The 116,910-nt window shown below is 44.7% G+C and overlaps 1 protein-coding gene across 2 annotated transcripts; it reads right to left on the bottom strand.

The window, feature by feature from the left end:
* Positions 1–16,231: 16,231 nt before the first annotated feature.
* Positions 16,232–89,034, bottom strand: SOCS7 (suppressor of cytokine signaling 7). 2 transcript variants are annotated; one of them, XM_088474587.1, is made up of 10 exons: positions 88,285–89,034; positions 41,084–41,148; positions 40,893–40,997; positions 40,587–40,688; positions 39,952–40,082; positions 39,703–39,871; positions 33,027–33,155; positions 32,517–32,652; positions 20,657–20,814; positions 16,232–19,960 (listed from the first exon to the last, which is right to left on the bottom strand). In XM_088474587.1, exons 1-9 carry the CDS (start codon positions 88,863–88,865, stop codon positions 20,694–20,696), a joined length of 1,539 nt encoding a protein of 512 aa, XP_088330713.1. In that variant the 5' UTR covers positions 88,866–89,034; the 3' UTR covers positions 16,232–19,960; positions 20,657–20,693. The 2 variants fall into 2 exon arrangements, with proteins under 2 accessions (XP_088330713.1, XP_088330714.1); XM_088474588.1 differs by lacking the exon at positions 40,587–40,688.
* Between the last annotated feature and the right edge of the window lie 27,876 nt (positions 89,035–116,910).

Here is a 116,910-nt window from a genome sequence, read left to right as displayed (position 1 = left end):
TACAGGCGCTGATTGGTTAATACTTTTTCTCTCACATCAAATTTTGATACATAGGCCCCTAAATGTAATAGGGTGAGAGTTTAGAAAATGTGAGAGTTTTCTCACACTTTTTAAATTCATCCAAGGTAATAGAGCCCGAGAACATGCAAACTCCCAAGTTTTTCAGACTAAAAAAAATTCACAATTTAAACTCTCATCCAGCTGTTTTCCCATTTGATACAACTCGACCAATGTAATAGTGTGTGAGTTTACTGCACATTTTCTAAACTCTTACCCCACTACATTTGGCACATTGTGTGCACGGATGGGTGGTACAATATATCGTTCGTCGGCTGTACAATATTTCGCCTAGGTTGTACCCAGCATTGCTCAATGACCATCAAGACATTGTTTCGTTTTGGTCCGTAAATATGAATAAAATTTGTGCGTCTATCCTATCCTCACATCCATACATAAGTAAGGAATTTCAGTACCACACACACAAGTACACGTCACAAGCTGAGGAATTTCTGCTTTCCTTGAGCCAAAAAAAGTCATTTGTAAAACAGGAAAAGGGCGTCACTATCCATATTAACTCTTCCTGAACCTCCATCTCCCTTCTCCGGACTGAAGGCTTCCTGTGTCACACAAAATATGTGTGAAGAGGAAGGGTCAAGGCTAAACCGTTAGTAAAACAACATGGCAAGGCACAGGAAGAAGCCATACCATAGGTGTGACTGGTTGTGTCCTGCCTGGGTTCTTTGTGGAAATGAAATGTATAAAGGGCAATAGGAGAAAGAAGTTAGTCTTCATTTGGCTAGATGTTTTGGTGAATATTGGGTCTGCTGCATCATGATGGAAGATCTGGGAATGTGTATTGATGGTAGGGCTGTACAGCTGGTGGCCCAATGTCCGAATGCAGCATTCCAAAGCTTTATTAGTGGCCCCAGCTTCATTAGGAATTACATAAACTCTGCTAGGTGACTTTTTTTTAAATTGTATTTATCCTGTGAACACATTATCATGATGAAAATACTTGAACAGTACTGATTCATGTTCTAAACTGGCCGAACTACATCTTTTATAGGTAAGGATGCTAAACAGTCACTTTTAAGTATCTGGAGTTAAGCTGGCCACACACTAGACCAACTTACATCCAACCAGCCAACTTGTTGATTGGTTGGAATGAAAATCTGGTAACGTATGAGAGTAACTGATGATCAGCAATTTGCTCCTAAATGCCAGAAAACAGATAAAAATGGTCGTCAGGCAAGTTTGTTAAATGTTTGATCTAAACTATTTGTTCAAACAACATTTTTTGTCCATTTTCCGGCGTTTGGGAGCAAATTGCTGATTGTCATTTCCTTTCATCCCTTACCAGATTTTCATTCCAACCAATGAACTAGTTGGCTGGTTGGACAGATAATCTTTAGATGTGTGGCCAGCTTTAGACTAATAGTTGCACAAGTCTAGCCAAAGGTAAGAATAAACGTAAAGGTCAAGATACTGGGAAGATATTATCTAGCAGTGTGATCATAAGTTTAAATTACAAATACATTAATCTAAGTGAGAAGGGCAAATATTGACACACATATTGAGTTCTGTCTAGAAATAGACTTTTTCACATACACAGAGTATTTTTTCAGGTGCATCTAATTAGCAAATTGGTCGCTGAATAATCTGAATGCACAACATCATTCCAACGGGGCATGGACGCAGCTATAGACTGAAAGCTGGCAAGCAAGGACCTCTTACCCTTGTTTGTCTGTCTGTTATCACTCAGTCTCATTTGATAACTGTTTTGATCCCAATTGTAAAGCACAACAGAATATGCTGGTGCTATATAAGTAACTGTTCGTTGATAATAAAAACTTGACCCACAACCTGAATTCGTCTGAGCAAGGCCTTCACACAAACTGATTTATACAGGACATGTACACCACACAGCTTCAATTCACCAGAGCTGGCCTGGCCGACCTGTGGCTCTCCAGCTGTTGCAAAACTACAAGTCCCAGTATGTTTTACCAGCTGATCAGTAGGATGGGGATGAGTATGCTAGGACTTGTAATATTACAACAGCTGGAGAGCCACAGGTTGGTCAGGCCTGCACCAGAGCATAGACTCAGCAAAGTGTCAAAAGTATGGTACAAGGAAGTAGGCTCATGTCACTCCAGTGTGTCCATAGTTTTTCAAACTAGCTTCTGTTGGATCTTATCCATCGCAGATGCACAGGTGTATTCATTAATCACTGACACATATTAAAAGATCCACAGGTGGAGCTAATTATTGCACTTGTGATTCTGTGAGGAGACCTGGAAAACATGCACTGTTTGGGGTCCTGAGGACCGAGTTTGAGAACCTATGATGTAGTTCATCTCTCAGGAAGTTACCAAAGTGATCCTAGTACCTGTTTTAAATAGCATCTGCATATATTAAGAGGTTATTAAGCCAGAGGTTCCCAAAACGCAGTGCTCAAGGCTCCCCAACAGTTCAGGTTTTAGAGCTATCCATGGGTAAGCACAGGTGACTTAATTGGTTCCTCAGTCAATTTGCTTTAACCACCTGTGTTCAACCATGGATATTGCCAAAACCTGAACTGTTAGGAAGCCTTGAGGACCACCTTTGGGAACCTCTGCATTAAGCAGTCAATTACTCTTTTCATATTGTGTTCAGCTATTGCATGATTAGTAGCTGAAGGGCCAATACCTGAATCTGAAAATTAGAGATTTTGGACAGCTGTTGGGAATATGTAAAAACGTAGTTTTGGGGGATTTTATATATTGGTGTTGATCTAGGATATCAGGATATGGCTTCTTCGGGAATGAATGGTGGATTGTAATTTAGACCTCTTGGCGGAGTAGTTGGGGATTGGCAGCATGAAATAAGGTAAATATAGAGTCATATCCTGTACCAGTCAGGCCACCATCAAAACCCATCAGGGGAGGAAGTGTTTCTATGGAAACTGGAACCTACTAAATGGAATTTCCAGTCTACAGCAGTCAGGTCATCCAGGGGAGAGGTCAGGAGATTTCAGTAGCTGAATTTAGCATGTATATACGGGAATTTAATACATCTGTAGACTGGCAAAATGAAATGTGCGGTTTAGAGAGATAAAAAAAGCAAATGTACCATTCAGTTGTGCACTAGTTAATAAAGATAACAGACTAATGTAAAAATTTATTAATGTTAACCAGTGATCAATATAAGTAACATTTGATACTGTTCTATGGAATAATTTGGGTACTTAATGTACATAGTATATCTAAAGGGGTTTAATTACTAAAAGTGTACCTTTTACCCCAGCTGGGCAGAATTGCTTCTAATCACCCAACCAGTTTATGCATACAATGTTAAAACTATCTTACTGTTTCTGCTATTATCTCCTGAATTGATGTGTTGTTAAAAGTGACATACTGAACGTAAGTAAAATTGTGTGTCCTTAATTAGTAAATATTAACAATAAATAATATTTTTCAGACCATGTCAAAAAAACATATAGGGTGAATAAGCCAGTGAATGAAAAATTTCAGGTTTAATATAGTAATCTTAAATTTTAGTGCAGACAATCTTAGATTATATCTATTTTTATTATTATTAATTTACTGGACTTGTCTGTTAATTTGCTAGCATTGTGCATTCATTCACTGGTAATTTAAACAGCTCTCCTGTTTTTTTGGTTGTGAAATTCTAACTATTTCTTCAAACGAAAAATGTGTTTCAAAATAGTTTTTTATGTTGTATCTTCTACATACACCATCCCCTTAAATATGAGAATTCCTTTAACTATTCGTTCACTGGACGATTTACCATATTACCAGTACCTTGTTGGGAGGACATTGAATATTTTTAGCCTTCAAAGGACCATTGGGCTAAGAGCAATTGTGTTCTGATGCGTTACAACACAAATGAAGCCCTGAATATCACAGAATTTAGTTAGGATGGTATGTTACTGCATTCAGTTGAGGTAGAGTGGGGGAAGCAGTGAGCGACACTGCACTCTAGTGGCAAGATATAATAATGCCAAGGCGTATAAGAAAACAGGATTTTGGTGCTTACCGATAAATCCCTTTCTCCGATTCCACAGTGGACACTGGAGTCTCAGTACAGTGAGTTATAGATGTGGGATAACTGGGAGCTTGCACTTTAATAAATCTGAATAGTAGCTAGCTTCTCCCCCTCTATACCCCCCTACAGGTCAGTCTTAAACTGTGCCCGAGGAAAGCTGGAAAATAGAATAATAGAGGAAAAGAGAAGCTAGAACAAGCATGAACAAATAAGCAAATATGCAAACAAATCAAGCAGACCTTGAAGAAAAACGACTGTCCAAACCAGGAAGAACAATAACCAATGCAGGTAGAACAGTGCCGGGTGAGCGTCCAGTGTCCCCTGTGGAATCGGAGAAAGTGATTTATCGGTAAGTATCAAAATCCTGTTTTCTCCTTCATCCACTAGGGGACACTGGAGTCTCAGCACAGTGGGGACGTCCCAGAGATCACATCCTGGGTGGGAGAGCGTTGAGAACCCTGCAAAACAGAACAGCCATACTGTGAAGCAGATGCCGCAAGCGAGTCAAAACGGTAAAACTTTGCAAAAGTATGCCGGCCTGACCAAGTGGCCGCCCAACAAAGCTGGGTCAGGGAAACACCGCGGGCAGTCGCCCACGAAGGACCCACCGAGTACGTAGAATGCACTGTGATTGAAGTAGGAGGTTGTTTTGATGCAGCAAGATAGGCTTGTCTGATTGTCAGACGAATCCATCTAGAAATAGTTAGAAACAAAACCCAGCGCTATTTAGATATGGTAATACATAGGATATTTATCCAGATATAAAAGAATTATACAGTAGATCATTGCAATGATCGGACTAAATTAAGCAGCAGAAAAAATCAATGTGCTTGTGGTAGCACATAAAGACACCTGAATACCAGGTGTATCTAAAAAATCTAGGATTTCTGTGCTATATATATATATATATATATATATATATATATATATATATACACACATACACACACACACACAAAGATCGATATGAATGAGACACGATACACACAATATATAAAATATATAAATTTGACGGTCAATATAAATGAATGGTATGAATAAAACAATCACACAAACTAAATTAGTATAGTATTAGTTAAATAAAATAAATCTATATGTTAAAAAAGAAATGCTGGAAGAGGTGGATCCAGAATTTTTTTATATAAGATATACAGTCAGGTGCATAAATATTGGGACATTGACAGAATTTTCATATTTTAGCCTCTATTCACCACCACAATGGCTTTGAAATGAAACAAACAAAATGTGCTTTAACTGCAGACTTTCAGATTTAATTTGAGGGTAATTACATCCAAATCAGGTGAACGGTGTAGGAATTACAACGGTTTCTATATGTGCCTCCCACTTTTTAAGGGGCCAAAAGTAATGGGACGATCAACTCAAAAGCTATTTCATGGACAGGTGTGGGCTATTCCCTCGTTATTTCATTATCAATTAAGCAGGTAAAAGGTCTGGAGTTGATTCTAGGAGTGGCATTTGCATTTGGAATCAGTTGCTGTCGACTCTCAATATGAGATCCAAAGAGCTGTCACTATCAGTGAAGCAAGCCATCATTAGGCTGAAAAATCAAAACAAACCCACCAGAGAGATAGCAAAAACATTAGGTGTGGCCAAATCAACTGTTTGGAACATTCTTAAAAAGAGAGAACGCACCGGAGAGCTCAGCTACACCAAAAGACCCGGAAGACCATGGAAAACAACTGTGGTGGATGACAGAAGAATTATTTCCCTGGTGAAGAAAAACCCCTTCACAACAGTTGGCCAAATCAAGAACCCTCTCCAGGAGGTACGTGTATATGTGTCAAAGTCAACAATCAAGAGAAGACCACAAGAGTGAATATAGAGGGTTCACCACAAGATGTAAACCATTGGTGAGCCACAGAAACAGGAAGACCTGGAACAGGTCTTCACGAATCTACGTTAAAATTTAGGATATACTCAATAGGGTGAGCATGTGTCGCTTGCGTTACTATAGGAAATATACTCCACTTTAGAACACCTATGGCTCGGACGACTGATTAACTCTAATAGGAGTCGGCCACAAAAAAAAAAAGCAAGCCCCTCACATAAGGGTACATGGGAAGAACTAACAGGTATTCCATGCTTTATTGTAAGTAAAAAAGGATAAAAAGGGAAACTTCCAGTGGAGAGAGCATGTTGCAGCCTCTACTAACTTCATAAAGTGAGGTAGAAGTAGGCAGATCTGTGAAACAGACGTCGCAGTGTACAGGCTGACATGAGTAACCTCTTATTAATCCTTGGGTAAAGTTTTCATTTTGCATCAGGGATAAGAAAATGAGAGTTATGGTAAAACTTAACTTTGTTGACTCTCTTTCTTCTAAGTCCACAGGGAGACCTTGGGGTGTAGCTGGTGGTTGAGGACTGGGCACCACGCAGTTAAAGCTTTCAGCTCCCAGGATGCATCGGTTCATCTCCCTATACCCCGAGCCAGAGGCACCTCAGTTCGTGACAAGCCAAAGGCCAGCGGAGGAGAAGAGAGCAGGAAGATTGGCACACACAAGAATCACACTCTTGCGTAGAAAGATACGGGAAACCGGTGACCAGAAACATCACCCATATGAAGTCATGTGCATCAGGGCGGGTGCCCTATGGACCTCGAAGAAAGAGTTAACAAAGGTAAGTTTTACCATAACTCTTTCTTCTTCAGGGTCTATAGGGCTCCACAGGGAGAACTTGGGGATGTCACAGAGCAGTAATTTAAGGGTGGGAATGCTCCTGTGCTGAGAGGAGAATCCGGCACCCACAAGAAGCATCCTGAGAGGCAAATGTATCAAAGGGATAAAATCTCTGAAATGTATGGACAGAGGACCACGTGGCCACCCTACAAAGCTGTTCAGCTGAGGAGTCATGGCAAGCTGCCTACGAAGGACCCACAGAGCAAGTAGATTGAGCAGTAACAGTAGCCGGTACACGAATGCCTGCCTGTGTGTAAGCCTGGGAGATAGTCATGCAAAGCCATCTAGCCAATGTCTGTTTGTTGGCTGGCCATCCCTTCTTGTGAAATCCATAGAGCACAAATAAGGAGTCTGATTTCCGAAGGGATCTGGTACGGTCCACGTATATCCTGAGGATGCGGACCTCCTCCAAGGAGGCCTCACCTGCCGATAGGCCTGATGATTGAAAGGCTGGGACTACAATTTCCTCGTTAATGTGGAAACTAGTAACAACTTTTGGAAGGAAACCAGGGCGAGTCTGAAGCACATCCCTGTCCTGATGGAATATCAGAAATTGGGAGCGACCCGTGAGAGACCACTTCTCACCCAAGCATACGTGGTGGTTTGACACCAGCACTGGGCAAACTGAAGAAGTCGGACTCCCACTCTGGGATCCCCCAGAGGGAGGCCTATCCCGTCCTGTCAGGCTGAGGGCTTAACCCCGGGGTTTTGAATCAGGGTGTCTGGTGTTCCAGGCCTGCTTGGTCCTGGGCTTGGTGGCCCTAGTGGAAGCTGACTGCCTAGGAAAGGACTGACCTTTATGCTTTGCGTGAGGATGAAAGGACTTAAAAGACGACGTCCGAGGCTTTGTAGCCGTAGTTGCTGAAGGCAGAAATGCAGTTTTCGATGCCGCCAACATGGTTACAATCTTGTCAAGGTTTGGGCAAAACAAGATCTCCCCATTGTAGGGTAACACTTCTAGGTCTTTATTGGAATCCGCATCTGCCTTCCATGAGTGTAGCCACAGGGTACGGCAGGCAGGCGCTGCCAAGACTCTGGAGGCTAGGAGACTGGCATCCAATGTCGTTTCTCCAATATTGGAAGCTGCATCTTGTATGTGAGCGACGAAAGACATCTGATCCCTAGTAGCATCTGAGGGAAAGGAGTCTTCAAGTGCGTCAGCCCAGGTCTCTATAGCTTTAGCCACCCATACAATAGCCATGGTTGGATGGGCAACAGCTCCTGAAAGAGAGTATATTGATTTAAGGCAAGATTCCATCTTTCTATCCATAGGATCCTTCAAAGAGGTTACTGCAGGGATAGGTAACATAGCGCTTTTAATGAAACGCTTAACATGTGAATTTACAGCATGGGGAGTCTCCCATTTTGAACAGTGAGCTGCAGGAAATGGAAGTCAGACTTTTTGGGGCTAAAATCTCCTACCAGGCATCTGCCAGGCTGCAGCCATGTGTTCAGCTAGTTGATCCAATAGAGGGATCTCTGTTGAAACCACTTTGTCATTTAAACAGTGGGTGCTTAGATTTAGGGGCTGGCTCGTCATCTTCTGAGTAAGATGGATCTAACAGCTCGCACCAAGGCAGGAATATAAATTTTACACGGACTCGAGTCCTCCCCCAGAGGGGAGTCAGTGTAATGGTGCCTACACACGGGACGATCGATGATAATGATATCGTTGTACGATCTCCCGGGTATGCTCGACGATCGATATCAATTATCCAGCACACCATGTGGGAAGCAATCGGGAAGTCGACTGCTTAAATACCGGCAGCCGGCTTCCCGACTGTCATATCCCGGCAAGGGTGAAATGCCGGGCGTCTAGATGTAGACGCCCGCATTTCCCCGACGCCGGGAGACCGGCGCCCGGCATCCCGATCGTAGTGATGCCGGGCGCCGCGAGCGGACAACCGCAGGGGGGGGGGGGGGTGGAGGGTTAGGTTCAGGGCTCCCGGGGGGGGACTTAGGGTTAGGCAGCGGGGAAGGTGGTGGTTAGAGTTAGGCACTTGGGGGGGAAGTTAGGGTTGGGCACCCCTAAGGAGGGTTAGGTTAGTAGATACTTACCTATCCACGATCGGGATTTCCAGCGCTGTCGGGCTTCCGCTGCTTCTAACTCTGCTCTTGTCGGGCTGCCGCTGACGGGAATCGAACCGGCCGGTGGTATTTCATACCCATTCCCACCATGTACCTACCAATGACTATAACGACCCGCGATTAATGAGCTATAGTAACTTGCTCGATATCGAGCAAGTTGACCTGCATGCATGGGCGATGGTCGATATCTACCATACGTGCCCGCGCATAGCAAGTCGTTGGTGAGTTTGTAGGGTCCTAAAAATGAACGATTGAAATAAAGATATCGTCCAAATCGCTCTTTTATATCGCTTCGTGTGTACGCACCATTGGATAGATCATCATCTTCTGCCTCCTCAGATGACACTTCAGAATCTGAGAGCTGTATGGACTGTGATGATAACACAGGACTCTTAGAAGGCTTACTGGGTAGTGGCTTCTCACCTTGCAACATAGGGACATATTCAATTAGCCGTGATAAGCCGTTTTCTGTGGAAAAGTTTCGCTGATGATGTAATTTCACCAGGTGAAAACTTATTCCCGTATTCAAATCCAAAGGCTTTTCGCATACGCAGAAAGTCAATGCATTGAAATAGGCGTAAAATATTCGCCTATGAAAGCAAGTGGAAAAAAAGTGCAGAATTGCAGTTTTGGGGCGCAAAGGTGGGGGAAACCACCCTGCACCCTTGGGACAGGCCCTCAAAGGTTAACTGCGTCAAAAAAATCCTTAAAAAAAAATTGAAAACCCCTAAAAAGGACTTTGAAAAAGGAGACGAAAAAAAGTACAAAGTTGGGGTACAAACTTAAAAACTAGTGAAATAATATTTTGGGGGGGGGGGTTGCAAGTATGGGGGAGGTGTTTTTTTTGATTGCAGGTGCGTTTAAGGTTTTTTAATACTTAACTTTTGCGATTTTTTTAACCATGCGTGCACCCATTTTCATGTACCCCAAATTTGCTGGGACTAGTTAATTATTCCCCCCCCCAAAAAAACCTGCTAAATGCTATTCTTCACCACTTGTGCAAAGATGCTAATTAGCAGCTATTGAGAGCATTTAAGTACCCCAAATAGCTTCAGAAAGGCTAATCCCCAATGTTAGTGCATCTTTTGGGGGGTGTCAAGATGATTTCCCCAAATCTGAAAGCACTGTTTCAGTTTCGCCGGGTCCCGTTTTCGTGTACTTTGGAATTGAATAGGGCGAAAAGCGGGGCCGCGTACAAAAAGTTTTCGCCTCCAAAACACGGGAAGTACAGCAGGCGAAACCTTTCCGACTTTTGCGTCTAATTGAATATGGCCCATAGTTTGAAAGGCTGTGGAGGTAGCCACCAGACTCTGGAGTGAGCTAGAGGTCAACCCATGGAGGGGGCACAGGAGGTACCTGTATCGCCTGAACCTGTTGTGGCAACCCTATAGGGGGAATTACGGCCTATTGTGGTTACCCCATAGGGGGAAAAAACATTACGGACCACCTAGTAGCCAGCACCTGAGAAAAGGAAGCCCAGGGGGCTCTTGTGCACGAGCTGGGGGCTCTGATGGGCCTGATAGAGTATAACACTTAACACATAACCCATCTTGTATCAAATCCTCCTAAGCCTGGGGAAAATGGCCGCTGGAGACCTCTGAGGGGAGAGCAGTTCAGGGAAGCGAGACCTCAAGGGAATGGCGCCCTGAGCTGGGGGGCCGCTTTAATGGGGAAAGATGACCTCCCCATGCTGATTGTTAACCACCGGGATGCTAGATTCCAGCTCCATGTGTACCCTGCTGGTCTAGTGGATCACTTTGGACAAAGCCTGTGTTCACTCTCAGCGTCTCCGGTTCTGTCCCCTAAGCCCGGAGGTATGACTGCCAATCCGCGGGTCACCACAAGCTTTAACCCGCCATACCTGTCCCCTTGCGTCCGGGCTACAGTCTGGATCCGTCCGCGGGTCCAGCTAGCGACTCCGGGATGCCCACTGAAATCCCCAGCCGAAGCTGGTGTTGCGGCACCCGGAGGGGTGACGGAGCGGCAGCGCAGACGTCCTGTGGAAATTCTGCTGCTGCACGCTCATGCAGGAAAATATAAAATAAACATCATAAATTAAAGGTATTTGCATAATGATGACCCGACTCCGGCCGGGCACCGACGAAACGTACTTTATTAACTCTTTCTTCGAAGTCCATAGGGTCCACAGGGCACCCGCCCTTACACACCTGACTTCATATGGGCTATGTTTCTGGTCACCGGTTTCCCGTATCCTTCTCCGTGAGAGTGTGATTCTTGTGTGTACCAGTCTTCCTTCTCTCTTCTCCTCCTCTGGCCTTTGGCTTGTGATGAACTGAGGTGCCTCTGGCTCAGAGGAGGGGTATGGGGGGATGGACCATTGCATCCTGGGAGCTGATGGCTTTTACTGCGTGGTGCCTGGTCCTCAACCACCACCTACACCCCAAGGCCTCCCTGTGGAGCCCTATGGACCCTGAAGCATTGATAATTTCTCTGTATTAAGTGTGGACTGTTTTGGGTCTACGTCAACCCTATGATTATTTTAAAGTGTCAACCTAAAGTTCAACAGCAGAATCATTATTCAATTTGTACATGCATGCCAAATCTTACACGCTCCAGCTGTTTGTCTAAATAAGAGTAGTTCAGTCCCTGGAGTATATTTTGATTGACATTTACATAATTGTGTACATGGCCACCTCAACTTAATGTAATCTCTAGCCACACAGCAATGTAGTGATACCCCACTCTTCAAGTGCGTGTGTGTAGATAGAAAAAACAAAACAAAACACACTTGTAGAGTCTGCACTCACATCCACAATTGGCAGAAACAACAGCTGGGGTGCTCCCCACTGTAACCTCTTAGGAGATCCAGGTAAACACGTAAAATTAAAATAAAGGGGCACTCGCCATAGCATAAATGAATAGGGCAAGGATTTATTTCTTACAAAATAGAGTCCATATCCAAATCGATATTTGGGTCATAAATTACCTTTCTCAAGACAACCAACAAATAAGCACAAAGATCCCAGTGCACAGCATATACCATCCCTTACCTGTTGCTCTTTATATAGCCAGTTCAATTCCAGCCAGCAGCTCGCCAAAAGACTGCTTTACATACGCACTTCCGAAGGTCCCATACAATCAAACACACAAGTATAATGTACATCCACTGGGAGAATGACCATCACACTACACAACCACATAATTCCCCTTAACAAGGAAATATAGTGTCCCACATATACTCTAAAGATGCACATCAGAGGAGCTCCACAATCCATGCCCATAGTGATGGTGACGTCACATCCAGTGACTTTACTTCCGGTATTAGTCAACAAAAATCAGCCATCAGAGTTACTCCAACCAAGCTGTTCTCTATATAGGGAGGCAGTTCCGGGAATTAACCTGCTAGCTTTATTGGTCAATGCAAAACCTGACCACCATCTAGCTTATTCCCCAATACTTATATACACAATTATACCAGCATATATAAACCCCTATAAATTAATAGTCGTTCATATCAAAATTTTTTTTATTTGAGGTGTTCTAGCGGGAGTGGCCCACGTGACCAGCAGCGCTATACAGACTGGTGGCAGCAGCACTTTTACCCGCTGTGACAGAGTGGGTCTCTCCCACATTGAGGAAAGGGTTAACCTCCTGTAGCCAGGGAGGAACCACGCCCTTACCTCAATTTAGGTAAGTTGACTAAAGACCACCATACATCAGCAATTGATTGTGGCAATTCTGCAATTTGCAGATGATAGTATAAAAATATCTGCAATGTATGGGCTTCACAGATCGCAGATTGCAACCAAAAAGTGATTGGAATTTTTAAATCAGATTGTCCAACATGTTGGGTTTCACAGATGGATTGGGGCTGTAGATTGCTAGTGTGTGGACATGATCAGCAGATTTGCAGACTTACTAGTAAAATGATGGCTGTTTCAAGATTGGAAGATCTGTGTTTGCTGAAAATTATCTGTAAATCACTGAAAAAGATCTGTAATGTATGGACGCAGATTGCTAGATTGGGAAATCCTAACATCAGGCAACAAATTTTCAAATTGTTCAATTGTGGTTTTCAGATTGCTGATGTATGTCAGGGGGAATGAGAGGGAGAGATTGCACCTTCAGCAGCTCTCTCTATGCTGGACAAACTGAACCTTGACTGTGCAGTGGATACTCGGCTCGTTTGAAGTACTGACTCATGTAAGCCGACCTATTGTTCCTGAACTGTGTTTGCCTTGTGTAAGAAGCCATTACACTTGTTCTGCCTTTCAAGCCTGGAATAAATGCTTACTTGTATGCAACATCTTAGTCTCCCATTGGTCGTCTGTACTTACCTGCTACTCACACCAATGTCACTGTGTGCCCTCTGCACAGACTGCTACGTAGCCTATCCTACTCAAGTGAACGCACCTCTCCCTCCAACCTACAGGCCGCGGACCAGGTGCATTGATGATTTTAATACATTTTTGTTATTGCTCTGCTTTAATTGACAGATTGAGAAGAAACAAATAGCAGGTTATTTCTAGGAGTTTCCACTACAAAACAATGCAGTGTTCATGAAACTCTGTACAGTAGTTTTTGCGCCAACTTGGAACAGACAGACACAATGTTGTTTATATTAGTGTAGATAAACACAATACAGGTTGAGTCTCCCATATCCAAATATTCTGAAATACGGAATAATTTTGGCATGACTGAGATAATGAAACCTTTGATTTTTGATGGTTCAATACACACAAACTTTGTTTAAGGCACAAATTATTAAAAATATTGAATAAAATTACCTTCAGACTGTGTGTATAAGACACATAAATGAATTTCATTTCTGAACACAAACTTTGCTTGAGCCACAAAATTATTGAAAATATTGTATAAAATTACCTGCAGGCTGTGTGTATATGGTGTATATAACACTTAAATGCATTGTGGTCCCATTCCCAAGATATTTCATTATGATATGCAAATATTCCAAAATACGGAATATTCCGTTATCCAAAATACCCCTGGTCCCAAGCATTTTGGATAGGGGAGACTCAACCTGTAGTGAAATTATAGTCTATATGGATGAACAGGTATATTATATTAATAAAGTATCATCCAGTGAATGCAAGATATAAACCAACATACAAATTGCAATCTACAGAATTTAAATAAGGAATATTTCAAAAATAAATACATTTTTTGTTACAGAACAATACATTAATAAATGGGAGCATATGGGCTAGAAAATCTAAATAATCCTGTATAAAGTCTTTTTTTTTTCCCCAGTAAAAAAAAAAAATTCAAAGGAATATACACGTCAAGTCCCGTGTCCAGCGTAAAAATCCACTTAGCACTTAAAAAAGGTGGAGGCTAATTCACGATCACACCTTCTAATCGGGTTGGGTACCCAATTGATTGTCCGACGCTTTAAATATGCAATCTGGTGTCCATACTGTAGAAAATGACGGGACACAGGCTTAGCAGATGTACCAATTCAGAGAGCTTGATGGATAGAAATGCCTTCCTCTCTCGACACGTGTCATCTCAATGTATGCTAGCCCACGTGGGGATGTTAATAGGGAGACCACATAATCCATTAGACTATGTATTTTATAGCACATCTTTATAGGCCTTCCACGATGTGGAAAGTTCGGACCTGTAAATCACCAACCTACACGTTACACAATTTGTACATTTGCAGGAGCTACTGTTTGTGTTGGATTGTGGGCACATAGAAGTTGCTTTAAGTTCTGTCCATAGCAAAATGCAATCATTGGTGCTTCCTGTAAAATACCCCAGAACACTGTGATACAATTCTGATAGTGGTGGAATGCTTTGAGTGTTTCTCAGGACGGTGGCACATGTGCAGCGACTGATGCCAAGAAAAGGCTTGATTGAGTGTGAGCTGGCCCGGTTGGCGATGCAGAAGACCCACTAAAAGCCGTTAAGTTATTACATGAATTGTAACAGATACACACTATGGCCCGTATTCAATTTGGAGCGAAAAGCTGTTTTCGCGTGTTTTTGGCGAAAACTTTTCGCCGATGTCATTTTCGACTGTTTTGATTTTACTCCATATTCAATTTGGAAGACTTTCTGCCTAGGTGGAAAGTCAATGCAATGTTATAGGCGAAAAAGCACCTATGAATACCAGGCAGAAAAAAGTGCAGAATAGGGGTTTTGGTGTGCAATGTTGCGGGAACCCCCGTGCAGCCTTCAGACAGTCCCCCAAAGGTAAACTGTCAAAAAAAAAAAAAAACACTTAAGGATACCCCAAAAAATCACTTTGTCCCCCAACATTTTTTTTTTCACCCCCAAATTCAAAGTTAAAAACTAGCAAACTAGACTCTGGGGGGTCCCCAAGTAAGCTCCAGGTGTTTTTTTCGTTGCCGGTGCTTGCAGAAGGTGGATTTTTCACAATTTTTTTCAACTTCACTTTAGCAACTTTAAAATATGCAGACCCCCATTTTCAAGTACCCCAAATTTGCTGGGATAAGTTATTTTTTGCAAAAAAACCCCTCCTGAATACTATTCTGCACCACTTATGCAAAAACGCTATTTAGCAGCTATTGAGCCCGTTTAAAAACACCAAATACCTTCAGCAAGCCAAATCGGGGGGTACCATAGCTAACCCCCATGTCAGAGCATCTTTTGGGGGGTGTCAGGCTGATTTCCCCAAATCTTGTTTAAGTTTCGCCAGGTCCTATTTTCGCCTACTTTCAAATTGAATACGGCGATACGCGGGCACACGTGCAATACTTTTACGCCTGCAAAACACGAGATGTAGGCGAAAAGTCCGGGAGGCGAAAAAGTATCGCAGCTCGGCTCAAATTGAATACGGGCCTATGTGTTTTTAGTCTTGAGTGTGCAGTAAACTGTTTATAAAGTACTTTCACTATTGTGCAATATAGATATATCTCAGTAGCAATCTTTCGGTGGTGCCTCTTTCTGTGTTGTGAATATGTGAATACTTTTAAATGGAAAAAAAAAAAAGATTTTGAATATAGACATTAGCACGAAAAAGTTGTTGTAAGTGGGGATAGAATTAATATTTTTAGGTAATTAAAAATAAAAGCACTAGTATAAGAAAAAAATTAAAATAAAGCACTGAAATAAACATTAAGAAACCATCAAGTTAAAGTAGGCATTTTTTGCAAAGAGAATATAAGTGGGGAGGATATGGAGCAATATTTTTGCGCTATGCCTTACCATTGCCTCATTAATTATGCGTTGATGGGAGTAAGGGACGGGAGACAGACAAGAGATGTTGGAGAAGGAGGATCCCACTTTGCTGTTCTCTTTATATTAACTACATTTAAATCCAGAGGGAAGGTTAAGAGAAACAGTTTCTCCTGATACATAAAGAAATGACTGAAATGCACATAAGACAACTAAAAGGTAGTACAATGTATTTCGGAAACTTTGCAGGAAAGCACGTACAATAAATTGAAGTCTGCTAAAGTTGGAAAATACCTTTATTAACAGGAAATTGCCCAGAAATGGAAGTGGTCACAGTGAGGGCCGAAAGACATTGCAGAGTATGACAAACTATGTGACTGTTGGACCTGTACAAGACCTGCTGCAATACGATTCCACTTCTATTTGCAGCTTTCATGTTGTGATTATTCAGGCAGATACTAAAGGATGAAGAGGAGGGCATTGTGTAGTCCCAGCTCTCCAGAATTTGTAAAACTACAGGCCCCAGCATGCACTGCCATCTGATAGGGTATGCCGGGACTTGTAGTTTCACAACACCTGGAGAGCACAGGTTAGCTTGTCCTAGTGTAATTGAAAGAATGTGAATGACTGGATTGGACAGCCACGCCACTAAAACTATTAGCCACTGAGACACCAAGACATGCCAAACCATCAAATTTGTTTTCCAGATCCAGTAGAACGCTTAGGATGATAGGTGGACCATACCTTGAAATTAGCCAGACACACTTATGCATGTGTAAAGAATATTCTGCAATTTTTCAGCAACACATAATTGGTTGCTAACCAACAGCAAGTGCTGTTCCAGTTACATATAGGAGTTACATACAGTTACATATACTCATGATATGTTAACATTTTCCTAAGCATACGCTTCAGTGTTCTTTACTTTCCATCATCTGATCATACTCCTGGCTATTTGCGTCAAGCACAAATAAAGAATAAATCCTTCATAAAGAAAATAAACAGCTGATATATAGTATTCTATGTTGATCACTGGCTCTACTTGAGAGGATTAATTGCAATTTGAACCATGGTCTTGTCAGCCACAATGACTGTGGTCACGATTCAATTCAAAGCGATGCTGAATATCCTTGGAAGGAAGCTCGTGGAGCTATTCAATTCAGCGTGCTGTTAAGCTGGAGAATGCCGGTTCTCTCGACTTAACCTGGGTGTTTAGCAGCGAGAACCGGCATTCACCAATTAAAGTGCCAGCCGCGAGGCTGTTAGTGCCGGGCTAGGCCGGAAAACAGCCGCGTGGACGGTACTATAGTCAGATTTCTCCTTGCACCCTCAGGGAGGTGTAAAAAGAAATCCTTTCGTTTGACCAAACATCGCGCTGAAGTGAATAGCTCCGGGACCTCCCTCCCGGGACTATTAAGCATCACTTTGAATTAAATCGCGGCCTATGATCCTAATTCAATGGGATGAAGGTGTTGAAATAGGATGCAGTCATAAAGTTGACAATATGTCGACATTGATAATGTCGCCACCACAATGTCGACAGTTATGATGTAAACATTGTTAAAATGTCAACATGTTGACATTTTCAGAATGTCAACATGTTCACAATTTTGACATCTAAAATCCAAACATGACACTCTCAGAATGTCGACATTAGGGTTAGGCACTATGGGGTGGTTAGGGTTAGGCTACAGGCATGGGGTGTTAGGGATAGAATGCTCATCGGAACTACGCTTCGTCTGGAAGTGACAGTCACATGATCGGCGGGACCTGGAAGACGCCACTGGAATCATCTGGACCAGGTAAGTAAGCGCTGGGCTACCAGGGACGATATGTCAATATTCTATCATGTCGACATGACCAATGTCCAGCATTATAAATGTCGACATATCATACCACAAGATATGGCCTATTGTGCTCCAGACAAGCAGCAGCATTTCTTCCAGCATGAACTGTGCTCAGACGTTACCTCTAGCGTCCTCTGTGTGCAGTCATTTGTAGTGATCATCCATCCATGTATACCAATCTGTGATTTGCTTCATTTCAGTTGTATTATTGACTGGCATGGGAGGATCACTTTTAGAGCAGATGCTACAATATTAGGATAACTGCCCAGTGTTTCCCTTCCACTATTACTTCCCCCCTTACTCTGTGGCTTAACTCTAAGTTTTCTTCCACCTTCCTGCTACCTTAGCTGTTACAGGAGCATGGTAGAAGCAAAACAGACATAACACCAGTAGGCATAGACCCATGACTCAATAGATGATTGGGAACAAGCACCTTTGAGCAACAGCTGCAATCGCTTGATATAAATTCCCCAAAATGAATTGTTCAATAATGGTCTTGTGCCTCAGTGATGTCATTGGTTCCTAGAGAATATGCTGCAATCTCATTGCACTTGACTGCATAACTGTATATAGGTGTATTATTATTCAACAAAATATTGCCACATTTATACAGTACCATGGTTGTAAAGCAGAAAGCAGTTACACTCAGTGTTGTTGTTATATCTAAACGGTTTATTTTAAACCCACTCGCCACCCCTCTTGAAATATCCAACGACAAAATGGCTGAAAAACAAAACAAAAAAAAGTCAATCTATGAAGCACCCAAGACAGGAGCGGAGATAGAGGGGTGCTTTCATGTCTGGGGTTAGGGAAGGAAAGGGAGAGACAAAATAGAGAGACTCATCACTGACACAAAACAATTTTGCCGTTAATTCCTATTCAACGTCTACAAAGAAAAATTCTTGGGAGTCCAAAATATAGGTTTAAAACAAAAAAAAAAAAAATTAAAATGGGAGATAATGTGTCCCTCTCATGCCTATAACACAATATATACAAACAGGGCTTGTAGGGCACATTAATCTTACTCTGACATCCCAAACAATCACGCAGGACCGGTTCTGCAGCAAGTTTCATATATTAAAACCAACAAGGAACTTGAGGAAAGAGTCAAAAGACATGTAAAATAAATTACACACAGACTAATATTCAATAAATTAAGCGCAGAAAAAAATATACACAAAATTATTAAGAATTTAGGGACGGGGTGAGGATTGTGCTGGAGTTAAGTTTCCTTCCTTTTCCTCCATTAATTGAATTTACAGGATCCTTTGTAAAGGCAGCAAAAAAAACCTTTACTATTTCCACCAACCAAAAATGGGGAGAAAAAAAAATAAAATAAAATAGTGCAGCGATTGATTATTTAAGGGACTGAAGAATGGTTCTGGCAGTCACAACAAAAATTTATGTGGGCTATTAGTACAGGTAACCTGGCTAGTAGCCAGCCATAATTCAGTCATTAGACATGGGTGTGTTATCGCCAGTGAACAGACTGGTAACTTTTACAAAGGTTTTGCTTGGATTAGGACACCAAAATGTGGGAAATCACATTATAGGGCGGCAGGACATTCACAATCCTTGAAGTAAAATTGCACTGTTCCATCAGTAGTATAAGTCAGGGATGCCCTCCATGTGGCCACTGAGCAGGTTCAGAGTGAGAGGTGTATCAGTAGTATAATCTGTCTGATTGAAAGCTGGGCTGAGAGAACTTCCAAAAATATCAAATGTTTGTGAGATGTACAGAATTACTGGACGTTTCCCAGTAAAATAGCTTACAATGCAGGAGGCCTGGAGCCCACAATATTGTGATGCTGACACAAGTCGCCCTGAAAGAACTGCAAAATGAGATGACCTGTTGTTCAGTAGTTTGAATGGGGTTTGCCCCTGTTGCTGGAAATGGTCCCCAGGAAATGTCACCACAATAGCATACTGTAACACAGTAAAGATGCTGGCAGCACTGTATAATCAGCAACTAACTTCTCTGCAGGGGCTTTTGGTAATATGGTGTTCAGGGAGGTGCTGGCAGTGTGTTAAAAGAGAACTTGCAGGTTATCCCTCGTCAGTCTTGTGTGAAGGGAGGGTCAGAAGTGGTCAGCTGAATCCCCACACAAATTCCTCCATCCCCGGGGGTTGTCCAGTGTTCTCATACCAGTGTTCTGTTTCCTACCAAGAGACAACAAGCAGTTACATCTTCCCATCATCATCAATTATTTACCTGTATTGTATTGTTAAAGAATCGGCCGAAGCAGATGCTCAAATAGTCACCTGGTAATAACCAAATCAGGGGCCATTAAGCTAAAATGCACCCAGTCTACGGAGTATATACAAGTATCATAACGTATGTATACTGTATATGGTGGTGATATATGGTGATCGTGACATTAATAAGGGAAGACCCTCCTACCATCAATAAGCCTGTAATGGCAACTCTTATTGCAAATTCATGGGGCTTCACCCTGCCTTTTGTGTTCTAGACCACTGTTCAATGACATTCCATATCCATGCTAAGTTCTTTAACATCTATTTAAAGAAAATAAGAAAACTTACCTAACATAAATGACTAAAAAGCACTATTTGTTGTTGCTAAAATGTCTCTCAATCTCAATTACTTTGTGTGTAGGCATATATTTGTGGCCTAGATTACACTGTTGAATTTTGTGGCACATAATTTGTGCTCTCTCTCTGTGGTAGTGCCACAAAAACGAGATATGCAAACAAATACAAAATGGAGGCAAAATTTAAATCCACTTTTGTTGCATCAGACTGACAATCTCTGCCCTAAACTAAACTAACCTCATGGATAAGATTCTCAGTCAAACAAACGAAGACTGGCAAAGTATTTTTTGGTTCTATAATTACCTGGGTCCAACAGAATAAGATGTTATTGAGAGCCTTGCTACGTGGAACTCTCAGTACCAGACTCAATTTTGGGAACAAGACGAGCCTCCTTTAAACAAAGGTATATTTCTTCCTGTGGGTCATAGTAATAGAACTTGCGCAGGTATGAGATGAGAGGTCTAGGGAAAACACAAGAAATAAGGAATTAAACAGAAGACAAGTCTGGAATGTCTTATAACTCAGCTGAAGCTAAATAAGTTTGCTTAAAATCATATCAAGTTACAAGATGTGAGTAACATAAGTTGGCAAGTACCATTTGTACACATAGTTCTTCAAGCCTTCGCTATCATGAAGTCAGTAACAACGCACAAAGACACCATAATACAAATAATGTGTAGTCTGTTCTGATGTGAGGTGAACAAGCTGTTAGACTGCAGCCAACACAGTACAACCCGCAGACCTCCCAGAGCAACATAAACAGCACTTAGCAAGGGCTCCGCCTGGCTGTGACTAATAATTAGTGTTGATGCTAGAAAGTATAATTATATAGGAGGAAGAATTGTATTTACACACACTCTGCTCTGTACAGTAGTATTTAAGAGGGAGCATGCCAGACAAGGCATATGCCATATAGCAAGGATTTCTAGACAGCAAAAATTACAGTCAGGTGCATAAATATTGGGACATTGACAGAATTTTCATATTTTGGCCTCTATTCACCACCACAATGGCTTTGAAATGAAACAAACAAGATGTGCTTTACCTGCAGACTTTCAGATTTAATTTGAGGGTAATCACATCCAAATCAGATGAACGGTGTAGGAATTACAATGGTTTCTATATGTGCCTCCCACTTTTTAAGGGGCCAAAAGTAATGGGACTATCAACTCAAAAGCTATTTCATGGACATGTGTGGGCTATTCCCTCGTTATTTCATTATCAATTAAGCAGGTAAAAGGTCTGGAGTTGATTCTAGGTGTGATATTTGCATTTGGAATCAGTTGCTGCCGGAGAGCTCAGCAACACCAAAAGACCCGGAAGACCATGGAAAACAACTGTGGTGGATGACAGAAGAATTCTTTCCCTGGTGAAGAAAAACCCCTTCACAACAGTTGGCCAAATCAAGAACACTCTCCAGGAGGTAGGTGTATATGTGTCAAAGTCAATAATCAAGAGAAGACTTCACAAGAGTGAATATAGAGCATTCACCACAACATGTAAACCATTGGTGAGCCTCAAAAACAAGAAGACCAGATTAGAGTTTGCCAAACAACATCTAAAAAAGCCATTACAGTTCTGGAACAACATCCTATGGACAGATGAGACAAAGATCAACTTGTACCAGAGTGATGGGAAGAGAAGAGTATGGAGAAGGAAAGGAACTGCTCATGATCCAAAACATACCACCTCATCAGTGAAGCATGGTGGTGGTAGTGTCATGGCGTGGGCATGTATGGCTGCCAATGGAACTGGTTCCCTTGTATTTATTGATGAAGTGACTGCTGACAAAAGCAGCAGAATGAATTCTGAAGTGTTTTGGGCAATATTACATGCTCATATTCAGTCAAATGCTTCAGAACTCATTGGATGGCGCTTCACAGTGCAGATGGACAATGACCCAAAGCATACTGCAAAAGCAACCAAAGAGTTTTTTAAGACTAAAAAGTGGAAGGTTATGCAATGGCCAAGTCAATCCCCTGACCTGAATCCGATTGAGCATGCATTTCACTTGATGAAGACAAAACTGAAGGGAAAATGCCCCAAGAACAAGCAGGAACTGAAGACATTTGCAGTAGAAGCCTGGCAGAGAATCACCAGCGATGAAACCCAGTGTCTGGTGATGTTTATGTGTTCCAGAGTTCAGGCTGTAATTGTCTGCAAAGGATTTGCAACAAAGTATTAAAAAGTGAGTTAGATTTAGGATTGTTTAGTTTGAAATAACGAGGGAATAGCCCACACCTGTCCATGAAATAGCTTTTGAGTTGATAGTCCCATTATTTTTGGCCCCTTAAAAAGTGGGAGGCACATATAGAAACCGTTGTAATTCCTACGCCGTTCACCTGATTTGGATGTAATTACCCTCGAATTAAATCTGAAAGTCTGCAGTTAAAGCACATCTTGTTTGTTTCATTTCAAATCCATTGTGGTGGTGGTGAATAGAGGCCAAAATATGAAAATTCTGTCAATGCCCCAATATTTATGCACCTGACTGTATATTCAAGAGTAAATAAAACCAGTGGTGTTCCTTTATAATTATTAAACAAAAGGAAAATTCTGTATATTTAGAAGGTGGTCTTCAGCGCTTTTACTACCAATTTGGTTAGTGCTGGAAATATATGATTTTGAAGTCTATGCAGAGCTAGAAACCTTTGCACTAATAACAGTAGCACACAAAGTGGTAAAATTGACTTTTCTTACAGATGAGAAACATTTATCATTAATAGTACAGCCCATCAGTAATGCAGCTATTACCACACATCATTGCTAACGAAAAATAATTTCCGTGTCTGTGTCAAATGCTTTAGGTATTGTTTAAATGAGCTTTCAGTGTTAGCAGAAGTACCTGTGATACTGAACTCATGTGACCATTAACAGCCAATGTGCTGACAGCTAGGGGTTGCAATGTGAAAGTGCACCTGCCAGTACACGGAATTGTCTACACACTCACCACTACTCACATATGATGGCTAAATTCATGCAGACATATAATAAGGTGACATTATACAGCTATATCACACTTTAAAAGGTAATCAAAGGTTTAGTTATTGGTTTAAAGTGTAGTTGTGTGTAGGTGACAAGTAGTTGCAACCCTCCTTTAACCACTAAAGGGACTCTAGGTTACCAACTCCCCTGACATCGATGATATACCCACCCTTAAACCTCCCGTTAAGTGGTGTACCTTTTTCTATCAGTGCCTCCACATAAGCTGTAATCTTTGTAAGGCTAAATAGTAGGTCAGCTTGTGTAAACCCACTAAAATGTTGTGGTGTTATACAAATGAAATACCCAATTTCACTAGTAAAAGTTTTACCATTATCCCTGACAGGGTATTTAATAGCAGTTTCTATGATTCAGGAACATTAGATGTGATAGTAAATCCACAAGTTATTTTCAGGTAAAACAGCGATGTTGTGTTCCTGAAGCTAAATCACACATTTCCGAATACTTAAAAAACGTAAATAAAAAATTATCTATTAGTAAATGAGTGATTAACCCCCAGAAACCCAACATTGATTTTAAATCAATTAAAATCGACCTTTAGTAAATATACCCTCTGGTGTTCTAAAAATATGTGGATGTAGTATACCCTTGTTAAATTACCTAAGGTTGAGTATAATACTCTAGGTAATTGTTTATGTATTCATCCTCCGCAATCTATAAGAATTAGTAGTATTTGTTTTTAGTCCAAAAGCTGCAGCTGTTACTTTGTTCATGTCATCCCTTTGATGAATGGGAAAAAATAGATACCTAGGTTTCCATTCATAACAACTGCTTAGTATCCTGGTATTGTGGTGTGAATTATCTCATGAATTCTCAATCTTGTTCTACTCCTCCAGTCTATAAGCCACATTAATAGTCAACTGATAGGCTTCCTAAGGATGAATACAGCCCCAGATGTCCCTAATGCTGCATACACACGGTCAGATTTTGTTAAAGATCTGAACGATAACGACTGTAAAAATTGTTCAATCGTTCATATCTTTGACATGTTGGGCATGCATCGACCAACAATGCGCGTTCCCGCATGTCAGATAACGATATCTGACAGACTGTGTTTGCAGTAAGATTTGGACGATTTCATTAATTTTAATACTGTCAGAAATCGTTCAATCATTGATGAAATCATTCATCGTTATCGTTCAACGAAATCGATTACCTGACAAATCTATAGTGCTCCAATGCAGACAGACCAAATTAGTGTAGCACACCAGATTCCTTCTCAATTCACATATATTTTAGGATTCATCCCACTGTAGCATCTTTAATAAATATATATATATATATATATATATATATATATATATATATGGTAAGAACTTACCCTTGTTATCTATTTCTATGAAGTCCATAGGGTTCCACAGGATACCTTGGGGTATAGGTGATGACGTCAGGCACGGTCACCACAGAGTTAAATTTTCAGCCTCCCAGGATGCACCAGGGTCCCTCTCCTATACCCCACCCCCAAGCCAAGGCAATTCAGTTTCGTAACAAGCCATAAGCCGGAGGAGGAGAACAGAGAGAAGAAATCAGAGAGGACCATTTCCAGTTTATCAGTCAGCCGTAACATAGCAACACAGATATTGTCCGTTGCAGATGGCACTGAAGTATCTCTGGAGACCCTGGTAACAACAGGAGGTCACCCGGATAGGGTAACAAGCAGACCCCCTGCATCCGCAGGTGGGCTGCCATAACTGCCATGACCCTGGTAAACCGTGAGGCGCGGAGGCCAGACCAAGGGGCAATGCCAGAAACTGGAAATGCTTATCGACCACTGCAAACCTGAGGAAAACACTGGTGTGCTAAGAAAATAGGGATATTCAGGTAGTCACCCTGAATATATCCAACGTCACCACAAAATTCCCAGGCTCCATTGAATGATGGAATGCAGGGTCCCCCTCCTGAACCGAGGAACCCTTAAGAATTTGTTGAAGGATTCGAGGTTGAGGATGTCCTGGTAAGACCCATTGGGTTTCTGTACCAGAAAGAGGATGGAGTAATACCCCGTTCCCCTTTGGGGCAACGGAATAGGTACTATAACTCCTGCCTGGAGCATAGAGTGTAACACCCTCAAAAATTACAGGGCCTTGTCTTGAATTGACAGAAGACCTGTAACGAAAAACCGGCTGGGAGGCCTTTACCGGGAGGAGAGGACATACCTTCAAGAAAATACTTCTCTTACCCCAGTGTCCGTGGTGGTCCGACACCAGCACTGGGCGAACTGGAGAAGCCCGCCTCCAACTCTGGGGTCCCCCGAGAGGAGGCCCGTCCCGTGAGGCTGAAGGCTTATAGTCCAACTTGGGAGTAGGACGTCTTGTACTCCAAGCCTGTTCTTATGGCTGAGCAGATTTCCTGGCTACTGACTGTCTTGGAAAGCTGTATTTTAGACTTACCCTGGCCTCACAGGGCCGAAAAAACGAAGCCCCAGACCCCGATGGGACTGTAGCCGATGGCAGACACGCAGACGTAGCTGCTGCCTGCGGGGCCACAATTGTGTCCAGATGAGGGCCAAACAGGACCTGTCCCATAAAAGGCAAAGCATTCCAAATGGAATCTGCGTCTGCTTTCCAAGAGCGCGGCGAGCCACTACTGCTGCCGAGCCACTACTGCTGCCGAGGAGATTTTGGAAAGGAGCAGGCTATATGCAAGACTGTCTCATTATGAACGTGGCCAAGTCTCTGAGAATTTGTCACTATCCACCTGCTCTGCAGGAGAGTCAGTGTACAAAGATCCAGTTACCTACCCAGCGCTCCATGGCTCTGGCTCCCAGCAGACGGCCATAGCCGGCCTGGACGCCCCTCCAGCAAGGGAATAATTGGATTTTAGATATATTTGCACCTTGTAATCTGTAACCTCCGTCAAGGAGGACCTGGAGGGCATGGGCAACGGTAGCACTCCTCACTAGGCGTGTAACATGAGAATCTACCTGTAAAGGTAACTCCCATTCGGAAAAGTAATTATCCGCAAAGGGGTATGCAAAAGGTCAACCGTTTTTGAGGCTGGAACCGCTCACCCGGATTTTCCACACCTCCTCTAAATGATCCACCTGACCAGATAGAGGAATTACAGTGGCAACACCATTATCCTTAAAGATGGCATATTTGAATTTAGCCACGGGGGATATGTAATAACCAAAGCCGCACGGACTGCCCGTATAAGGCCAGGTATATAGACTTTAGACCCAGACTACGGCTCCTCTGCACTAAGGGGCTCGTGTCTGAAAAAGTCAATAATGTCACCGTCATCAGACGTCATGTCCTTATTATCCTTAGCCGCCTGAGACCCGAAAGGCCGGTCAGAAGGCCGAAATGGTGACTCCCCTGTAAAACGTCCATCAGGTGCTATACCATTTGGACAATAAATTCACCCACACAGGCTCCTGCAAGACCTGGGGAGGCGAAAAAGAGGATACACTGGGGTGCCATCAACTGCCCAGGGACCCCTGCATGTGATGAAACCACCATTCGCTGCGATAACCCCTATGGGGAAACACAGAGAGCGTTGCCCACAAGGGTTGTAAGCAACTTAGCCAGCCGAGGGCGGTGACAGAAATGGGGCGTGATATATAATAAAACATGCCCTCCATAAACCCTCAGCGTCTACATATCCCTCCGCTAACTGCACATTATATCAGTATATTATAGCTGGAAGAGGATATCCTCGTTCACTTTCTGACATGAGGAGTGTGAACGGAGTGTATGTAAATTCCCACACAGAAAAACCACGTTTACTGTGAGGTAATAAACACCCTGCAACACCGCACCGCAAGGGCTGTAGCAGAAGAACAGGGATAGGAAAAAGGCTGTCAGTCAGAAATGAAAGTACAGGCAAACAGCGCTAGCATTTAAGTTACATACAATGCACAGATAACATCCTGCATTACAAGCACTGCAATCAACTACACAGACCAGAGCCTGGTAGGACACAGCGCTGCATACACTGACCTTAATTGAAGGAGAGGTATGCGGGGGACCCGGACCGCAATGGCACCTGTATCAGCTTCCAGCAGCGTTTGCCATCCCCAGCACATGCAGGGAGAAAATGGCCACCGAGGAGCAGAGAGGAGGCGAGCCTGGAGGAGGAGCGCTGACACAGCCTGCTCAGACCGCTGTGGAATGGCACTGTGCAGCGGGGGAGACGCTGGCTGTGAGACAGGGAAGGCGTTCTCCCCTGGCCTGCTATTAACCCCTGGGATGCCACGCTGTATCGCACATGCTGCGGTGCGCTGTCCCTGTTGGTCTAGTGGAAGGCGTAGGATCAGTACCTGGCCCCACGCGCAGCCGGTCCCCAGGGAGCCCCCTGCCTGGGGACAAAAAAAAGGACTGCGTTACCGGCGGGTGTCCACCGCGGGACCCCGCCGCTTACCTTGTCCCCCGTACATCCGGCCACAGTCCAGGTAGCCGGGGTCACCGCTAGCTGTGACCCTAGCTACCTATCAGCATCCCCGGATCGGTACCGGCGTTCTGGTATCGGCGAGGTGTAGGAGCGACAGCATGGACGTCAGTACTGACTGTCCATGCTGTAAGGCTCATCTTGTGCAGCCACAGCTGCACTCTGAAGAAATCTTCTGGGGCTATTACAGCCCCCTCTGTGAATGTGATCCGACCTCTGGCCGGACACCCACGAAACTGAATTGCCTTGGCTTGGGGGTGGGGTATAGGAGAGGGACCCTGGTGCATCCTGGGAGACTGAAAATTTAACTCTGTGGTGTCCGTGCCTGACGTCATCACCTATACCCCAAGGTATCCTGTGGATACCCTATGGACCCTGAAGGAGAAAAAAACCCTCCCCCAGTACTTTTGCTTTTTAGGAGGTATCTTCAGTAACAACAGTGTATTGGCCTCAGGTTAACCTCTCTCTGCTCCGTTTATAGTACGATAATGATGATAGACATAAGGGAGCTACTTATTCCTTAACCATTCCTATCCCAGCCGTTAGTGCTCACCACCTCCTGGTTACACTAAGCCTGCGTTGATCAGTCTCCTCTACCGTCACTGGATCTAACTGTCAGTGTAAGCTGTAATACTCGTATTTTTCTACTAATACTACATATATAATTTTTTTTTCTTAGCATTTTTATTTGGGCTTTTTCTTAGCATTTTAATTACACCTTTCACCTGTGTGTCACCTTTTAACACAAAATAAGTGTTAATAAGAATAAAGCAAAAACTAAACACTTTAGTCTCTCTCACTGGTGTGCTTCCCTGGGGAGCTGGCAACACCGGCTTTTTGGGGTCCGTACCCCAGACTTTGACTAAGTATTAGTGACCTCCAGTAAGCAAAGACGCCTTGAAGTGTCCTGGAGGCTTAGCCATATTTTTGCAAATATATGCAACTGAGATCTCTGAATTATCTACCACCATGTAGTTTTTTAAATCTTATTGCCGATTTCATTCACAGTGCTAGGGGAATACGTTTTGCTGTTTCTTATATGGAATAACCCCTTCCTTATATACACCTGAGTGATATTACTGAAGTGATTGAGCAGCTGCCTGGCAAACAGATTTTCAGCAACCCCCGGGCCGCCGCTAGTTTAGTGCAGACCGCGAGCGCAGTCCACACTACACAGTAACAAACACACAGCCGCCAGCGGCGGCTGTGTGTTTGTTATAGCAGCCGATGAGAGTCAGACAGACTCTCATTGGCTGCTGCATCGTCCACGGAGTGAGCCGGCTCACTCCGCAGCAGGTGATGAAAGAGACGTCATGACGTCACTCTCATAGTGCAGAGCCTGGAGGGGCAGACAATGGCGGTTGTCGGCTGCAGCGGGGGTCAGGTAAGTTGTGTATTGTTTTTGTTTGTGTAAGGGGCACTGCACAGGGAAGGGGGTGTGTGGCTGCTACTGGGGACATTGCATAGGTGGGGGTGACCGCTACTGGGGCACTTTTTTTGGTCTGGCTCCCACATTTTCATCCTGGCTCCAACATTTTAGAAAATTGTGTAGAAGCCTGCCAACATGTAATACTCTCCTTGCTGTCAAACGTCTGTGGACCAGTGCAACTGTACTACTCACTGCAGCCCTTATGCTCACCACCTCCTTGAATGGCTAGCAACCTCCGCTGTCTGTGCACTGGATCTTTAGGGGTGACTGTGTATTCTGGCCTGACAGCTGCTCCGCCTCCTCCATACGACCAGACGCCTCTTCTGTCATTCTCCACCCAGGCTCGGACAGCTGCCGTCGCATGAAGCCACTGTCCAGCCTAGCACACAGCTGACTGCCTCTCTGTCACAGCCCGCTGCCTCTGGCTGGCTGCCAGCTCTCTCCATCAGGGCAGTGGGATTACCGCTGCTCACCGGCATCCAAAGCTCTGGCTGGGTCTCTCTACGGCTGTACACCCTGCGCCTAGCAGCATACAACTGCTCTTTTGCTGCCCAAGACACAGTGGGGCAGACACTAAAGGGAGGGGGATCAGCAGACTGGCCAGCAGCTCTACTTATACTCCTGGTTCTCTGGCCGTGAGTCCATACTCTTCCCGCTCAGTGCTCGCTCCCTTGCACTTCTTCCAGAAATCTCTGTGAGAAACACGAGCCCCCCCCCCCCCCCCCCCCTTACTCCTATTACTACAGTACAGCTACTAAAGTATCACTCTGGTGGCACATTTGTCCTGGAAGCTCACAATATGAATTATATACATTTAACATTTTATCTATTAAAAATATAATATATATGTCAATATGTTACCTATATGTCAATATATATATCTATATACATATATTCCCTTTTAGCAACGCATCATATTTTAATACCTTTTCCACCAAGTTACCCTGTATATGAACTTATATCAGCCATTCCTCAGTATGGCTACATAGTATTTAAGCTGGTGCTCATTAATTCTGAGCAAAACAAAAGGAAAACAAAGAAGAATAGTTTGAGTATTGATGACCGCATAGCGCTCGCGAGCGGATCTGAATCAGGTCCAGAGTCCCCTATGTGGTGTGGACACAATTTATCAACAAGACCATAATAAAGCTATACTGGTTTATAGCTTATAGTACCAGACTTATAAATTTAGCAGCTAGCACAGCAATCCCATCAGTTAGACACGCCCATATTAATTTTACATTGACACTGTAAATAGATTTACATCGCAGTTACAGTCAGGTGCATAAATATTGGGACATTGACAGAATTTTCATATTTTGGCCTCTATTCACCACCACAATGGCTTTGAAATGAAACAAACAAGATGTGCTTTAACTGCAGACTTTCAGATTTAATTTGAAGGTAATTACATCCAAATCAGGTGAACGGTGTAGGAATTACAACGGTTTCTATATGTGCCTCCCACTTTTTAAGGGGCAAAAGTAATGGGACAAACTAAACAATCCTAAATCTAATGGAGCATACACACGGTCAGATTTGTCAGATTTGTCAGATGAACGACTGAACGATTGAACGATTTGAACGATTTTACCAAAGTTTTGAACGATTTGAACGATTGAACGATTTTTGACTGCATTAAAATGAATGGAATCGTCCAAGTCTGACTGCAAACACATCAGATGTCAGAAATCGTTATCTGACCATCGGGAACGCGCATCGTTGATCGTCCATCGTTCAGGCATGTCAGATATGAACGATTTTCCTTCAGATATGAACGACTGAACGATTTTTAAATCGTTATCGTTCATATCTGAAGGAAAAATCTGATCGTGTGTATGCACCATTACTTTCACTTTTTAATACTTTGTTGCAAATCCTTTGCAGGCAATTACAGCTTGAAGTCTGGAACGCATAGACATCACCAGACGCTGGGTTTCATCCCTGGTGATGCTCTGCCAGGCCTCTACTGCAAATGTCTTCAGTTCCTGCTTGTTCTTGGGGCATTTTCCCTTCAGTTTTGTCTTCATCAAGTGAAATGCATGCTCAATCGGATTCAGGTCAGGGGATTGACTTGGCCATTGCATAACATTCCACTTTTTAGCCTTAAAAAACTCTTTGGTTGCTCTTGCAGTATGCTTCGGGTCATTGTCCATCTGCACTGTGAAGCGCCGTCGAATGAGTTCTGAAGCATATGACTGAATATGATATTGCCCAAAACACTTCAGAATTCATTCTGCTGCTTTTGTCAGCAGTCACATCATCAATAAATACAAGGGAACCAGTTCCATTGGCAGCCATACATGCCCACACCATGACACTACCACCACCATGTTTCACTGATGAGGTGGTATGTTTTGGATCATGAGCAGTTCCTCTCCTTCTCCATACTCTTCTCTTCCCATCACTCTGGTACAAGTTGATCTTTGTCACATCTGTCCATAGAATGTTGTTCCAGAACTGTAATGGCTTTTTTAGATGTTTGGCAAACGCTAATCTGGTCTTCCTGTTTTTGTGGCTCACCAATGGTTTACATCTTGTGGTGAACCCTCTATATTCACTCTTGTTAAGTCTTCTCTTGATTGTTGACTTTGACACATATACACCTACACTGGAGAGTGTTCTTGATTTGGCCTACTGTTGTGAAGGGGTCTTTCTTCACCAGGGAAATAATTCTGCCTTCATCCACCACAGTTGTTTTCCGTGGTCTTCCGGGTCTTTTGGTGTTGCTGAGCTCTCAGGTGTGTTCTTTCTTTTTAAGAATGTTCCAAACAGTTGATTTGGCCTCACCTAATGTTTTTGCCATCTCTCTGATGGGTTTGTTTTGATTTTTCAGCCTAATGATGGCTTGCGTCACTGATAGTGACAGCTCTTTGGATCTCATATTGAGAGTCGACAGCAGCTGATTCCAAATGCAAATGTCACACCTAGAATCAACTACAGACCTATTACCTTCTTAATTAATAATGAAATAACGAGGGAATAGCCCACACCTGTCCATGAAATAGCTTTTGAGTTGATAGTCCCATTACTTTTGGCCCCTTAAAAAGTGGGAGGCACATATAGAAACCGTTGTAATTCCTACACCGTTCACCTGATTTGGATGTAATTACCCTCAAATGAAATCTGAAAGTCTGCAGTTAAAGCACATCTTGTTTGTTTCATTTCAAAGCCATTGTGGTGGTGAATAGAGGCCAAAATATGAAAATTCTGTCAATGTCCCAATATTTATGCACCTGACTGTATGTGGTCAGCTTGTAAATCCCAAATATAGCATGTTATTCTTTAGACTGTGCAAAACACAAAGCAGCCCCTGGCTGTAACTGAGATTTCGATACCCACTTGGGTAGAGGGAGCTCTGGAATGTGGTCTATGCGGACCAATTGCCGAATACGAAAGCGACACAAATGTTGCAGAGACTTCACATTGCTGAAGCGGGACACAGGGTATAACAACTGTACTGGAGTAGGAGGGAGACCTGAAATAGACGAAGGGGCATAATTAATAAGACCCAAAGCAACCACTTAAGACATTTTCCTTTTACTTTATAAACATTATTAGGAAAATGGCAGCTAAAATCTGATTGGTGTACAGCATAATTGTGCACATAGCACAATAGACTATGAGACTAGTGAAAATGGAGGCGTTGTCCAATAAAAAGCAGCATGACGGAAAAGATAGGAATCCAGTATGCACGTGAGGGCTGATCACAGACCATTGAAAAGAATACAGAAGACAAGCAAATGGAGGTAAAAGGTTGATAGAGATAGTAGTAATGGAAAGATGTGATTAAAAACCAGACAACCAAAAAACTGCTTGTTTGACAGTCTCTGCTTTGATGTAGGTACAGACCTGGCACCCGCGAGCGCAGAAAATAGAGGAACTTCCCATTTTTTGAGTGCATGATAGCTCGTTTAATAAATTCAACTACTGACTGGCAACGATCTTCAAACTTGGGATGACACCAGAGACTGAATGTGCCTGAAAGAAATAAATGGACAAGGTGATATTTTGCAATATTTACATTACACAAAAAAACAGCTAGTTTCCATAACACTTATTTATCTTACATAAGGCCCCACGGTTTAAAAAGAAAAACTAACATTTGCTCAGGCCATAAATATAGATTCCTTCTTGATACAATCTAAATTTAAAAGGGAGATTTATGTTCTTACCTGTTAAATCCTTTGCTAGGAATCCATAGAGGACACAGGCTTCAAACACTGGGTATAGGTGGTTGAGATGGAGTCTGGGCACCAAATAGTTAAGTTTCTCTTCCCAGCAGCCCAGGCTCACTCATCCCTATATTCCACCCCCAGACCAGAGGAACAAACCCAAGGAAAGGAGAGAGGAAGGACAAGGAAGACCAGCATACACTCAGTACAAAACACAATACACAGTGGAGGTGAAAAGAGGAACCACTAACAGTGAAAAACCCCCGTAAGCCAGATGCATCAGAGTGAGTGTCCTGTCCCCTCTATGGATTCCAAGAAAAGGAATTAACAGGTAAGAACATAAATCTCCTTTTCTCTGGTCACCCATAGGGGACACAGGCTTCAATACTGGGACATCCTAAAGCTCAGCTGAAAACCCTTCGCCCAAAGGCCGCATCTGCAGAGGCAAAGGTGTCAAAGGAATAGAACTGGCAGAGGACCACGTGGCTGCTTTACACAGCTGCTCCGCAGAGGCGTCTCGTCTAGCTGCCCAAGGTGTCCCCACTGCCAGAGTGGAATGAGCTCACACCATGGGGGGCAGGAAGATGCGCCGCAGAATAAGCCTGGCAGATAGGCAAACTCAGCCATCTGGCCAAAGTCTGCTAAGTAACTGGCCAGCCCCATTTATTGAAGTCACGCAGTACAAAGAGAATCCATTTTACAGAGATCACATGTCTTGTCCACATAAATCCGGAGGGCCCGCACGACATCCAAGAAGGCTTGCTCCGGGAAAGAATCCAATACCTGGAAGGAAGGGACCACAATATCCTGAATGATGAGAAACTGGAATACCACCTTAGGAAGGTAGCCCAATCATGTCTGAAGGACATTCCGGTCCGAGTGAAGATTAAGGAAAGGTGAGCGACAGGACAATGTGCTCATGTCAGACACTGTATGGGCCAATGCGAAAGTGAGGAGGAAGACAGTCTTCCATGTAAGCCAGCAAATGTACACGGTGCCCAAAGGCTCAAAGATAGATGACTGGAGAGCCTGAAGAACTAGGGATAATTTCCACTGAGCCAACGGAGGAAGAGTAGAGGTTGCAATCTGAAAGGAAACAGACACGGCTGAAATCTGTACTTTTAACAAAGATAGTAGAGTCCCAAATTCAAACCAGACTGCAAGAAAGACAGTACCCAGAAAAGTTCTGGGGTTGAAGCCTTGAGCCGAACACCAGCCAAAGTATGTCCTCCAAACGCAGTGAAAAATCCTAGCAGGAGGTGGTTTCCGGACCTTAACCATGAGAACCCTTTAGCTCACAGGATGGATGTCTCAAGAGCCACCCCGTCAAAGCAAGATGAGCCAGATCTGGATGGAAGCACGTAGAGGAAGATGCAGCAGAGCATCGATGAAGAGGCTTAGCAGATCCGCACACCAAGACCTGCATGGGTTGGGTACGGAATGCTGGCGCTCGGGATCCTGGTGGTCAGAATCCCGACGCTGACATCCAGACAGGGTTAGATACCGACATTTGTCAGTCAGTATCCTAATCCACCCTTCCTGGTGCCTAAACCTAACCACCCCCTAGTGTCTAAATCTAACCCTTCCCCCTTCTTAGTGCATAACCCTAACCCTCCCCCTAGTGCCTAACCACAGTACTTACCATCAGGATTGTGGCAGTCGGGATACCGGCGTCGGGATTCTGACAGGTGTCTGGATTTTGGCATTTTAAGCGCTGATATCCTGACTGTCGGGATTGTGACCAGATCCCCCCTGCATGAGCAATCTGGAGCCACTAGGATCACTGTGCCTCTCTCCAACTTCAATTTGTGGAGGCCCCATGGGATCATTGTGACTTGAGGGAAAATTTACATGAAAGGGAAAGTCAGCCAAACCTCCAAGGAATCCACCAGTAGAGCTCCCTGATCCCTGATGGGTGAGTAGTATCCCAGCAGTTTGTGGTTTTGCGAATACGCCATTATGTCAATGTCTAGAAGGCCCCAGCAGAGAACCAGGAGCTGAAAGACATCGGGTGGAGACCTCACTCAGCCAAGAGAACATCCTGGCGGCTTAAAAATTCTGCCTCCTAAATTGGATCCCAGGGATGTAAGATCACGCTCTTCTCACTGAACAATGAGACTCACCTCCTTCATGTCGCCGCAACTGCCGTCCTGATGGCTTATGTAGGTGAAGGCTGTCGAGTTATCCAACTGTACTTTGACCGATCAAGGCAGGAGGAAAAGCTGTGTCGGGCCAAGAGCTCAGAATATTTACCAGTCACCGTCCACCACCTCTGGAGACTTATGTTGGTGGTTAGCAGAACCCAGTCCTGGATTCAATAGGGGAGGCTCTTGTCTAGGTAGGAATGGTGGAGTCATGACAAGAGGGAGTGACGGACATCTAGAGAGAAAATGATCGTCTGCGACTTGAGATGCAGATGGGACTTGTTCCACCTGGACAGAATTTCCTACTATAATGGATGGTGGAGACTAGAGAGCCCAGGATCTGTATGTAAAAGTAGACAGACTAGATGTTGTCCCAAAAACGTTTGTCTGTAAAAAGCAAAGTTTGTACAAGGGAAAAAGAATACCTGCCAAACCCTGGAATCCAGTAAAGCTCCCAAATGTAGCATTTCCTGAGATGGAATCAAGGTGGATTTTTGCCAATTGATGGAATCCTGTGAGCCTGTAGTAGGTCTATTGTGAGACATATGTGCTCCTGTATGCCCAGTGACTAGGCTAGGAGAAGGAGACCGTCCAGATAGGGCAGAAATCTGGCCGCCATGCGTCAGAGATGTGCTGCCACAATCGCCATGACTTTCGTGACACAAGGAGTCGAAGTCCAAATGGCAATGCTTGAATCTGGACATGTTAATCTTTAACCACAAACCTGAGAAAGCGCTGGTGACACTGATGGTAACATGTAAATAGGCATCTTGGATATCCAGAGAGGCCAGGAAATTCCCCGTTTCCAGAGCTAGAATGATGGAGTGCAGAGACTCCATGCGGAACTTAGAAACCAAAAAGGTACCTGTTGAGCGATTTCAAAAGGTTGGCATAGAAACCAGTGCTCCTCTGGGACTGGGGACGATGACTCCTGCAGGGCTTCTGCTTTTCCTGGATCTACTGGAAGGCCTGTAGAATAAAAAATATTGGGCTGAGGACGTTCCCGGTGACAGCGTAGCCCTGGGAAACCATCCCTCTTACACAGGAGTCCGTTGTGGTCACCATTAATGTGTTGGAGAAAAGCAAAAGTCTGCCTCCCATGCTGGGGTTTCCCAGGTGGGGCCCGGCCCTGTTGTGCAGCATGCTTGTCAGTTGGCTTGATAGGAGGACGTCTGGTGGACCAAGTCTGTTTTTCTCTGGACTTGGAACTTTAATGGAAGAACCCTGGAACCTGGAGAAAGACTGACCCTTGGCCTTACCTTGCGGATGATAAGAGAGAACATTAGCCGTTTGCGACCAAGGGGCTGCCGCAGAGGGAAGTAAAGCTGTCTTAGGAGTGTCAACTGTAGCCACAGTCTTGTCCAATTTTTGCCAAAAAGAACCTCCCCCGAAAATCCGACACCATAGAGTTCAGAATGCCTGTGTGTCCGCTTGGGTGGCTACGTTTATCGGATGCTGGGCAGATTGTTCTGTGGACACCAGAATGGAGGCAGTGTTCTAGGCAGAGTTGTATAGGCGAGGTGGCCATTGCGCAAAGGCTGTGCGTGCAATATCTCCTGCATTACAAAAAATACCTTTAACGAAGCTTCTAACTTCAAATCATGTTAGTGATAGGAAGGGTAGTGGATTTGACTAGCCAGGTGATGTGAGCATCTACTGGAGAGCAGACTCCCGTTTAGCTCTTCTTTCTGCAGCAGGTAACGGATAAAAGGCAGCAATGCACTTAGAGACTTGGAAACGTTTGTTAGGTTGAGTTCAAGCCTTTGCTAGGAGATCCTCAAGTTGAGCAGAAGGAGGAAACTCAGCCGCTACCTTATTCTGATGTTTAAATACTGGGGCATCTGACAGAGCTCTGCTCAGAGTCCTTGATCGCGAATGCAGACTTAACTGCCTTGATCAGGACATCAACCCACCTGTGGTAGGGAGTACTCTGGAATAGAAGAGGCATCAACATTTGAGGTAATGGAGTCATAACCAGAGAGACGTAGAGCTGTCCCGTCTGGTAGGCTTGCACTTGGATGGATGGTCCTTGTCTAGCATCTGTTGGAGATATGTCGACACCTGCGCCAGACCCTGCACTGAAACACTGCATCCATGTCGGTTCCACAGCCGCAGGGTGCGAATCACCATGAGCAGGAAGACCACTGGTGACCTGGCCTGCCCTAGCAGGCCTGGGGGTGGGAAGCTGAACCACAACCTGTGAAAGCGTGGAAGTCTGTGTCGGTTCCTAATTGGAAGCTGTGGCTGGAGGGAGCTCCCGCTGTGTAGCTGTATAACACCGGACACAGACCATTGTGGTCTTGAAACTGAGGAGAAGGCACTTCTGCACAGGTCCTACAGTTATGCAACACAGGAACACCCCCATCCCTGGGTGCTTTGCCCTTGGAAGACATGTTAAATCCAAAGATGTCCCCACACACAAAAGTTGCTGAACAGTGGTGTACCTAGTAAGGGGTGGTGCAAAGAATGTTAAAGCGCCACAATATATGAAATAAATCTGGCTATGCAGAAAGCGATAAAATAATCAGTGAATGCCAATAAAGAAACCGGTGTTCACTTTAATGCAATCAGTATCAGTAGAATAATAAAACCAACCAACTGAAAAGGTACACACAGGTGAGAAATAGGAAATATTCTGTCATGGACACTAGGGCAATGGCCACCACAATTGTGTAGTACCCAGTTGCCTAGACGCTGCCCTGGTGGTCTAGTGGGGGTGCGAAGACAACCTGGGCCCCCACTGCCAGCGACAGCCACGATGTGTGCGGCTCTTTGCAAGAAGGGAGCCACATTACCTGCTTCCCGCTACGTCCTTGCTGCAGCTCCTGTGGTGTGCGTAGTGGAGCCTGGTCGAGGTCACTGACCCAGTCGCCAGTGCTGCGGCCACAGGAGCTGGGACGATGGGGCCAAGGGGAGGGTGTGCTATAGGATGCTGGCTCACTGCCTGCTCAAAAAAAAGAAAATATAATAATAATATACTTAAATGAGGCAGCTTAAAAACAACCCATGTAAACCAATGCTCGCTCCTTGCAGGCACCAAACAAAACTGGTCCTCTGGTCTGGGGGCGGGGTATAGGAGAGAGGGAGTCTGAGCTACTGGGAAGAGAAACTTAACAATTTGTTGCCTAGACACCAGCTCAGCCACCTATACCCAGTGTTGAGCCTGTCTCACCCAAGGGTTGTCCAGAGAAATAATATATTCCCTTAATAGCTGTATGAACATCAGCAGTAGGGCCAATTAACGATCACTAATAGGCATGTTACTAACATTTCCGCATGCTTTTGATAACAGGCCCATTCATTATCAGGGTCTTGATTGGGCCACCTAGTATTTAGCAAACTCAGCATAAATAAAACAACTGGGAGCGACAGAATTGCACTGCTAGCGTAAACTGATCAGTGGGGTATGCAACATTTGTACACAAGTGCGCCTGAATCTGTGTAAAAAGTGCTCCAATGTGAGTGGCCTTTGGCCCGATTCAGAAATTTTCGCAAAGCTGATATTTTCACAGATGGAGTAATTGTTTGCAATTGTGCATGCACAAAAGCTGCACTGTGCAAGCGCAGCTACTGTATTGCTATTACACTCGTACAAAGGAACTACTCTCAAAGTGAGTGACAAGTAGTCAGCATTTGGGGGTGGTAACAGGTGGGTAGTTAGAAAAACAGAGGAGTGTCTGAATGTTTAAATGTCGTTTCATAGGAGTACATAAATTAGCCATTGCCATCTCCTTCACAGCACGAAAGCTGCAGTGTTTGTGGCTGGTCAGAGTTGACTTACATGCTGCGTGACTGACCAATGTGCGTTGATGGGACCGATGTTTACGCTGTTTCATGTCGTCGTACGGATATGAGAAGGCAGCAGTGGGCATACCAATGTTTGGCCATGCGTTGGAAGGCATTAGCATATTTTAGCAACTGCGATTCCGTGAGAAAATGCAGTTGAAATTGCATTAGCGTACATCTCTGAATCAGGCCCTGTACGTTTGTAAAACCAATTCCTGTGCGGTTAAAGTCACAGGCTAGCGTATCTAGTATGATGTGGGGGGCTTTTTCGCTGCATATTTGATAAATGTGTTATACCACTCCACTTCAGTCATACCGGGCGTCTCGAGCCATATGGCGTGAAAAGGCCCAGTGTATGGGGACACATCTGCAGGTTTGTTACATGTCCAACAACCCCCTTATGGTCCCAGAGGGTTGAATCACCTCGATAATGCTCCATGCGTGTATGGTGGGTGATCCCTTGTGAGCGGAAGCTGAGGCTTAGGATATATCGAGGATCAGAGCTATCTCGTACAAGGAATGAGCCGTCTGGTTTTCCTTTCAGTTTCATTTCTGCGTCTTCCCAGTTCATAGGACCCCAGTACCAGCCACACTGCAGGAAGATAGGTGTGCCGAATATAAGAGGCTAGACATCAGAGATATACGAGTGGGAGAGTGAGAAACAATCATTACCTTTTCAAGTTCTCTCAGGCTGGCAGCAAAGCTGCTGGCATCCTGCCGGAAGATGGGACACTGTAACGGCTGTACCAGTGGAACAGGCATGCACTCAGGTGGCCGAAGAGGAACCACTCGTGGCAGAGGATCTACAGTAGGAAGAACACAAGAAATTCTCAAAAACTGAAAAATTATGTCAGCATGTGAGCAAGTCCAACAAAGCTCCTCCTAAATTCCAGTAACTACATGAAAAAAATAAATTCTGAATGGGTCAGCCATGAAGATGAAGTACTATACCGTATATAGTTATATAGCAGTAACAAAGATAATTCTGATTATAGAAATGCCGTGTGTTTTTTTTTAGGGTTATGTCGGGTACAGTATACTGTAAATGTATGAAAAAAAAAAACCTACTATAAGTATAAAATCTAAAATTGCCATTGACTTGTTAGTGTAAACAAATGGCTTTATTCAGTTTGTTGAGTTGAATTACAGATTGTTTGTAACCAGTGGGTAACATAAAAGTGATAAGCTGATTAGCACCTTTATGACAATTCACATTGTGCTATGAAGTATAAAAAAAATAAAAAATAAAATGTACTTTTGTGTTTACATCCTATATAATGGTACACAGTACATAGGTAAAGACTGACCCGGAGCATGCGGCGGCGGTGGTGGGGGGAGCGGAAAGGACTGTAGAGAAGACCCCATGGGACCTACTAGAACAGATGCTGGTTGTATGCCTCCAATGTCATCTGGCAGAAGACCAACAGCAAAAAATACATACGACAGAAAACAGAATAAGCACACTAAGACCACTTTCTATCCAATTCCACAACACTGTAGCAGAAAAGCAGTGGACTGGCTATAAGATGTATTACTCTTAGAGATACCTAGGCTTTTACCACATGTCTAAGTGAACAAATATTCAGGAAAAAAGAGAAGTAAGGAAGCATTACCTAGAAGGCTGAGACTCCTCCGGGGAGGTGGAGGTGGAGTAGGGGGGTGTGTAGAGCATGATCCTCGGTGAGAAATGTCCACATCCACAAGTGACACCGTTTCGCCTGCCGAACAAGAAATAACAGGTCGGAAATTGCACACAAAGACCTCATCCCACCGTTGTGCCAAGAATTTCAGTGTGATCACTTACCAGTGAAGAGGGGACTGAAGGAGACTGGAGAGAAGGCACTTTGAGTTCTGGTCAAACGGGGCTTTCTGTGGGTAGAAACACATTACTAAGTAAGCAAGCCAGCTTTATATGAGCTCCTCATTCCAGTGTAATGTACCGCACCCAAATGTATTTCCAGGGCTACATATGTACTACTCCCAAATGTGGTGATACACACATCCTGGCACAATTATTGATTAGAAATACCTGTGGCCAATTTGAATGGATAAAGCTGGCCATACACTAGAACGATATCATTACAGGCAGCCAACTAGTTGGCTGAATGGAATGGTAATCGTCTAGTTTAGTGTGTACAGGCAAACAATAGTCAATTCATTTGCTCCCACCCGCTGAAAAACGGCAGTAAACGTTTGGTCCAACTAGTTGGGAATATCAAACCTGTTTGATTTTGCTCAACTAAATGTTCTAGCGTAGGGGGAACTTTCCCCCCAACTGAACGATAAGTAGGCGGACTACTCCAGGTCTTCATGGTCAGTATCTCACACTAGGACCTGCGCCCTCATTCATTACACGAGGACCCCCGTCCGGGATCACCCCCCCAGTGATCACGCCACCCCTCACTCTCCTCATGGACTCTGCATTACATGGATCATGAGATTGGGAACATTAGTCCCAAGGGGACTTAATGATCATCTAGGGCTGAAACATTTTTAATTTAGTTGTGTATCTAATACTATTTTTACAGTTAAGACCATTTTGTGAGTGCTCATATATGTATATGATTTAGATTATGTCTGTTCTAATATTGTATATTTGACTCCCTTTATAGATGCTCAGTTTTTTTGTTTTGTTTACCATCTTCTTGGTGAAGGGTTACTACACGGAGCGTCACCCCCAGCGCCTGCCGTGTTGGACGTGATGACGTCATTGCTATGCGTCACCGGCCAGGTGCGTGGTCCCGATGCCGGGAATGCCGTCCACTTGGTGTTAGGTCTATTTAAGGTAAGACACACTGATTTTCTACTTTTTCCCTGATGGCAAAGTAAAAACCCTGAAACGTTGGATTATACTGCTGGAATCTGGCTGCTTATTTATCCCATGAGTGCCGCACCACACATTTCGAGAATATATATACATATATATATATACACATTATATATATATATATATATATATATATATATATATGTGTTCCCGCTAGGCTGTTTTAGCGCGGCGCCCTGCCCTCACAGCCTGCAGGTGCAGTCTTCACCCGCGGGTCGCAGTGTCCCACGGGTGGAGAAATGTGCAGTGACCCGGTCACTGCCGGAGAATAGACGCCGGGCGTATGCGCCCGGCATCTATTCTCACTGTCTGCAGCGCTTGGAGGCTGCCCGGTGTGTCCGTAAGTGCCGGGCACGCCCCCAAGAGTGAGGAAAAGGGGACGCGCCTTGTAGACACTCCCCCTTTTCATAGCCACGCCCCCTTTTCGGGCACGCGCACAAAGTTGCCCTCTCTAGCTCCGGCGCCCTGCCTGCCTGCCACCGGAGCTAGAGTGAACACTATATAATATATATATATATATATATATATATATATATATATATTATATATAATATACACATACATACATACATACACACACACAGATGGATTTCTCCCCGAGTAAGGTACTGCAACCCCACAACGATGAGGAAAAGAGGCGGCACTCCCACGTAAACAAGTGAAAAAATTGTTATTAATGCGGTGAAAACATCAGTACAGAAACATGTCAACATTTCAAGGTCCTAAGACCTTTTCATCAGGACTGTACAACAAACGTGGGAGTGCCGCCTTTTTTTCCTCATTGTTGTGGGGTTGCAGTACCTTACTCGGGGAGGAATCCATCTGTATCTTACCGTTAGAAGGGCACCCCTATTTTTTTATTCTGTTATCTGGAGTGCCGAACTATTGCATACTAATAGAGATAGATAGATGTATCTCTCTATCTCATGGCTCAGTACCTGCCGATCCATCCCAACTCTCCTCCCCGCATTCGGTAGTGTGCCCACATATATAATATAATATATATACACACACACGTGTGTGTGTGCGTGTGTGTGTGTGTGTGTGTGTGTGTGTGTGTGTGTATATATATATATACACACACACACACACACATATATATATATATATAATATGCACGTGTGCTCGATATATTTATTTAAAACATGCAGAAGTACGCAGACAGAAGTTGGCTGGTCTGATGAAAAGTTGATTAGATGTGTGGGGCACAAGTTTTAGTTGGACAGACAAGTTGGACGGTTGGTCAGTTGAATGGTTAGAGAAAAGTTGGTCTGATGTATGGCCTGCTTAGTAAGTGTCCTGACTGGCTAAAGATTGCTCATACACGTCAATTCTATTCATTGACTGGCATTCCCATGCACTGCTATGGTGTAGTAATTTGGCTGAAAATATCCACCTTGGCCAACCAGAGCTATAGATCTGTACCCAGCATAACAATGTTTAGATGTTGTCTAAAGATAATATTTCATAATATCTCTGAAAATCGTACAATGTGAAAACTCCCATTTACACTAACTATGGAGAGGTTCTCAGAATAATTCATACCGGAGATTCATTGAAACCTTATACATTTATTACATTTCCCTTTTACTACAGGTATGTCCTCATACACTTATTCCATGTCGAGCCATATGGCATGAGACCGACGAGTAGAAATTCCCTTGCTGCATACTTTTTTCCTCAATTTTGTAACTGATAAGTCTGTGATAAGTGCCAGCCAATCAGCTTCCAACTGTCATCTCACAGGCTGTGTTTGAAAAATTACAGTTGGGAGCTGATTGGCTGGCACTTATCACAGACTTATCATGTTTCACTGCTTAGTACATCGACCCCATAGTGTACTAGGTACTTCGGATTAGTATTTTTGTAGCAAAATAATTGGTATAAAGTCACAGATTAAACATAGCGATGCATGGCGTGGGTCACTCATACGGACCTCGTTTGCAGTTTACTCTACATTGTGTACTATATCCTCAGTTTTGCATCTTCGTTCGCTTCTAGTGTACTAGGTAGGTTTAGTGTTTTAGCGTGCCAAAGTCTCTAGTTGCAACACGGAGCTATTTGGTGAGATTTGAAGATGGGTGTATGTGGACACATCTGTATATTGGTGTTGTCTTAGAACAGATTATGTAGTCTGCGGCTCTGCAGTTACTGTGAATCTACAAGACCCAATATCAACTGTCAGTCCCAATACTGAACCAAGGGTAACAACCAGTGGTCAAAAAATGTATTTTAAAATTTAATAAAGTTTAAATTGTATTTTTAAAGATATATTGAAATATTTTAGTTTAAAAAAAAATATACCTAGGGGCTAGTGGGTGTCCCCCCGCCCCTTCCAGTGTCTATAGGCCCCCATTGTAAAATAAACTCCCAACTCCACAGAGACGTCACATTTGGGACCAATTTGAATCCCCTCCCTTCTAATTTCGCCTATCCCTCGGAGATGATTCTGTCTGTTCCATTGTACAGCAATGCCTGGTTCTGACCCATTCCTGACGAATATGCTTCAGTCTGTCCCACACCGACCAGTCTCATGGCCTGTCTCAGTTCCTTCATTCCACCAGCCTGTAAAGTGGAACCCAGTGAGAGGGTCACAAACAGCATGTTGGGCACAGCGAATCGCAATTGCGGGGGTTCCTGGTGAAGACCACCGGCATGTTAGACTCAATACTGTCTGCGAGGTGCTAGACAGGTTCTCCAAGGCAGCCCATTTCGTTCCCTTAAAGGGATTACCTTCAACTCCAAAGCTGGGTGATGCATATATTAAAGAAATTTTTCGACTGCACGAGTTCCCTAAGGACATTTTCTCAGACAGATGGGTGCAGTTTACCTTCAAATTCTGGCAAGCACTTTGTATTTTAATATTAGCTTGAGCTTCTCCTCAGCCTATCACCCCCACAGAGCAATGAGCAAAATACATACCAGGATCTCGAAAAATGAATTAGAGTCAGTCAGGATGACTGGGTTTCTTTGTTGCCATGGGCTGAGTTCACCCATAATAACCTTTTTTGTGAAGCCTCAGGACATTCTCCTTTTTACGTCCAGAATAGTTTTCATCCTAATCTACCTGAACTGCCCTCCTGTCAATCAGTACATCTTCCGGCAGACCATGACCCTATTTTATTCAAATTTGAAATGAGGTGAAAAAGGAACTTGGGCAAAGCTTCTGTACAATACAAGTGCTTCTCCTATAGGAAGAGAGGGAAAACTCAAGGCGATAGGGTTTGGCTGCCAACTAGACATTTGAGACAAAGTTCCCACCATGAAGCTTGCTCTCTAGGTTCATTGGCCCTTCCTAATCATACAGGCAATTAACCTGGTGCCATTCAGGCTAAAATTTCTAGAGACACTCAAAATTCCTAACGTATTCTATGTCTCCATCCTTATACCCCTAGTTATTAATTGGTTTTCATCATCCAAAAGTCCTCCTAGTGCCATCCCAGTTGACCACCAGAAAGAATACGAAGAGAAACAGATAATCGACTCCAGAGTCTCAAAAGGTTCCATTCAGTACCTGGTGTATTAAAAGTAACTTGGCCCTGAAGAACGTTGCTGGGTAAAGTCTATAGATGCCCATGCTCTCTAGCTTCTTCAAAAACTTCCACTCAAAGCTCTCCTATAAACCCTTTGTGGGGTGTCCGGTGCCCACCATTAGAGAAAGGGGTGGTCGCAACAGTAAAGGTACCCTCATTGCCAACTGGTCCCTCTCCCCGACTGCTGCAGGAGCCGCTGGCTTCTTCAGGTCTTTCAAGCTGCAGCGTAGGCAGATCTACTTGCTGGCTGCTGCAGGGGGACTGACTGGCGGCCATGGGTGTCTTAGGACGAGTCCACCACTCTGCATGAAATTTAAAGTGACAGGCGTGCCAAACGTGACATCACATTTGGCACCAAATTTGAATGCCCTCTCTATAAAATGGGAGTCTCTGGGCACTGCTCAGAGCCAGAACATTAGGCTCCATATCTGTACTACAGCGTCTGGTTAGTTCTGACTCCCAGTGTGAATCCTAATGTTCTGATCTGGTCCGTCTGACAATTCTCCTTTCATGCTCCCTTTGTACCGTCTCTAGTGATCTCCTGCATCTGACTTTGGCTATTCCTCTGACCTGATTCTGCCTGTTCCATGGTAGCACAACACCTGCCTGGTTCTGACCCATTCCTGTCGACTACGCTCCAGTTTGTCCCATGGCGATCAATCTCACAGTCTGTCTCAGGATTCGATACAGACCCACTGGCTAGATGCGTTCGCTCACTAGATGCGTATGTGAATTCGCTAAGGCAGGCAATCGCACGGCAAGGCATTAGCACGCCCACTATGCCTTAGCGTGCGATCGCATTGTGTATGCAGAAGCCCACTAGCCTGTCTTAAAACGCCCACTTGCGCACGTCATCTCCAGGAAGTGTATACAACCATCGGTAACATCAAATACCATCGGATGCGATCGCAGCACTTTTGGTTGGCCATACCCTGAGGCAAGCACTGCGAGTGCTTCAGTGTAAATTTCAGCCAAGTGATGTGTACCATGACGCTGCCTCTTAATTATGCACGCCTCTGAAACGGCGTTAAAACACTCAGGCACGCCTACGTTCGCACATCCACTTCCCCTTTTATAGCGGCCAGCCCGTCACCACCCACAAACGGCTTCTCCTGTCACTCAATCAACCGGGCTGTCTATGCGCAGCGAGCGAACGCTTCCAGATTGCTCGCACTGGTTCGCCCACTGAAGTGAATGTGCAGATTGCAAAGATAGTCTGGGTGAGTGCGAACGCAGCCTAGCGGGCAGGTTTGAATCAGGCCCTCAGTTCCATCATAACACTAGTTCGTACACTGGAACCCAGTAAGAGGGCTGCAACCTGCACGTCGGGCACACACCTTTGCAGGGGTCCCTGGTGAAGGGCACCGGAACGTTACATTTCGCACCTCTGTTCTGGATATTTGCCAACTCCAATCGTATGATCAGCATCCACACCATCCGAGAGTTGTGACAAATATATCTAGTGCCTGATACTTTCATAGGATGAACAATCCATGGAACTGCCGATTCATTGGATTTGCTGTTTTACATAAGTCATTTATCAGATTTTCATCACTGTAAGTACTGTAGTGCACCAAGTTGGCTGCCTCACTTTCACTGTATTACATACAGTCATCAAATATAAAGCACCTTGAGTCCCATTGAAGAAGAGCTCTATATATTTTATCTAAAACGCCATTAGCCATTTCTGATAAAACAGAAAGGCTTTTAAAAATGCAGGCAACATATGGTGAGCAACATTAGCAGTAAAAATAGGATTTTGGTACTTACCGATAAATCCCTTTCTCCGATTCCACAGGGGACACTGGAGCCTCAGTACAATGGGGTATAGCAGTGTGTTATCCGGGAGCTGGCACCTTTAAATAAAAAAACTACTGGTAGCTAGCTCCTCCCCCTCTATACCCCCCCCCAGGTCAGTCTAAAAACAACTGTGCCCGAGGGGATCTGGAAAGTAAGGAGAAGGAGACAGAAAAGCTACATTAATCACATATACATAAGAAAACAACATATACATGAAAACAAGAACAGGTCAGTCAGACAACATTAAACGCAGCGTCTGAACCTGTAAAACAGTAACAATGCAGGTAGAACAGCCTAGGGAGGGTGTCCAGTGTCCCCTGTGGAATCGGAGAAAGGGATTTATCGGTAAGTACCAAAATCCTATTTTCTCTTTCATCCACCAAGGGACACTGGAGCCTCAGTACAATGGGGACGTCCCAAAGGTTACATCCCGGGTGGGAGAGCGCTGAGAGCCCTGCAACACCGCACAGCCAAACTCCAAAGCAGAGGCCGCAAAAGTATCAAAATGATAGAATCGTAGGAAGGTATGCGTGCCTGACCAAGTGGCTGCTCTACAAAGCTGGTTTAAGGAAACCCTGCGAGCAGCCGCCCATGAAGGACCTACCGAGCGCGTATAATGCACCGTAATAGGACCCAGTGGTTGTTTGGAAGCCACCACGTATGCTTGCCTAATACTGAAGCGAATCCATCTAGAAATGGTCTGTTTGGATGCCGGCCAACCTGGACGGGCCACATCAAACCGAATGAACAAAGCATCTGATTTACGGAGGGAGGCAGTCCTGTCAACGTAAATCCGGAGTGCTCTGACTACACCCAAGGATCTTGAATTGGAAGAGTCATCCTTGAACACCGGAACCACGATAGGCTGGTTTATATGAAAAGCGGTCACCACTTTTGGAAGAAAAGCCCTTTGAGTACGCAGCTCCGCCCTATCTTCATGGGAAATAAGATAAGGAGGGCGGCAGGATAAAGCACTGAGTTCTGACACACGCCTTGCAGAAGCGAGTGCCAAAAGCAGAACCACCTTCCAGGTTAAGTACTTTATCTCCACTCTCTGTAAAGGCTCAAAAGTATCAGACTGGAGGAAGGCCAACACCAAATCTAAATCCCATGGTGTCGTGGGAGGCACAAAAGGGGGTTGAATCCTCACAACTCCTTGGAGAAAAGTCTGTATATCCGGAAGCAAAGCCAATTTTCTCTGAAAGAAAATGGACAACGATACCTGTACCTTTACTGAACCAAGACGAAGACCTGCTGTGAGACCAGCCTGAAGAAAAAGGAGACGTGATACCGTAAAGACTGACGGAGGAGAATTACGTCTCTCACACCAAGCCACATATGTCTTCCATATGCGGTAGCAATGTTGAGAAGTGACTTCTTTCCTAGCCCGAATCATTGTGGGAATCACACTAGATGGAATACCCTTTTTTCTGAGGACGGGCTTAAGGCGGCTACTGAAAGGGCCTTTCAGTAGCCAGGCCGTCAAACGAAGCCGCCTTAAGTCGCGATAAACAAATGGGCCCTGAAGAAGGAGGTCGTCCTGAAGAGGCAGTGGCACCTTGATCCCTTCTCGCTTGATTCTTTGAAGCAGACGCGGAATGAGCGGAAACGGAGGGAATAGGTAGACGTAATGAAACTTCCACGGAGCAGTCAGTGTGTCCACTGCAGCTGCTTGTGAGTCCCTTGTTCTGGAGTAGTAAACTGGTAAGTTGGTGGTTTAATCTTGACGCCATAAGGTCGGCTTGAGGATAGCCCACCTCAGAGTTAGTTGCTGGAACACCTGAGGATTGAGTGACCATTCCCCTGGATGAACGTCCTGCTGACTGAGGTAGTCGGCCTCCCAGTTTTCTACTCCTGGGATGAAGATCGCAGAAATCGCTACTGAAAATTCCTCTGCCCAAAGCAGAATCCTTGTTACCTCCCTCATGGCGGCTCTGCTTTTTGTACCGCCCTGCCTGTTTATATACGCCACTGCAGTGGAGTTGTCCGACTGGACTCTGATTGTCTGACCCTCCAGCAGCGGATGCGCCAGCTGGAGAGCATAAAATACCGCTCTCAACTCTAGGATATTTATGGGCAATCTGGCTTCCCGCTGCGTCCAGTGCCCCTGCTCCCCAGCCCCTCAGGCTTGCGTCCGTGGTGAGGAGGGTCCAATCCCACACCGCAAACCTTTTCCCCGCCAGCAGGTGGGGAAGGTTCAGCCACCAAATGAGAGATGTTCGAGTCTGAGGCGCCAGGAGAACTCTCTGATGGAGAAAGAGGTGGCATCCTGACCACTGGGAGAGGAGATCCAGTTGAAAAGGCCGGGCGTGAAATCTTGCATACTGAATCGCCTCGAAAGCCGCTACCATCTTCCCAAGAAGGCGGATACAGAGATGTACAGACACGCGGCGATGTTTTAAGACCAGGCGCACCATATGCTGAATGGAGGCAGCCTTGTCTTGAGGCAGGAAAACTCTTTGCTGCACTGTGTCCAGTATCATTCCCAGGAATAGTAAACGCTGTGTAGGGATCAGGGAGGACTTTTGAAATTTAGTATCCAACCGTGTTGCAGGAGGATGCTCTGAGTTAAGCGAATGTCCCTTAACAGCCGAGCTTCCGGAGAGGCCTTTATCAATAGATCGTCTAAGTATGGAACAATGACGACTCCCTGACCATGCAGTAGGGCCATAATTGCCGCCATAACTTTTGTGAATACTCTTGGGGCCGACGAGTGTCCGAAAGGTAGGGCCTGGAATTGAAAATGCGACTCTAGGACCGCAAAACGAAGAAAGGCCTGATGGGGGGGCCAGATTGGGATGTGGAGATAAGCATCCTTTATGTCTAAGGACACCAGAAACTCGTTCCTGTCGAGACCCGCTATAACGGATTGGAGAGATTCCATCTTGAATTTGAAAACTTGAAGATGAGTGTTTAAATCCTTGAGATTGAGTATGGGCCTCATGGAGCCGTCCGGCTTTGGCACCACAAACAGGCTGGAATAAAACCCTTGACCTCTCTGGTGGGTCGGAACATTCACTATTACCTGAGACAATAAAATTTTTTGTATTGTCTCCTGAATTTCTCCTAGTTTTTCTGCAACCAGAGGTAAACCGGTTCTGAAAAAACGAGAAGGAGGTTGGACCCTGAAGTCCAATTTCAGGCCGTGAATAATGATGTCCCTGACCCAGGCGTCCTGGCAAGACTGGATCCAAATGTCCTTGAAGCGTAAAAGGCGCGCCCCAACCCTGGGATCCCCCAAATGAGAAGGAAGGGCGCGTCATGCGGCAGGCTTGGCAGCTGCCTTGTCCTGCTGGGTGTTGGAGGCGGCTGATGCTGAAGCTCTACCTCGGTCTCTGGAACCTCTTGAGAAGGCTGGACCTCCTCTGGAACGCCCTCTAAATCTTCCAGAGGCAAGAAAGGATCGAAAGAAGGGACCTGTCAAAGGTCTTCTAGTAGGAGGAGGAGCTGCAGATGGTAAGTGTATTTCCCACCTGTAGCTTGTGAGATCCACTTATCTAACTCCGATCCGAAAAGTACCTCCCCAGTAAAAGGAAGGGCCTCTACCGCTCTCTTGGACTCTGCATCTGCCTGCCATTGACGCAGCCACAGAGCCCTTCTAGCAGATATAGCTAATGCTGAAGATCTGGCGGATAGATTACAAATGTCCTTAGACGCTTCTCCGAGGAAAGCAGCCGACTCTGCAATCTGTTCGGCTAACTGAATTAAGTCGTCAGTTTGCGTACCTGTCTTAATCCCCTCAGCCAGCTGCAGCGCCAGGCTTCAATGGCCTTATTTACCCAGCAACTAACTAGTGCTGGACGCATCAAAACCCCTGCAACTGTATACAAGGATTTCAATGTGTATTCCATCTTCCTATCCGAGGTTTCCTTTAGGGAAACCGCGCCAGGCACCGGAAGCACCGTTTTCTTAGAAAGACGGGCTACTGACGGGTCCACTGCTGGAGGAGTTTCACATAATCTCCTACTGTCAGGTGGAAAAGGGTAATAAGACAGATATTTCTTAGAAATTTGAAACTTTTTGTCTGGGTGTTTCCATGCGGAAGATAGAATCTCCTCCAGCTCTTCTGATGCTGGAAAGGTAACAGACTGTTTAAATCTTTTACCGAAAATAGATGGTTTTTCAGTAACCTCTAAATCCTCTACATGCAACACCTGGCGTACTGCTGAAATGAAAGCATCCACACCCTGAGATGCAGTTTCGGGGTCCTCAGGAATGTAAGTTTCCTCTTCCTGGACCTCGCCCTCTTCAGGGTCCTTCAACTCCTCATCTGACTCATCCCAGTGCAAGGGATTATGAATCAATCTCCTACTAAGGACCTGAGCAGGAGAAGAAGAAGCAGGTGGGGCCTGGGACACTGCTTTTGTAAGTCCCTCAACAGATCTGGCCAAAGAGCGAGCCCAATCTGGTTCAGCTGTTGTTTGTCTCAGCCTCTCCCTGTCCTTACAAGCTGCTTCCAGCTCTGATGACAGATTTGATATAACTGCAGTCAATTGATCAGACCACCTAGGCTGGACTACAAGATCAGTATCTTGAGGTAAAAACATACATTTATCACACAGTAAGGAAGTATTAGACTGTCCCTGTGTGAATTTTTCACCACAAGCCTTACATGAAAAAGACTTTGGTGCAGCTTTAGACCCCCAAAAAGTATCAATAATTGGAAAAACCAATCATCAGTATAATGATTCCTTCATGGGGCACTCTTTTGTACATGAATGATTTGTTAGTATAATTAAAAATTTGCTTTTAATATATCTCCAATAAAAGAATAGGGATTTGTTGTGCTCATTTATAAAATATCTAATTGAGCTCCCTTAGCAATTAATCTCATGAATTTATAAAAATATATCTATTATAAGAATTAGCATAAAGTATGTGGTGACTATGCTTGTTTGAATTCATATGCTCATATAGCACTGATGGGTACATAATATATTATAATAGCAGGGTCAGGTACAGTTCGTATGACATAAAACTTGGAAATAATAACTCAAATTAGAACTGTATGTAATAACAACTACTCGGTCATTTGAGATAAATCTATACATTGAGTGTGATAATAGCGTGTCTGCTGAGTATCATCCCAAATTCATATACCATGTATGGCCAAACGCAAACACATATGCAAATGATCCCCGGCCTGCAACAAATTATTTAATCCTATTGCCGGGTTGGATACTACCTCAATGTAACCAAAAATATATAAATATACACATGAAATGCTAGCAGAGTACTCTGAAAAAAGGGGAGAGCAAAGGCCACCCTGTAGGCGTAAATATCCCAGATGACCTGATACTAATTTATATCAGGATAGCAATCCCGGATGACATACTTAAATATTGTAAACTACTATAGGCAGATAATATCATGTTGTGTCACATAACCCCATAGAAATTATAATAGTAAGTACGGAGTACAAGTACCTGGTCCCCTCTGCTGTCCAGGGTCTTCTATGAGCTGACACTTGGATGAGAGAGGGATCAGGAATAACTCTGATAGAAAATAAGGGAGAGGTGGGGGACACCGATCCGTATGTGGTGTTAGGCAGTGTGTGTTGCTGGAAGCATTGCAGAAATCTGAATGCGCCACCGGACCAGGTCACGACCCACCCGAAGAAGAGTACCTGAGTTAAAATGACCAAAGGATTGTGCCTGACACCCTGCTGCTCCCTCCTGCAGTGGGGAGTGACTGACTGGACACGTATTTCACCACAACTGGCTTGTTCACCATGCAGCTTTAGACCCCTTGGTAGACATGTCTCTAGTACAGACACTACACACACACACACACACACACACACACACACACACACACACACACAGAGAAAAGGACAGTAATGCAATAACAGATTTTTCAATCACACTACACAGAGACCCTGCTGAAAGGGGCACAGAGGGAGATAAACTATGTTTGCAAATAGTGCTGATAACAAGAATAAAAATGCAAGTGCTGATACACAGAGTACTAGCCTGACTCAGCTCTCTCTCCACCCTGTAGTGCGTGTAAAATGGCCACCAGCGTCCTTCTGGAAGCGCTGAGGCTGCTGGGAGGCAGGAGCAGAAGGAAAACTTAGGCTCCGCCCCCCCACTCTGGCGCTCTCAGCGATAGCGAAGCGCACTGTGAATGCCCGCCTAAATACTTGCCCTGGCTCCTCTGCTAACCAGGGAGCCAGGGAACACTAACCTTAACCCTGCCTGTGCTGCCGGCGGCGGGCATATGCTACTGGGTCCCGTGACGTGCACTGCATGCAGCGCGTCTTTGGGTACCCAAGAGACTGAGGTCTCTGTAGCACGAGACCTCAGCGCAAACCGCATGCAGCAGCGGTGAGGATCTCCCCGGCAGCTCCCTTGGCGCAGACAGGCAGGGGCAGTAGGCTGCCTGTCTGTCTTCATGCTGACAGAGATCATATTTTCAGAGCCCTAAGGAGGCTTACGTCCAGCTCCCAGGGCACATTTTTTAGACCGACCTGGGGGGGTATAGAGGGGGAGGAGCTAGCTACCAGTAGTTTTTTTTATTTAAAGGTGCCAGCTCCCGGTTAACACACTCCTATACCCCATTGTACTGAGGCTCCAGTGTCCCCTGGTGGACGAAGGAGAAATAATGTAGTATAAAACAGATCATGCACTCTTCCATGCATCATTTGAGGAAAAAATACTTGCCCAGAATGAAAAATAATTAAGTGTACCCTGTGGCCTAGTAATGGAGACACCAATTTTATTAGCTGAACCAATATTCGTGAGTATGCAGCCTATTAATGCACTAGGATGTGGTGACATTGCTGAGGCACTTGCAAGTGCTGTACCTCATGCCTCAGCAATGTCACTAGTAGTTAGAAACAACCAGAAAGGAGTTGCAGGATAGTAGTATTTGAATCAGTTAGATGCAAGTAAGGACAACTGGGCAAGACTCTGCTCTAGTTTCACAACTAGTTTTTAGCCTGGTTAAAGGAGGTTTCTTAACAAAGGGCTCGATTCAGGAGCGTACACTAATGAGATTGCACCTGCGATCCAGTACGCAGCAGGCGTGTAAAATATATGCTAATGGATGCAGCCCTCTGGAAATATATTGAGACGCCCACCAGCAGCTTCACAGCTCCGAGCAAGTGCATACAAACATGCAGCGGTGGTCGCAGATCCTTCAATAATGGACCGTCTGCGTAATCATATGGTCGCGCAGAATGGCAGCAGGAACTGAGAAGCTGGTGACAATTTTTGCATACAGGATTGCAGATGTAGGCAAATACACACCCCGAACACCGATCACGACATGCCCACGTTTTTGCCGTCACTCCCTGTTACTTCCCACAAAATGGCCCCTGTCTGCCTGTCACTTGTGTATAAATCCTCACTATAACTGTAGTCACATTTGCTCATAAATGTGCATTGGAGGCTAAGATGCATGTGCGGTTGGCCGATAATCGCTCAACTGCGTAAATATTGGCATTTCGTACATATCTAAATCAGGTCCAAAGTGCATCTATTAATGACCTTTGTTATGTGATGACTTTAGTGACACACAAACAATCATATATCACTCTTGCCGGAAGAACATGCATAGCACAAAACACCTTGATTCCACTTTCTCGCTTGACAGTTTCTGAGCGGTACCGTCCTTACATAACAATCCGAAGAAGAAAAATATCTTTGCAGCCAACTCAATTATCTATTCCAAGCTCTGAACTCATAGCAGCTGCAGCATACAACATGTTTTCATTTTTCTACTGTTTTCCAACATTTACCACTGGAAGTAGTCACTTTCTTTTGCATACCATCCTTTACCAGTACAATGATCACCTTTGCAAACCCTAAAATGAGATGCAAGGGCTCATTCACTGAAATGTATACATGTGCTTTAACTCATAGCAACCAAATATAATCTGGCAGTTCCGTTTCTAATGCAGGTTAGCAAAAGAAAGCAAACTTCAAATTGGTTGCTGTGGCTTGCAGCATTTTAATCCACAAAGCACCATTTTACTGAAGGGACTCCCCACTTAAAATGTATATTTTACAGCCTAAACGTCAGCTCATGGAAAGGCTAGGAGACTGCAAGAGGCAGCAGGTTGAAAAGTACCTTTAAAAAGTGTCATTCAATGTCAAGTGGACCAGGGGTCTCCACCTGACCATCTTCAATTTTGACTAAATTTTGCATGCAGTTTGGCACATATGTCAGACTAACCTTTTGTACATTATAGGTCACAATATGCAATAGTAGCAAAACTATGGCCCGTAAAGTGGGGGTTGGTGCAACAGACACTGGGAGGAATTCAACTGTTTTAATTGCGGCTTAGCTAATGGGCGCCCAACGGAGCAATTTAATTGTTGCTCCAATTGGGTGAGAGTGCCAGAGGCACGTAAACTTTTGCTCACAGCCTCCTGAGGTGGTGAGCAATGTGCAAAATGTCTGTGTTTTGGGCGCCCTAACCAGGACTTTAGATAGGTTTATCTGCTTTACGCTTTTGGGCGCAAGAAGTGTGATAATTAATGGCCATGCAAAGCAAATTAATTGCTCTGTTGGAGCCCATTAATTATCACCGGCCAAAAAACAATTTAATCTGTTTCCAACAAAAATCATAGATTTAGGGTGGAGCACACCAGTGTTCTCCCCAGAAAATATTTCCAGCTGGGTGGGGCCTTCGCAATAATAAAATGTTTTAAACCCTGACCTTATAATGATTTAAACTTGATATAACATTTTATATATTAATTCTCCTCTTCTTCTTAGAGGCCCAGTCGTTTGCAGCTTTTTCATAATCAAAGTCTGTAGGATCTGGTCCCTCTAATGAAATCAGCATCATGTTATTTAGTGCTGGCACCATAGAATTTTATTTTTATACAGCTCCCAGATACTGTCCCCACAGATTTTTATTCAGCTCCTACACAGACAGAGAGTGGACGCAGGTATACTCTGTGTTCAAGCGACTGTTCCCGCTCAAACAGCACGCCCTTGCTTTTATACAGGGGGAGGGATCTCTGCCCTCCAGCCTGACACCACCCTGTACTGTGATGGGCCCAAGCTGCACCACCCCACCCCAATGCGTCTCATCCCTGTACAACTTACTGTTCGGCACTTATCTCTCCCATCCCCCCCAATGTGCCACGTCCCGTCGCCCAGAACCCTGAATAATGTGTCCTTATTGCTGGCGGACACAAATGCTAGACGGACTGGGAGCCCTCGATGGGAAGAACATATGAACTTGGCGCAGCTCGGTGTCACATCCAGCATCCGTGTCAAGAAGGACACATTGAGGGTGACCGGGCAACAGAGGACGTGACGCATTGGGGCGAGTGAGGGGGGTTAGTGCTGGGTGGTAGCGGCTTCTTGTTGGATGGTGCGCCCACAAAAACAGCCTGGAGAGAACACAGCACACCTTTATATAAGTGGCCATATTGATCAAATCTACACTGATCACACATTTACAGTTGCAATATAGGCAGGAGGACAATATAATAAATAATAATAAATTATTATTATTATGTTATAATTTCAGTGACTCAATCATCTTATCACTTATGCTGGCCATACACGCTGCAATTATCGGGACGATCCGCCCGATATCGGCAGATCGCCGCGATAATTGTAGCGTGGGGGGGGGGCGACCGAGGGTTAAATATTGCTCGGTCGGGCATGCTGGATTGTCCAGCATGCCCATCCGATGCGATATTTACCCGGTAACTGTCGGCCGCATCGGGCAGTGTATGCCCAGCGCGGCCGACAGACAGACATTTCCTGTGTTCCTTCCTACGGAAGGAACAGGGAAATGTCTCCTCCCCCGGGGGCGGAGCGCAGATGTCGGGCTATACACTGTGAGATTTCTCTCACAGTGTATGCCACGGACATCTGCGGCTGGCAGCCGGCCAGATAAAATGTCTGTCGGTCTGACAGACATTTTATCTTGCTGTGTATGCCCAGCATAACAAGTGATACATTACATGAATGTCTTACAAATGTCTCTAAGCACTATTAGCTAGGGTCAATACTTAAAAGCCAACAATTTGTAAGAGAAAAAAATCCCTGCCACACCAGGGTCAGCCAGACAGTGAGGAGATCAGGCTGATCAGATCTCTGTTGTGAGATTGCCAGCTCTTTTGTGCTCTCTGTGACATACACTCGGGCAACCAACCAACGTGCAGCGGATTAATTCTAGTACACTGCCAGACTGCCTATTTCACCCCCCAAAAAAATTGGGAGGATATGCTAGTTCATATAGTGCCATTTGGAGGTTTCTGGGGTACCTCCTAGGTGAGTCAGCTCTCGGCTTATATGCATTTATATATGTGCTGTTGTTATGCAGTACATTAATATGTATGTATATGACCCAGAGTGGGTGCTACTATTAGGTAGCATTATTTTGGGGTGAGCGTTTGGGCGTGGGGCCCCCGGGATTGATCTGGCTAGGCTTCTTAAGGGCATCACCACTTAAATCACATAGATACATTTTCAAATCACCTTTTTGTTTGTTTATTATTCATGTAATTTTTATTCTTTCTTACTATATTCACACTTATTGATTATCTTTACACTTCTATACTTTACATTTCACTATAACCTTTTTTCGTGTGATGCCCTGGGGATGGTCCTTGGCTGTATTCTTTTGGGGTGCCCTGCTCCTCAGACAGGAAATCCTGAATGTTAGGGATGCCGTTATAAAGGAGCCTTGATGCTGGCCTGGCGCTTAATCATGTATTTGCAACTGTATGCTACTAATACCTCTGAATTTCTATTACTATGTTGGGTTCAAGTATTTTTGCTGATATTGTAGCAGTGTGCTGGAGGTAACACCCTTTCTTTCTGTGCCTGTCTCACCAACCAGTGTCACCACACCGGCAGTAAGAGACCCAGCCCAGGCGTGCAACAACCTGAAAACCATACACCTTCCATTATGCTTGGCTAGAGAGGAGTGGGCTGTCACAACAGTATCCACATTGACTTTTGCAATATGTTTGTTGGACCGCAAATATGCATACAAATCTCACTGCATTTATCCTTTATTATTATCCTGTATTTTTATGGTGCCACAAGGGTTCCACAGCACCTTACAAAAGCAGGTATTCAATATACTTTTTAAAAGCAAGTATCTGTAGCAAAACAGGAAATGACTGTGTTTAGGCCATATGCATATGTAAAGACTTCTTATGTCTCCAGCATTTACAACACACTGTCATTCATATGATTTGAAATTTCCACCTTAATAAAAATGCACAGAAAAACACCATGTACTGTAATTTGGTACAATGATTTTTTTTTTGTTTTCACATATGCTTAAATTGCATGAGAAATGCACCCTAAATGCAGACTTCTAACGCCAGTGTGTATGTAGCCTTACAAATCCAGGGTACCTAATGGAAGCACAGAAATGACAGTAAACATGTAAGGCAATTGTCGGAGATGCCACCTCCACTGAGTACAGACAGAGGATCTGAAGGAGGGTCTGGCACCATGTCACATACAAGAAAATACAGAGTTCCCATGGCAAAGAAAATGAAAAATATGAGATGCTGAAGCAGTCATAACACTGCCCCCTCTAACTGCATACTGCAAGTTGTATCATAGCCTCAGAGATCAGTTGCCATATCCACAGATGAACTGCTGGCATAATCTTCAGCATAAAGCTGCACATTGTATATAGAAACTAGCCAGGCTTGAAACAACATTCTACAGTGTAGTTTTCATCTAAAATTCTCTATAGGTGCACATACACGGAGAGCATCTGATCACTTGGCCCAACTGGATTGAGATGAAGTTATAGTAAAAAGGCAGTCATTGCAAATATGTTTAAGCAGTTTGAGAATACTCGTTTGCTTTACACAAACAAGTTCAGGTCCATAAATTAAATATGTACTGTTTACATTCCTCACAAGTGTCCCTATTTTGTCATGACTGACTTCTGGTGGCGTGGTTGTATGACCATATATTCGCATGTTTTTGATATTCACAGGTAATCTATGGGCACGATTCAATTTAACGCGAATTGAATAGCTTCGGGAGGGAGCTTCCGAAGCTATTCAATTCAGTGCGCTGTTAACCCCGACTAAGTATTTCATCTCGCATCCCTCCTGGGGTGCGAGCAGAAATCCAACAAAACTCTTGGCGTGAGGCTGTTTTCTGCCCTTAACGCCGCGGAAACAGCATCGCGCCAGGCAGTTTAGTCGGAGAATGCCGGTTCTCACGACTAAACACCAGGTTTAAGGCGAAGAACCCACATTCTCCGACAATACAACGCACTGAATTGAATAGCTCCGGGAGCTCCTCCTGGCGCTATTCAAGTCACGTTGAAGCATACTTTCTTTTTCTTTTTTAGAAATTATTTTCTGAATGACAAGATATCACGAATATATGGTGGAGGCGATTAAGTCTCCCTTGCTAAAGATACCTTTGTATGAAAGAATACATCTAGTAAATTGTGTGTATGGTATGCAGATCCACTACTGATTGAAGTCACTGCTATTATAAAGAAACCTTTATGCACCCTTTACATCCTCCTCCATGTGAGTTGGGTACGCAATTCTATTCATGACAACATGGTTATGGTATGAGTGTTCCACCAACTCTAGCGATATAGAGAAACCTTTATGTGCACGTTCAGTGGTGTCTCACTGTGATTAGGGGTACGCCTATACATGCCACATCAGACCAGATTAATCATATTTGGAATTTTATTAAAATCATTGAGACATTACTATATATTGGACCTTTTTTTGTTTGTGTCTTTTTCATATAATACTGCATTGGAACGGAGTGAATTATTACTTACGCAAGGGAAGGACAACAAAAAGAACGGCTTCCACCAAACAAGGAAAGTACTTTACATTAAATATATTGTGTGTATAAATGTGTCTTTTTACCAACACAGCGCCAGTTTATTTCTGAAGATAATTACTTTGCATATTGCTCTATAATTAAAGTGCTACAGTGTCCTACAATACTACAGAGGGCCAATATAGCTTTTGTAGGGACTGGGGTCTTCATAGAACAATTACTATCCTAAAGATGATGTGCACCTAGAAACAGTAGAGGGCTAAATAATGTAGCATTCAAGAGCCCAATAAAATCTAGAAGCCAGTTTTGTCCTTATATATGCAGGGATAGAGGTAGCTTTCTTTAGGAATATATCATGTGAAAAAGAATATATTAGGTGCCGGTGTTGCTATAAATTAAACAACTTGAGCCCAGCATTAAACATTAAAAGGGGTATTCAATATGGGTGTTTTTTGCGTTAATATCGCACTTTTTACCGTTTTTGCATTAATATCACTGATTTTACTTTTACACCGTATTCAATATCAAAGACTTATCGCATTTTTGAAAAGTCTTTGATAAAAAACGGGGATAAGTTTTCACCATTGAATAGGTGTCGAAAAAAAGTGCAGAATTGGGGTTTAGGGGTGCAGGCTTAAAAAAAAGCCTGCACCCCTGAGATTGACATTTAAAAAAGAACTGTGTCAAAAAAAGTAAAAAAAAAAAATAGGGACACCCCAAAAAATTACTTTAAAAAATGGGGTGCAAAAAAAAAAAAAAAAATGGGGAAAAAATTGTTAAACAATAGGCAAATAGGTTCAGGGCTATTCTGCATGTATGCGGCAGATGTTTTCTAGAATAGAATTATAGCGGCAGGTGCACAAATGCAGAATTTTTAAAAAAATTACTTTAGGGACATCAAAATATGCTAGTACCCATTTTCATGTACCCCAAATTTGATGGGACCACTAAAAAAAATGAAAAAAATAACCTAAGTGCTCTTCTGCATCACTTCTTCAATGTCGGGAAAAAAACACCTGCTGCGGCTATTTAAATCCCCGACTTTCAATTAAAGGCTAAAACGGGGGTACCCATAGTGTTCCCCCGTGTTTTTACAACTTTAGGGGGGTCTTACAATTATTTTACGGAAAAATTCATAACTTTACGCAAATCCAACTTCGGACTTCGCCGTTTTCGTTAATTTTATATTGAATACGGGGATAAGCGGGAGCGCGCACCATACTTTAACACAAAAAAAATCTCTGATGTGCTCCGTTAACTGCAGCCTTCAAAACTTCGAAGTTAACGCATTTATATTGAATACCCCTCTAAGAGTATTATACTTTACTCCTAAAACATGCACATTAGTACATTTAAAAAAAAAAACAGAATACAAACAATTTTTATGTCAATAAAAAAACCTAGTAACGTCAGACTAGGGCAGTGTTGGCTAACCTTGACACTCCAGCTGTTGTGGAACTATATATCCCAGCATGCCCTGCCACAGTTTTAGCATGCCCTAATAGCAAAACTGTAGCAGTGCATGCTGGGTTATGTAGTTCCATAACAGCTGGAGTGTCAAGGTTAGCTAACACTGGACTAGGGTATAGCAGCAATTCTTCATCGGCAGCATGAAAAATAGATACATTACATGTCCAAAGGAACCAATTTGCCTCTGAAAATATGGTATAATTAACAGTTCCAAAGGAAGGATGTGATAGAAGCTGATTAGTGTGCTCACAGAGGGTGTGCAGATTGAGATGGCTTACCCACTTGGGTGCCCGAACAGAGCAACAATTGTATTGCTCCATCAGAATTAAATCGCCCCCTTAATATTTAAAACCGGGCTCAAGTTGTTTGATTTATAGCAACACCAGCGCCTCCTACATTATTTTTCCTTGTCTTGTGTTTTAAGAAGCTGGTCACTTCTCTTTGAAGCTGCAGTGTTGTCTATAGAAGGAGGCTCCCTACTGTTAGTGCAGAACATATTTGGTAGGAATATATACTGGAAGTATTTAATTTTAAATTTGATATGTATGGATACACCGGCACAATTGGGAGTGTGAACAAACTGTTTCAAGATTCTGCCAAAAAGTTATTTTACCACAACTTAGGCAACCACATCACTAATTTAGGCCAAACTAATTATTTCTTTAAGATACCAAAAATTCATAATTTGACATTTATTATAAAAACAAGGGCTTGGGCAGTTACTGGTTAGACCAGAGGTTCCCAAACGCGGTCCTCAAGGCTCCCCAACAGTTCAGGTTTTAGAGATATCCATGGTTGAGCACAGGTGTTCAAATCAAATTGACTGAGGTACTAATTAAGTAACCTGTGCTCAACCATGGATATCTCTAATACCTGCACTGTTGGGGAGCCTTGAGGACCGCGTTTGGGAACCTCTGGGTTAGGCTATTGTTATCAGCAGGACTATTTTTCTGGAAAAAGGGTGGAGATTATATATATATATATATATATATATATATATATATATATATATATATATATATATATATATATATATAAATATACATATATATATATATATATATATATATACACACATACACACACACACACACAAATATATATATTTTGAAATAATTGCATATCATAATGAAATATCTCGGGAATGGGACCCAAATATACATACACATTGCATTTACGTGTTATATACACACAGCCTGCAGGTAATTTTATATTTATATTTCAATAATTCTTGCCTCAAGCAAAGTTTGTGTACAGAAATGAAAATTAATTTAGGTTTCATATACAGCTTATACACACAGTCTGAAGGTAATTGTATACAATATTTTTAATAAATTGTGCCTTAGACAAAGTTTGTGTACATTGAACCATCAAATATCAAAGGATTCATTATCTCAGTCTGCCAATATATATATATATATATATATATATATATATATTTTGGAGTCTCCCATATCCAAATATTCAGAAATACGGAATTATTTATATATAGAAAAACAGCGGCAACACAAACCATCTGGAGTCGTGAGTCTTTCTTATCAACTCCTGTGAGTGCCGCTGTTTCTCCATATGTATGTTTTGGTTATCTAACCATCGGAGGGCACCCGGGCAAGTATCCCCTATACAGAGGAGTGCCGGCATTATTATATATATTATACACACACACAACCGTTCAAACGTTCGGTGGGCACTTAGAAATTTCCTTATTTTTGAAAGAAAATAACTGTTTTTTTCAATGAAGATAACATTAAATTAATTAGAAATATACCTCTATACATTGTTAATGTGGTAAATGACTATACCAGCTGCAAACGTTTGTTTTTTAAAGGAATATCTACATAGGTATATAATGGCCCATTTCCAGCAACCATCACTCCACTGTTCTAATGGTACATTGTGTTTGCTAAGCGCGTTAGAAGACTAATGGATGATTAGAAAACCCTTGTGCAATTACGTTAGCACAGCTGAAAACGGGTTTGCTCGTTAGAGAAGCTATAAAAAAGTGGCCTTCCTTTGAGCTAGTTGAGTATCTGGAGCATCACATTTGTGGGTTACATTATACTCTCCAAATGGCCAGAAAAAAAGAACTTTCATGTGAAACTCTATTCTTGTTCTTAGAAATGAAGGCTATTCCATGCGGGAAATTGCCAAGAAACCGGACATTTCCTACAACGGTGTGTACTACTCCCTTCAGAGAAAAGCACAAACAAGCTCTAACTAGAGTAGAAAGAGAAGTGGAAGGCCCCGGTGCACAACTGTGCAAGAAGATAAGTACATTAGAGTCTCTAGTTTGAGAAATAGACATCTCACAAATCCTTAACGGGCAGCTTCATTAAATGGTACCCGCAAAACGTCATTGTCAACGTCTACAGTGAAGAGGCGACTCCGGGATGCTGCCCTTCTAGGCAGAGTGGCCAAGAAAAAGCCATATCTGAGACTAGCCAATAAAAGGAAAAGATTAATATGGGCAAAAGAACACAGACATTGGACAGAGGAAGATTGGAAACAAGTGTTATGGACAGACAAATCAAAGTTTGAAGTGTTTGGATCACACAGAAGAACATTTGTGAGTCACAGATCAAGTGAAAAAATTCTGGAAGAGTGTCTGCCGCCATCTGACAAGCATGGTGGAGGTAATGTTATGGTCTGGGGCTACTTTCGACCCAAAGCACAACTCCAAATTATGCAAGAACTATTTAGGGAAGAAGCAGGCAGCTGGTATTCTGTCTGTAATGGAGTGGCCAGTGCAGTCACCAGATCTCAACCCCATTGAGCTGTTGTGGGCGCAGCTTGACCGTATGGTACGTAAGAAGTGCCCATCAAGCCAATCCAACTTGTGGGAGGTGCTTCAGGAAGCATGGGGTGAAATTTCTTCAGATTACCTCAACAAATTAACAGCTAGAATGCCAAAGGTCTGCAATGCTGTAATTGCTGCAAAAGGAGCATTCTTTGACGAAAGCAAAGATTGAAGGAAAAAATTATTATTTCAAATAAAAATTGTTACTTCTAACCTTGCCAACGTCTTGACTATATGTTCTATTCATTCGGCAACTCATTTGATAAATATAAGTCAGTTTTCATGTAAAACATGAAATTGTCTTGGTGACCTCAAACTTTTGAACGGCAGTGTTATAAATTTTATTAAAATAAAACTTCTTATGGAAAATAAATTTTGGCACAGGACATTACATCATAGTTAATAAGAGGTTCAGGAACCCTTGCTGACACTATGGCATACAGAAGAGTGATGAGATGGTAAAATGTAGAGCTATGTTCCGTGATATTTTTTAGGGGAGCAATTGCTCAACAGACTGGAACTCGACAGCCTTTGCTTCAAGTGGCGGGAGAGATCTGATTCTGCGCCCAGGAATGATCATTAGGTTTCTCCCTGCAGAAGAGCAAGCTCCAAATGGGTTTGCTACAAAAGGGATGTAGTTAAGATGCCGGCATTCGGGATGCCAGCTGTCAAAATCCCAGCCCCAGAATCCTGACCCATAGCCAGAATACAAACATCACTTGAGACGCTGACGCCGGAGTCCTGACAGCTGCGGGGGCGGCCCTTTTTCCGGGAGTGGCCAACCCAGGGACTGAGTGGACGTACGCAGTCTGCTGGGCTCGCAAGCCGGCCAGCCCGAGTAAGCTAAGGCCTACTCAGCTGGCCAGAGGCTCAGCGCCGTCCACCATCGCGGCCACCGATGGTCACGTTGGTGATCCCAGCCTGCGACCTCCGTTGCAGTGCTGGGATAGCAAATGCAGCAGGGGGTATCATACACCTCCTGCTGCATTTGCATTTTTGCAAGGATCGCAATTGCAAAGCTGCCTGCGTGCAGCTTTGCAATTGCAATCCTTGCTGAATCAGGCCCTTGGTCAGAAGATGTTGCTCATTTATTTTTTTGAGTGCACATTACCCTATGAAGGTTCATTGCTATTTGGGGTCAGACTTGAAGCTATGATACAAAAAATGAACAGAGGTAGGTCTACAAGACTGCCACAAGATAAGTGGACCAGATATCTGATGCAGACTCCTAGACAACAGCGTAGGGAGGTCAGAAGTTATAGCAAAGTTAGCGGTACAATAGTGCCATGCAGAGATTAGAAAATGCAGGTGCACACTCTAAACACTAAGAATACTGATAGTCAAAATAATTACATGGAGTATAAAGAAGGTTCATGGCCAAAAATGCTTGCTCATCTACGACGTCAAGGTGAAGTCCATAGGTCCCTAACATCCTTAATACTGATATATTATACATTGAAGTGCCAAACGTCATAGGATAGATGCCTAGTATCGTGTAGGACCCACAAGTGCTGCTGGAGAGATGGTGACCCATGCCATCTGGATAGCTTCCCACAGCTCCCTGATATTGTAGGTGCAGAATCTTGGGTGCAAAGAGACCTCTCCACACCTCCCATAAATGCTTGATTGGGTTCATGTCGGGTGAATGTGGTGGCCACACTATTTGTGGGAACTCTCTAGAATGCACCTCAAACCAATTCTGGACAACTTGGAACCAATGACACAACGCATTATAGTGTTCACTCTAGGTCCGGCGCCAGACCTAGAAAGGACAAGCAAGTCCAAAAAGGGGGCATCACCACGAGAAAATGGGGCGTCTTTAAGATGCGCCCCCTTTTCATCACTCCTGGAGGCGAGCCCAAAACTTGCAGACATGCAGGGCTGCCCCCAAGTTCTCCTCTCTCTGCGTATACATGCCATGCGCAAGACATCTGTTCACCGGCGGTGATCGCTGCACCACAGCCTAGCGGGAACGCTACATTATCCTGCGGGAATATTCCATCATTGTGGGGGTACATGAAGTTCATGAAGGGCTGCAAATGGCCATCAAGCAATGCAATGTAGCAGTTACCAGTCAATGACTTGTTTAGGCAGACCAGTAAATCCAACCCATGCCACGTGAACACACCTTACACCATTATGGGACCACCACCAGCCTGCACGATGCCTTGATGACAACTGCGGTCCATGGTCTAATGAGGTCTGCACCATACCCGAACCCTACCATCAGCCCGAAACAACTGGAACAGTGACTTATCGGACCTGGCAACATGTTACTAGTCGGGAAGCCGACGGACGTAATCCCGGCCGCTGGCTTCCCGACTGTCTAACCTTGGCAGGGGTCTAATGACAGGCGTCAAAATCCCAACGCCTGTCATTAGACCCACGCCGGGAACCCAACACCCGGCTTACCGTTCGAAGGTAAGCCGGGCACGGACAGCCGTGCGGGGTCAGAGGTTAGTGTTAGGCACCCCCCCACCGGGGGGAGGTCAGGGTTAGGCACCCCCCCACCGGGGGGAGGTCAGGGTTAGGCACCCCCCCACCGGGGGGAGGTCAGGGTTAGGCACCCCCCCACCGGGGGGAGGTCAGGGTTAGGCACCCCCCCACCGGGGGGAGGTCAGGGTTAGGCACCCCCCCACCGGGGGGAGGTCAGGGTTAGGCACCCCCCCACCGGGGGGAGGTCAGGGTTAGGCACCCCCCCACCGGGGGGAGGTCAGGGTTAGGCACCCCCCCACCGGGGGGAGTCAGGGTTAGGCACCCCCCACCGGGGGGAGGTCAGGGTCAGGCACCCCCCCCGGGGGGAGGTTAGGGTCAGGCACCCCCCCCCGGGGGGAGGTTAGGGTCAGGCACCCCCCCCCCGGGGGGAGGTTAGGGTCAGGCAGTGGGGAAGGGGGGGGATTAGGGTTAGGCACCCCTAAGGGAGGGTTAGGGGGTAGAATAGAGTTAGCAAATACTTACCTTGGACGATCGGGATTTTCATTCCTGCCAGGCAGCCGCTGGTGGGATTTGAACCGCCGGTAAATCATACTAAATCCCTCCAGAGTCCTATTAGCGACGTCACAAGCCCAAGTGAGGCGCTGTGTCCGGTGTCGTAGTGTTAACAGGTTAGGTCTTTTGCTCCCATATCCCATGGAATCTAAAGAATACTGCACTGACCTGCTGGATATACTTCTGGTACCTCCTGCATTGAATGTGTAGGCGATTTAAGCCAGTGTCGCCTGTCTGTTACCACAGACAATTCTGGCCAGACACCACTTGTTAGTGTTCACTCTAGGACCGGCACCGGGCGGGGCGCCGGACCTAGAAAAAGGGCACAGCTGCGAGTGCGCCCGAAAAGGGGGCATGGCTGAGGAAAAGAGTGCATGTCTTTAAGAGGTGTCCCCTTTCCGTCACTATTGGGGGCGTGCCCGGCACTTCCGAACATGCCAGGCTGCCCCCAAGCGCTGCTGTGTATGTGAATAGATGGCGGGTCCATGTGACCAATACACCAAAGTTTTCACCACCCGCTGGACACCGACACACGCAGGCTATTTGCCTGGACAGTACACCCTAACTTTAAACATAAGGAGGTGCTACCATGCTGAGACTTTTAGTGCTGGCAGTAAAATAGGAAATAATACTCAATGATAGGGTAGTCCTTTCGTCAGACTTGTAGGAGATCCAATCCATAGCAACAATGACTACGACTAGTCCCTCCCAACCATGTCAGTAGAGGGTAGCACAACACGTCCCTGGCTTGGTGGAGAAGCGTAAAATTAAAAGACAAGTCAACTTTTCTATCACAATCACAGTACCCAATATTAACAACAGACACAAAATTCATTAGGATGGGGGCACATTTGCCTCAACGCGTAGCACAAGGATGGTAGACCCCACAGGAAAAGTTGCTCTTTTCGAACCAGCAACAGATGAAAGCAATATGGAAAGCAATAAATAATTTCCAAGATCATCTGAAAGAAGCTCATCTGAAAGTGACAATGTAGCAGTAGTAGTCAAAGCGATACCAAAAGCCAGACTTTCATGGGCGAAGTAACTAAAATTATAGTATGAGCAGAGAATCACCCGAAATCTCTTTCAGCGCTCCATGTGTAAAGCTAGGTACTCACTTAACGATTATGCACCCAGTGATACGACCCACGATCCCTGCTCTGACGGCCCAACACATCAGTCGGTGTGTACACACTGGGCGTTCCAGTGACAGACAGCCCGATATGCTGGCCGCATAGGATCATCAGCCGCATCGCCTGATCTTCCTGCATGTACAAAATATCAGGCGATGCGGCTGACGACTCCACAGGAGTGTGCATTACACGATGTAGTGTATACACACTGCACGATGTTGCTGATTTGTCGTGTAGTGTGTAGGGGCCTTAAGGCAGAGAAATGTAACAGCAATTCTCAGACGAAAACAGGTGCTCCCAAGAGAATGGGAGCTGAACACACAGATTCAAGGCCATACTGAATATACTTATGTTCACGAGTCTATATATGCTTAAGATCAGTGTTTCCCAAACTTTTTTGGAATCATGGCACCCAATAGTATCAGCATTTTTTCAGGACACCACCAGGTCAAAAGTTTCTGCAAAAATTATTAAATTAAAAGGAAATTTCCTGTCATTCCTAGGTTCAGTTATGTGGTGGTGGACAGGGTAGCACTTCTGCTTGTCCACGTATTTTATACTGTAATTAGTAGTCACCAGTACTGGTTTTGCCTATCACATGGACCATAAATAATTTGATTTGGTCCTGGAACACCAATCTGAAGCACCCCTGGACACAACTCCCCCACGGCACCCAGATTGGGAACCACTGCTTTAGAAGTTTCAGATGACCACTTTGGAAGTTGAGTTCCTAAAGGGGTAGTTAAATAAATAAATTACACTTGTATAAAGCACATACTTTGAAGTAATGACTAGTTATTAGCCCTCCCAGTACTCTGGGTACATCAGAGTAATGGCTGGGATGGAGGAGTGAAGAAAACAGCTGGTTACACTCTCCAATAATTCTGTTACTGTGAGATACTCCATGGCAGCCTAAAGAGGTATGCAGTCGGCATCCCGACTGTCTAATCCCAGCAAGGGTCTAATGACAGGCGTCGAAATCCCAACGCCTGTCATTTTACCTACGTTAGGAGCCCGGCATCCCGATCGAAGGTAAGCCGGTGCGGGCAGTTGGGGAGGGGAAGAGGGTTAGTTTAGGGGCTCCCGTGGGGGACTTAGGTGTAGGCATCCCTCATGAGAGGGTTAGGCACCCCCCTGGGAGACTCAGGGTTAGGCTGCACGGAAGGGGGTAAATCATACTGATTCCCCTAAAGATTACCCTCCCCAATTGTTTTTTTCTTCAGGGAGCAAGTAAGCCGAGACATTCAAAGAGGCAAGGGGGAACAGGAGGAGCTAGCCTATATACACCAGGTGGCCAGTCCCTTTGGAAAAACTTCATGTCTATACCTAGAAGAATGGGTTACTAACACTAGTGTAAGGGCTGCTGTGGAGTATTTCGAAGAAACAAATTATCGGTGACGATAACCAGCTGTTTTATATAGCATTTTTCTATAATAGGACTCAAAGTTTAATTTATAATTTAGATGCTACTCCAGAGTTCAATCATTCACAAATGCTAATTACAATGATCAAAGTGACAAACTCTCCTATGATCGTTCTGGTATAGCTTCACAGGTGAAAATTTTTTTTAAAAACTCCAGTAGGGGGGTTTAGTATATTTTGTTGAGTACATAATGTCGACATTTAACACGTCAACATGATGAAACGTTGACAAAACGTTACCTGGTTCAACGGATTCGGCAGCTCCAGTGGTGTCTACTGGGTCTGGTGGTCAGCTGACGGCGACTCACGGCTGAGGTATCATTAACCCCATAATCCTCCCCTTAATGCCTAATACTAACAGCCCCTCCTGCAGCCTAACTCAGTGGGTACGGGCTTCTATGTGATCAGGAGGCCGGGCAGAGAAATATTAAACAGCACATAAGATGCAACAGTTGCAGGAGCTTTATAAGCCGTTAACGCTCCTACAACAGTACTGCATACACACCTATACAATTGTCGGCCCGGTCAATAGGATTATATAGGTCTGTACTCAATTTAAACTTGAACTCTATGATCCATGCAGAATTTCGACATTTCACATGTCAATATTCTGTAGGTGTTGACATCATAACTTTCGTCAACATTAAGGTGTCAACATTAAGACTGCATCCCCATGCCGAGAATTAATAAATATTTGCAAACAATGGGCCTGATTTAGATCTGCACGCAAATGCCATTGCAGCTGCATTTTTTTACGCAAAACGTAACAGCGAAAATATGCTAGTGACCCACTCGCCGTCCAGTGCTAAGAGACGCCCACTCAAAGCATCTCACATCCTCCGCTCACGCACAAAACCAGAAACAACGGATGCAGATTAGCCATTAGCCTTCTAAGTAAATCCAAGATGCTGTAGACACAGCGGGTCTCCAGGCACGCAGAGGGCTTTCCTGCTGCGAGCAAGGACGCAGTCGCTAATTTATGTATGCCCAAAAAAAGGTGTTTAAACAGTTCGACGCGCCTGGGTTTCTATAGCCATCCTGCTACTTCCCTCAAATGCTGACTACCTGTCACTCACTTTGCGAGTGATTCCTCTTATGTGCATGATCGCAAAACAATTGCTGCGCAGTGCGGCTTTCATAAATGCACAATGGGTAACAATCGCTCAAACTATGTAAATATCATCAATCAGGCCCAGTATAGCAACTAAAAAACAGAGTTGCATAAAAAAAATTCTAATAAAATATCAAAATCTGAGTACAACAAAATACAAGCATACCTTTAGTTTAAGATGTTTACATGGAAGTACAGAGAGGTGAAAGAGAAGGTGAAGGAAGGGGGTGAGATCACACAGTACATAGCTACGGGAGGTCTCAGTGTACAATACAGGATAAGTAGGCATTCAGTGGCCCTTAAAATTAGAGATGAGCGGGTCGGTTTTGATTCGGTTCTTTTTGCCAAATTAGCACAAGTTCAGATTTATCGAATTGGCTATTCAAAACACATAAGAGCCAGATAGCCAATAAGATGCCATTTGAGTTTCGAACATAATAAAGTAAAAACTGAAACCAGCCAAAGATTAAATAGAAATTAAAATGGACGGTTTTTGTAAAAATGATCAAGATAATTTATTCAAATAGCTAAAATCTGCATCTGCTGGATGCCAAAGGACTTAAAGTCTATGGGCATGATTCTATTCAACGCGAAGTGAATAGCGCCGGGAATCAGCTACCAGAGCTATTCAATTCATTTGCGCTGCTAAGCCCGACTAAGGATTTCTTCTCACATCCCTCCGGGTATGCGAGCAGAAATACGACAAAAGTGCAGGCGCGATGCTGTTTTCTACCCTTAGCGCCGGGAAAGCAGCATCGCGCCGGGAAGTTTAATCAGAGAATGCCCGTTCGAGCCTAAACACCCTGTTTAAGGCGCGAGAACAAGCCTTCCCCGAACTAACTTCGCGCAGCATTGAACAGCTCCGTGAGCTCATTCCCGGCGCTATTCACTTTGCGTTTAATTGAATCATGCCCTATGTGCTGCTAACTATATCCTAATTAGAACACAGAGGAGTGAGCCCTTTAAACACCTATTCAAACATTACAGGAGCGGACATCGGTGGGGTTATATTGATTGTATTCTGCATTATACATCGCACTTCATGTCAGTGTGTTTATTATGTACTAACTATACACAAGTCACTCTGCATTAGACATGCAGATTTGAGCTAATTAAATAAATTCTTAAGCATTTTTACAAAACCGTCCATTTTAATTTCTATTTTATTTTATTTCATCTAGCTCTGGTTTTTAATGTTCTACATTTATTCTGATTATTGTTGGGATTGACACCCCATCTTCTGGCTGCTCTTGTGACAGCGTGTTAGAACGTATACTTTATCAATAGAGTAAAACTGAACTGCTCATTTCTGCTTAAAATGCGCGTAAATAAATGTTTGGATATGTTTAAGAGCATTTGGTAAATCGTGCCATATTAGAGATATAAAACAGTGCCCTCAGATCCACAAGGTTGGCACTCAAACTTTTAATAACAAGATACCACTGATAATACAATATTCAATAATTTACCATTATTTTAATACAATCTGAACATTAGACAGATTAAGTCAGATCTAAGCACATCCTCAGGGACAACAATTTCACCCATTTATGTCCTCCAATTTAGGGGGGAACTTCGTTAGCCACGGTAATGTCAGGAGCTCAGCAGGCTCCAAAATCTTGTATAATGACCCTGTTACCGGGAAGCTAGTGTCAAAAACAAATAGGTCCGTGAAGTTATCACAGATCCTATGTATATTCGCCCGAAAACAGATATTTTTTTTGGCAGATAAAACAGGTTTTAATTGAATTGCCTGAAAGTTAAAAAAAAAAATGCGGTAAGCCCCACTTTATCCACCCGAAAAATAATCAGGGCTAATTGAATTCCCCCTTATTATTATTCTTATATTTATTATTTTCTGTCCCAACTCCATCCCTGCAGCCCTTTCCCTTTTTATGCCTCACCTCTGCTTCCTTCTCTTCACCCTTACACTTGTCCCAACATCTCTTCTCCCGAACCTCTCTTCAGATACTTCTCATCCCGCTCTTGCACTGCTCTCTCTGTTTTCCTCTTTTGAACTGAACCAATGGACCTCTTCTCCTTCAAACTCCAGCAGTCTCTCACTGGATATAGTTTTCTCCCACCACTGCAAACTTCCCTTCCTTCACCCATATGCCCCTCCCAACGTTACTCTCCAAAGGATTCTTCTGGATCTCTAATGCCGAGTACACACTGACAGATATATTGTCCGATCAAGCGATCGCCCAATATATCTGCTGCCCGTCGGCCAGTGTGTACCCGCGATATGTCGGTGAACGTCGTCATCCACCGACATATCGCATTGGCTGTGCTGCACAACCGATGGACAGATATGTCTGCAGACATATCTGTCTATCGGCAGGTGTGTATGGGACCATCTGTAAACGTACAGCGGCAGCTGCGGTGAGGGGGGCGGGACACGCCCCACCCACGGGGACACGCCCCCCCCGACAAGCCCCCTGGCCGCCGGGACCCGCAGCCAGACACAGATGATGGCCATTGAGTGTGTATGAATGACCATCATCTGCAGATATATCTATATAGTGTGTACCCACCTTTACTCCATCTCCTGCACATATCTACCTGTTGGACGCTTCTTAAGGGGGGTTTCCAATTGGTGGCGATCGGCGAAAAATCCCCATTTTTCACCTATGTTTTTTTCCCCCCTATCCTATTATTTCTGTCGAAATAATAGGAAATTTCTCCCGAAACCACTTAGGATCCGCGGTAAGCTCGAGGACCTATGCGTTTTCGCCATTTAGGTGGTGATAAAACGGCACTTAGTGTGGATTATTTTTCGGGACACATCAGGTCCCGAAAAATATCGACGATAAATGCCAGCGCCAGTCGGCACTTCAGGGCTAATTAGATAGCCCTACCACGATCAATTAGCAGCTCTACTTTAGCGATGCTAATTGGATAAGTCTCATAGTCTCCTTCTCTTCTCGTGACATCTCATCCCTTGGAAATCTTATCTCTTTCGACCGCTAATACAATCTTTACGCTACCAACACTCAAATCTACCTCTCCTCCCCTGACCTTTATCACTCCATCTCACACTCGAGAAGTTACCATGTATGGCAAAAACAAGAGATATGGTAAGAACTTACCTTTGTTATCTCTGTTTCTACGAAGTCCATAGGGTCCACAGGGTTGACCTTGGGGTATAGGTTGGGAACCAAATCCGGGCACCACGCAGTTAAAGCTTTTAGCTCCCAGGATGCACTTGGGTCCACTCTCCCTATAACCCCGCCCCCCAGCCAGAGGCACCTCAGATTGTAAGTAGCCAAAGGCCGGAGGAGGAGAGAAAAAGAGAGAGAAAACTGGAACACTCTAGAACCATACTCACAGAAAAGGAGACGGGAAGCCGGTGACCAGTAACACAGCCCATATGAAGCCAGGTGCGTCAGGGCGGGCGCCCTGTGGACCCTATGGACTTCGTAGAAACAGAGATAACAAAGGTAAGTTCTTACCATATCTCTTGTTTTCTACTTCAGGGTCCATAGGGGGTCCACAGGGTTGACCTTGGGGATGTCCCAAAGCAGTTCAACCAAGGGTGGGGACGCTCCTGTGCTGAGAGGAGAATCCGTCGCCAAAAAGGAAGCATCCTGAGAGGCAAAGGAAACCAATGCCTAGAACCTTAAAAAGGTATGGACAGAAGACCACGTGGACACCTAGTAAGGCAAAACAGCCGAGGCGCCACGACGAGCCGCCCACGAGGGTTACACGGCCCGAGAAAAAAACAAGCCTCAACGACAGAAATGCCCACCCATGGGTAGGCCCCTGAGGAAGACATACGAGGCCATCCAGTCAACATTTCATTATAGGCCGGCCATCGTTTCCTGTTAAAACCAGAAACCGCAGACCACCAATAAGGAGTCCGCTTACCATAAGGAACTTGAACGGATCACATAAAGCCAAAGAGGCCGGACCACAGTCCATGAGGCCACAACAGCCGAGAGGACTGGGAACTGAATGGCCATACCATAAGTTCCAGAATAATATGGAACCTAAAAACCACTTTAAGAAGAAACACAGGGCGAGAGCAACTCACACCCTGACATGATGCCCTCCAGAAGAGGGAGCCACATGAGAACGCTCCCCATTCAGACACTCTCCTGGTTGATTTAAACACCCTGAGAGAGAGAGAGAGAGCTTAAACAATAGACCATGTAATGGCTATCACAACCAGCGGTTCCATTGACTGTCCCCGGAGGGAACAAAGAACCACTACTAACTCCCCAGGAGTCCCTAGGGAGGACAAGTGGAGACATAATCCAGAAAACACTCCAAAGGATGAACTGGATATCAGAGCGGAGCAATTCCATATCTTAACCATACCGACAGTGTAGAGATCCGCACTGTCAGGAAGGCCAGGCCAAGGGTGAAACCCAAGCCAGCTGGAAGGAATGCCAGAATATCTGGAAATCCTGGACACCGGAGGATCGTATCGACAGGTACGATACCATAAGAATTATGTATGCCACAGTCCGTGGCAGATCCCAGCAAAGTCTGGCCTATCTGCTCTAAACATCTCAATGAAGACAGAGCCAGGGAAGCCCGAGGACCACAGTAGGGGCGCAGTTAAAGACAAGCGATCCAGATCCAGGGAAAAACAAGGACCCTGAGACAACAGGTCCAGATAGTGAAGCAGTAGGAACGGAGCATCGAGGAGGAGACTCCGAAAATCTTAGTACCAGTGATGTCTGGGACGACCTGGAGCCCCCAGAAGGAAAGCCCCTCCGTCTCGAATTAAACTTCCGAAGACCTCGAGGAAGAAGGGAGACCGGAGGACACAGGTACACAAAGTGGAAGGACCACTTCACTGACAAAGAGTCACTGAAGGTAGCTTCAGTACTCCTAGAGCTGGACTGTAACACCGGTAATGTGTGATCGAGTCAGAAGGCCATGGGGATCAATCCCCTCAGGGAGGCCCCCTCTGCTCACCAGGAGTTGAAACCTCTCTTGGAGAAGAGACTAGTCCCCGGGATGCACGCCGTGACGGCTGAGGAAGCCCGCTTCCCAATGGAGAGCTCCGGGAATAAACACCGCAGAGTTGGCCAGGAGAAGACCCTTGGACTATGTCAGAATGGGTGACATTCCTAACATTGCCACCCAACTACCAGTGTTGCCTAGATGGAAGCCACTGTTGTGACACTGTCGGACTGAACCTATTCAGGTTAACCGTGACAAATGGGTTAGGCCAGAGTGAAAGTCCAAGACAGCTTAAAGTATCAACAAGTTAAGTGGCAGGGCAGAAGCGACAGACGTCCAACTGCCCCGAAATGAATGCGGACCAGACACTGTCTTTAGCAAAGAACACCCTGGACGAGATGGCCATAGCCACCCGGACAGAGACCAACTCGCCTCCGTAGAAAGTATCATGGTTCGAACAGCGATCCGATGGAAAAAACTCGATCCATCTGGAGGGGAGTCAATTATGGCAAGGCCTGGAATGGAACTGAGCACATTCCACCCTACCAAAAGGTAGACACTCTGGTAGACCGCGCATCACAAAGAGTAATGACATATGTCGACTGCGTAGATATCCGCACACTCGAAGTTGAAGAGTGGAGATCTTGTCTTACGCCAGAAAAATTCTCAGATTCTGAGAATCCAGCAGTGCTCCCAGATGAAGAAAACCCTGTGAGGGATGCAGGGAGGACTTTTCTGTGACGAGAAGAAGCCCCGGTTATCCTGACCTGGCGGTAAAGTACCTTGGTGATCCTGCTAAAAGTAGGAGACCGTCCAGAGAAAGGAGCATTCGGATACACTGAACAGGTGAACTGTCAGAAAATCCATAAAGCTGGTAAACCCCGGTGGAGTTGAGGACAGCCCCAAAAGGCAGAGCCCGAAACTTACAAGTGTTGCTGTGGCACAGCAAACCTGAACCCATGCTGATGAGAGGGCTCTGTATGTACCCGTAGGTACGTATCCTGAATACTCGGATATACCATAAAATCCCCAGGTTCCAAACATCGGATGATGGAGCATGGACGATTCCACCTGAGTCAAGGCACCGTTGGAATCTGATTCAGGGATTTGAGACAGAGTATAGGCAAAGGAGGACCAGTCGGTCACCGCCCCAAAAAGAAAGTAGAACAACCAGTCCCTCACTGAGATAGTGAGGTTGGCCGAAATAGCTCTGCTTACCACAAAGACTGTATAGCTTTCTGGGATTGTAAGGCCCTGATCAGTTCTGAAGAAGGGCCCGTGTAACAATGCCTGTGAGGAGGCTGCATGAGCAATGAGAGGCCGTTGAGAATCAGTACCTCACTCTGGAAATTCCCCAGATGTAGACCTGTCCCGTCAGGCTGAGGGTATATCCTCAGGTGTAGAAACAGGGTCGTCCGGAAGTCCAGGACTGCTCGGTACTGGATACGGTGGCCCCCGTGGAGGCCGACAGCCTAGGAAAAAACAGGCCTTTAGGCTGACCCTGAGGACAAAAAGACTTAACAGAGTTAGTCCGAATGTAGTGGGAGTAGCTAAAGACGGTATCTCCCCATTAGTGATACTGCCAATGATGCAACGATCTTGTCAAGGTCAGGACCAAACAAGAACTTCCCCCTGGAAGGAGTGTGCACCTCTGCTTTCCCATAACGCAGCCATAGGGTACTGCGGCGGATACAGACGCCGCCGAAACCCTGAAAGTTAGAAGACCGGCATCCCATGAGGTAATCCCACATATGACCACTGCATATTTTGTGAGCGGCAAAAAGATATATTTGAACCTCAGACGTGTTGGAGGGGAAAAACGTCACAAAAGCATCACCATGCGATGGCCATGGTAGGACGGGCAACAGGCCCTGAAAACTTGAGTACATTGATTTCAGGCAAAGTTACCACCTACGGATCCGTAAAATTCGTCCAGGCCGGGATGGGAGGCGTATTAATGCCCGTAACCCGATGATTAACATACAAATCCATCCCAGAAGGGGATTTCCATTACTTGTGAGGACCCTCAGGGAATGGGAAACAGGAGGCCTTTGTGACTCCTCGTATCTGGGGACAGCCAGACTCCCGCTATGAGATCCACCCGCTGGGCAGAAAACGGGAGATGTATGATACTGGTGCAGGATCGACATTCTCTATATCCAGAATGAGCCTGGCTACCAGCCCCAAAGCAGGGATAATAATACTTGAGATCGGCTCCCCCCCATGTGAGAGGGAAAGAGCCGAATATACCATCCAGTTCACGGCAGAGCCACTGGTCAGTAACCACAGGGCGTATATCACGCCAATTAGTATTTCGTATAAAACGACATCCACCAGGGTGGCCGTTGTGGTAATCCCTGCAAGGGGAATGACAGACCGATGTGGTATCGGAGGTAATTCATGTACTGTGAAAAACCCCGGCAGGGAGCGATAGTCTGTGACACAGGGGTAAATTGCAAGAAATTGCGAGATACCCCGAGTTCAAAAGGGCAGTATGGTGAAGTAACTCCCAGCGAGTGACGACAATGGGGCCCGCCCGGCGATCCTCAAAGGAGAGGATCCTGAGAAACAACGCCCTTTAAGGGGGTCGTGCAAGGGGCCCGGCACCAGATGGTGCCGCATACGTAAACCTTTCTGAGTTAAAATCCTCCGCACTAATTCCTGCAGGCTATGACTTGCAGGATAGCAATAATGGGTGCAGTATCGTGTGCAATCTCCTGGTCAGATATATCTGACTATCTTGACGGAAATATTAAGCAGCGCCATACCGGTCCTGACTGACGCTAAGATTAGCTGCAGGAACCCATTATCAGCGTACGCAACTCACAGTTCCATCTAAAATATGGCAACGTGCAGCACGCAACAGTATGTGACAAACCTCACAGATATTAACAAATATATATATGTGAGGTCTCAGAACCACCCCAGGTACACCTGTATTAGGGCAGATAAAGAAAAGGGATAGATATACACTGACAGGTGAGAGAAAAAGCAGACAGTCAGCACTAGCATAAGTCACATACAATGCAGAAAAATATATATACATACATAAGCATGACATATAATATACTGCACAATGTCGCTACATTCAACTGCCCAGATTCAGTGTCTGGGAAGGCTATAGCGCTGTGTACACTCACCCAAAATGGCCAGGTACGCAGGGGGACTGGGCTCACTGACATCCTAAGAGTTCTGCAGCACCACAGAGAGAAAATGGCCGCTGGAGACCTCAGAAGAAGCGTGGCCCGCGGAGGAAGCAGCTCAGCGACGCCAGACTGTATTATTGAAAGGCGCGCTGAGCTGAGGGGAGGAGCCGCTAGACAGGGAAGGCTTCCTCCCCTGGCTAGCAATTAACCCCCCGGGATGCCGGCTCCCGCTGCCGCTATAATCCCTGGTGGGCTGTGGACACGCGGGGTATGCCTCCATGGAGGGGGAGCCCGCCGCCACCGCTAGCGCCTCCGGTCTGTCCCCAGAGACCGGAGGCATAAGGCTGCATGTACACGCGGGTCACCGCAAGCGGTGACCACGCGACTTACCTGTCCCCGTCGATCCGGCAGCAGCCCAGGGATTCCTCCAGAGCCCGGCTAGTACAGACTCTGGGGTCCCGCTGCGATCCCCAGATCTGTACTGGCGTCGCAGCGCCGGCGGGGTGTAGGAGCGGCAGCTCAGACGTCCATTGGACAGTCTGATGCTGCCGCTCTGAAGAGTAGTAAAAAAATAATAAAATAAAACTCTTTTAAGCTTAGGGGCTGCTAAGCAGCCCCCCTGCAGTAACGGTGACCCGACTCCGGCCGGGCACCAACTTAAACTGAGGTGCCTCTGGCTGGGGGGCGGGGTTATAGGGAGAGTGGACCCAAGTGCATCCTGGGAGCTAAAAGCTTTAACTGCGTGGTGCCCGGATTTGGTTCCCAACCTATACCCCAAGGTCAACCCTGTGGACCCCCTATGGACCCTGAAGTAGAAATTAACTGTCTTCCCACCTTCCAGGATTCTCCACCTCCACCCCTCTCTCTCCTTCTATCCTGTCCCCATTGTCTGTTGACTATCGATTCAGCAACTCTGAATTTACCTTCTCACCCATACTATGGATACAGGATCATTGAGAGCTGTTGTACCCTCCCATGCATCTCCCCACTGACTCTAGCTACAGTGAGATGCACTACCCCACTGACACAATTCCTGTCAGTGGTTATATTACAATACTCGTCTTTATGCTCTGCATCATTATCTGCTGTGACTGGTATTTATGCTGTGTACTGCATCTTAAGGCACCTAACAAAAGATAATAATCTTTAGATGGATGGAAGCAATTCAGAATGAAGATGAAGTTTTTTGTAAACAAAATGTCTCTAGCGGGGAGAGGGGCTGAGAGCCAGGACAAGCTCTGCGGGAAGACTTGTAAAAATGCCTGATCTGGAGATATAGATAAAAGCAAGCATTAGAGGGTGAAAACTTGGCTTGAAGATCCGCATATGCTGTGAAACATTTAAGTGGAGCTGTATCTGCCAAAAATGTAATCACAAGTCCACTCCGCAAAGGAGGAGGGTAGTTCCAAGGATATGTTAATTGCCAACAGTTAGTGAGCATCTCGTAGGTTTTAACTGCATTGTTCCAAATTGGAGTGGAGAAAGATAAAGTAGGAGGTAGATGTTTGTATATTGGTTTACGTCAGAACAATATTGAAGGAGAATATACCTGTACATTAGTTGCGTTAGCCGCTATAGTTTCCCAAATCCTTCTGTGTGGGGAAGAGTGCAATATGATACATCGGGCAAGGTGGGAAGCCATATACTACTTAATAAAGTTAGGGTTCTTCCAAGCAACCCTCATGGAAAGGTTTAGTGAGAAAGTCCTGGCTAGCGATAATTCTGGCGGCTAGCTGCCGTAGGACTTTAAAGTGATTAGCATCGATATGGCTAGGTAATGTTTGAAAGAGAGAGTACAAGTGGTAAAATATTAACTTTGATCCATATTATTCTACCCATCTGGGACATAAATAGTTTGTCCCAATATAAAAGAAGTGGGGGAATTTGGCAGTAAATAACTACTTGTAGGCCCCAGATAAAAAAGACTCACAAATATTAAAAAATATGGAAAGCCAACAGAAACCATAGGAGGCCTTACAGACAAGACAGCCAAATACATAGAGGGAGGTTGAGATCAGACTTTTTTGCATTAATATTATATCTTGAAATTTTAGTGAATGGCTGAATATCATAAAAAGGATTAGGGATAGACGTGTGGCAGGTGACAGGCATTAGGATGTGGTCAATGTATGGGGATAATTCATGTTCTACAGAGCCAACTTATTACAGTAAAAGCATCCAATCTATTGTTCTGTTCGGTTTGTGAATTTACCACCACCACTACCTTTCACAGCTTAAGAATCCCTTCCAATGTTCTAAGTGAAACAGTTTTTGTTCTATTCACAATTAATTACCTTATTTCTGTATTGCACTTGATGCAAAAAATAATGTAAGACATCGCTATTAACCTTGTGTAGATATAGATAGATATATAGACACACACACAGTCTCTAATCCAGCACTCACCCTACCGCTGGTCCTGCACCGGATGCTCAGCCAAAACAGGGATACACTCAAAGCAATAAGGAGGCACTCCAGGATCAAGTCAAAATAAAGGACAAACTGTGCACACTTGCTTTTTCCTTTATTTTGACTTGATCCTGGAGTGCCTCCTTGTTGCTTTGAGTGTGAGGCCATCTATAACAGAACTTATTTTAATCACAGTAAACAAACCTAGTTTTTCTAACCTCTTTATAATTACTTTCATTCATTTGTTATTGATATTGCCCATATTTAAACTACCATATATTCTCATAACTTCTCCTTACAGTGTGCTGCCCAACCCTTTACCCCATTATTCAATATGTTTAATGCATTTAATCCACATCTCAGTCAACAACATTAACCAATAAAGAAATAACCCCTTACCAGGAATGTATAGTGCAGCTGGAAAGTATTCACAGTGCTTCACTTTTTCCACATTTTATGTTACAGCCTTATTCCAAAATGGAATAAATTCATTTTTGTCCTCAAATTCTACACACAATACCCCATAATGACAACATGTAAAAAGTTTTTTTGAGATTTTTGCAAATTTAAATTTAACAAAAAAAACCCAAAAAAACTTATACCACTTTCAGACAGAAAGTGGCAAAAAACCTGGATTTTATCCGCCATTAGCGTACCGGGTTGTTTGCCATTTCCTGCCTGACCCCCCTTCAGACAGAAGAGTAAATTACCGGGTTAAACACTTCAACCTGGTAATTTGCTGATTTACACGGGTATTTCTTCTGTCTGAAAGGGTCAAGCCGGGTCTAAATTCCCGGGGAACCGACCCTGGAATTTACCAGGGTCGGAGACACGGGAATTTAGACCCGGCTTGACCCTTTCAGACAGAAGAAATACCCGTGTAAATCAGCAAATTACCGGGTTGAAGTGTTTAACCCGGTAATTTTTTTTTTTATTTTTTTTTGTCTGAAAGGGGTATAAGAAATCATATGTACATAAGTATTCACAGACTTTGCCATGAAGCTCAAAATTGAGCTCAGGTGCATCCTGTTTCCACTGATCATCCTTGAGATGTTCCTGCAGCTTAACTGGAGTCTACCTGTGGTAAATTCAGTTGATTGGATAGGATTTTGAAAGGCATACACCTGTCTATATAAAGGTCCCACACTTGACAGTGCATGTCAGAGCACAAACCAAGCATGAAATTCAAGGAATTGTCTGTAGACCTGCGAGACAGGATTGTCTCGAGGCGCAAATCTGGGGAAGGGTACAGAAAAATATCTGCTGCATTGAAGATCCCAATGAGCACAGGGGCCTCCATCATCCGTAAATGAAAGAAGTCGGAACCACCAGGACTCTTCCTAGAGTTGGCCGGCCATCTAAACTGAGCAATCGTGGGAGAAGGGCCCTAGTCAGAGAGGTGACCAAGAACCCGATGGTCACTCTGTCAGAGCTACAGGATTCCTCTGTGGAGAGAGGAGAACCTTCCAGAAGGACAACCATCTCTGCAGCAATCCACCAATCAGGCCTGTATGGTAGAGTCGCCAGACGGAAGCCACTCCTTATGCTGGGCATACACGGCAAGATAAAATGTCTGTCAGACCGACAGACATTTTATCTGGCCGGCTGCCAGCCGCAGATGTCCGCGTCATACACTGTGAGAGAAATCTCACAGTGTATAGCCCGACATCTGCGCTCCACCCCCGGGGGAGGAGACATTTCCCGGTTCCTTCCGTAGGAAGGAACACAGGAAATGTCTGTCTGTCGGCCGCGCTGGGCATACACTGCCCGATGCGGCCGACAGTTACCGGGTAAATATCGCATCGGACGGGCATGCTGGACAATCCAGCATACCCGACCGAGCAATATTTAACCCTCGGTCGCCCCCCCCACGCTACAATTATCGCGGCGATCCGCCGATATCGGGCGGATCGTCCCGATAATTGCAGCGTGTATGGCCAGCATTAGTAAAAAGCACATGGCAGTTTGCCAAAGTGCACTTGAAGGACTCTCAGACCATGAGAAACAAAATTCTCTGGTCTGATGAGCCAAATATTGAACTTTTTGGAGTGAATACCAGGCGTTATGTTTGGAGGAAACCAGGCACCGCTCATCACCAGGCCAATACCATACCTACAGTGAAGCATGGTGGTGGCAGCATCATGCTGTGGGCATATTTTCAGCGGCAGGAACTGGGAGACTAGTCAGGATAGAGGGAAAGATGAATGTAGCAATGTACAGAGACATCCTGGATGAAAACCTGCTCCAGGGCGCTCTTGACCTCAGACTGAGGCGACTGTTCATCTTTTGCATTGCGAATTTAATATCACAGGAATGTATAAAAAAAAATATCACTGGCAGGGAAAGAGCTTTCGATAAAGCTCGGTCCCTGCGTATCCCCTCCGCACATTTCTCACTGTATATCGCTCAAAAAAATACAGTGAGGTGTCCGCGCATGCGCCGCCGGCACAACTAACCAACACACCCAAACCCTCACCCCCCCGTGAAACGTGAAGATGGTGTTGTCACAGGGCTTTCCCACTTATTTTTAAGTACATTTCAGGCAGATGGCATTTCCCATTACAAGTATAAGAAATGCAATCTGCTTACTAAACATGTGAACTTAAGGGATTGGAGTAGCTTTTCATGAAAACTACTCCAATTGCCCTTTAATACATGTATGTGATATTAAAATATTGTGAAAACACCTTTTCTTTTTTACATATTTTTTTAGAAAAAATAATATTTAGTAAAAATAATATTGATAAATAGGGCCCTAGATTCCTCACTGTGGGACAACAAAAGTTACGTAATGCTTGGTTTTAATACAAAATTGTAAGTGCACAACACACAAATTTGTATTACATTCATAAGCCTCACTTTGATATACTCGTATTAGAGACAGCTTTCTATATTCCAGTGTTATTTACATATATGGCAGGGCTCAACAAATTTTTGTAAAATCTAGGAGCCATCTTAAAAGTTTAGGAGCCAGACCATCGTCCATTACCAAAATTATGAAAGCTTGTATAGACCACCACGCATGCCCTTTCAGTGCCCCTCAACCTAGTAGTAAGCCCCCTCTAATTGTGTCCACAGTAGTAAGCCCCATTGTAAAAGTGCCCCAGTAGTAAGCCCCTTGTAATTGTACCCCCAGTAGTAAGCCCCCTCTAATAGTGCCCCCAGCAGTAAGCCCCCTCTAATAGTGCCCCCAGCAGTAAGCCCCATTGTAAAAGTGCCCCAGTAGTAAGCCCCTTGTAATAGTACCCCCAGTAGTAAGCCCCCTCTAATAGTGCCCCCAGCAGTAAGCCCCATGTAATAGTGCTCCCAGTAGGCTGCCCCCTGTAATAGTGCTCCCAGTAGTAAGCCCCCTGTATTAGTGCCCCCAGCAGTAAGCCCCTTGTAATAGTGCTCCCAGTAGTAATCCCCCTCTAATAGTACCCGCAGTATTAGTGTCCCCAGTAGTAAGTCCCCTGCAATAGTACCCCCAGTACTAAGCCCAGTCTAATAGTGCCCCCAGTACTAAGCCCCCTCCAAGTGTGCCTCGCACACAAAAAAACAAAAAATACAGAATACTTACCTTAGGCCAGGATCCTACGTCCGCTGCCATTTGCCGCTCTTCGAAACTATGGGGAGAGACGTCATGACATCTCTCCCATAGTGCCCGTGGGGGGAGCCAGACGCTAGCGCTCAGGAGTGAGCTCCGACTGCCGCCGCTCCTCGTTGCTATAGAAGAGACATCATGACGTCTCTCCCATAGTGCCCGTAGGGAAGCCCGACGCCGGAGCTAAGGAGTGAGCTCCGGCTGCAGCTGCGGGGAGTCGGGTGCCCGCTGGTAAAATTTCAGCGGGCGCCCAACAATTAGAGCTTCTCTGCGGCTGGGGGGGGTGGCTTGGAAATCCCGGTCGCCAGGTCTAAAATCTTAGTCGCCATGGCGACCTGGCGCCCAGGATTTGTCGAGCCCAGATATGGTATTTCATGAATACACTATTAGTGTTCATTCTAGCACCCAGCACCTGTCGAGATCTGGGCAATTCCACTTTCCTGCCTTGGGTGTTGCTCTCTGCTCTGGTGCTTCTAGCACACTCAGCTGATGCAACAATCCTCTGATCTACAGGCCAGAGTGTGCTAGAAGCACCAGAGCAGAGAGAGACACCCCAGGCAGGAAAGATGAACTGCACAGGTTGTGACAGGTGTAGGGTGCTAGAATGAACACAACACTATTGTGGCAGTGGAGAGTTGGATCTGAGTGAACCCTAGCAAAATGATGTACTATGAGCTATACTGTATTCAACGTTTTTTGTGAATCTATGTTAGCAATTATTAGAGAGACCATAGGTACAAGATTTGGTCAACACTTCTTCTGCTTACAAAATGGGCAATCGTCTAGCACAGTGGTTCCCAAACTGGGTGCCTTGGGACGCTCTCAGGGGTGCTTCAAGGTGGTTGTCCAGCACCAAATAAAACTATTTATGGTCAAAGTAAGTGGCAAAAACATAAAATATGTGGACAAACAGTAGCACAACCCTGTCCACCACCACATAACTGAACCTAAAAATGACAAGTAAGCACAATTTGCTTAATCATTTTTTTCTGAATTTCTCAATAACAAACTTTTGGCCTAGGGGGTGCAGTGAAAATGTTTTTAATACTCTAGGGTGCTGTGATTAAAGAAAGTTTGGGAACCACAGGTCTAGCAGTATGGATGTATTAAAATTATGCTTTGTAGCTGAAAGTGCAGTGCCTAATGTTTGCTTTTTCCCCCGTTGAGTATATGCACATTCCAAATGCCTGTTAAATCGGCACTTGTTGTACGAGATAGAAGACCAGATTCTATATAGCTTTCAAGGCCGCATAACGCTAGTAAAAATGAATGTTGAATGCAAACATGCTTGACATGCATTTGTTCTTAGCATCTAAGGGGGTGATTCAATCATTTTCACCCACAGATATGACTAATGGGCACCAGACAGAGCAATTCAATTGTTCCTCCATTCGGGGGTAAATGCTGCGGATGGATACATTTCTGCCCGCACCATCCTAAGGTGGCAAGCAGAAATGTGCGAAAAGTCCTGGTTTTGGGCACGCTAACCGTGACTTTAGATGGGTGTAGCTGTATTACACAGCTAAACTCTGTCTATTTGGGCGAGACATGAGCAAAAAGGCATGGGCGCAGAAAAACAATATCGCCCGCCGATCTCCCATCGCTTTAGTGAGGAGAATGTGTGTGATAAAAAATTTTAATCGCCCCCCCCTAAGAGACCACTGTACACTTTCCCAACGCATTTATCTGAGGGAAACGGAAAATAAAATAAAACAAAAAGCTGCTGCCACAATGATATAAACAACAGTAGAGGGTACGGTGACAATAGAAACAAAGTAACGTCAGGCCCCAGTTTTTATATATATATATATATATATATATATATATATATATATATATATATATATATATTATAATAGCCGTTTCTTTTAATAGCATCATTATTAAACACTAGTAAAAATCATGTAATTCATTGCCAGAAGCTATGAGCCTCAGGAAGTGCAGGTGCTAAGGTGAACATGTCCTTTTGAAACAAATTGACCTTTATTTATAGAGCTACAACATAATTTACAACACTTTACGGAGAATGTTTAACCATTCACATCACATCAGTCTCCACAGGTTCCAGTCAGCGGGCTCGATTCAATTTAGCGCGATGCTGAATAGCCACGGGAGGGAGCTCCCATGAATTCAATTCACCGCGCTTTTTGGTTCCGATTAAAGGATTTCTTCTCGCACCCCCCTGAGGGTGCGAGGAGAAATCCGTCAAAAGTGCCGGCCGTGCAGCTGTTTTCCTACTTAGCACGGCGCTATCAACCTCACACTTTAGTCAGAGAATGCCAGTTCTCGCGACTAAACACCCATGTTAAGTCGCGAGAACCGGCATTCTCCGACTTAGCTGGAAACTGTCTGACCAAACAGCGCGTGAATTGAATAGCTCTGGGAACTCCCTCCTGGGGCTATTTAGCATTGCGCTGAATTGAATCGAGCCCAGCGTGTCAACAATCAAAATGTCAACAGAATGCAGACATGTTTTTAATGTCGACATGCTTAGAATGTCAACAGATAACATGTGAACATTGTTAATGTCGACAGTAACAATGTCAACACATGCAATTTGGGTTAGGATTAGGCTACAATTCAGATTATAGTTAAAACTGCAATTAGGTTTCTGATTAGGCTCCAATTAGGATTACTTTTAATGTCAACAATATGTGTCGACATTATGAACACTTAAACATGCTGACATATACCCAGCCAATCTCCAAGTGGAATTTACAATATAAAATTCTCTAACACACATTCCAGAATGGTTTAAGACTGTAGCAACAAATTGAAGCACAAAGAGGTAGCACGCGTAAACACAGGGAAAACATACAAACTCCACATACTATGACTAGTCATACATGGGAAAAGTATGTTTCTTCATAGTGCATAATACAATCCCAAAGTGTAATAATGTTGTGTTTCTATCCACACTATGGTTTTAGCACCAGATATCTTATTCCGTCCACATTCATGGAAAATAAGTGTGAGAATACGATCTTATGATGCTGGGGAAATGGCCCAGGATGACAGGTGACAGCGGGAGTGTGTATATGCAGTAGGGATGAGGAGTACTCACACTGCACACACGTTACAGCAGCCACCGTGCCACACATGACAGCTCTCACCTGTCCAGCTCCCGGTCCCTGGACATGTCAGTCAGGCTGCCGCCAGAGCCTCCCAGGTCAGCAGCTCCTCTCCTGTCCGCAGCAGCCCCGGATCCAGCGCAGCTCTTGGTCCGGAAAATCCTGGAGAGGCGAATCCTCAGCGATCCCTTCCTCCCCGCTCCTCTCCTAGCCGCCGCCCCGGCCTGTCCCTCCACTGCCTCCGCGGCGTCCTCTTCCTCCTCCAGTCTCCGGGCCTCGGGCGCCTCCAGCACCAGCAGAGCATCACTGGTCTCTTCGCACGGACAGCCGGCCCCCCGCAGCCCCAGCGCCCCGAGCTGCAGTTCCAGGCCCTCCCCGGGCTGCGCGGCTTTTCGATGCCGACTGCACAACTCTGCCGTATGAGGAGCCCCCTCTGCGGGCACCTCTTCCACTCCAGCCCCTGGCTCCGTGGAGGCCTCCGCGTCCTCCTCCCCCCGTAGCATATTCCGGAACACCATGAGCCTGGGTCTTGCCGCCTCCTCCCCAGCCTCTGCTCCGCAGCCTAGCAGCCGGCTTAGCACCCGGTAGGACGCGGCGTCCTCCTCTGCCGCTGCGCCTCGCATGACCCCGGTGGCTCTGCAGGCCCCGGCCCGAGCCTCGGCCTCTCCCAGCTCCGCTCCCCGAACTCCGGCAGCTCCCTCATCGGAGACCGCCCCTGTTTCCGATGCTAGGCAACGTCACTACCGGCTTACCTGAGTGACAGCTGCGGAGACCATCATCAACCGTGCTGGAGATTGGTTCAACCCCTACAACGGCGACATATGCGCCAGGAACACAAGTTCTCTGAAAAACTGACGCTTGTATAGCGAGCCGCCATTTCCTTGGTGGGTAAGGCTACATTTTAGTTTAGTTTTTCATTTAGCTCAGATTTCCAAATAGTCACATAAACTCGTTTTCCAATAGTTACACTCATGTCTGCATTTCAGAAAATGCCTGTTGCTTACCCATTTAACAATTTCTTTAATGACAGCTGACTCAGGAACCCATACGGTACCCCTTAATGCCTGAAAAATGAAATACATTTTTAAGTATTTTAACTCCTCTAGTGAGTATCTGAAAACATTGACCAGACACACTTTACTTAGTTTAAACAGGTGGTTCCAAGTATGCAGATATAGGACAGGACACTACATGATGATGTAGGATACTGTACACTGCCAACTTGTCCAAACCAATATTTCTGTAATATATGATGGCGTATTGCTGGAATAGATTGTTATACAGGATTATGGGTGACTGCATATTGTGGGCATTAGTGTTGTGTGATGAACAGCAGGGCCGGCCCCAGGTCTACTAGCACTCTGTGTGAGAAATTTTGGACCGAAAAAAAAATTTCCTAGTTTTCAATAAAAAATATATATATACTCGACAGAAAAGAAACAAAGTCACCCACAGAGAAAAAGACACTCAAAAATAAAACATGCTTTGGCCACCACAGGGAAATATAAAACACACACTGGCTGCCACAGAAAAAAAAAATACAAAATACAATACACATTGCCTCCCACAGGAAAAAAAAAAAAAACACATTGGTCCTCACAGGAAAAAATAAATAAAACACACATTGGTCACCACAGAAGACTGGACTGACCTGATATGAAGACGCTCCAGTGACTTGCTTACATAGGGAGAAGGAGGAATTCCGGATAACTCCTTACCCTTATGCTTACCAACTCACTCCTCATTTCGAGCCCCACATGGTACGTTTCCTCATATCATCTTTAATGGTGGAATTTTAATAGAAATTTTGCTTGTCTTTTAAAGTGAATACATTTACAAATATTTTATATAAATACTACAATATATGAGCATTTTTTTCTTTTTTCATGTGAAATCCCATGTGAGGTCCATCCATCTACATTGAGAGGACATCTCACAACAAATAGAGGAATTCGCAAAGGATTTTCTTGTTATGGGATCTTATCGACTGAGACTGTCTGGACTTACTTTGACTTGAAACTTTGAAAATCTAGTAGCGCCGGAGTTTTATTTTTAAAATGTTGTATAGATTGACATATTGTTTGGTGGTGGGCTACCATCGGAAAAAAACCTAGGCAGCTATACTAGGGAGCACCTCGACATATCCCAACGTATTCTTTCCATTCCTGATATGAAGACAGATTCTATCATTTGCTGTGGAAGGAAGATGTTGATGTGGAGCCTTGCAAAAGCAGCCTAGTGGAAACACTAAGCTATCAATATTAAAGCAGCCCCTTGGTGACCTGCAGCTGTCTGTGGTTGGCACATGGTTGGAATGAAATAAACCGTGGGAGTGAAGACATGAAAGATGAGTAGTCAATGTACAAATATCTAGACTGTCAGTTACTGGCAACCATGATTGGCATACCCCTTTTTTCTCAAGTGAACCTCCTTCCTATACTAGATCTGGAAAAGGCTTTCGCACTTCTGCTGCATGGTCATCCATCAGGTCAAAGTTGTTGTATGCAATATTTGTTACCTCCCATCAATCTAGGAGATCTTGAAGGGAATGCTCAGGGAAGGGGGGCAATGAGATGTGCATGCCAAGAATATATGCTGTGCCATACCTAGCGTCACCTTTAGATAAATGAGTCATATACAGTGCCAACCATAGAAAATTGAGGCCTATCTGGTTCCATAGATACGAGTGCTGATGGGGGGCTGGCAGGAGACATTAAAGGGGTGCAAGCTGGGTAGACAGAAGGTTTGCTGGCTGGGGAGACAGAAGGGGTGCTGTCTGGGGAGACAGAAGGGGCTGACTGGAGAGACAGAAGGGTAGCTGGCTGGGGAGACAGAAGGGGGACTGACTGGAACTGGAGAGACACTTCTGGGCTGGAGTTACAGTTATGGGGGGGCTGCATATTTTGTCCCGGGCTGCACAATTTCTGATGGCAGTCCTTTTAATTTTCTCAAAATATGACTACTGTGGCCGTGGTGCTGCAGAAGAGAACGCAGCCACCTGCATGTACATGCCCATGACGCTTCCATAACACTATTGATCACCTCCCAGTCTCCACCCTGAAATGCCCATGCATTGCAAGTACCATCTCTAATCATAGCCATGTCATACGCAACTGACTACTTGTCCAGATGGGGCCTCTGCTGTTTCGCGGACATCAGAGGAGAAAGGAACTTCCCATAGACGGGGGAGAACCAAACTAGGGGCCTGATTCAGGGCCGGTCGCAAGCAATGAGCGCTCGCAACCGGGTCTATGGTGGCCCAGAGCGCATGCGCACGACGGAGACGGCTCCGTCGCGCGCATGCGCGAGATCCGTATAGCGACGGGCAATCCATCGCTCCGGGTCTCACACCAAAGGGGGCGTGCTGTCGATGTTGAATGACAGCACTCCCCCTTTGGTGGGCGGGCCGGGGGGGTGGCTGCCCAGACTGAGGCGTTCCCAAGAGAACGCCTACCGTCTGGGGGCGGCCCCACTGACATCACAAGTGATGTCAGTGGGAGAGCTTTCGGCTTTGTTTGAGTCGAAAGCTCTCTGGGGCTTGCGGCCACGAGACCCTACCACAAGGGTCTCGTCGCAAGCCCAATGGTCGCGATGGTCTTGACCATCATCCTGGCCGCTCGCATTAGCTGTGGGTGGCAACCCACAGCAATGCGAGCGGCCAGGAGGCCACTCCATAAAAAAAAAAAAAAGACGCCCTGATTCAGAGCGAGCGCTCTGTCAGAGCATCCGGCTCTGAATCAGGGCCACGGTGCAGGCGAGGTGAGTGCCATTTGGAGGATGGTATCATACGTGATAGGGGTGCGGGCAGAGTGGGCAATGCACGTGTGCATAAAGTGAAAACTGAAATAGAGAATTTTTGCAGCAAAGACACACCAATTCTCATTTTCAATGTAAGCACGGAGCTATGGATCTTATTTAGAGGAGGGCACTAATGCATGCGTGGCTGCGGTTTCTTTTGGATTTGCAGCTGCTATAATATTGAAAATGCTAGTCTCAGCCCTCCATACTTAAGATTGCAAGACCTGAGATGCCCACTTTCAATGTCCGTGGACAGTGGCATTCCGCCACTATACTCAAACACTCCTTGACTGGCATAGTATCTCTTTCTTGACTTTCTCTGATCATGGTCTTTTTAGCTGCGGCTTTGCGCTTGAGAATGCAGCCACGTTCACTGACAAACCCTTGACACTCCCATGACGCCCATGAGATGGCCTTGTTTTGTGTTCACTTCAGATCACCTCCCAGGATCGTCCATGTCTGTCAGCTGCTATCTGAAATAAGGGCCTGATTCTGACCTGCTCATTAGATGCATTCGCATGCAGCCGTCAGCTGCCAAATTATGCAAATCCCGCGATCGCCCGGCAAGACATTAGCATGCCCACTATGTCTTGGCATGCGTTCGCGGTGTGTATTTAGACGCCAGCCTGTCTTAAGACGCCCACTTTCCCTTAGCAATACACGTCATCTCCAGGAAGTTATGCAATAATCGGCAACATCGGACCCATATGCAGCACTTGTGGCTGACCATACCCTACCACAAGCACTGCGAGTGCTTCAGTGTGTAATTCAGCCATGTGACATGTCTAATGACGCTTCGTCTTAATTATGCACGCCTCTGAAACGGCGTTAGGATGCACAGACACGCCTATGTTTGCACCACCACACCCCCGTTTCCATCAACCAACCCCTGTCACCACCTACAAACGGTTCGTCCTGTCACTCATTCTAGCGAGGCGTCTATGCACAAGGGGCGATCGCATGGACTGGTTTGCGCACGCGCACTGTGTCTTTATGCACGCGGAGATTGCAAACATCAGCAGGCTACGTGCAAACGCAGTCTAGCGAATGGGTCTGAATCAGGCCCTGAGTGCGATCACGTACATAACAGCGATCTCTGCTGTACACATACGCCGTAGGGGTTTCTCCGACTGTTCGCATGCGCAGTAGCAAAAAAATCACTCAACTAAGCAAACATCTACACTGCTTTTACCTCTGAATCAGGCCCTATATGCAGTATGGAGGTCATAAACAAATGCCCCCTCTGTAAAACTACTAGCCATGTTTAAAAAGTGCTGGAGCTCTATCTGATGATAGTAAAAAATTGAAACCCCAACCCAGTGGTCCCAGTAAAACCGCATTGGGGTTAATAAGAACTTATTATATATAAGTAAATAAAATATACAACATTTTATTAAAATAAAGAGCCCACAAAAATCCTTTTTTTCTATTTAAACATAAAAAGCCTCTTCTGTGACATAGGGCCTGATTCAGAGATGTACGCAATGCCGATTTTTACGCAGATTGAGCGATTGTTTGCCATTACGCATGTGTGTCAGTCGCATGGCGCATGCACAATTGTTTTGCGATTCAGCCCGCACTGAGGATCCATTCACAAAGTGAGTGACAGGTAGTCAGCATTTGGAGGAGGTAACGGGGAGTGGCTAGGCAAACGCAGGCATGTCTGACTGTTTAAAAGCCTTTTCATGGGCGTGCATAAATTAGCTATTGCAATCTTCTACACAGCATTAGAGCCCTTTTCATGTCATGAGAGTTACAGTGCTTGCGGCGGGTCAGACTATACTGCATGGCTGCCCAATCTGCATCGATGTTACTGATGTTTACGCTGTTGTACGGATTTGAGGAGGCAGCTGTAGGCGTCCTTATGCTCGGCTATGCTTTGGAAGGCATTAGTATATTTTAGCAACTGCGATCCGTGAGAGAATGCAGTTGCGACTGCATAAGCGTAAATCTCTAAATCGGGCCCATAGACCAAAGGAAATCTTTCACAACTTCGGGCTTGATTCAGCAAGCAACGCAAAGAAGAGAACGCACGCACTTGGCAGTTATTTTTGTACTGCGTATGCGTATGCAGCGCACTGCGCGTGCGCAAAATAGCCGGTGTGACCGGGTAAGCGTACGCAGACTACACGCAGCATGTGCGCGGACCCCTTTCGATATTGATTGGCAGGAAGTGCCCTTTGTGGGTGGTGATGGGGGGCGGTCGGGCGAATGCAGGCGTGCGTGAGTGTTTGGACGCCGTTTTAGGGGCGTCCATAATTAAGCCAGTATGGCAACAGACGCAGTGCTGAGACTCCGTATACACAGGAAGTTGCCAAGATCCTATGCGAGGTCTGGTCAACCACTATTATGCCAATATGGTCGATGGTTCTCGATGTTACCGATGTTTACGCTATATTGCGTACTCACCATGCTTTGAGTAAAGGGAGATGGGAGGCTTAATATTGGACTGGGGCGTCTGCATCTTGTGCTGCTGTCTCCGTGCGTATGCATTGATTAGCATATTCTCGTATCGGATGGGTGCGTGCGTTCTCTCCTTTGCGTTGCTTGCTGAATCAGGCCCTTCATCCAGAGGGACTAAAATAAAAACCCTAATACAAAATGATAAAACGAGGGTGAGTAGCCATTCACCAATCAAAAGTTGTGAAGAATTTTAAGTACTTAATAAACTGGATATTTCCAAAGGGATTGATGTAAATATGCACCCTGAAATACATTTGTTAGACAAGAAGGTTCAGAAAACATTGTGGATCCTGATAATTCTTTGTCCATTTGTATTCAAACATTAATGGTGCATACACACGGTCAGATTTTCCTTCAGATTTGTACAATAACGTTTTAAAAAATCGTTCAAACGTTCATATCTGAAAGAAAATCTGACATGTGTCCCTGCAACAATGAACGACGCGCGTTCCCGTTTGTCAGATAACGATATCTGACATCTGATGTGTTTGCAGTCAGATTTGGTCGATTTTCATTCATTTTAATACTGTCAAAAATCGTTCGTAGTTGGTCAAATTGTTATAGCAAAATTAATATTTGTGAGACTTAAGCAGGCATACTTGGAATGGAGGATGGTGCTGTTTTTGTGAAAATTAGATTTAAGGTGATTGTAATTTATCTTCTGATAAAGCATGTGAGCAGCTGCAGATGTCGTAGCAGTATTCTGTGAATGGCTGACGTAGTGTTTTATCTGCTGTTTCTTTCATTCTCATCTGTATAAATGTAGGACTATTCTTATGTGCAGAGCATATGATGAAGTCAGGTCCCTGCAGGATAGTCTCTTAGTTTCCTGGAACCTAATTGTCTCAACAACAATGCCTTTTCCATCCCCAGGTCCCATGTCTGCGCCTGCAATCTAAAGCAAAATATCTTCCCTATGAGCGCAACTTTATCTCAGATAACTTTAGTACTGATTATTTCCTGGAATTCACATAATGTACTGTATATAGGTGAATGGTATTATTAGCTCTTTTAAAAAAAAGCCAAATTGCATTTTAATTTTAATTGGAAAATAAACATTATGGGGCTGATGCCAACTGAGGGCCTGATTCAGAGCCGGCCGCTATTTGCGCTCGCTCGTTCAAAAAAAGGGGCCGGATATTTTAATAGAGCGCTCGCTCTTTGCGGTCTGTTGACGCCTCTATGTCTGAGCGAGCGAGCGAACGAAATATGCGCTCGCTATTTTGTAAAGACACCCCCTGGCCATTCGCATCATACGTCATCTCCGCTATGTATTAGATTAATCGAGTACATCGAAAGGCGTATGAACTGCTCGCAGTGCTTGTGGTTGGATTGTCCTACCGCAATCATGCGAACAGTTCAGGCTAAGAGACAACCAAGTGACGTGACCGATGACGCTGCTTTGTTAATTATGCACACCCTTAAAACGCCCGTTTTGACTGTTTGGCATGCCTGCGTTCGGATCTCCACTCCCCGTTTTCAAGCACCTTCCCCTGTTACCACCCACAAACGCCTCATCCTGTCACTCAAATTAGCAGGCACTCGCTATTTTGCGAACACACGATTTCTGGTTGGCGCATGCGCATTACGACCCAAACGCATGCGCAGATGTGCGAACATCGCTCGGAGCGAATGAGCGGCCGCTTACGAGCGGCTCTGAATCAGGCCCTGAGTACGATGCCATTTGGTATAGCATATCTTGCTATGTGCATCCTCAGAAATGTGGCCACAAGTATACGCACCCAGGCCCGTAGAGAGCTGGTCCGTGCCCTGGTTCTTTCTTTTTTTTTTCAGCATGGCCTAATCGCGGGAGATGTCGCCACACACCCCCTTAGAAAAAAGTTTTTGCAGTGACGCACTGAACTCACCATTCCGTGCATCACTGCGCACTGTGAGCCCCTCAGCCAGGGTCAAATCTGGATGGAGTAGCAATTAGTGTGTTCGCTGCCCCCTACAGGCAGAGGAGACTGCTTCTGCTCAGCAGCTGCATGCTCCCTGGCACCACTGCAGCCCAGCACACAGCAGTATGTTCTGGGCTGGGGACAAAGGCTGCTTATAGGTAAGAGGGAGGGGGGGAGGCGGACCCGGGCCACTATCGGGTTTCTCCAACAAGGCCAGGTAATTATTCCCGCTCCCACCCCCCCCTCGGCGCCCCTGTATGCACTCATGCAAATTTGTGTGAATCTGACACTTATACCTGTCTGCATTTAGATAGGAGGGACACTAGCATTCTAACGTAGGCCAAGTAGAGGTAGGGAGTCTTCCCCAATTGTAAATGGATGCAGACTAGGACAAAGATGCATACACCTCTGAGAAAGCTGTATTATTTGTGTCTGGTCATGGGCAGGTGGAAACAGCTGATGATGTTGATGGTCCCAAGCACTGGCGAACTGCTTGAAATGGGCTATTTGCAAATGCTTTGGTTACGTTGATTGATATATAATTGCTATAATGCATTTGCTGCAAATAAGCTAATTAACAGCCTTGATTGCCAGACCACATGTGAGAGGCTGATAAAGTGTGTGTCAGTCTCTGCAGTCAGTCTCTCATTGCCTGGCGAACAGGTCAGAGGCCTGTCGAGAGACACTGATTACTGAATGTAAGTTCTGAGCTAAAGACTTCTGTTTTGTGAGAGTGACGTAGGTCCTTCCACTCTGAGAGAGGGAATCATAATGTTTAGTTAGAGCCAGACAGGCCTGGGTTTACTTTTATGTTTTGTTTATTTTTGTGCTGCTAATAGAACTGGCTGCGGAAACTTGTACCAAAGCGTGTACTACTACTACTATGACAACTGCAACCATTTACCCCAGCAGACGACACCCTTACCCTTATTTGCCACGATAGTTAAAGCACGGATAATCTATTATTATCCCACAGTGAAGTGTCTGCATTATACCCCACTGTTAGGATTGGGGTATATCTAAAAGAGTATGAGTCCAGCAACAGCCTTGAGGGCTGGCACACTTGGCTAGCTGCAGCCGTGGAGCAGCCTTGAGGGCTGGTAGACTTGGACTAGTTGTGGCCTGGGGGCTGAAGAAGTTGATGTAGCCTTTGGGCTATGCAGCAGCATTGAGGGCTGGTAAGTCTTTTGACTAGTCGTGGCCCAAGGGCAGTGATATAAGATGTGATCTTTGGACCGTGCAGCAGCCTTGTGGGCTGGTAAACCTTGGCAAGCTGTGGCCTGTGGGCCACAGAACAAGATGCGGCCTTTGGGCCATGCAGCAGCCTTGAGGGCTGGTAAGCCATGGCAAGCTGTGGCCAGTGGGCCGTAGAACAAGATGCGGCCTTTAGGCCGTGCAGCAGCTTTGAGGGCTGGTAAGCCTTGGCAGGTTGTGGCCTGTGGACCACAGAACAAGATGCAGCCTTTGGGCTGTGCAGCAGCCTTGGCAGCGGTGGTCTGATGAGAGTCCTGTGCTGCCGGGTTGGCACAGGCGGTGGTACGCTGGACTGCATAGTTTGGACGCTGGCTTGCGGCCTGTGCTGCCGGGTTAACACAAGCGGTGGTACTCTGGATTGTGTACTTTGGACACTGGATAGCGGCCTGTGCCGCCGAGTTGACGCAAATGGTGGTACGCTGGATTGCTTACTGTGGAAGCTGGATTGTGGCCTGTGCCGCCGGGTTGACACAAGCAGCTTGACACTGGAGTGCGGCCTGTGGCGCCGGGTTGACAAGCAGCTGGACAGAGGAGTGCGGCCCGTGCCCCCGGGTTGACACAAGCAGCTGAACACAGAACTGAGCACTCTGGACACTAAGTGCTGTTTGTGCCACCTGGATGACACAAACGGCAGAGCATGGATATGCGGACCGTGCTGCCTAGATGATACAAACGGCAGGTAGTAGATATGCGGACCTTGCCGCCTAGATGACACAAACGGCCGGTAACAAAAGCTGATAGAACTGAGTACTCGACTGGATAACAGGAGTCAACGCCAGAACCGGAAAGATGTGAAACGCTATCCCCGGCATCAGAGCAGCCTTCGCTCCAGCATGAAATAGCCACAGGAGCCAATCCAAAACAGACTAGGGATGATGGACAACTGATGGGGAGGAGTTCAGCGAATGATCGCCCAGCTTTCGCAGTGCGGCAGCTTGTGACAGTACCCCCCTTGACGAGGGGTTAAGGAACCCCTAGACCCTGGTTTGTCGGGAAAGTTCTCGAAAAACCTTTTCTTCAGAGTAGGAGCATGCAAAGATCTTTCATGGACCCAGGAGTGCTCCTCCGGTCCATACCCCTTCCAATGGAATAAGAATTGAAGGCAACCTCGAGAAATTCTGGAGTAAAGGATTTTTTCCACAACAAACTCTTGGCGACCTTGAGCAAGCTCCGGTAGAGGCCTGACTGACCCTCAGGGAAAACCTGGAGGAAAAGAAAAACAGTTTCAGGAGAGAACAATGGAAAGTGTTGTTCATCTTGAGAGTCCGGGGTAACTTCAGTCGAAATGCCTCAGGATTAACTTGAGAAATAATTCTAAAAGGGCCAATGAACTTGGGACTTAACTTCTGTGACCTCTGGCGCAGGTTAATGTTTCTGAAGGACAGCCAAACTAAGTCTCCCACTTTGAAACTACAGGGCCTATGACGTTTGTCAGCCCAAACCTTGGAACAACCAGATGCTTGAAGAAGAGAATGGTGCACTTTCTTCCAGACTGACTGTAACATAGAAATAGATGAGGATGAAGGAGTTGTGGTTGATGTAGTCTCAAAGGAATTACTCCTAGGATGAGTCCCAAAATTGCAGAAAAAAGGAGACACTGAAGAAGCAGAATGTCAGGAATTGTTGTATGCAAATTCAGCAAACAGCAAAAGAGTAACCCAGTTGTTTTGACACTTGGAGATGAAGCAGCCTAGGTACTGCTCCAGGGACTGATTGGCCTGCTCGGTCTGTTGGACTGTGGGTGGTACCCTGATGACAGACTGACATTGATACCCAGAGTACCTCCAAAACCGAGCAACAAATTGTGTACCACGATCTGAGACAATGTCTGACGGAAGTCCATGAGGTCTAAAAAATGTTGAATAAAAAAAAATGCCAATTCTTTAGCTGAAGGCAATTTGCTGAGGGGAACAAAATGCACCATGTTCGAGAATCGGTCCACAATGGTGGTTCAGATGACTGAACAGCGAGAAGATGATGGAAGATCCACCACGAAATCCATCGCGATATGGGTCCAAGGCTTAGAAGGAGTAGGCAGTGGACATAACAGGCCAGAAGGAGTAGTCCGGAGAGTCTTGTTTCTGGAACAGACATCACAAGCCGCCACAAACTTGCGAACATCACGAGACATGGACTGCCACCAAACTGAATGGGAAAGTAGTTCAAGAGTCCTAGCGATGCCTGGATGACCAATAGCTTTGGACGTGTGGAAGTCATTCAGGACTGCCTTACGAGATCTCTCAGGGACAAACCTCAATCCTGGAGGCATTTCAGGAGGAGCTTCAGACTGGCATTGCTTAAGGGAATCCGCCAAGGTTCTAGTCAAGGCTAGATGAATCCAGGAAGCCGGAATAATGGTTTCTTCCATAGTACTTGGAGGCTGATTGAAGGAGAAACTTCGGGAAAGGGTGTCCACCTTTATATTCTTAGATCCAGGTCGGAAGGAGATAATATAATTAAACCGGGTGAAGAACAAGGCCCAGTGAGCCTGCCTTGCGTTCAACCTCTTGACCATTTCAATATAGGCCAAATTCTTATGGTCCGTGAGAACCATTACCACATGATTAGCCCCCTCTAACCAGTGCCTCCAGTCCTCAAATGCCCATTTAATGGCTAGAAGCTCCCGGTTGCCAACATCATAGTTCCTTTCCGCAGAGTCGAATTTCCGGGAAAAGAATGCGCTCGGAAACTTGCCATCTTTGAGATCCCTTTGAGAGAGGATAGCGCCCACTCCAATCTCAGAGGCGTCCACCTCAACGACAAATGGGAGTTCTGGGTTGGGAAGCCGAAGAACAGGAGCAGACACAAAAGCCGCCTTAAGTGCTTCGGAGGCTTGAATGGCCGTAGTCAAGCAATTGGCGATCTCAGCTCCTTTTTTAGTTAATTCAACAATGGGAGAGACCACGGAGGAGAAGGCTTTAATGAATCTACGCTGGATGGCCTTCAACGTAGTGGGTTGTTTCCAATCCAAGATGGCATTTACCTTGCCAGGGTCCATGCAGAAGCCTTGCGAAGAAATGATGTAGGCTAAGAATGAGACCTCTTTCACATCAAACTCACATTTCTCCAGCTTGGCATACATAATGTTATGCAGAGAGATGGACAGAAAATGGTTGTCTTAGTTGATGCACAGTATTCATTAAAATATAACTTTTATTGTTATCTTAAAAATAATATTGTATTCATTTACAGTCCGTGAAATATTAAAAGAAACAAGAAGAAATGTGATTTTAAGTTAGAAATAGTGTATTAAAATTGATTGTATGGCCAGTATAAGTCTGTATAAATATTCAGTAATCGGGGAATATGATTGGAGTTGTATATTATGTTGGATGGACATATGGATGTCACATATATATTAATTAATTTATTGACTACATTTATTCCTTCCCATCAATATCATTAGTTATTCCACATAGTCAGATATTGTTGATATGTATTTATATGTATTGAGCGGAGATAGTCTGTAGATGTAAATATTCCTCTTATATGGATACAATTGTATTTATTACTCTTATTGACACATTTGAGGACATAGATCAAATAGAAATTGTGTTATAATTAGGAATATATTCCAGGGAGTCCGACAACTCTCCTTTCTTCCATATATTTATACACTGTATTGATTATCCAATCTCATTCCAAAATGTCAGTTATTTATGTACAATAGGAATATATATGGTGAGAATAAGAATAATAATAAAGGGTGAATGTCCTACATATATCAGGTGTATTTAGGCCCTGATTCAGAGCCGGACGCTCTGACCAGAGCGTTCGCTCTGAGCTCGTATAGCTGTGGGTCACCACCCACAGCATATACGAGCGTGCAGGATGATGGTCGCGATGGTCTTGACCATCGCGACCATCGCCACTGCGAGCAGAAGCCTGCGGTTGAGTTTCTCAACCGCAAGGCCAGGAGTGATTTTGGCTCTATCAGAGCCAAAATCACTCCCACTGACATCACTAGTGATGTCAGTGGGGCCGGCTTCTGACGGTAGGCGTTACCTTGGGAACGCCTCCGCCTGGCAGGAACGCCCCCGGCACGCCCACCAAAGGGGGCGTGCTGTCAATCAATATCGACAGCACGCCCCCTTTGATCAGACACTACGAGCGAAGGAAAGTCCTTCGCTCGTCGCGTCTCGCGCATGCGCACGACGGAGCTCCCTCCATCGTGCACATGCGCAGTGCAGACCATCGACCCACTTGCGAGCGGACAGCCGCTCGCGAGTGGGTCTGAATCAGGGCCTTAGTTTGTTCCATCATAACTGTCTATATATTGGACTTATCACTCTATATTGAAAACATCAAAAAAGGGGATTCACAATTCACAACATATAGTATAGCTTCTCCTACTCATTGCGTCTTTTATTTATCTGACATAGATATGTTAGACATTAGGTGCAACAGGTGCAGCAGTTGTGTAAAACATAGATATAAGTGTATTTGCGCAGAGCTGGAAAGTATGTCTTTGAGCAGCTATCACTGTAGTTTATTATAACTCAGTGCTGCAATTATATTAACCTTATTTCAGTTATGCGTGATATAGGACTCATGAGCTGTATCTCCTATTGTGTTACCCACTGCTATGCTGCCGTCAATAGATTATAGATAGGTCCTTGTAGACCAATTATTATGTGGCCAGTGGGAACTTACAATTAATATGTTGTCCACATAATTATATAATACAATGCTAGTACAAGTATGTGGAAATAGATGTAGTCAATAAATTAATTAATATATATGTGACTTCCAACATAATATACAATTCCAATCCTATTCCCCCATTACTGAATATTTATACAGACTTGTACTGGCCATACAATCTATTTTAATACACTATATCTAACTTAAAATCACATTTCTTCTTGTTTCTTTTAATATTTCACGGACTGTAAATGAATACAATATTATTTTTAAGATTAAAATATAACTTATTGTTATGAATACTGTGCATCAACTAAGACAACCCTTTTTTGTCCTTCTCTCTGCATAATCTGTTAATATGTTGTCGATGATAGCACCCCCTATTACCCATAATTAAGCATTTAATCATTCTGGGATAAATACTAGGGGCCTATAGAAATAATTCATATCTACCCAGACCTGTGCGGATTACATCCCCCTTTCCTATTGTACATACAGTACCTTGCAAAAGTATTCACACCCAATTTGCATTTTTCATGTTTTGTTGCCTCACGACCTGGAATTAAAATGGATTGTTAGAAGGTGTGCATCATTTCATTCACAGAACATGCCTGCAACTGTGAAGATGTGTTTTTTTTATATTGTTAATCAAACACCATTTAGGACATCATAATGGAAAACTTCAGCATGCATAACTATTCACCCCCCTAAAGGCAGTACTTTGTCGAGCCACCTTTTGCGGCAATTACAACTGCAAGTCGCTTTGGATAAGTCTCTATGAGCTCGCCACATCTTGCCCCTGGGATTTTTCCCCATTCATCAAGGCAAAACTGCTCCAGCTACTTCATGTTGGATGGTTTCTGCTTGTGAACAGCAATCTTCAAGTTTGACCACAGATTCTCACTTGGATTGAGATCTGGGCTTTGATTAGGCCATTCCAACACATTTAAATGTTTCCCCTTAAACCACTCGAGTGTTGCTTTAGCAGTACGCTTCGGGTCATTGTCCTGCTGGAAGGTGAACCTCCGTCCCAGTCTCAAATCACAGGCAGACTGAAACAGGTTTTGCTCAAAAATATCCCTGTATTTAGCACCATCCATCTTTCCCTCGACTCAAATCAGTTTCCCAGTCCCTGCTGCTAAAAAACATCCCCACAGCATGATGCTGCCACCACCATGTTTCACTGTGGGGATGGTGTTCTTGGGGTGATGGGATGTGTTGGGTTTGCACCAGACATAGCGTTTTCCTTGGTGGCCGAAAAGTTAAATTTATGTCTCATCTGACCAGAGCACATTTGTGGAGTTGCCCACATGCATTTTGGCAAACTCAAATTGTGTCTTCTTATATGTATCACTAAGTAATGGCTTTTTTCTGGCCACTCTTCCATAAAGCCCAGCTCTATGGAGTGTACGGCTTATTGTGGTCACATGCACAGATACACCAGTCTCTGCTGTGGAACTCTGCAGCTCCTTCAGGGTTACCTTTGGTCTCTGTGCTGCCACTCTGATTAATGCCCTCCTTGCCCGTCTGTGAGTTTTGGTGGGCGGTCCTCTCTTGGCAGGTTTGCTGTGGGGTACCATGTTCTTTCCATTTGTTGATGATGGATTTGATGGTGCTCCTGGGGATCATCAGAGATTTGGATATTTTTTTATAACCCATCCCAGAATTGTACTTCTCAACAACTTTGTCCATGACTTGTTTGGAGAGCTCCTTGGTCTTCATGGTGTGATGCCTATTGCTTAGTATTGTTGCAGCCTCTGGGGCCTTTCAGAAAAGGTGTGTTTATACTGACAGATCATGTGACACTTAGATTTCACACAGATGGACTTAATTTCACTAATTATGTGACGTCTGAAGGTTATTGGTTGCACCAGAGCTTTTGAGGGGCTTCATAGCAAAGGGGGTGATTACATATGCACATGCCAATTTTCAGAATATTATTTTTAAAGATTCTTTTTTTATATACAGTACCAGTCAAAAGTTTGGACACACCTGCTCATTCAATGGTTTTTGTTTATTTCAATTATTTTCAACACAGTAGATCAGTGGTTCTCAAACTCGGTCCTCAGGACCCCGCACACTTCACGTTTTCCAGGTCACCCAACAGGTGCACAGGTGTATTCATTACTCACTGACACATTTTAAAGATTCACAGCTGGAGATAATTATTTCACTTGTGATTCTGTGAGGACACCTGGAAAACATGCACTGTTTGGGGTCCTGAGGACCAAGTTTGAGAACCTGTGCAGTAGATTAATACTGAAGACATCAAAACTATGAAAGAACACATATGGAATTATGTTGTAAAGAAAAAAGTGTTAAGTGTTAACAAATCAAAATATGTTTTATATTTTAGATTCCTCATAGTAACCCCCTTTTGCTTGGATGACAGCTTTGCACACTCTTGGCATTCTCTCAATCAGCTTCATGAGGTAGGCTCCTGGAATGGTTTTGAATTAACAGGTGTGCCTTGTCAAGAGTCAATCTGTGGAATTACTTGCCTTCTCAATGTGTTTGAGTCCATCAGTTGTGTTGTGCAGAGGTAGGGTTAGTACACAGTGGACACCATTATTTGACTACTGTTGTAATCCATATTATGGCACCAACCACTCAACTCAGTAAAGAGAAACGACAGTCCATCATTACTTTAAGACATAAAGGTCAGTCGATATGGAAAAATGCAAGAACTTTGAATGTATCCTCAAGTGCAGTTGCAAAAACCATCAAACGCTATGATGAAACTGGCTCTCATGAGGACCGCCCCAGGAAAGGAAGACCAAGAGTTACCTCTGCTGCAGAGGATAAATTCATTAGAGTTACCAGCCTTAGAAACCGCTACTTAACAGCACCTCAGATTAGAGACCACATAAAGTCTTCACAGAGTTCAAGTAGCAGACAAATCTCAACATCAACTATTCAGAGGAGACTGCATGAATCAGGCCTTCATGGTCGTCTTGCTGCGAAGAAGCCACAACTGAGGATGAACAACAAGAAGAAGAGAATTGTCTGGGCCAAGAAACACAAGGAATGGACATTAGACCAGTGGATATCTGTACTTTGGTCTGATGAGTCCAAATTTTAGATTTTTGGTCCCATCCACCGTGTCTTTGTGAGACACAGATAAGGTGAGTGGATGGTTTCTGCATGTGTGGTTCCCACTGTGAAGCATGGAGGAGGAGGTGTGATGGTGTGGGGGTGCTTTGCTGGTGACACTGTTGGTGATTTATTCAAAATTCAAGGCACACTTAACCTGCATGGCTACCACAGCATTCTGCAGCACCATGCCATCCCATCTAGGTTGGCGCTTACTGGGTCCTTCATTTATTTTTCAACAAGACAATGACCCCAAACACACCTCCAGGGCTACTTGACCAAGATGGAAAGTGATGGAGTGCTGCGTCAGATGACCTGGCCTCCACAATCACCTGACCTAAACTCAATTGAGCTGGTTTGGGATGAGTTGGACCACAGAGTGAAGGAAAAGCAACCAACAAGTTCCCAGCACCTCTGAGAACTCCTTCAAGACTGTTGGAAAACCATTCCAGGAGACTACTTCATGAAGTTGATTGAGAGAATGCCAAGAGTATGCAAAGCTGTCATCCAAGCAAAAGGGGGCTACTTTGAGGAATCTAAAATATAAAACATATTTTGATTTGTTTAACACTTTTTTGTTTACAACATAATTCCATATGTGTTCTTTCATAGTTTTTAGGTCTTCAGTATTAGTCTACTATGTTAAAAATAATTGAAATAATAAAAAAAAATTGAATGAGAAGGTGTGTCCAAACTTTTGACTGGTACTGTATATTTTTCTAATTGAACTTCACCAAATTAGACTATTTTGTGCAGATCCATCACATAAAAATCAGATTTAAAAATTACATAAATTACAGGTTGTAATGTAACAAAAGATGTAAAAAGCCAAGAGGGGTGAATACAAGGCACGTTACATAATGTTATCCAATAATCTTCGCAAGACCTGCCTCCCATGCCTACGATGTTCCTCCACGGACTTGGAATAGATGAAGTTGTCATCTAAATAGACCACTGCAAAGACTTCCAGAAAATCCCCTTAACACCTCATTGATAAAATGTTGAAAGACGGCTGGGGCATTGGAGAGGCCAAACGACATATTCAACATGTCCAGAATGGGTGTTAAATGCCGTCTTCCACTCCATCTCCTTCTCTGATGCGAATGAGGTTATATGCGCCTCTAAGATCAATTTCGGAAAAAATAGAAGCCTCACGCAGTTGATAAAAGAGAACGGAAATGAGCGTCAAGGGATACGTGTTCTTGACTGTGATCTTATTCAGTCAACGGAAGTCAATGCAGGGTCGGAGTGGTCCATCCTTCTTCTGGACAAAGAAAAACCCTGCTCCTACTGGGGATTTAGAAGGGCGAATGAATCCCTTATCCAGAGCCTCTTGAATATATTCCTGCATGGCTTTATCCTCCGGGATGGACAATGCATATAATCAGCCTTTATTCGATCAGACAATCCCCAACGAAACTGGCTTTGTAAGGCCGGGTCTTTCCAACCCGCATCGACGGCCCATTTTACGGAATTCCGTACAATAGTCCTCGGCTGCTCTGTTCTCTTGTTTCAAGGACCTGAGACTCGCCTCTGCCATAGCCGCTTTATCGGAGTCATTATAAAGCAGACCCAATGCAGCAAAAAAGGAGTCCACAGTCTGTAATGCCGTACTAGTGGAGGGAAGACCAAAGGCCCAAGTCTGTAGGTCTCCCTGTAATAGGGTTAATTATGATCCCAACTTGTTGGACCTGCAAGCCCGAGGATCTGGGCCGGAGCTTAAAATAGAGTTTGCAACTCTCCTTGAAGTTCAAGAAATCCTTTCCGGTTCCCCGTAAATACCTGTCAGGCAGATTAAGCTTTGGTTCAACCACTGCAGGGGCTGAAGCACCTCAAGTCTCCTCTATTCGAAGAGATAGCTCCTCTGACCGTCCTGCCTGGAGCTCCTACTGGGCAGAGATCGGAGCAGCGCATGCGCAGCAGCTCCTTTTAGCCATGGGGATGGCTGAGTCCAGGGGAGCTGCTGCAGCGCACAGTTCCTTCAAGCTCCCTTTGAGTAACAGTAACTCACTCATTAGCTCTGGAAAGCAGGAAAGAGACTGCCTTCTTAGCTCAGCTATGCAGCTGGGCCATGTACTGGGAGACCTGACATATGGAGTACTAACTCTCATTCCATACATTCACTTATGGGTGCATATTTCTACTGTCAGAAATTTCGTTTTTTATATAATTTATATTTCAAAATTCCAATTGAATAATAACATTTTTATGACCCTTGTAATTCATACAATTAATTTTTTTAAAATTTCAATGTATATATCTATCAAGAGTTGGTATGGATATGTGATTTGTTTTAGCCTTGCCTTAACAAGTGCAAGTGAACATTTTTCTTGCAGATCTTGAATCATACTTACCTACTTTTGAAATGTCCTCTCTAGGACAAGCCCGGAGAAGAGATGCAGGTGGGCAGTGATGGTGGCGGGACCAAACTATTCACATCATTAGACCTGCCCCCTTTGCAGACATTTGAATTGAGTGGGCCGAATGGCACGATTATCATAGAATCGTGTCATTAGGCCCCGCTCCCTCCCGACAGACCGTCAATTCCCAGTAAGTTTCACTAGGAATTCGGCGGGATGTGGGAGAAGTGCCTACTCTTCCGGGGGTCAATTAATCACATATTATGAAAGCTAAAATGTGGGAGTAAATTGACTAAGGGGCAGATTTCAAATCCCGGCAGTTTTTTTAATCTCAAACTGCAGAGAAATCTTAATTATTAATCCTCAAATGAACATCAATCTTTTAGCCATTAAAAGTATAAAAACCCAACATTTACTAAGTGGCGGACTTAGAGCTCATTGTAAAACAGCTGCAAACCCATCCAGATAATCTGTGTAGGCTTGTATATTTTTGTAATGCAAAAAAACACAAATATATATGTTTAAAAAAAAATTGCTAATCAACTGTAGGCCTAGATTGGTAGTGAAAAAAATCAAGGGGTAGGGGGAAAAATGGCATGGGGTCCGCTTCTCTGGCTCTGACCAATCAGAGTGCATTTTGCATTTCTTTGAGAATGTCTTTGATTGACCACTCATTCGCCATAGCTCCCGGAGAAGTTGCATAGTTGTTTTGTTTTGTCGAGACCTGGACATGCTGGCACTTTATTGATTCCATCCATAGGCTAACCAGTCTAGAGATGGTTAACATTAAGGGAAAGGGACCCCATGCCAAGTGTTTCCTTGCTGTAGTGTCACCACCCCTAACTGGTTCAACCTAGTGCTGGATAGTGACAAATTGGGGGTTTAAAGGCCTGGGTCTGGTTATGAACTTCAAGGGGATCCTCACATTTTTTTATTTTATTTTAACATTTCCCAGTTTTTATACAATGCATTGGGTTTGCAGTGGAACACAGATTTTTAAACAGATAGAGGGTTATTTTTAGAAGCTCAACACAACCTTTAATACATGCTGTATAAAGAGTTCAGAACTGCATCCTGTTGGTTTCAAAACCCCAGCAAACCTGCTGCTTAGTAAATGTTGCCCACAGTATCCTTAAAGATCGCAGCTCCTTCTCTCAGTCTCAATCAGCAGGAGATTAATCACAAGACCTCTAGAAACAAAAAGAGATGGGGCACCCAGAGTGCATTAAACTCTTTCACATAAAATATTATAAAGTCAAATGGATGCATATTTTTAGATGTAATAATGAAGCTTAGCTGAATATCACTTATGCACTTTCTCCAACACTCTGTCACACCTTTTTCAGAAATGTGAATTCATAGGCACTTATGCTCAATCCTCTGGAAAACAATTAAACAAGGCATGCCAAAGGTGTACATTTCCATTATACAACTTTAATGAATAGAATTAAAAACTGCTTAAAATTTTTTAAAAGAATGAAGGCTTTTCTGAACAACTCCAGATCCAGCTGGAGTACACAGGTACAGATTTCCAGTAGTTGTCCAAATGGACCAGTTCCTGGGTTGACTTGTCCCAGTACTCTGAGCCCGCAATCCTTCGACACTAGCAAAACAGCATGGGAGGCCACACTACGCATTTCATCACTGGGACTTCATCAGGGGTGTGGTGGATTGCCACCTCTGATCCTAAATATATATACCCAAACTTGATCAATCAAAAGCGATCAACGTAAATGTTGTGTTTCCGGGCTTAAATCACAAATTTACTTACACACAAAATTGTAAATATACCCCTAAGTCTTTCTGTTTTAATGAAATGATTAGGATATCTTTACAACACATACTATATCATACTATCTACAATTAAAACAAATAATTTTTATTGTGAAAGTGACAATTATGTATATTATATTATATTTGAAGACTCATATATAATCTAATTAAATCAAATACAAGATCCATGATGTCACGCCTGAGGGTTGGTTTGGGTTGGAACAGGCATGGAAGGCTGAAAAGGAGATTTCAGAGGCATGAAGGAACTTAGGTAGCTTGAGCCAGGACTTCCTCATGTATTGATGTGAGGAGATAGAGATTCGGCAGTGGACGAAGGGCCCGAAGCCAAGGACAGGAATAGAATGTCTTTATTGAACAGCTGGTTGGAATGGAACTGGATATATAATACTGAATTAATTAGCAGAATCAGATAGGGACTGATTATACTGGATTGAGAGCTGGATCGGTTTTGAGACTGCTGTTGAAGACTTAAGGAACTTAGGGCCTGATTCAGAGCCGGACGCTCTGACCAGAGCACTCGCTCTGAATCAGGGCCTTCCTCCATTAAAATGGAGCGTCCTCCTGGACGCTCGTATAGCTGTGGGTCACCACCCACAGCATATACGAGCGTGCAAAAAGATGGTCGCGATGGTCTTGACCATCACGACCATCGGACTTGCGAGGGAAACCCTGCGGTCGGGTTTCCCAGCCACAAGCCCTGGAGTGATTTTGGCTCTATCAGAGCCAAAATCACTCCCACTGACATCACTAGTGATGTCAGTGGGGCCGGCTTCAGACGGTAGGCGTTCCCATGGGAACGCCTCCGTCTGGCAGGCACGCCCCCGGCACGCCCACCAAAGGGGGCGTGCTGTCAATCAACATCGACAGCACGCCCCCTTTGGTGCGAGACCCCGAGCGATGGAAAGCCCGTTGCTCGCCGGGTCTCGCGCATGCGCATGACGGAGCTCCCTCCGTCGTGCGCATGCGCAGTGGGGAACATCGACCCACTTGCGAGCGTACTGCCGCTCGCGAGTGGGTCTGAATGACCCCCTTAATTAATATATGTCCGATGTTGATGAATTGATGAACTTGATCTTTAGAATTGATGTTGATGAATTGAAGAACTTAATTGATATGAATCCGATGTTGATGAATTGATGAACTTGATCGGTTGGGACCGATGTTGAAGAATCAATGTTGGAAGCATCAGATGAGACCGATGGTTGGAGGTATTGGCTGGAATCGATGGTGGCTGTAAGAACAAGTCTCAGGGGTAAATTTACTAAGATTCGAGATGGTCCTTATTTGTCCCGTTTTTCAACTCTGATAGGATCGATCAAAAACGGCCGTTTGTTTCTTAAATTGGGAATTTACCAAGCTCCCCCGGTTTTGTCAGGATCGTTTTGATTGATGATGTATTTCGTCAATCCTGTCCGTTTTGAAGTCCCGATTTCACCACCCAAATTTCTCTCCCGAACAAGAAGGCTGCACATATCAGTGAAAAATGTGCAGACTGCTTGTTTATTTTTTTTTATTTTAAGGGTTAATTTTCAGAAAAAAATACATGTAGGGTACCCCCCAAAAGGCTAACCAGCCACGGACTGGTCAGCCAGTACTGTCCCTAAAATTACGGGGAACAAAATGAGTTGGGTTCCACCGTAATTTAAGAACCAGCACCAGGCTGCAGGGCCTGTCCTGGTTTTAAATATAAGGGGAAAAAAATAAAGAAAAAACATGACAGGGTTTCCTACGTCCCACCAGCCAATCAGAAGCCGCTTCACATCAAGCGGCCTTTCATTGGCTGGGGTACACGTGACATCCCGGCAGCTGGCATTCGCGTAGTATTGGTATGTGTGACAAGACACATATCAATACTAGTCCGTTTGGTATCGGGTAAGCGTGTTATTGTTTTGCCAAGTCCCTCCTGGGATCCTACGGAGACCAGCTCGAGGATTAGGTGAGTATAGGATCTTTGTTGCAGGTACTCCCATTGGAATCTACGGGGACAGAAACATCTGGTAGAAGGTAAGTATGTGTGATTGAGGTATGTATGTAATAAACTTTTATTAACTACGGTGTGTGTACGGTGGCATTACACCCCGGTCATTTTGGGTCCGGTGCTGGTTTTAAATATAGGTGGAACCCTACGCATTTTTCCCCCCTATATTTAAAACCAGGACTGGCCCTGCAGCCTGATGCTGGTTCTTAAATTACGGTGGCACCCTACTCATTTTGTTCCCCGTAATTTTAGGAACCAAGACGGGCTGACAAGTCCGGGGCTGGTTATGCTTTTGGGGGGGGGACCCTACGTAATTTAAAAAAAAAAAATTAACCTTTGCAACACACTTTCCGTTCATAAACATACACAAATCACACTGATTTTTGTATGTTGGATTGCAACTCGCAGCTCTGGAGGTAGTGCATTTAAAACTTCTATTTGAGTCCCCGATTTGAGTGTAAAACGGCCAAATTTAGCAAAACGAATAATGGTAAATTCCCGATTTAGGCAGAAATTAATGAAAAGTACTTCCGTTTTGAGCCGATGGTGAATCCATTTCTAATGGTAAAAACGTCAGAATTTGCGGCATTAAATCACCCGATTTTAACCTCTGAAGATGAACAAATCACCCAACTTTAATGATAGTAGATTCCCAATTTGCAAAAAAGTTATATCACCCAAGAATGCAAATCGGGACCAACACGATTCTTAGTAAATTTACCCCTCAGTGGTGAAACCAGACTGGTGTGCAAGATAAGTATAGGAGAATTGTTTAGCAGATATAAGACCTGGATATAACGGACTGGGACCGTACAGATACAGAGTACCTGGGAGCTCAGGGCCTGATTCAGACCCACTCACTAGGCTGCGTTCGCACGTAGTCGGATGATGTTTGCAATGTGCGCATGCGTATGCAACACACTGTGCGTGCGCAAACCAGTTCATGTGATCGCAAAGCAATCGCCCCTTGTACATAGATGCCTCACTAGTATGAGTGACTGGACGAGCCGTTTGTGTGTGGTGATGGGCTGGTCGATGGAAACGGGGGAGTGGTGGTGCGAACGCAGGCATGTCTGAGCATCTTAACGCCATTTCAGAGGCGTGCATAATTAAGATGCAGCGTCATAGTACACGTCGCATGGTTGATTTACACACTGAAGCACTCGTAGTGCTTGCGGTATGGTATGGTCAGCCACAAGCGCTGCGTATGCTTCCGATTGTACTCGATGTTACCGATTGTTGCATACACTTCCTGGAGATGACGTGCATAAGCATAAGTGGGAGTCTTGAGTGGGCTGGTGGGCGTCTAAATACACACCGCGATAGCACACCAAGACATATAGTGGGCATGCTAATGCATTGCCGTGCGATCGCGGAATTTGCATACTTTGTGTGCGAACGCATCTAGCGAGCGGGTCTGAATCGGGCCCTCAGCACAGAGCTGTAACTTCAGCAAGAAGCGACGTTGTACTGGCAACAGAGGCCAATCAGGAAATTGAATTTATAGGTGAAAATCCCCAGGGATTGGATGCTGCGATCAGATGGTGTGGGTGCAGTGCTCTGAGTGGAGGAAAGTGTTAGGTGACAAAGGCCAACATGGCTGCGCCCATACTGTGGTTTAGGAGGGAAGACACGTTGTGAGTAAAGGGCTGCGAAGAGCCATCTCCATGCTCAGTGACAGCACATTGAGCAGATGGGGCAGGAGCAGCACAGTCAGACCTCAGCACCAGCCGGGAGCTATGTGCAGCATGAGCGGACCTCAGTGCTAGCCTGGACAGACACCAGAGAGGTAAGAAAGTGGTTTTTAAGGCCCTGAGCATGACACATAAATTTTACTAAATCAATTTCAAGAGCCATGAATTTTACATGTGATCTGTAATCACCTTTTTAAAAAATAGCATACGCTGTGTTCCAATTAATGTGAATATAATAAGTGTATATCTTTGTGACATATCTGGTGTAATTAGCTCGGTAGAGTATTCAGTGTTGCAGTGTTTAGGTGCTTGAATCAAGCTCACACACAGCTTTGTAGGTTACACAAACAAAATGGAGCTTGACTGCCAGCAGAATGCATTAAATAAAAACAACTAATAACCTAGCCCCCATGCAGTCCACTACCTCACTTCTTGAACCTTGACTAACAGGGCAGCTAGTCTGCAAATATAACACAGTCTCTGATAATCCTGTCTCTCACGGGTATAGTCATGGCCTCCTGGCCTGGTTTGGCTTCCACATAGTCACACAGTCTCTTTTGGTCCTCCCTGACCCATGCAGGTATGGACACTGGCCTCCTGGCCTGCTTGGCTGTTACAGCTTCACTCAAACATGTTTAATTCCTCCTGCTGGTTGGAATTACTGTTTTCATCCACTTCCAGTATGTGGGAGCAAACAACCGATTATCATTTGCTCCCACTCACCAGCAAATTATCATTCCAACTGGCCAACTAGTTGGCTTGTTGGAACGATATCATTCTGGCGTATGGCCAACATTAGTGCTTGTGTATGTGATAGGCATTATAAGATCCAATGGGGGAGTGAATTATGACATTCTCTGTTCAGCACTGTATGATATAATTGCAGCTGTATAACTAAATAGTATTAGTAATATATAAATATATATATATTTACCTATATATCTGTCTGTTATTACCCAGTTTTGTTATATTAATGTTTACAATTGTAAAGCGCAATGGAATATGCTACGCTATATAAGAAACTGTTAATAAATAATAAATAATATATATATTATCCACACTGGCATACCAAGTAATGATGAGAAAAATACCTTGTATTCTTGATATGTTACACAGATCCTGGTTTTGCATTGCTGGTTTACTAAACATGAATAATTGTTTTTTGCAGTTATTTGTCATGAGAAGTTCCAGCACTAATCTCCATAACAATTCATGAGTGAGAATATTTTACGGCTGCATATGCAAGAGAATAAATTACAAATACATGATATTAGTTTATTTGTAGTAGTGGATCACGCAGCTTAAAAGTTATATGGGAAGCCGGGGGACGGAATCCAGACTGTCAGCTTCCCGTCTGTCTAATCCAAGCAAGGGTTAAATGACAGTCGTCGAAATTCCGGTGCCTGTCATTTTACCTATGCCGGGAGCCTGACGCCCGGCATCCCGATCGAGGGTAAGCCCGGGGCGGACAGCCACGTGGGGGGGGGTTAGGTTAGGGGCACCCGGGGGGGACTTAGGGTTAGCACCCCCCGGGAGGGTTAGACTTCGGCTAGGGGAAGGGGGATTAGGGTTAGGGTAGCAGTCGGGAAGCCGCAATATCGACCGCCAGCTTCCCGACTGTCTAATCCTGGCAGGGGTCTAATGACAGGCGTCAAAATCCTGAACGAAGGTAAGCCGGGCACGGACAGCCACAGGGGGGGTGGGGAGGGTTAGGTTAGTGGCTCCTGGGGTGGATTTAGGGTTAGGCACCCCCTGGGATGTTAGGGTTAGACTAAAGGAAAGGGGGGTTAGGGTTAGGCACTTAGAGGGGGGATTAGGGTTAGGCACTTGGGGGGCGAGGTTTAGGGTTAGGCACCCCTAAGGGAGGGTTAGGGTTAGGGGGTAGAATAGGGTTAGTAAATACTTACCTTTGGACAATCGGGATTTTCACCCCTGCCGGGCTGCTGGCGGTAAATCATACTGTTTCCTAGGGTTAGGCACCCCCTGGGAGGTTAGGGTTAGGCTAGGGGAAGGGGGGGTTAGGGTTAGGCACTCCCGGGGAGAGGTAAGGGTTAGGCACCCCCCCAGGGGACTTAGGTTTTGGTGGCGGGGAAGGGGGGTTAGGTTTAGGCACAGAGGGGGGATTAGGGTTAGGCACTGGGGGGGGAGGTTAGGGTTAGGCACCCCTAAGGGAGGGTTAGGGTTAGGGGGGGGGCGGGAAGATTAGGGTTACTTACCTTAATCACCGTTCAGGATTTTCACCCATGTCGGGCTGCCGCAGTCGGTAAATCATATCGATCCCAGTTATACACTCATCTATATCTTGTTTAGGATCTCAGCTTTTTGTATATACTAATAAAGTGCAATATATTTTAATCTTGTTCATTTATACACACAGGGATTCTCACATTTGTGCAAATTTCATTATAAGAGAAAGTCTCCATGACTTCATATAATTTATAGCATTGGAGATCCTTACCAAGTGCTTTGCAACATTGTTATCGGCATGTTGCAACATATGTTGCTATTATATTATATTAGGATAATTTGTTATATAGCGTCTGTGGATGGTAACATAACTAGAGCAGTAGAAATGATGGGCCTGATTCAGCAAGGATCGCAAGTGTGCACACGCAAGCACTCGGCCGCTGCAAATATATGCTAATCGATGCATATGCACGGCAACCGCAGCATAGGATGCAGATGCCCAGCACTACACAATGTTGCCCACTTCCCTTACTCAAAGCTTGAGTAGTCCGCAAGACAGCAGAAACATTGGTAACATTGAGAACCATCGGAACAATACGCACAATAGTGGTTGACCTGATCTCATGCAGGATTTTGGCCACTTCCTGTGTGCATCGAGTCGTCTAGCTGCGTATGTCGCCGCACTGCCTTAATTATGCACTCTCCCAACGCACGGGGACACCTGCGTTTGCCCGACCACCCCCGTCACCACCCACAAATGGCACTTCCTGTCAATCAATATCGCAAGGGTCTGCGTACACACTGCATGTAGCCTGCATACCCTTACCCACTCGCACTGGCTAGTTTGCATATGTGCAATGCAATGCATGCACAGTGCGAAAACATCAACCGGGTGCGTGTGAATTCTCATCTGCGTTCCTTACTGGATCTATATTCCATCTCCCTATATTTAGATTGCCAATTGTGTGTCTGAATATCTCCTGCCACATATTATATATATTTTCTCACTCTTTCTTCTTTGCATAAAATTGGATCTATGTAGGGTTTATGTGATATTAAGTTTGATATTTATTTACTTGATTTTTAACCTAAAAGTTGCTCAGATGTCCAATGTTCATGCAGAGTGTTTCGATGTTGCATCTTCGGACACAGCTGCTGATCACAGAAGCCAACAGAAGGTGTCTATTTACACAAGACATCTCCTGCAGCATTACTATATTTTGGAACAATAGCTGCGTCCAAAGATTCAGCAACAGTACTATTGTGTCCATCTCTAAATCAGGCTTATAGTTCATATTAACAAATATATAGTTATATTAAATCACACTTTTCTTACACATTTTTTTAACATTTGTTTAAATTTTAACATGAATTTTTCTTGATCTTCAATTTCAGGAGGAAGTTTTCAATAGCGGGAAACCCTGGGGAGTGGAAGATATAATAAGTATAAGATTTTTAATGCACATCTTTTATGGTGTTTAAGTAAATTAATGATTGATGAC

The sequence above is a fragment of the Taudactylus pleione genome, unplaced genomic scaffold (genome assembly GCF_031769625.1).
Source record: "Taudactylus pleione unplaced genomic scaffold, aTauple2 ptg000155l, whole genome shotgun sequence".
Taxonomy (NCBI): Eukaryota; Metazoa; Chordata; class Amphibia; order Anura; family Myobatrachidae; genus Taudactylus; species Taudactylus pleione.
The sequence above is the reverse complement of the archived record's forward strand: the minus strand, read 5'-3'. Positions and strand labels throughout refer to the sequence as shown.

Coding starts and splice junctions, on each gene's coding strand:
- SOCS7 (XM_088474587.1), bottom strand. CDS start 88,865: ATGCGAGGCGCAGCGGCAGAGGAGGACGCCGCGTCCTACCGGGTGCTA. Junction 40,083..40,586: donor ACCGCCGCCGCATGCTCCGG/GTCAGTCTTTAC, acceptor TTCCTACTGTAG/ATCCTCTGCCACGAGTGGTT. Junction 39,872..39,951: donor GCCTGAGAGAACTTGAAAAG/GTAATGATTGTT, acceptor ATCTTCCTGCAG/TGTGGCTGGTACTGGGGTCC.